The sequence below is a fragment of the Coregonus lavaretus genome, assembly GCF_964263955.1.
Source record: "Coregonus lavaretus genome assembly, chromosome: 26".
Classification (NCBI taxonomy): Eukaryota; Metazoa; Chordata; class Actinopteri; order Salmoniformes; family Salmonidae; genus Coregonus; species Coregonus lavaretus.
Window position 1 is genome coordinate 15,197,822 of NC_140013.1, and position 144,179 is coordinate 15,342,000.

A 144,179-nucleotide genomic window follows, 5' to 3' on the forward strand; every position below is an offset into this window, starting at 1 on the left:
CATGGTATGGTGTAACATTTGGGAAGATAATATTGATAAATATTAGTGTATTACTGTGAGTCCAGATAGTTCAGATAATATCACTGGGGTTATAGATGCATTATAAGGGAAGCATTTGAAAGGATTTGGTTGCAAGATCAATTAGGCCAGTAGGGGCAGTGATGGGTCAGATTCTAGTTTAAGCTTTGATAACACTGTGTGATGTTTGTACTGACTTTTGAGAAAGTTATGAGATTGAGATAGGTTGGAGAAGTGGTGCCTGGAGACAACACTCAGATGCCGGTGTGGACTGTTCCTGATCTGGATAAAGATGGACAAGTGGAACTGAGGGATAAATATCATTTTGGATTATTTTATGATTTTTCAAATTGGTTTTTCAATATTAGTATGATTTTTAGTATGATTTATGAATCAAAGGGGGGAATGGATAATGTGATTCATGCATCATTTATGTATCATTTTTTAAATTCTTAGGTGAAATGGAGGTTTAATTTGAAAGGGGTTGTTTTGCAAAGGATACTGTTTGGTCGTTTATTTTCTTGTCATTCCAGAAGCATGTGGGAGAACATGTGGAGATTGGAATACTCAAACAAAGACAATATGACTGGAGGAGATGAAACAAGGAGGGTGTGGCTGATTCCATCATCAACAAGTCCATTGGAAGAGGACATTACAGGGAGATGAAGTGTAGTGGACTACATTCCAGTGTCTGCAATGAAATATAGACATGTGTAATGCATAATTGTGTCATATTCTTAGGTATTGATTTTAGTAGAATGATGTTTGATGTTATTGAATGCAGATGAGGATCTTAGATGCTTTTGTTTGTTTCGATGGGGTTAGGGACAGAAGGTTTAAGCAGGGAGAGATTCCCTTTCAGGTCCTATGGGTTGACCAGCCTGAGAGTGGATATTTATGGATAGGATTTTGTTTACATGGGTATTTAATTACATCATAGTTTCAAATGCATTTACATGAGTTATGAGGTTATCTGGAGTACCGACGGTGGTTGCCTGGGGCAGAGGGACGGTGAGAGAATTTTACTGTCTTGATTGATATGGATGGATGGCTGCTGGACAGTTTTTCGCTCTCACACTCCATAGAGATTTATTCATAATTCATAGTAATGTGTGCATACTTCATAAACAGTTGTTCATATGTCATAGTAATGTATTTACACTCCATAGAGATTTCTTCATGGGTCATAGTAATGTATTCACACTTCATAAACAGGTATTTCTGTGACACTCTGGCTCTATGGACTTTATAATTGAGCCAGGGTTGTTCATTTTCATGTGTTTGGGTGTATTTCATTTGGTGGTGTTGGGGATGGGTGAGTTTCATTTTGGTTGTGTCTATGGTGATTGGTCTATGACTCCCAATCGGAGGTAACGAGTGTCAGCTGTCGGCTCGTTATCTCTGATTGGGAGCCATATATATTCTGTGTGTTTTCTCCTTTGTTTTGTGGGTTATTGTTTCCGTGTTGCTGTTAGTCTGTATCAGTATTTGAACTTCACGTATCGTCATTTGTTGTTTTCTTCGTGGTTGCTTTAAATAATAAAGTCATCATGTTCACTCCACGCGCTGCGTATTGGTCCGCTCCTTCAGACGATCGTGACAGAATAACCCACCACAAAAGGACCAAGCAGCGTAACAAGCGGCAACAGGACCTACCTACACAGGAGTTATGGACGCCTCCTAAGGATTTTTGGACATGGGAGGAGATTCGGGCTGGAAAGGGTCCTTGGGCACAACCGGAGGAATATCACCGCCCTCGTGAAGAGCTGGAGGCAGCCAAAGCCGAGAGGAGGTGGTACGAGGAGGCAGCGCGAAGGCGAGGCTGGAAGCCCGTGGAAGAGAGGCAACCCCAATAAATGTTTGGGGGGGGGCACATGGCTTGGGCAGCTGGGCAGCAGGAGGCTGCCACAGGGAGAAAAGGAGAGAAGGCTAACGGAGTACGGGAGCCATTGGCGAGTAGAAGGAGGGAAGTTGTTGTGGCACGGCATGAGAGACTGAAGTGTGTTACCAGTCCGGTCCGGCCCGTTCCTGATCCCCAGTTAAGGCCAGTGGTGTGTGTTCCCGGTATGGACCGGCCTGTTCCTACTCCACGCACCAGGTCCACGATGTGCGTCGCCAGCCGGCCAGAGTCTGCCGTCTGCCCAACGGCGCCTGAACTGGCCGTCTGCCCAACGGCGCCGGAACTGCCCGTCTGCCCTAGGGCGTCTGAACTGCCCGTCTGCCAAGCGCTGCATAAGCCGCCCGTCTGTACTGAGCCTGCAAAGCCGCCCGTCTGCCATGAGCCTTCAGAGCCGTCCGCCAGATCGGAGCCGCTAGAGCCTTCCGCCAGACAGGAGCCGCTAGAGCCTTCCGCCAGACAGAATCATACACCTGCTATGGAATCAGCAGGAGCCGACGCAGCCCATACTAGACTGGAAGCTCAGGTTCGGGACCAGCAAGAGCAGCTCCTGCAGATGGGAGCCGCCCTGCTGGAGGTGATGACTGCAATCCGAGGCTGGGGTCCGCCTCCACCGCCAGCCGCCCAGCCAGCACCATCAGCCAGCCATGAGCAGCCAGATCCGTCAGCCAGCCATGAGCAGCCAGATCCGTCAGCCAGCCATGAGCAGCCAGATCCGTCAGCCAGCCATGAGCAGCCAGATCCGTCAGCCAGCCATGAGCAGCCAGATCCGTCAGCCAGCCATGAGCAGCCAGATCCGTCAGCCAGCCATGAGCAGCCAGATCCGTCAGCCAGCCATGAGCAGCCAGACCCGTCAGCCAGCCATGAGCAGCCAGATCCGTCAGCCAGCCATGAGCAGCCAGACCCGTCAGCCAGCCATGAGCAGCCAGACCCGTCAGCCAGCCATGAGCAGCCAGACCCGTCAGCCAGCCATGAGCAGCCAGATCCGTCAGCCAGCCATGAGCAGCCAGATCCGTCAGCCAGCCATGAGCAGCCAGACCCGTCAGCCAGCCATGAGCAGCCAGATCCGTCAGCCAGCCATGAGCAGCCAGATCCGTCAGCCAGCCATGAGCAGCCAGATCCGTCAGCCAGCCATGAGCAGCCAGATCCGTCAGCCAGCCATGAGCAGCCAGATCCGTCAGCCAGCCATGAGCAGCCAGATCCGTCAGCCAGCCAGGATCCTCCAGAGCCGTCCAGCCAGGATCCGCCAGAGCCGTCCAGCCAGGATCCGCCAGAGCCGTCCAGCCAGGATCCGCCAGAGCCGTCTAGCCAGGATCCGCCAGAGCTGTCCAGCCAGGATCCGCCAGAGCCGTCCAGCCAGGATCCGCCAGAGCCGTCTAGCCAGGATCCGCCAGAGCCGTCCAGCAAGGATCCGCCAGAGCTGTCCAGCCAGGATCCGCCAGAGCCGTCCAGCCAGGATCCGCCAGAGCCGTCCAGCCAGGATCCGCCAGAGCCGTCCAGCCTGGATCCGCCAGAGCCGTCCCGCCAGGATCCGCCAGAGCCGTCCAGCCTGGATCCGCCAGAGCCGTCCAGCCTGGATCCGCCAGAGCCGTCCAGCCGGGATCCGCCAGAGCCGTCCAGCCGGGATCCGCCAGAGCCGTCCAGCCGGGATCCGCCAGAGCCGTCCAGCCGGGATCCGCCAGAGCCGTCCAGCCGGGATCCGCCAGAGCCGTCCAGCCGGGATCCGCCAGAGCCGTCCAGCCGGGATCCGCCAGAGCCGACCAGCCGGGATCCGCCAGAGCCGACCAGCCGGGATCCGCCATTCAGCCTGGTACTGCCCCTTAGTCCGGTGCTGCCCCTTAGTCAGGTACTGTCCCTTAGCCCGGTGCTGCCCCGTAGTCCGGTGCTGCCCCTTAGTCCGGTGCTGCCCCTTAGCCCGGTGCTGCCCCTTGTCCCGGTGCTGCCCCTTATCCCGGTGCTGCCCCTTATCCCGGTGCTGCCCCTTAGGCCGATGCTGCCCCTTAGTCCGGTGTTGCCCCTTAGTCCAGGTGGGGTTAGTTGGAGGGTGGTCATTGGGAGGAGGCTACCGAAGCAGGTTGTGACTGTGGTGGGGTGGGGATCACGACCGGGGCCAGAGCCGCCACCGTGGACAGACGCCCACCCAGACCCTCCCCTAGTCCTGATGTTGGTGCGCCCGGAGTTCGCACCTTTAGGGGGGGGTACTGTGACACTCTGGCTCTATGGACTTTATAATTGAGCCAGGGTTGTTCATTTTCATGTGTTTGGGTGTATTTCATTTGGTGGTGTTGGGGATGGGTGAGTTTCATTTTGGTTGTGTCTATGGTGATTGGTCTATGACTCCCAATCGGAGGTAACGAGTGTCAGCTGTCGGCTCGTTATCTCTGATTGGGAGCCATATATATTCTGTGTGTTTTCTCCTTTGTTTTGTGGGTTATTGTTTCCGTGTTGCTGTTAGTCTGTATCAGTATTTGAACTTCACGTATCGTCATTTGTTGTTTTCTTCGTGGTTGCTTTAAATAATAAAGTCATCATGTTCACTCCACGCGCTGCGTATTGGTCCGCTCCTTCAGACGATCGTGACAATTTCATAGAAAGGTATTTACACTCTAGAGGAGAATGTGTTTGGTTTAATGTTAAAGATACTCAAGGAGATAAATGGTTAATAGTCATAATCTTATTCTGTTTGGTTTCGAGACGTTTATTTCGTCTCGAAAGGGGGGAATATCGTATCTGAAGATTATGCCTTTGTTAAATGTTTTTCATGACGAAATGGAATGTTGGTTGTTCAGGCCAAAGGGGGGATGTTTTATGATGTTATTTGAAATGTGCCGCTTGGAGGGTGACGCCCGAGGGGAGACTGGTGATTGGCCAGAAGAAGGGAGTAGCCCCTCCCTTTGCATTGTTTATAAATAGGGGGTAAGCGATTAGACGGCAGAACGGCCATAGCAATCTGGGGAGCCGTTCTCCGGACATCGCGAGTCTGTATCTATGCTGTAGATTCGTGATTTTAATAAAAGCCTCTAACACGATGCAGTATGGCGAACTCTTTGTTGACAGCGATAATGGCCACCATTCATCATATACGACACTCACAAAGGCAATCAAGCTCCCAAGCTAACTGGCTAAAGGTAGCTAGCTTGCTAGCTACTTCTAGACTTACAACTCCGCTCACCCTAGCAGAGCAGGTTAGGCTTTTGAAATTCATGTTATCAATTAAGATCATGGCCACAGCTCTATCGCAATTGCCAATCCGCTATTATTAGAAGTCAGTAGATTTAGGTAACTGTCCTTTCTGATTAGGCTACAGGTAACAAAACAAACACTTGCTGTAGTTGACAAGCATATATTCAATTAATATCCATATTTGATTCAATATTTTAAATTCCAACCCCATTCACAGTAGTTTAAGCTAGCAAACCATTAGGCAAGGCAAAAAAAACGACTACCTCGAAATCGTCCTGCTATTCATGTTGAATAAGTGAGTCTTTCCATTTGAACCAAGCAAGCTGCTAGATGCTATTGAAATTACAAAGAATACCCGCAAATATCCCAATTACACACACATAAAAATTCATCATATTTTCATATATTCACATCACCCAAACCATTTGCGTTTCTAATGACTCTCCATTGCCACAAATCAGCTTATCATAATCTACTCCCAGTGGAACAACAACTTTAGCTACCTGGACCCTGCCCCTCCGTCATAGGATCCTCCCAGAATCTTATAGACTGGTCACTACTCCCTAAACTAACATCCCGCTCTCAATACCATCCCGCGATATAATATGATGGGCAGTGTTGTACGGAACCCCAAGATAACATTATATCAAAGCTTATTGTCCAAACTTATATCAAATTATCATACACACTTCTATATCTTATTATTCAAACTTCACAGTGCGACTCATTTTCCACATTCATACCCCTCTCATATCACATTCACACAATGTTGTTCTCAAACACGCTTAATCACTATTTGTATAACCTGCAGGAATATTTTATTCTATAAAAGGGCCCAAATGTATCATTTTACTATGGTCAATTTTACCATAATCCTACATCCCCTCTAAATTTTCCAAATATAATGACCGAAACAAACCCTAAAAGATTGGCCGAAATACAATGTGTAGACGTCATACTATCATACCGGTACACGTGACCTGTTCCTCCAACAGGATTTATCATACCCCTCCTGGTAACGTGAATTGTTCCACACTAAGTATGTCAATGATAATTCATGCACCATCGATTCTTCTCCTCCTAATGCGAGATTGGGCATGCCCTTTCTCCACCAGAGATAGAAGCTTCAAGCGACCTCAAATATAGTCCCTTTCCTGACACTTCCTCAACACAGAAAAGGCTATTATTTGCAGGATTTCTTGTTTTTTTCTGATCACCCACACAGACAAGCAGCTGCCCTAGCCGAAATGAATCAGACAGAATGACCAGCAGGACGAACAAATTAATCAGATTAATTGAACAAATACACCAAATGACCAACCGAGTGACCCCGATTAATTGAATGCACGAATTGAGTCAGACCAGTTGACCAAGATGAAAGAGTTGCTTTCGCAAACTCAAGCAAGTCCAATAAAACCAGTCTTGTACAAAACGATTCAGACAAAACAATTGAATCAAACAGATTGATCATGCTGATCAAATGAGCAACCTGAATGAGACAGATGAAACATCCAACTTAATCACAACTGAATGAATCACAGTCGCTCAAGCAAACCATTCACAGTCGCTCAAGCAAACCATGTAGTTGTTGTTTTATTCTTACTTTTTTGTTTAAAATAAATGCACTGTTGGTTAAGGGCTGTAAGTAAGCATTTCACTGTAATGTCTGCACCTGTTGTATTCGGCGCATGTGACCAATAAAATTTGATTTGATTTGATTTGATTCACCCGCACAAGATGAGCAGACCTACCCTTTCTCTTATTTATTGCAGCCCTGGTGGCTATTTCACAACTGTTCACCTACTCCGGATGACCAGCGCTACTTCCAATTATTATATCACCTACTCAGGATGACCTACTTCTTACCTAATGGCCCTGTCTAATGATTGCATCACCACCACCCCTCCTCTATAAATTGCAGCCATCAACAATGAGTCACTCATAATCATATATACAATTTATACAACAGACAATACAACTAGGACAAACATCTTGTTTACCGTCCTAGCACTCCGGAGTGAACAGTTACCCTAACCATCGTAACTATCAACAAGGTGGTCTGTGTCAGTTTCCAACAGGTTTATCTATTAAGAGTTTAGTAATAAATCAATATATACCACAATGTAGGCTTCGTCTCTTAAATGAACAACATACTGTGAGTGAGGCGCCACTTACGTGTCAGAATGAGTCATCAACCACACAGTGCTTTGTTCAAATTACAGACTTTAGATATAACAGGCGTCTGCTTACTTTTAGTAATTAGTTGTGCAGCACAGTGGGTCGACGCTCACTCCAACGGCGGGTGGTCACTCACTCCTGGCAAGCTCGACAAAATGTAGAGGATTCTTTGCACAGTGCTGATATTCTCTTATTCTTAAACAAACCTTAAGCTTTAGAAAATGACACAGACAATGACTTCTGAGTATATATAAAATATATTTAGTTATGCAATTGCAGGTAGAAGTTAATGCAGAGTCACACAGGATTTGGATGGCTCCTCATAAGTTCTACAAAGTGTCTTAAAACAATCCCTGCCTTTTATACAAGTATAAATTGATAATTGACAAGAAGAGTATCGTCCAACCCATCGGGTATCTCACTGCACACTCATATGACATGTCTTGAAATATGCAGACAGATGGATTAAAAGTACATTTACATTGTAATACTTCTGACAGCCATCATTCTAACTCCGCCCACAACTTTTGGACTTTATAGCATTCCCAGAATGCATGGATTATTGAGTCATTGTTAGTTTTACACTTAAGATATGACTGTCGTGGTGCTGTATAATTTGTGAATTGTCTCTTGTATAATACTGGATTAAGCGTACATTTTTGTTAACTGTAATTTCATTAATTATGTTCTAACATTCCCTCCATCTTGTGCCAGTATTTGTTCTTTTTAAGTCTTGGTTCCAATAGTTTATATATTTTTCTAAGAGCTTGTCAGTTGGATTATTGCTCTGATTCCAATGTAGCAGATGGGGATCTGTCCACACTTGCACTGTGGAATGTCTCTTATGTGGTGCAGTTTTAGTGCCTTGAAAAGCACATACTCTGCATCATTCCAAATGTGAATTGTGACCAGATTTGTGGTAAACTTTGTGGTAAAACTAGTAGAAATGAGCATTGTAGAAATGAGCATTGTTTTCTATGAATATGATGTGGAATAGCCCCCCGCCAGCTCCAAGGAGAGGGTATGAATGATGAGATTCCAAATGAGGTCCGCGCCGGGCTCCGTCACTGTGTATGTGCGTGCGTCCATGTGTGTGTGCATACAGTGGGGAGAACAAGTATTTGATACACTGCCGGTTTTGCAGGTTTTCCTACTTACAAAGCATGTAGAGGTCTGTAATTTTTATCATAGGTACACTTCAACTGTGAGAGACGGAATCTAAAACAAAAATCCAGAAAATCACATTGTATGATTTTTAAGTAATTAATTTGCATTTTATTGCATGACATAAGTATTTGATACATCAGAAAAGCAGAACTTAATATTTGGTACAGAAACCTTTGTTTGCAATTACAGAGATCATACGTTTCCTGTAGGTCTTGACCAGGTTTTCCCACACTGCAGCAGGGATTTTGGCCCACTCCTCCACACAGACCTTCTCCAAATCCTTCAGGTTTCGGGGCTGTCGCTGGGCAATACAGACTTTCAGCTCCCTCCAAAGATTTTCTATTGGGTTCAGGTCTGGAGACTGGCTAGGCCACTCCAGGACCTTGAGATGCTTCTTACGGAGCCACTCCTTAGTTGCCCTGGCTGTGTGTTTCGGGTCGTTGTCATGCTGGAAGACCCAGACACGACCCATCTTCAATGCTCTTACTGAGGGAAGGAGGTTGTTGGCCAAGATCTCGCGATACATGGCCCCATCCATCCTCCCCTCAATACGGTGCAGTCATCCTGTCCCCTTTGCAGAAAAGCATCCCCAAAGAATGATGTTATTACCTCCATGCTTCACGGTTGTTCCTTCTTCCTCCAAACACGGCGAGTGGAGTTTAGACCAAAAAGCTCTATTTTTGTCTCATCTGACCACATGACCTTCTCCCATTCCTCCTCTGGATCATCCAGATGGTCATTGGCAAACTTCAGATGGGCCTGGACATGCGCTAGCTTGAGCAGGGGGACCTTGCGTGCGCTGCAGGATTTTAATCCATGACGGCGTAGTGTGTTACTAATGGTTTTCTTTGAGACTGTGGTCCCAGCTCTCTTCAGGTCATTGACCAGGTCCTGCCGTGTAGTTCTGGGCTGATCCCTCACCTTCCTCATGATCATTGATGCCCCACGAGGTGAGATCTTGCATGGAGCCCCAGACCGAGGGTGATTGACCGTCATCTTGAACTTCTTCCATTTTCTAATAATTGCGCTAACAGTTGTTGCCTTCTCACCAAGCTGCGTGCCTATTGTCCTGTAGCCCATCCCAGCCTTGTGCAGGTCTACAATTTTATCCCTGATGTCCTTACACAGCTCTCTGGTCTTGGCCATTGTGGAGAGATTGGAGTCTGTTTGATTGAGTGTGTGGACAGGTGTCTTTTATACAGGTAACGAGTTCAAACAGGTGCAGTTAATACAGGTAATGAGTGGAGAACAGGAGGGCTTCTTAAATAAAAACTAACAGGTCTGTGAGAGCCGGAATTCTTACTGGTTGGTAGGTGATCAAATACTTATGTCATGCAATAAAATGCAAATTAATTACTTAAAAATCAAACAATGTGATTTTCTGGATTTTTGTTTTAGATTCAGTCTCTCACAGTTTAAGTGTACCTTTGATAAAAACTACAGACCTCTACATGCTTTGTAAGTAGGAAAACCTGCAAAATCGGCAGTGTATCAAATACTTGTTCTCCCCACTGTATATGTGCACAGCTCTGTGTGTTTGTGTGTGTGCGGCTATGTGTGCGTGCGTGAGATAGGGAGAGAAAGAGAGAGAGAGAGTGTCGTCACCTGTCGTCACAATGAATCAGAGCTGGAGTGGGAGCTAGCCCCCTCCTCAGTCTCCTCGTCAGCCAGTCAGATCGCTCGCTCAGTCGCAGTGCACACAGCCAGTCTACAGCATCCCTACCAGCCTGCCTCTCACACTCACACACTCTCCATTCAGCTCCCTCATCCACACACCCAGATAGCAGAGCGACCAGCAGCTTACTCACTGAGCCAGAGCTAAGAGTAACAGAGAGCGAGAGACAAATAAGGGATATTCGTACATAAGAGAAGATGAGGATGTCTGTGCCCGCGCAGCGCCCCCTGTACCTCCTCCTGCTTCTGCTGTGTGCCGGAGGTGGGGGCCTCTCTTCCCCCCTTGATCTGGAGCCCCCTGCTCCGGAGGCGGCTGCCCCGGCTGAGGCTGACCCCACCCAGGCCACTCCCCTGCCTGACCCCTGTGAGGGAAGGCCCTGTCTCAACGGAGGCGCCTGCAAGGCCCAGCCCTCCGACCCGGAGACAGAGGACACTCTGCTCAACACCTGGGCTTACAGCTGCACCTGCACCTCCGGCTTCACCGGACGCAACTGTGAGGTGAGCCCGAACCACCTGCCTGTACTTGTCTGTATGTCTGTCTGTCTGATATTATACTGCTTGGTTCTATTACATTTGGAATGTTGATATCGATACAGCATAATGTGCACCTCTCTTTCTCTCTTCTCCCTTGGAGATGTTTTTTAATGGGAGCATGTGCTGTGAGCGAGACATGAAGAGGAGTGCTGCGTTGCTGTGGCAACAGGAGTAGAGAGGAGTAGCGAAGTAGGAGACGGGAGTGCGTATGATACGAAACAGAGATGGATCAGTACAGCAGTACTGTGAGGCACAGATGTTCATGGGTGTTCACGCCAACCAAGCTTCACAGGCTGAGCAGGAGTATAATGTCGTATTACAAGTTAATATTGAGTTGTTCATAGCTAGAGGCAAGTGGTTCATCAGCCTGAAAACTGACAGTGTCAACAAAATACATTGAAATACAATCTTCAGTGCTATTTTAGGCTTAGGGGTTAAATTTAGGGTGAGGGTTAGGGTTACGATTAGGGGTTTGGGGATAGGGTTAGGGTTAGGGTTAGGGTTTAAGGAAAGTAGGATTTTGAATGGGAATCAATTGTTTGGTCCCCACAAGGATAGTAAAACAAACATGTGTGTCTTAGGGTGTGTGTGCGTGTGTTTGTGTGTGCGTGTGGCTACTGTGAGTACACACTGGTGTGAGCAGAGTACAACTAGCCTACAACTATTGGCATTAATCGGGCCATTGATTCTATTATAGAGAAGTGTTATCAATTAATGTGAACTCCTACGATTGATATGGTTGTTATTCATTAATCATTACCTATTTAAATGAACCCATGGCGTTGACATTTCCCAGTGAAAATTGTGTTTTGACCCTCATTGAATTTTGTGATGATTTCTGACGATTCCTTACATTTGTAAGAAAATAACTTTACCAGTTATTCAAACAACTTTACCATCTTTACCAGTGGTAGAGGTGATGCACATGAATAAATGACACGTGTGATGAGACATGTCTAAGTAAATGACCTGAATGGCTGGCTTTTTTTCCTATGGAAAAGGCCAATGTCCTTGCTTCACATACCACTAGTCATAATGACCTCAATAGCAGAATGTGTTTCACATTTCAATCTTACCTAACCCAGTTCTGTGAAGGATACCTCAAGGAGACTCAACTATTCACTGCATGTAGCGAATATTGCTGGTTTTTATGAGGTAGTTAGCAATAGGATTCAGTCTGTAAGGCCCCTGTCTGACTTATTCTGGTATAAGAGAGATCATCCACAAACAGCGTCATTGTATCTCATAACCAAACTACCAAGGTGACTCTTTGCTGAGAACTTTGACAGCTACAACCCACAGGTGGCAGTTAGGCCTCCCACAGCCAGGTCACAGGCCCATCTACATTTACATTTTAGTCATTTAGCAGACGCTCTTATCCAGAGCGACATACAGTTAGTGAGTGCATACAGGCACCTTTTCATACTGGCCCCCTGTGGGAATCGAACCCACAACCCTGCCGTTGCAAACGCCATGCTCTACCAACTGAGCTACATCCCTGCCGGCCATTCCCTCCCCTACCCTGGGCCAATTGTGCGCCACCCCATGGGTCTCCCGGTCGCGGCCGGCTACGACAGAGCCTGGATTCAAACCAGGATCTCTAGTGGCACAGCTAGCACTGCGATGCAGTGCCTTAGACCACTGCGCCACTCAGGAGGTGAAGAAAAGGGGGCAGTGTGTGGAGGTGAGTGCGCTGCCTGACTGGTTGTGTAAGCGTAACCAATGGGGATTGAACCTGGGTTTCCCATTACCCAACCCAATGTCTTAACTATTACGCCGAGAGGACATCTTCAAGGTCCGAGGATGACATTTGGGGTCTCAGGCAAGGCTACCTCTTCATGACAGCATGATTCCAAATTACCTCTACTAATTTCAGGACAGACTTTGCACCACCACCAGCAGTGACAGAGCAGCAGCGGACTTCTTAATGGAAAATTCAGCCAGGGACCTTATCACTGTCTCCTTGGCTGTCCTTGTTTCCTACTCCTGGAATAGAAATGGAGAGGGCAGCAGCTGTAGTTTGGTACTGTCGCAACCACTCCGCTCCTCCGCGCCACAGGTCCGCCACCACCAGCCTATGATAGAAACTCTTTAGGGAGTAATTGATTATTCTCTCCCTATCCCACTCACCCCCTCTTTCTCCATGGCAACTGGAGCAGCAGTCACTAGGGATTTGGTAAACGACCTGTTTTGTCGGACGGACGGCGGGACACACTGGCAGTTTGCATCCTTCCTCCGTGCGTCACACTCGCACCACAGATGGAGCTGGGAAGTGGAGGAAGAGAGAGAGAGAGAGAGAGAGAGAGAGAGTGAATGAGAGAGGAGAGGAGGGAGATTTAGAGATGGGGAAATAAAAATGTGAGATGGAAAGAGAGAGATAGATTGAGAGAGCGAGAAAGAGAGAGGGGGAGATGGAGAAAGAAGGATGGGAGATGGAGAGAGAGAACGAGAAAGCAACTGACAGTAAGAAACTGTGAGGGAATCAGTCAAACATCCTATCCTAAAGGAATCGTTTGTCCATTTTGTCAAGAGGCCTCCCGAGTTGCGCAGTGATCTAAGGCACTGCATCACAGTGCTTGAGGCGTCACTACCGATCCGGGTTCGATCCCAGGCTGTGTTACAACCGGCCGTGACCGGGAGACCCATGAGGCGGCGCACAATTGGCCCATCGTCGTCCGGGTTAGGGGAGGTTTTGGCCGGCCGGGATTTCCTTGTCCCATCGTGCTCTAGCGACTCCTTGAGGCGGGCCGGACGCCTGCAAGCTGACTTCGGTCGCCAGTTGTATGGTGTTTCCTCCGACACATTGGTGCGGCTGGCTTCCGGGTTAAGCGAGCAGTGTGTCAAGAAGCAGTGCGGCTTGGCAGGGTCGTGTTTCGGGGACGCATGGCTCTCGACCTTTGCCTCTTCCAAGTCCGTAGGGGAGTTGCAGCGATGGGACAAGACTGTAACTACCAATTGGATATCACGGAAAAGGGGTCAAAGTACAAAAATAAAATAAAAATGAGCTCAAGAGTTTAGGAGACTAAATGTTTCCGTGCTGGAGAGTAGGAGGAGAAGAAAGTGAGATTTGACCTCGGAGGATGTGCCATTGTTCGATAGTGTCAGAGTCAGTTAACCATCATGTCTCATCCTGAGCTGGTTCAGATGTGAGCTGAGAGAAACCAGAAATATACTGAATCAGTGACATGACTGGTTATCTAATCTAATGTAATCTAATTAAACAAATACCATTTTCACAAATCAAGCACAGAGGAGCTGTGCTGGGCTGGACAGGATATGCATACACCACAGTTGCTGGAACCGTGCTGGAAAGGACCAGCACAGTACTGTTCAGGTCAGCCATATAGTGTGAATCAAGCGTAGTTGTTTGTTTACCTGAACCTCTACCCATTCTAGTCTGTACCTATAGCTATTAGCTGGTCCTATAGGGTGTGTTCCTGAGATTTCTCCTGCTTGTGTATCCATAAATTATTCCCCCATGAGTCTCCAGGGCCCAGGCTTATTCATTATTGAAAGACTGGTTGTGCCCTGATAGATGTGCTAAGCTCCTCTACAATAAGGTTGTGTGTCAGTGTCAGGGAGTCTGCAGAGTGTATCACTCCTTAAAGACGAGCACACAAGGAGCTCTTATTGGATTGATCAGCCTTTCAGCATTATGAGACGGTGAATAGTGGATTGTTGAGCTGGGTTCGCTTAATCTCATTGCCTCAGCATTTTGTGTTTACCATTACAAGGTATACCTCTCTATGAGGTCACTCACTTCCAATGAGGATTTAGTTTGAGCTCTGCACTTTTCTGGAGATTGTGTGGAGGTTTATCATAATGGATTTTCATTGTGGTGGAATGGAAACTGTTTGAGCTGTTTCAAGTGGTAGGTGGCTCTATTTATTCAGAACCACTAGTTGAGGGAGCTGTGCATCACAGCTTTGAAGGAAAATTTTTTTTCTGAATCTCTCCTCTCCTATGCACAGGCCAGGGCCCTGCAGAATACTAACATGTGGTATGCTACGAGAAGGGACTGGCCCATGGTGAGTGGTGGTGGTGATCTGCTTGTGTCTCAGAGTCTCTGGGTTGCTGCAGAGCTACAGCTTTTGTTCCAGTGTTTCAGCGCCATCCAGTTAAGGCGAGCTCAAGGCGCAACGCCACACAGCCCTTTAGGCTCAGTTTGAGCTGCTTTGATATCCCCTGCTTGTTAGGGGAGCAGAAAGATAGAGGCCACGAGGAATATGGTAATACCCACACTGCTTTTTATCCGAACACTGCAGAATGAATACTCATTACAGAATTTACATGATCTTTGCAGTACCGTCGAGAGACTGTGGCACAGGGAGTTTACCGTGGTGTGTTTTGGGAGACGGCGTCATTTTTATCATCATGTCATAATGTTTGGATTAGAATTAATATTGTTTTATTCCAGTGCTGAAAAGGCAGATAAGACTGCTTGCAGTCTGAGAGAGAATCAGCAGGTTGAACAGGAGCTGGTCATGCTCACTTTATCCCCCTGCTGGTCAACTGTGGTCTGTTTGTGTGTGTGTGTATGTTTGTGTGTGTGTGTGTGTGCGTGCGTGTGTGTGTGTTTATTTGTGGTTGTGTGTGTGTGTGTGTGTGTGTGTGCGTGTGTGTTTATTTGTGGTTGTGTATGTGTGTGTGTGTGTGTGTGTGTGTGCGTGCGTGTGTGTGTGTGTGTTTATTTGTGGTTGTGTGTGTGTGTGTGTGTGCGCGTGTGTGTTTATTTGTGGTTGTGTGTGTGTGTGTGTGTGTGTGTGTGTGTGTGTGTGTGTGTGTGTGTGTGTGCGTGTGTGTTTATTTGTGGTTGTGTGTGTGTGTAAGGGTTGGATGTGTGGAGAGTGCAAACAGTCTCTAAAGGTGTCAGCATGCTTCAGTTCGGCTGGCACCTAGCCGAAGTCGGCTAAGCGAACCCAACAAGTGTGCTTGCTTACTCCCTTAAAAGGCCTTCGCTTGGAAAACCAGAAAAAAGCGGCAATAATACTGTTTGTCCATTCTGAGACGCCGTAGCCAGTATACACTTCCTCAAAATAGTCAGAATGAATTTACGATAATTCAAGAAATCTGTCATTAATTTTGAAGTTTTGGTCGCACAATTTCACATCTAACTAAGATTTTTAGTGCAGTATTTCTCAATAATTTTTTTTGCATGAAAATGAGTTGTCTCTTGTTGAATGACAACATAGACTTTATTGAAGAATCCCTACTGCTGACCAATCACTGACGAAGGGGCGTAGACTTCGGCTACCGACTTCGGCTACCAACTTCGGCTACCGACTTCGACTACCGACTTCGGCTACCGACTTCTGCTTGCCTCTAGAAAAAATATTGTATGCCTGAACAGCGAAAAAAACCATACCGAAGTCCAAAACGAACAAAAACGTCACAAAATGTTGTCATAATATATGCACAAACTCTTCCGAACTGTTTCGGCTGGGAAGCATGCGGACACGTTAGGGGGCTGAGCACGTATCTGTGGGGGGCCCCCATGTTGAGGGTCAGCATGGTGGAGGTGTTGTTACCAACCCTCACCACTTGGGGTCTGCCCGTCAGGAAGTCCAGGATCTAGTTGCAGAGGGAGCTGTTCAGACCCAGGGCCCTGAGCTTAATGACGGTATTCCTCTTGTCTAGGATAGGGCAGAGTGCAGCGCAATGGCGATTGCGTTGTCCCTGGATCTCTTTGGGCGGTATGCAAATTGTAGTGGGTCCAGGGTGTCAGGTAAGCCTGATGTATACAGTCCTAGTATCCCCCTGAACATTAGTAGCAGGGAGTATAAGTCCTACTGTGTTCAAGGCAGTAAGCTGCAGACTGACAGTTCTGGGCTGAAACATCTCATTTTACAGCACTGCAGCCCTGCAGACCATCTCATCCTGTCACTCACCCATTTGTCCTACAAGAAATAGAACAGCGGCATGGAACATTCTAGACTACAGCACCCCTTAGGTATTCTACTGTCGTTGTCTCTCTCTTTACGTTTTCTTCCTTTAATTTCCGCTCTTCCTCTTGCCAGGTCGCAGTTGTAAATGAGAACTTGTTCTCAACTGGCTTACCTGGTTAAATAAAGGTGAAATAAATACAATAAAAAATAAACATCTGAGTTTTATCTCACTCTGAAGTATCGTATCCCCTCTTTTTTTCACTCAACCGTGTTTGTTTAGTTTGGCATATAGAAGCTCATATTTTAGTGAGTCGTTTTCTGTATACATGGGCAGACCAGAAGAAATTGATATGTTGTTAATGCTGGTTTGGAAGAACCCGAAAATATACAATATCATCAATGCAGTATCTGTCACCGAATACGATGAATTACCTTTTTTAGCCATCACCAATCATCAATAATCTCATATTCAGGGTGATGTTCTCTTGATGTGACGTGGCCCATATTTCTCTGAAGAGGAGAGCTCTCACTCGGCCAATTGCCTTGCTCATTTCCACATCACACATCACCTGCCCTTTTGATCTTGATATTTGATCTTGTGGCTGAGAGAAGTCTATGCATATGGATGGAGTGAATATGGCCAATATGGCCTTCATTGCCAACCTTAATAGACTCTGTGGTGTTGCGCTACAATGAGGCAAATCCAACCTGGCAACCTCTCAAACCATCCCAATATGACCTGGTTGCCAGACTTCTCTATTATTCAATGACAAACGTTAGGGGAGTTGGCTAAAAGCTCCAGCTGATCTGGAACTCAGACACCACCCTATCCTTTCTGATCTCATCCTCTATTGGTGGTGTTGTCAGGTCAATGTCAGTTCGGGTGCGGGATGGAGGAGGACTGAAGAGAAGATGACTCTTTTGTCTGTTGTCACAGGACACAGAGATGTGTCTTTTTGCTCTGTCCTAGATAGAGAAAGGCTATTTTGCCTGGCGTGTTTAGGTTTCTGCTGTTTGTCTGTCCTAAGTGCTATTTATAACCTCTACGGCCCTAGGCTTTGCGTCACAAGGCTGGGGGTAAAACGCATGCTGCTCTAACTCAGCAAGTACTCACCCTTTACCCTCCATCCACCATGGCCTCCTAATAATAATCAGTCATATTGTGTGTGTGTGTGTGTGTGTGGAGGATGAGGATGGCGATGTGGAAAGGCTGATACCACCAGCGAGTCTGTGTCTTCATCATCTGTACTTTTGCCCTTTGTTGTTCCAGGGGAGGGTGTCTCTTAGCAACAGTGCAGCCAAATCTTCCTGCCGTCTCCACTGAGTTATAGTTTACACACACAGACACATAGACGGGCATGTAGACACACACACTGATATAAGCCACAGACACAGTTTATCAGTCAGCATAACAGCATTTAATGAGGCGGTGTGGGATGATACCCAGTATGTTCTGTGTGTTGGAATACGTCCTGAACAGCTTTGCTGGGTCCCTGAAACACTAAACGAGGGCTTAATCTAAAGGAGGCCTGTTGTTTTACCTCAGACTCCATCTGCAGACGATGAAAGACGCCCTCTGAGGACACAGACAGACAGAGAGGCAGGCAGGCAGGCAGATGGGCAGACAGACACTATATATACAGTGAGGGAAAAAAGTATTTGATCCCCTGCTGATTTTGTACATTTTCCCACTGACAAAGACATGATCAGTCTATAATTTTAATGGTAGGTTTATTTGAACAGTGAGAGACGGAATAACAACAAAAAAAAATCCAGAAAAACGCATGTCAAAAATGTTATAAATTGATTTGCATTTTAATGAGGGAAATAAGTATTTGACCCCTCTGCAAAACATGACTTAGTACTTAGGGCAAAACCCTTGTTGGCAATCACAGAGGTCAGACGTTTCTTGTAGTTGGCCAACAGGTTTTCACACATCTCAGGAGAGATTTTGTCCCACTCCTCTTTGCAGATCTTCTCCAAGTCATTAAGGTTTCAATGCTGACGTTTGGCAACTCGAACCTTCAGCTCCCTCCACAGATTTTCTATAGGATTAAGGTCTGGAGACTGGCTAGGCCACTCCAGGACCTTAATGTGCTTCTTCTTGAGCCACTCCTTTGTTGCCTTGGCCGTGTGTTTTGGGTCATTGTCATGCTGGAATACCCATCCACGACCCATTTTCAATGCCCTGGCTGAGGGAAGGAGGTTCTCACCCAAGATTTGACGGTACATGGCGCCGTCCATCGTCCCTTTGATGCGGTGAAGTTGTCCTGTCCCCTTAGCAGAAAAACACCCCCAAAGCATAATGTTTCCACCTCCATGTTTGACGGTGGGGATGGTGTTCTTGGGGTCATAAGCAGCATTCCTCCTCCTTCAAACACGGCGAGTTGAGTTGATGCCAAAGAGCTCGATTTTGGTCTCATCTGACCACAACACTTTCACCCAGTTCTCCTCTGAATCATTCAGATGTTCATTGGCAAACTTCAGACGGGCCTGTATATGTGCTTTCTTGAGTAGGGGGACCTTGCGGGCGCTGCAGGATTTCAGTCCTTCACGGCGTAGTGTGTTACCAATTGTTTTCTTGGTGACTATGGTCCCAGCTGCCTTGAGATCATTGACAAGATCCTCCCGTGTAGTTCTGGGCTGATTTTCTCATCGTTCTCATGATCATTGCAACTCCACGAGGTGAGATCTTGCATGGAGCCCCAGGCAGAGGGAGATTGACAGTTATTTTGTGTTTCTTCCATTTGCGAATAATCGCACCAACTGTTGTCGGTCTCCCGAGTGGCGCAGTGGTCTAAGGCACTGCATCGCAGTGTTAACTGTGCCACCAGAGATCCTGGTTCGAATCCAGGCTCTGTCGCAGCCGGCCGCGACCGGGAGACCCATGGGGCGGCGCACAATTGGCCCAGCGTCGTCCAGGGTAGGGGAGGGAATGGCCGGCAGGGATGTAGCTCAGTTGATAGAGCATGGCGTTTGCAACGCCAGGGTTGTGGGTTTGATTCCCACGAGGGGCCAGTATAAAAAAAAAAGATCTATTCGCTAACTGTAAGTTGCTCTGGATAAGAGCGTCTGCTAAATGACTAAAATGTAATGTAAATGTAATGTCACCTTCTCACCAAGCTGCTTGGCGATGGTCTTGTAGCCCATTCCAGCCTTGTGTAGGTCTACAATCTTGTCCCTGACATCCTTGGAGAGCTCTTTGGTCTTGGCCATGGTGGAGAGTTTGGAATCTGATTGATTGATTGCTTCTGTGGACAGGTGTCTTTTATACAGGTAACAAACTGAGATTAGGAGCACTCCCTTTAAGAGTGTGCTCCTAATCTCAATCAATCAATTTTATTTTATATAGCCCTTCTTACATCAGCTAATATCTCGAAGTGCTGTACAGAAACCCAGCCTAAAACCCCAAACAGCTAGTAATGCAGGTGTAGAAGCACGGTGGCTAGGAAAAACTCCCTAGAAAGGCCAAAACCTAGGAAGAAACCTAGAGAGGAACCAGGCTATGAGGGGTGGCCAGTCCTCTTCTGGCTGTGCCGGGTGGAGATTATAACAGAACCATGCCAAGATGTTCAAAAATGTTCATAAGTGACAAGCATGGTCAAATAATAATCAGGAATAAATCTCAGTTGGCTTTTCATAGCCGATCATTAAGAGTTGAAAACAGCAGGTCTGGGACAGGTAGGGGTTCCATAACCGCAGGCAGAACAGTTGAAACTGGAATAGCAGCAAGGCCAGGCGGACTGGGGACAGCAAGGAGTCACCACGGCCGGTAGTCCCGACGTATGGTCCTAGGGCTCAGGTCTCTCAGTTGGCTTTTCATAGCCGATCATTAAGAGTTGAAAACAGCAGGTCTGGGACAGGTAGGGGTTTCGTAACCGCAGGCAGAACAGTTGAAACTGGAATAGCAGCAAGGCCAGGCGGACTGGGGACAGCAAGGTGTCATCATGCCCGGTAGTCCTGACGTATGGTCCTAGGGCTCAGGTTCTCAGAGAGAAAGAGAGAACGAGAGAATTAGAGAGAGCATACTTAAATTCACACAGGACACTGGATAAGACAGGAGAAGTACTCCAGGTATAACCAACTAACCCCAGCCCCCCGACACATAAACTACTGCAGCATAAATACTGGAGGCTGAGACAGGAGCGGTCCGGAGACACTGTGGCCCCATCCGAAGAAACCCCCGGACAGGGCCAAACAGGAAGGATATAACCCCACCCACTCTGCCAAAGCACAGCCCCCGCACCACTAGAGGGATATCCTCAACCACCAACTTACAATCCTGAGACAAGGCCGAGTATAGCCCACAGAGGTCTCCACCACAGCACAAACCAAGGGGGGGCGCCAACCCAGACAGGAAGATCACGTCAGTAACTCAACCCACTCAAGTGACGCACCCCTCCTAGGGATGGCATGAAAGAGCACCAGCAAGCCAGTGACTCAGCCCCTGTAACAGGGTTAGAGGCAGAGAACCCCAGTGGAGAGAGGGGAACCGGCCTGGCAGAGACAGCAAGGGCTGTTCGTTGCTCCAGAGCCTTTCCGTTCACCTTCACACTCCTGGGCCAGACTACACTCAATCATATGACCTACTGAAGAGATAAGTCTTCAGTAAAGACTTAAAGGTTGAGACCGAGTCTGCGTCTCTCACATGGGTAGGCAGACTGTTCCATAAAAATGGAGATCTATAGGAGAAAGCCCTGCCTCCCGCTGTTTGCTTAGAAATTCTAGGGACAATTAGGAGGCCTGCGTCTTGTGACCGTAGCGTACGTATTGGTATGTACGGCAGGACCAACTCGGAAAGATAGGTAGGAGCAAGCCCATGTAACGCTTTATAGGTTAACAGTAAAACCTTGAAATCAGCCCTTGCCTTAACAGGAAGCCAGTGTAGGGAAGCTAGCACTGGAGTAATATGATCAAATTTCTTGGTTCTAGTCAGGATTCTAGCAGCCGTATTTAGCACTAACTGAAGTTTATTTAGTGCTTTATCCGGGTAGCCGGAAAGTAGAGCATTGCAGTAGTCTAACCTAGAAGTAACAAATGCATGGATTAATTTTTCTGCATCATTTTTGGACAGAAAATTTCTGATTTTTGCAATGTTACAAAATCTCAGCTCGTTACCTGTATAAAAGACACCTGGGAGCCAGAAATCTTTCTGATTGAGAGGGGGTCAAATACTTATTTCCCTCATTAAAATGCAAATCAATTTATAACATTTTTGACATGCGTTTTTCTGGATTATTTTGTTGTTATTCTGTCTCTCACTGTTCAAATAAACCTACCATTAAAATGATAGACTGATCATTTCTTTGTCCGTGGGCAAACGTACAAAATCAGCAGGGGATTAAATACTTTTTTCCCTCACTGTATATATATACGCCATTTAGCAGACGCTTTTATCCAAAGTGACTTACATATGGGTGGCCCAGGGAATTGAACCCACAATCCTGAAGTTGCCATGCGTTACCAACTGAGCCATACAGGACCACAAGGGCAAGCGGGCAGACAGATACACTATAATAAGTGGAACGGCACTGTTGTTCATTTGATGTTCTTTTTCTGATTGGTATGATCCAAAATTACACTTTGGTTCGTTCAACATATTTTCTATTCAATTTGTCTAGAATCAAATAACGCATTTGACAGATCAATGTGATCTCTCCCAGAAGAGTTGGAGGAGTAGCCTATTGACTCGGCCTTCAATTTGTTCTTTTTGGCCACCAGTGACAGTGAATGTCACTCCAGGCAATGTGTTCTGTATTTTATTATTATTATATGTTCCCTGCCAGCACTGAAACTTAAATGATATATGTGTAAATACTGTGATACTAAAAAGCCTGGGAAGGTTTCCATTGATGAGATAGTCACCATTTGGTTACAATATTATAACCAGTTAATATTGTCACGAACGTTGAGAGACGGGTCAGACCAAGGTGCAGCGTGAAAAGCGTACATGTTTATTTAACTCAATAAACAAAACAACGTAACATGAAGTCCTACGGCTATACACATACAAGCCTAAACACGGAACAAGATCCCACAACTAAGGTAGGCAAACAGGCTACTTAAGTATAATCCCCAATCAGAGACAACGAGCGACAGCTGCCTCTGATTGGGAATCACACCCGGCCAAACCTAGAAATACACATCTAGATCCTAAACATAGAAATTCTAACATAGATCCTCACGCCCTGATCAAACCAACTAAAGACAACCAGCCTCTCAAGGCGTGACAAATATGAAAGTCTTATGTAAAGAAAGTGTTTGGAGTCATTATATCATGTTATGGAACCAACTTAATATCTTGATCAACAGGACATTTATTTAATTGCCTGTAACCCAACTAAAGAAATGTGGATAAGTAATTCCAAAGTGAAAAATCTACTTGGGTTGTGTATATATACACTGTGTACAAAACATTATGAACACCTGCTCTTTCCATGACATAGACTGACCAGGTGAATCCAGGTGAAAGCTATGATCCCTTATTGATGTCACTTGTTAAATCCACTTCAATCAGTGTAGATGAAGGGGAGGAGACAGGTTAAAGAAATATGTTTAAGCCTTGAGACAATTGAGACATGGATTGTGTATGTGTGCAATTCAGAGGGTGAATGGGCAAGACAAAATATTTAAGTGCCTTTGAATGGGGTATGGTAGTAGGTGCCAGACACACTGGTTTGTGTCAAGAACTGCAACGCTGCTGGGTTTTTCAGTTTCCTGTGTGTATCAAGAATGGTCCACCACCCAAAGGACATCCAGCCAACTTCACACAACTGTGGGAAGCATTGGAGTCAACATGGGTCAGCATCCCTGTGGAATGGAGGAGGGGAGGGAGCAACTCAATAGGAAGGTGTTTTTAATGTTTTGTACACTCAGTTATGTCCCAAATGGCAGCCTATTCCCTTTATAGTGTGCACTACTTTTGGCCAGAGCCCTATTGTCCTTGGTCAAAAGTAGTGCACTATATAGGGACTAGGGTGCCATTTGAGATGCATCCAGTCTCTAACTCAGCAACCTTGCACAGGCCACAAACTCCCCTTCCACTCTCCTCTGTAAAGTAAATTAAGCATATAAATGGCTTGAGGATGTTGGAAACCAAGCTAAGATAATCAGGTAATATAATCAGAGCCGCCTGCAGATCAATGTGATCTCCCACCTGGATTGAGCTTTTTACCAGGCTTGGGAGAGGTAGTTGGCATTGAATCATACAGTATATTTGGTTTTAATGCTTTTTTTCAATGCAGGCAGGCAGACAGAGAAATAGAGAGACAGACAGACAGACAGACAGAGCCCCTAAGACAGACAGGAATAGGAAGAGAAGTGTCTGTGTTCCCCTCCCAGTGGAGGTGTTGTTAGCCCAGGGCGCTAACCAGAGTGATTAGCTAGTATTAGCAGCTGGGTCTCTGTGCTGACAGGGGGGCTGAGGAGGCCTGGGGGAGGTAGGGGATCTCTGTCTGTCTGGGTCCAGTGTCCCCTGTTGTAGAGGAAGCCATAACTTTACATCAATGACGAATATATAAAATGTATATACATATATAAACTGTATATACATACTGTATATATATATATCATTGCTTTACATACGATACAGAGTTAACGCAACGTTCTTCACCAGGTGACCAGGTGACTTGACCAAGTAAAAACTCCAGGCCTTTAGTTTTAGATATGTGGAGCTTCCTTCCTTCCTGCATATCTCCACAGGATGGACAAAGCAATCACTGATACTTTCCTGTTATTAAGGAACTCATCAAACTCACCTAATTCATCTAAATCTAGTGTGTCTAGTTTTGTTTACATTGGTATTCCATCTTACATCATCTATAGGAGGACGTGCTAGACTCCAGTCACTTCCAGCCAGAAGGGGTAGCTCCATAGTCACAATAATTTCTAGAACCTACTCTTTCCTTTTATGGTTGCCTGGCAACATGGTCATGACTTGTAGTTGATGATTATTGTTAACAAAAACCAGCTGCAAAGCAATTGGATGTCATTTGGAGCTTACAATGTCTAAAACCATCAAAAACAGTGGTAAATGAGTGGAAAACTCGGATAGCATTGTTGTATCCCCAGTTTCCCAGTTGGATATTTCCGAGTTTCTTAGTTTCGAGTAGCACATGAATGTAGCATGATCTCCATGTGGTGAAGGCATGCAAATGGCCATTGGACAGGAAATTGGCCCCACTACTATCTCTATTGCCTGAGCTTTCATACTTTCCCATTGTACTAGCGCCCTCAATATCTAACCACTGTGTTCTTCTTACTGCAAGGGCTGCAAAGAAAAGAGAAACAATCATAATTTGCAGCACACATTTGGTTTGACACAGGGAACAGAATGTTCCTGTTCTATGTTCCATGACATCAAGCTGAGGCTTAACAGGGCTCTTTTGGGGTCTTTTTACTGGCTGTCAGGCAGCAGGGAGGCGTAGGTATATAGGTCAGAGTGAACAGGCACCTCAATCACCATGGTGCATGAAATAGATCTTCACTCAGGCCAGCTGTGGTTGGCTCTCCTCCATGTAGCAGAGGAGCTCTGGGAGGGAGTGACTGGGCATGACTGTGTGTTGACTGTGTGTGGATGTTACATACTGATTAACTGTAACGAACAGAAACAAGCAAGACATAAACACTGTCAATGCAGGATACTGCTCCCATTCAGCACACTCTAAAAATAAAAGGTTCCTGGAGTATCCTTTAGGGGTTTGCCGCACCCCCTCTCTTTCCCTCTGTCTCTTTCTTACTCTATCTCTCTATCCCCCCCCCCCCTCTCTCTCTCTCTCTCTCTCTCTCTCTCTCTCTCTCTCTCTCTCTCTCTCTCTCTCTCTCTCTCTCTCTCTCGCTCTCTCTCTCTCGCTCTCTCTCTCTCGCTCTCTCTCTGTACTCTCACTTATCGCTCTTGCTGTCTACCGCTTTCATCCTCTCCCGTCTCTCTTTCTCTCTTTCTTTCTTGCACGACCTTGCTCCCTTTCTCTCTCCTTCCCCATAGTCATACCTCTTGATCCTCTCTGTTGGCTGGTAATCTACATGTGGGTTGATTTGGAGGGATCGTGGCCTAATTTGTGGTGATCGATTGGAGGAGTAAGGGATCCTTACATAAGAACGTCTTACAGTATATATGTGTTATTTTTAACGGGGGTTGATTTATCATGCTCATGATGTCTTATGAAACTATAGCATGACAAAGGAGGAAAGAGGGGAATAGATAAAGTGAGGGGGGAAAGAGGAGGGAAGAAGGACCAAGGGCTGGTATTGATACAACAAGATAGGTGTGAGTTTCCCCCTATGTTTGAAGGTGTTTGTGTGATTTCCATGGAACAGATTTTTAAGCGCGTCCTTTGATGCCACAGACCAGAGGGCTCTGGGGGATGTGAGTGTGTGAGGATGGGCCAAAGCTTTTATGTGCAGAAATAGACAACACTAAAAGCTAGCTCTCCAGCCATTCAGGGAGCCTGATAGGCTGCCCCATAGGGCTCTCGTCAAAGGTAGTGCACTATATAGGGAATAGGTTACCATTTGGGACACAGCCTGTGTCTTCCATGATTGGAGGTTGTTAGTTCTGTGTGGTAACTAGGTTACAACCAGGTGAGAGATATGTCTCTACTCGCTCCGTAGATGCAAACAATTACATCGATAGAACTTACAATCTATCTGGAATATTAAAGCTGATCTAACCCCCTGATCTACAAGTTTTTCCTAATCGGGTCATGTGGCCGGGACAAACTCCTGGCCCTGTGAGTATTCACTATCCCCCCACCCAGATTGGGTCTGATGAAGCAGCCTTACAGTGTGATAGTTGGTAGTTGTCATCTTTCTGGGTGGGTTCTCCTCAGGATTTGAGATTCTATTTCGGAATGTTATTTTCTACTTGTTCTCACCCAAGTTCTCATAGTCTCTGACAGGTGTCAGTCTCTGTCAATCACCCGGACAAAGACAGACTCTAATGGAGTCTGAAATTATCATGTTTTGATCGCAGACTAAAGGAGATTGACAGGAATCTTTGCCAAAAATACTTGTTTCTCTTTTAATATTAACTCTGTCTATGTAAAGTGGAGCAGTTGTACAATACAAAGACGATTGCTTTCACTAGAGAATGTATGTCTGAGATTCAGATGGGACATGATGTTGGCTGTGTCAATGCAATGACCGAAAGACATGAAAAGGAACTTGAGTTTCGGTCAATAGATCTTCAGTCCAGGCCTTCATCAGACCTTCATGACCCAAAGAGCACCAATGTTCATACTGATTGTGTGTGTGTGTGTGCCTGCATGCGTGCATCATTAGTGGTATTTTGACCTGCTGTATTTTACATCTATGCATCCTTCTGCTCCCTAAGAGTTACTGTCCATTGGAGACAAGACCCAGGTCTGTTGGTAATGTGGTTTAACACTCCCTCCTCTGCGTTCCACCTGACGTCTTTAATAAATCACATCTCCAGTCCTGTCTGGTCTGGATTCTGGAACACTGGATCTAATAGAAGCAGCTGCTTGACCTCCAACTGGAACGTTCTGGAACGTTCTCCCAACGTTCTCTCAATGTTCCCTCCCAAAGTTCTCTCTCACATTTGAGAACGTGTGACTGATGCGGTTCGAATCCAGGTCTCCTGCATGCCCACAAGAATGCCTTAGGCTGCTAAACCAAAGCCTAGACCATGCTCTCCAAAAAACACATGCTACAGAGGAGATTATGTTGAACTGCATGATGGGAAACACTGAGGCTAACATACACTATGAGGAAGAACATGTTGTTCTTCTGGTGTCCTACATGTAGCTGTTGTGTACAGTGTACTGTAGTCTGTAGCCTGTAGCCTGTGCTGTGGCCTATACTCTAGCCTGTACTGTAACCTGTAGCCTGTAGTGTGGTCTGTACTGTAGCCTGTACTGTAGCCTATGCTGTAGCCTGTACTGTAGCCTGTACTGTAGCCAGTGGTACTTAAGTAAAAATACTTTAAAGTACTACTCAAGTAGTTTTTTGGGGTATCTGTACTATACTTTACTATTTATATTTTGTAGAACTTTTACTTTTACTTCACTACATTCCTAAAGAAAATAATGTAATTTTTACTCCATACATTTTCCCTGACACACAAAATTACTCGTTACATTTTGAATGCTTAACAGGACAGGAAGATGGTCAAATTCATGCACTTATCAAGAGAACATCCCTGGTCATCCCTACTGCCTCTGATCTGGCGGACCCCCTAAACACACATGCTTTGTTTGTAAATTATGTCTGAGTGTTGGAGTGTGCCCCTGGCTATCCGTTTTATTTTAAAAAATACAAGAAAATGGTGCCGTCTGGTTTGCTTAATATAAGGAATTTGAAATGATTTAGACTTTTACTTTTACTTTTCATACTTAAGTATATTTGAGCAATTACATTTACTTTTAATACTTAAGTATATTTAAAACCAAATACTTTTAGACTTTTACTTTCATTTTTACTTGAGTCATTTTCTATGAAGGTATCTTTACTTTTACTCAAGTATGACAATTGGGTACTTTTTCCACCACTGACTGTAGCCCGTACTGTAGCCTATACTGCAGCCTGTACTGTAGCCTATGCTGTAGCCTGTACTGTAGCCTATGCTTTAGCCTGTACTGTAGCCTGTACTGTAGCCTATGCTGTAGCCTGTATTGTAGCCTATACTGTAGCCTATGCTGTAGCCTGTACTGTAGCCTGTACTGTAGCCTATGCTGTAGCCTGTACTGTAGCCGGTACTGTAGCCTGTAGCCTGTACTGTAGTCTGTACTCTAGCCTATACTGTAGCCTGTACTGTAGCCTGTTCTGCTTTTTTAGCTGCGTCATGAGATGACACCATCCAGAAAGTATCTTTGTCCCCTGTGTGCTAGGTTTGCCAATGCTCCATCCCTGAGTTTATTATTATTATTTTTCCCTCTTTATTTAATGGAATCATGTTCATTCTCGGGGTCACTATCCCAATTCCACTTATCTGACAGAACAGCTTCATTAGTGTTTGTTTGTTTGTGTGAGCATGCTTGTGCCGTGTGACTGACTGTAGCAAATTTTAGATGGATGCTGCCTCCATTTCCTAATTACGCTCCATCCCAAAGCAGCCAAAACGAGAGAATCAACAGATTGGTGTGAAGGTAGTTATCATATTCCACCATGTTGTGTGGGGAAAGACAGGGAGGAGGAGGAGGGGGTAGAGGGGAGGAAGGGATGGTTAGCAAGAGCTCTAATGAAGATGGGACAAAACAGCGGTAGTGTGAAGGTGGCAGGGACTAGTGGTAGAACAACAGCACATCAGCTCTTGTGTTGTACCGAATAAATGATACATTAATTGGAGAGCATGCTGTGTGTTTACTGGCCATATGGGACCAGTGTTGATGACCGAATAGGCCTGACTGTAACTCCTAGAGCTCTGTGATGAATGGTGTGGCAGCTCTGTCGATATGAACAGTGAATGCTGGAGGACTCTGGTGAATAGTACTGTAGATTGGTTCTATAGAGTGGTTTTCTTGTGATGAAAGGCTGTGAAGGGGGTGCCTAACTAGAGACTCTCTCTAGCTTGGACTGTTACTCATTTGTCCATGGCACACCATCACTAGGAGTTATATATTTAAGCAATAAGGCACGAGGGGGTGTGGTATATGGCCAATATACTACGGCTAAGGACTGTTCTTAAGCACGACACAACGCAGAGTGCCTGGATACAGCCCTTAGACGTGGTATATTGGCCATATACCACAAACCCCCGAGGTGCTTTATTGCTATTATAAACTGGTTACCAACGTAATTAGAGCAGTGAAAATAACTGTTTTGTCATACCCGTGGTATTCGGTCTGATATACCACGGCTGTCAGCCAATCAGTATTCAGGGCTCAATATATGTATATCATACATATTCCACCCAGTTTATAATGACTAGAAAACCTTGACTCTTTTGAGCGTTATCAAATAACTCTCATTAGAAAGACATGTCTGCGTGTATGCATACATTCATGGATGTGTACATGCATATTCACATAAGATAAAGCCAAGTATACAGTGCATTCGGAAAGTATTCAGACCCCTTCACTTTTTCCACATTTTGTTACGTTACAGCCTTATTCTAAAATTGATTAAATAAAACAATTTCCTCATCAATCTACACACAATACCCCATAATGACAAAGCGAAAACTGGCTTTTAGAAATGTTTGCAAATGTATTAAAAATAAAAAACAGAAATACCTTATTTATAGAAGTATTCAGACCCTTTGTTATGAGACTCGAAATTGAGCTCATCCTGTTTCCATTGATCATCCTTGAGATGTTTCTATAACTTGATTGGAGTCCACCTGTGGTAAATTCAATTGATTGGACATGATTTGGAAAGGCACACACCTGTCTATATAAGGTCCCACAGATGGCAGTGCATGTCAGAGCAAAAACAAAGCCATGAGGTCGAAGGAATTGTCCATAGAGCTCCGAAACAGGATTGTGTCGAGGCACAGATCTGGGGAAGGGTACCAAAAAATGTATGCAGCATTGAAGGTCCCCAAGAACACAGTGGCCTCAATCATTCTTAAATGGAAGAAGTTTGGAACCCCCAAGACTCTTCCTAGAGCTGGCCGCCCGGCCGAACTGAGCAATCGGGGTAGAAGGGCCTTGGTCAGGGACGTGACCAAGAACCCGATGGCCACTCTGACAGAGCTCTAGAGTTCCTCTGTGGAGATGGGACAACCTTCCAGAAGGACAACCATCTCTGCAGCACTCCACCAATCAGGCCTTTATGGTAGAGTGGCCAGACGGAAGCCACTCCTCAGTAAAAGGCACATGACAGCCCGCTTGGAGTTTGCCAAAAGGCACCTAAAGGACTCTCAGACCATGAGAAACAAGATTCTCTGGTCTGATGAAACCAAGATCGAACTCTTTGGCCTGAATACCAAGGGTCACGTCTTGAAGAAACCTGGCACCATCCCTACATTGAAGCATGGTGGTGGCAGCATCATGCTGTGGGGATGTTTTTCTCTGAATGTCCTTGAGTGAACCCGATCTAGCATCTCTGGAGAGACCTGAAAATAGCTGGGCAGCGACTCTCCCAATCCAACCTGACAGAGCTTGAGAGGATCTGCAGAGAAGAATGGGAGAAACTCCCCAAATACCGGTGTTCCAAGCTTGTAGTGCCATACCCAAGAAGACTCGAGGCTGTAATCGCTGCCAATGGTGCGTCAACAAAGTACTGATTAAAGGGTCTGAATACTTATGTAAATGTCATATTTCAATTATTATTATTATTATTATTTTCTCAAAACCTGTTTTTGCTTTGTCATTATGGGGGATTGTGTGTAGATTGATAAGAAAAAAACAATTTAATACATTTTAGAATAAGCCTGTAACGTAACAAAACAGGAAAAAGTCAAGGGGTCTGAATACTTTCCGAATGCACTGTATGGTAAAAGATCTCTGACAGAGACATGGCCATTATTCCACCGTAGCACACGCTCATTATGCAGAGATGATTATAATACCTAATTACCGTAAAGCATGGGTCATCATTAAATTATACAGGGCGGCAGGTAGCTTAGTGGGTAAGAGCGTTGTGCCAGTAACCGAAAGGTCGCTGGTTCTAATCCCCGAGCCGACTAGGTGAAAAATCTGTCGATGTGCCCTTAAGCAAGGCACTTAACCCTAATTGCTCCTGTAAGTCGCTCTGGATAAGAGCGTCTGCTAAATGACTAAAATGTAAAAAATGAAAATGTAAATGTTATAACCTACACTGGATGGACAATCTCATTACATGGGAGAGCTTAAGAATGTTCTCTGCGGTCCCTCATGGATACCCAGGAAGACCTTTTTCAGACTTTTGACCCCACATCATTTCCCTTCGGACAGTAACTGCATTTGGACTATGGCTCATATTGTATGCACTGTCAGTCAATGGACTATGCACCTAAAGACTTACACAAGCACTTAGGCCTTCAAATTTTGCTCTAGTGTTTCCGGAACCGTGATAATCATCAAAATTAGCCTGTACTGTAGCCTGTACTGTAGCCTGTACTGTAGCCTATGCTACAGTACAGGCTCCCCCCCCCCCCCCCCCCGTTCTAGCTCTGGCTTTACTGATAGCTACATTATTGAGGAAAAATCTACTTTCTATGCCTGTGATATGTGGTTGTCCCACCTAGCTATCTTAAGATGAATGCACTAACTGTAAGTCACTCTGGATAAGAGTGTCTGCTAAATGACTAAAATGTAAAAGTAAATGTAAAATGTGTTCTTTTTCTGAAGAAACAACTATAACAATGTAACACTAGCTGTAACACCATGCTATTCAGATAGCCTACATACATTTACATTTCACATTTTTGTCATTTAACAGAGCGACTTACAGTAAATGTGAAGTATGGCAGCAGGTCTATTATAGAGGAGGAAGCAAGAGAGGGAAATTACTGGCATTACTTGGCATTTACTTCAAGCTATTGTATAAGTAAGAGTTTTGAATTCTCAGAAGGGGTAAGATACCAACATTCAGAAGCAGTGATTGAGCATGTTTCAAAGTGGAACCAGGAGATCTATCTGGGGGAGAATAGCTCTCATTCTCAACAACTGTTTGGAGACATTATAATTGCGTTTTTCCGACCGACTGCTTTACGGCTGATAGAACTATCAGAGAGACAGCCAACTAACTCTCGTTGTCAGTGCTTCTGCAGGCGCACACAAACAATAACATCTTCTCTGGCGTGGAAAATGTGTCTGTGTCCCTGAGGCGCTGTCTGGTGAAACTTTTATGTGACAGTTTCATGTCTTTCTGGGTGCTGCTGAGTTATGCTAATATATGCTAATGTCCTGAGCGCCTCCTCAACATGAGTATTGTCAGCAGTACCGGAAGCCATTCAGGAAAATCAAGCAGCGGTGCCTCAGAGATCAGACAATTTGTCTGGGATTTGATGAGTAATTCCAGTGTGACGTGATGGAGCTGGCTGTCTATCAAGGGTTGTTGGTCTTTGTGTCTTTGTCGTGTAGCTCAGTTGGTAGAGCATGGTGCTTGCAATGCCAGGGTTGTGGGTTTGATTCACATGGAGGACCAGTATGAAAAAAAGTATGAAAATGGATGCACTCACTACTGTAAGTTGATCTGGATAAGAGTGTCTGCTAAATGACCATAAATTAATCAAATGAAAAATGACCCTGTGCTCTTATTAATTTATTGTGTCTCTGTCTCTGTCACTCTGACTCTTGGAAATTGTTCCAGTTTTGCCAAAACTTTACCGGCAGATGGTTGGGGTATTGAGTTGTGTTTCAAATCAAATCAAATTTTATTTGCCACATGCGCCGAATACAACAGGTGTAGACATTACCGTGAAATGCTTACTTACAGCCCTTAACCAACAATGCATTTATTTTTTTATAAAAAAGTGAAATAAAACAACAACAAAAAAGTGTTGAGGAAAAAAAGAGCAGAAGTAAAATAAAATAACAGTAGGGAGGCTATATACAGGGGGGTACCGGTGCAGAGTCAATGTGCGGGGGCACCGGCTAGTCGAGCTAATTGAGGTAATATGTACATGTGGGTAGAGTTAAAGTGACTCTGCATAAATAATTAACAGAGTAGCAGCAGCGTAAAAAGATGGGGTGGGGGTGCAAATAGTCCGGTAGCCATGATTAGCTGTTCAGGAGTCTTATGGCTTGGGGGTAGAAGCTGTTGAGAAGCCTTTTGGACCTAGACTTGGCGCTCCGCTACCGCTTGCCGTGCGGTAGCAGAGAGAACAGTCTATGACTAGGGTGGCTGGAGTCTTTGAGAATTTTGAGGGCCTTCCTCTGACACCACCTGGTATAGAGGTCCTGGATGGCAGGAAGCTTGGCCCCAGTGATGTACTGGGCCATGCGCACTACCCTCTGTAGCGCCATACCAGGCGGTGATGCAACCAGTCAGGGTGCTCTCGATGGTGCAGCTGTAGAACTTTTTGAGGATCTGAGGACCCATGCCAAATCTTTTCAGTCTCCTAAGGGGGAATAGGATTTGTCGTGCCCTCTTCACGACTGTCTTGGTGTGTTTGGACCATGATAGTTCGTTGGTGATGTGGACACCAAGGAATTTGAAGCTCTCAACCTGTTCCACTACAGCCCCGTCGATGAGAATGGGGGCGTGCTCAGTCCTCTTTTTTTTCCCTGTAGTCCACAATCATCTCCTTTGTCTTGGTCACGTTGAGGGAGAGGTTGTTATCCTGGCACCACACGGCCAGGTCTCTGACCTCCTCCCTATAGGCTGTCTCATCGTTGTCGGTGATCAGGCCTACCACTGTTGTGTCGTCAGCAAACTTAATGATGGTGTTGGAGTCGTGCCTGGCCATGCAGTCATGGGTGAACAGGGAGTACAGGAGGGGACTGAGCACACACCCCTGAGGGGCCTCCGTGTTGAGGATCAGCGTGGCAGATGTGTTGTTACCTACCCTTACCACCTGGGTTTGCATGTTTTGATATTTGTCACTAAGGCATAGGCTTGCCTTACATCTTCCTAAGCATATTCCATCTTCCTTAGTGTGGTCCGTGGGCGGTTGAACCAGCTTGCCATTAAACCACCCCTGCCGGCCGCCTCCGCAGCCTCACCCACGGCACAGATGACTCAGCCATAAACATTGACTGGCTGATAAACTGGATAAATTGGCCAGGCCCAATTATCAACCATTACAGGCCTGCTGATCTCACTGGCCATGCTCCAGGCCCACTGATACACCTCTGTCCAATGAGGTGATCCCGTGGTGCTAGTCCCAGACCTGAACAGATTTGTCCAGGTGTAACGTAGAACATTGAACGATACAAGAAAAGCATCTAAACATGGAAACAAACAATATTGCCTGGTGGGTGACAACAACGGAGTGCTATATAAAGGGGAAGTAATCAGGGAGTTGAGGAAGTCCAGGTGTGCCTAATGAGGTGTAGGTGTGCGTAATGAAGGTTGCCAGGTGTGCGTAAGGATGGGTTGCCAGGACCGGTGGTATGTAGACCGGCGACGTCGAGCGCCGCCGGAGAGGGGGAGTGGGAGTGGACGTGACAGTACCCCCCCCCCCCCCCCCCCCCCCCCCCGACGCGTGACTCAACTGCAGGACGACGCCGGCCAGGAGGACAGCCCCGAGGACGAGGAGTGGGCCGGTCTGGATGGCGAAGGTGGAAATCTCTGATGATGTTGGGATCTAAAATGTTGTCCACCAGAACCCAACACCTCTCCTCTGGACCATAGTGGACCGCTCCTCCCTCCCAGTCCACCAGGTGCTGGAGCTGACCCCCACGCCGTCTGGAGTTCAGAATGGACCTGACGGCATAGTCGGGACTACCTTCGATGTCCAGGGGAGGCGGAGAGGTGTCATGGGGGACGGCATCAGCCAGAGGACCAGGAACCACCGGCCTAAGGAGGGAAACTTGAAAAGAGGGTGAGATCCGGTAGTCATTGGGAAGCTGTAATCGGTAAGTTACCTCATTGACCCTCCGGAGGACTTTGAATGGCCCCACAAACCGGGGGCTCAGCTTCTGGCAGGGCAGGCGGAGCGGGAGGTTCCTGGTGGAGAGCCAGACGCAATCACCAGGAGGAAAACGGGTGCCTCACTGCGGTGGCGGTCCGCCTGCTCCTTCTGGAGCCTCACGTGGGCAGCTTCCCAAACCTCCCCTGAGTGCCGGAACCACTCATCCACCACAGGGGCTTCGGTCTGGCTCGGGTCCAAGGAGCCAGGGCCGGCTTGTACCCCAGGACGCACTGGAAGAGAGACAACCCGGTGGAGGAGTGACGAAGTGAGTTCTGGGCATACTCCACCCAGGGAAGAAACCGGGCCAACACCCTCTGCCGGTCCTGACAGTGACTCCTCAGGAACCTCCCCAGCTCCTGGTTGGTCCTCTCCACCTGCCAATTGGACTGAGGCCGGTACTCGGATGTGAGACTGACCGTGACCCCCAGCGTCTCCATGAAGGCTCTCCACACACGCGATGTGAATTGTAGATGCAGTGAGTCAGGAAGCAAGTGCAGTTAGTGAGTTTAATGATGAAGAACATTGACCGATACAAAACAAGAAAAGCGTCTAAACATGGAAACATAAACAATATTGCCTGGTGGGTGATAACAACGCTATATAAAGGGGAAGTAATCAGGGAGGTGATGAAGTCCAGGTGTGCCTAATGAGGCGCAGGTGTGCGTAATGAAGGTTGCCAGGTGTGCGTAAGGATGGGTTGCCAGGTCCAGTGGTTAGTAGACCGGCGACATCGAGCGCCGGAGAGGGGGAGCGGAAGTGGACGTGACACCAGGTGTAGCACAAGGACTAACTGAGAGTTCCTCCAGGATTATCAAGTTTTACCAATCCTGACTCCATATATTGACCATTAAAACTTTATTACCGTTATACCCTACACAATTTCACTTTCATTTATCTCTATGCCATCTATAATTCAGTATGCTTTACTGAATGAATAAATCCTCAGCCTGCGGTGAGAGTTGATATTGAGCCTGTTCATTTTGTTTGCCGTGGTAGTTCAGCTCGGAGACAGCTCTGTCTCATCTACTCCTAAGCAATTCCATTAAAAATGGTGTGTGTGTGTGAGGGGCTGGAGAATGGCCAGCAGCTCATCCCACTTCCTCCACCACCTCAAATTGATGATGCCAGTTGCTTAATGGAATACTATCTTTCAATATTATTGATCCTTATTCGCTTGAGGACAATTAGCAAGTTGATCATTTCAATTTGTGAAGCATTACATTTTTGCTCTAAATTATCTTTAGATATTTTTGTTCGTGGCCCATCTGGGAATATAATTACTGTGCTTGTTGTGTATGTTGGTTCTTATTGTTCTGTGCCTCTGTGAGCTAATGGACATGCTAATTCACACTGTTAGCCCTGTCCCTGTGCTTATAGGCAGTAGTTGCCTATCAAGAGAAGTAGGTGAGCCAATTGCACCAACGGCTTTATCATTCATACACCCAAAGAAACTGATTCTACTATGGTGGGTGTTTGCTATATGATGTCAGTTACGTAGGTGACAGAGTTTGTGACAGGTTTCACATGCTATGTTGGTACTGTGTTGTGTGTGTGTGTAGTGCCTTTAGCGATGTTAGTCTGGGGCGGCAGGTAGCCTGGTGGGTAGGAGCGTTGTGCCAGTAACCGAAAGGTTGCTGGATTGAATCCCAGAGTTGACAAGGTAAAAATCAGTCGTTCTGCCCTGGGTGCCGATAACGTGAATGTCGTTTAAGGCAGCCCCCCGCACCTCTCTGATTCTGAGGGGTTGGGTTAAATGCGGAACACACATTTCAGTTGAATGCATTCAGTTGTACAACTGACTAGGTAGCTCCCTTTTCCCTATATACTGTATCTAGAGGGAGTGTGGTGCTAGCTGACAGAGAGACAGTTTTCCTAGTGTGTGGCTGGGTCTGTGGTCCGTGCTACTGCTGTGTGATCAGGTCAGCAGTCTCTCTGAGGGGTTGTGGAGTGGGCTGTTGAGCCGCTGTGCTCCTCCAGTGTAGTGCTGTAAGTGTGTCTGATAGAGCCTCATGAGAAAACACTTGAGAGAGTTTAGTGCTAATAAGATGTGAGTCAGTCCTAGGGAGAGCAGGGCTGTTCATGACGCTCTCACGCACAATCTCACACACACACAAACTTGGGGATTCTACATGAGTATCACCAGCATGCTGTTCATACACACTCTCAGACTTTTGTTCTGTTTCCTTTGCTAATGGGAACTGAGTCACACACACGTTTGAACAGTGTGGCTGCCTGGGGTGGTATATATATGGTGGTTCTGGGATTCTGTGGTGGGAAGCAAGATTATTGACCCCTGTAAGAACTGTTCCTCACACTAAACAAAGGCAAAACTTTGACAAAACTTTTTGCAATGGAAAACAGTTCAGGTAGTCTCTTCTTGTTTCAGTCCGTTTTCCGTTAGGTGCCTAATGAATATAACCAACGTGTCCTGGACTGGAGTCAACATGGCCTACTTAGCTTTATCTTCTATCACCTTCAAACGCTTTTGTCAGAGGTTTTTCTTCTCTCTCCAAATATGGTGAATTATTAATGGGAGAAAGCAGCATGAAAGAGACCGTCAGGGTCCATTAAAGTCATGTGTGCTTGAGAGTGAGGAACCTTCAGCCTCTGGTTGCGCATATGAGTTCAAACCCTAGGTTCGTTCGTAGAACATTTCTGATTACTTATGGACATAACCGGGAAGCCTGTGGTCGTGATTGAGTATTTGTTTGTAACTGTGCATTAATTTATATTTTGTTGTGGCCTTTACATACAAGAACAATACAGCTAAATTAGTATGTGATGAGTGGACATATTGGCAACAGGCTTTAGCAAGTAGAGAGATAGTGAAAAGGAAAGAAGACAAGAAAGAGGGAAAAGAACATGAAGGAAGAGAGAAGAGACATGATAGGAGGGATGAAAATGAGATTTGAGAGTTTAGGCTGGTAGTTCAGCACCTCGTGCACTATCCATGTTTAGACTGAACCCCCTTACCTTAGACGCACTGCAAATATACAACTGCTGTAGAACATTGCACTTTCTGCTACTCTTGGTTTTGCAGCCTAAGCAGGAAAAGTTGTAATAAACATCCAGGTGTTAATAATGGACAATGGGAGAATCCTCTGAGCCAATGGTGACTCGGTACCGGTACCCCCTGTATATGACTCGGTACCGGTACCCCCTGTATATAGCCTCGTTATTGTTATTTTATTGTGTTACTTTTTATTTATTTTTAATGTTTTACTTTAGTTTATTTTGTAAATATTTTCTTGAACTGCATTGTTGTTTAAGGCCTTGTAAGTAAGCAATTCACGGTACGGTCTACACCTGTTGTATTCGGCGCATGTGACAAATACATTTTGATTTGATGGCCGTTACAGAATAGTCAGGATACAGCCTATGTCTCGAATGACACCCTATTCCCTATGTATTGTACTACTTTTGACCAGAGTCCTGTGAAGTAGTGGTTATAAAAGGTGTGATTTGAGATGAAGCCATAGTGGACAGTAAAGGGCTCTGGTCAAAAGCAGTGCACAATGGAGGAAAGGTTGTCATTTGAGATGCAACCATAATATACAGTGGTTTATATACAACGAATATTGAGTCTGAAATTGTCGTTTTGTTTCCCATGTTATCTATAGTCACTTTCCCTCTCCTCTTTGTGTTGTCAGTTTTTCATAGACCCCTGTGCCAGCAGCCCCTGTTTCCATGGCAACTGTAGCCGCAGTGGCGAAAGCGAGGCGTACACCTGCGATTGCAGCGAGGGGTACGAGGGGGAGAAGTGTGAGCAGGCCACCTTGGACCTGCTGCCTATCTCCAACTGGGACCCTGCCACACCCTCTGCCCCCGAACAGGCCACACCCGCCACACCCACAACCGCCACTCAGCCCTCCCAGCCAACCATGGTGTCCACCACCACGCAGGCACCTCCCACGCTGCAGCCATGGCAGCCTAAGGCTGGACAGAGACTGTTGGTGGTGCAGTGGGAGAAAGAACAGGTCATAGATTAATGCTACCTGTACTCTATTAGTCACAACAGACCAGCTAGCTAGGTTCAGAGTTCACAGAACGTCTTTATTTGTCTTATAAAATAATGACATTTTTCCTGTTGCTGCCTCATGTGTGTATTTTTGTGTATTTCCATGTATGTGTGTGTTTGTGTGTTTGTGTGTGTGTGTGTGTGTGTACATGTGTGTGTTTCTGTGAGTGCCTGTATGTATGTGTGTCTCTGTGTGTCCATGCATGCATGCGTATGTGTGTGTGTGTTCCTGTTGCAGGTGACGGAGGGACTGCACTGTGTGAGTCCTGAGCTGTGTGAGCTGACCTCTGGAACTCTGACTCTCTCTCTAGAGGTGCCTGAGGAGACTGCCATCAAGTAAGAGCCCCGTATTGCATGTACTGGTACCTTCCTGTGTGTGTGTGTGTGTGTGTGTGTGTGTATGTATGTGTGTCAGTGTGTGTGTGTGTGTGTGTGTGTTTGCATAGTGCTCTCCCTCTCTCCCCTGTGTGCTCCAAATCCTCATTTCCCTCTCTTCCTCCCTCCCATGTTTATCCTAACCTCTCCCTCTCTCCCAAGTGAACTATAGTTCTGCATAAAACTACACTGGAGACTACACTACATCTGTCTTCCCTTGGGATCATTGTCTTACGATTATCGTGCTGTGTCATTTACATGGAACTTGCAGTCTTTCGTTATTCAGTCAGCAACCCCGATGGTAGTAAATAACCTCCATTGTGTTGCCCAAGTATAGTGCCTGACTGCAATGTGTTCTGATTTAAGCGAGCATCATAAATGTCCTTTATTGGTCATGCAAAGTGGTAGATGTCCATTTATAGTGTCTCTTTATGAATGACGAGAGAGTGGAGACATAAGAGGTCTTTATCAGCATAAGTCTCTGCTCTTGGCTGCAGGCAAATATAGTTTTTGCGTTGTGTTGGTGTGCTGTCTAATTACTGATGCCGCCTGCACGCGTGCAAGCTCACATGCTGTGGTGAGTGATTTTGAAGGAGTCAGGCGCAAGAGGGTAAATCACAGAAGGCGTTGGCCTTCTGGCGATGCACAGCGCGCTGGAGGTGGACGTGAGCAGCATTCCATATCTCCTCCGCACGCCGAAACCAGTCATCCACCACAGGAGCTTCGGTCTGGCTCTGATGCCATGGTGCCAGAACCGGCTGATAACCTAAAACACATTGAAATGGCGATAGGTTAGTGGAGGAGTGGCGGAGAGAGTTCTGGGCATATTCGGCCCATGGCAAGAACACCGACCACTCCCCCGGCCGGTCCTGGCAGTAGGACCGCAGGAACCTACCCACGTCTTGATTCACCCGTTCCACCTGACCATTAGACTCGGGGTGAAACCCAGAGGTCAGGCTGACCGAGAACCCCAGACGTTCCATGAACGCCTTCCAGACCCTGGATGTAAACTGGGGACCCTGGTCAGACACTATGTCCTCTGGCACCCCGTAGTGCCGGAAGACGTGAGTAAACAGGGCCTCCGCAGTCTGCAGGGCCGTGGGGAGACCGGGCAGAGGAAAGAGGCGGCAGGCTTTAGAAAAGCGGTCCACAACGACCAGGATGGTGGTGTTACCCTGAGAGAGGGGAAGATCAGTGAGAAAGTCAATACACAGATGGGACCATGGCCGTTGTGGAACTGGTAAGGGCTGTAACTTACCCACGGGATGTGCCTAGGTGCCTTACTCTGGGTGCACACCGAGCAGGAGGAGACATACACCCTCACGTCCTTAGCCAAGGTAGGCCACTTTCCGGTCAGGCAGCACACTGTACGGCCGATACCTGGGTGACCAGAGGAGGGAGAAGTGTGGGCCCAATAGATCAGACGGTCACAGACAAGAGACGGCACGTACCGCAGCCCAGCTGGGCACTGAGGTGGAGATGGCTCTGTGCGTAACGCCCGCTCTATGTCCGCGTCCACCGCCCACACTACCGGCGCACATAATGCAGGAGGCCGGGAGTTTGGGGGTGTTGTCTATGGGCCTCTCCTCTGTGTCGTACAGCCGTGACAGTGCGTCTGCCTTCACGTTCTTCGTACCCGGCATGTAGGACAGTGTAAACCCTCTCCGGCCATGAAAAGGTGGGGTTGTGTAGTGCTAACCAGGGGAGACTCAATAATAAAAAAGGTGACTTGCTCTCTATGGGTCTTTTGTGTAACCATCGTGGCTGGTGCTGTAACTTCCCTAACGAACCCTGACCCTAATGGTCGACTGTCAAGTGCTTTGATGGGCAGTGGAATGGATAGGGGAACCAATGGAATACCTAGACTATGAGCTAACGACCTGTCTATAAAGTTCCCAGCTGCACCTGAATCGACCAGCGACACTGGGAAACTACTGTGTAATCAGGGAAGGTGATGTGTATGCTGCAGTGCGCAGCAGAGGGCTACCTGGGGTGATGCGAGAGTGCCCTGCCTGCCGCCTCCAGACCCGGAAGAACCCTGGCGACAACGTGCAGCGGAATGTCCTCTCCTGCCACAAGAGTGACACTGGAGCTGTCGTCCTCTGTTCTCCCAGATTGCTGCACCACCCAGCGCCATTGGAACTGAATCCGGGTTGAGGGGGGGTGAAACGGGCAGGCCCCTTCCAGGACGTCCTCTTAAAACTAGCAGGTTGTCTAACCGGATGGCCATGTCCACCAGCTGGTCGAAAGTCAACATGGTATCCCGGCAGGCTAGCTCCCTTCGTACGTCCTCTCGCAGGCTGCACCGGAAGCTGTCGATGAGGGTCCGCTCGTTCCACCCGGAACCAGCCACTAGTGTACGAAACTCCAGGGCAAAGTCCTGAACGGTCCTCGTCCCCTGCCTCAGGTGGACCAGCCGCTTGCCTGCCTCTCTACCTTCGAGCGAACTCCCCGTAGTTGTCCAACGCGGCTCCTCCTTCACTCCATACCGCGTTGGCCCACTCCAGGGCTTTCCCCGAAAGGCAGGAGACAAGGGCGGACACCTTCTCCCGCTCCAATGGAGCCGGGCTGATGTTGGAGAAGTAGTGGTCCAGTTGTAGGAGGTATCCCTGGCAGCGGGCAGCTGTCCCGTCATAATTCCTCTGTCGGGATAGATGAATCCCTCTGGGTGCTGGGGTGTGGGTGGCTGGATCCGGTCGCTCAGCTGGTCCCAAAGGATCAGGTCCTCTCCTCTCCAGGCATTGGACGACCTGGAGAACCCGATCCATTGCTTCTCCCAAGCTGGCTAGCATTGTAGAATGCTCCCGGACCCGCGCCACGACTCCAGGCATGTGCTCCTCTCCTGCAGACTCCATGTCTTGGTGTGTGATTCTGTGGTGAGTGATTTTGAAGGAGTCAGGCGCAGGGGGGTAAATCACAGAATAACAGGTTTATTCCGAAAACACAGCGGTACGCAGCAATGGGTCAAACACTCCAGTGCGTAAATCAGGCGCACTGGGAAACATCAAGGCACACGGGTGAAATATCCCGACGAACCAAAATGCAAGAGCTCCACCGAGCTAAACTAACCTCCACAATAAACAATCACACACAAAGACAAGGGGGCAGAGGGAACACTTATATAGGTACTGATGAGGGGATATGAACCAGGTCAAACAACAAGACAAAACAAATGGAATGATAAGATGAGGAGCGGCAGTGGCTAGAAGGCCGGTGACGAAGAACGCCGAAGCCTGCCCGAACAAGGAGAGGAGGCAGCTTCGGAGGAAGTCGTGACACATGCACACGCAGACACACACACACACACACAAAGTGAAAGTGACATCACTTTAGGAATACTAATGAAAAATAGGCTGAATGGAAAATGGGTAGAGTGAGAGAGAGAGGTTGTTTGTTTACTTACTTCAAATCAAATTGTATTCGTCACATACACAGTTTACAGCTTGTATAAAAGGTGCAGTGAAATGCTTGCGTACTAGCTCCCTCAACATTGCTGTACAATAATCACTATCAATAATTTAAAAAAGTATAATTTAAAAAAAATGGGAAAAGAAACTCAAAAGAGGTGATGATATTAATTAACAGTAATTTCGATCCAAATGTGCAAATTGCCCAAACAGATCCGCAAGGTAGATGGATGATTTTAAATATGTTATTGGACCATAAACAGATATGGCTCATTAACCTTTACGGACCAAATAATGATGATCCACAATTCTTTGACAATATACAAAATAAATTATCAACCCTGCAAGCAATACAAGACTATTATTATGGTGGGAGATTATAATACTGTTTTAAATAGCTCAATGGACCGTAAAGGAAATCGCACTACAAACTATCACCCTCATGCTCTTAAGGAAATCATGAATGTCATGGATACATTAGAACTAGTAGATATATGGAGGCTTACATGGCGGAGACTCAATCAAGCTAGTCGTCTTGACTTTTTTCTTATGTCATTCTCATCGGCACCAAAAGTTTAGAAAGTGTTGATAGGGGACAGAATGCGGTCGGACCATCATATAATTGGCATATACATTACTCTTACTGAACTTCCACGTGGGCGAGGATATTGGAAATTTAATCAAAGCCTATTGGATGATAACTTGTTTTTAACTAGGACAGAGGAATTTATAACTGATTTTTTCCAACATAACATAGGTACAGCAAATCCCCTTATTGTATGGGACACTTTTAAATGTGCCTTTAAAGGCCATGCAATTCAGTACTCATCTCGAAAACAAAAGCAATTTATTGTCGGACATTATTCATTTTAATCAGACAGGTTTTTTATATGGACGATACATTGGAGATAATACAAGGCAAGTACTGGAAACATTTTACATTTACATTTACGTCATTTAGCAGACGCTCTTATCCAGAGCGACTTACAAATTGGTGCATTCACCATATAGCCAGTGGGATAACCACTTCACAATATGTATTTTTTTTAAAACTTTTTTTTGGGGGGTGGGGTAAGGGGGGGTAGAAGGATTACTTTATCCTATCCCAGGTATTCCTTAAAGAGGTGGGGTTTCAAGTGTCTCCGGAAGGTGGTGAGTGACTCCGCTGTCCTGGCGTCGTGAGGGAGCTTGTTCCACCATTGGCGTGCCAGAGCAGCGAACAGTTTTGACTGGGCTGAGCGGGAACTGTGCTTCCGCAGAGGTAGGGGTGCCAGCAGGCCAGAGGTGGATGAACGCAATGCCCTCGTTTGGGTGTAGGGACTGATCAGAGCCTGAAGGTACGGAGGTGCCGTTCCCCTCACAGCTCCGTAGGCAAGCACCATGGTCTTGTAGCAGATGCGAGCTTCAACTGGAAGCCAGTGGAGTGTGCGGAGGAGCGGGGTGACGTGTGAGAACTTGGGAAGGTTGAACACCAGACGGGCTGCGGCATTCTGGATGAGTTGTAGGGGTTTAATGGCACAGGCAGGGAGCCCAGCCAACAGCGAGTTGCAGTAATCCAGACGGGAGATGACAAGTGCCTGGATTAGGACCTGTGCCGCTTCCTGTGTAAGGCAGGGTTGTACTCTCCGAATGGTGTAGAGCATGAACCTACAGGATCGGGTCACCGCCTTGATGTTAGCGGAGAACGACAGGGTGTTGTCCAGGCTCACGCCAAGGCTCTTCGCACTCTGGGAGGAGGACACAACGGAGTTGTCAACCGTGATGGCGAGATCATGGAACGGGCAGTCCTTCCCCAGGAGGAAGAGCAGCTCCGTCTTGCCGAGGTTCAGCTTGAGGTGGTGATCCGTCATCCACACTGATATGTCTGCCAGACATAAAGAGATGCGATTCGCCACCTGGTTATCAGAAGGGGGAAAGGAGAAGATTAGTTGTGTGTCGTCTGCGTAGCAATGATAGGAGAGGCCATGTCAGGATATGACAGAGCCAAGTGACTTGGTGTATAGCGAGAATAGGAGAGGGCCTAGAACTGAGCCCTGGGGGACACCAGTGGTGAGAGCACGTGGTGCGGAGACAGATTCTCGCCACGCCACTTGGTAGGAGCGACCGGTCAGGTAGGACACAATCCAAAAGTGAGCCGTGCCGGAGATGCCCAGCTCGGAGAGGGTGGAGAGGAGGATCTGATGGTTCACAGTATCAAAGGCAGCAGACAGGTCTAGAAGGACAAGAGCAGAGGAGAGAGAGTTAGCTTTAGCAGTGCGGAGAGCCTCCGTGACACAGAGAAGAGCAGTCTCAGTTGAATGACCAGTCTTGAAACCTGACTGGTTAGGATCAAGAAGGTCATTCTGAGAGAGATAGCAGGAGAGTTGGCAAGAGACGGCACGCTCAAGAGTTTTGGAGAGAAAAGAAAGAAGGGATACTGGTCTGTAGTTGTTGACATCAGAGGGATCGAGTGTTGGTTTTTTGAGAAGGGGTGCAACTCTCGCTCTCTTGAAGACGGAAGGGACATAGCCAGCGGTCAAGGATGAGTTGATGAGCGAGGTGAGGTAAGGGAGAAGGTCACCGGAGATGGTCTGGAGAAGAGAGGAGGGGATAGGGTCAAGCGGGCAGGTTGTTGGGCGGCCGGCCGTCACAAGTCGCAAGATTTTATCTGGAGAGAGAGGGGAGAAAGAAGTCAAAGCATAGGGTAGGGCAGTGTGAGCAGGACCAGCAGTGTCATTTGACATAACAAACGAGGATCGGATGTCGTCAACCTTCTTTTCAAAATGGTTGACGAAGTCATCCACAGAGAGGGAGGAGGGGGGAGGGGGGAGGGGGAGGAGGATTCAGCAGGGAGGAGAAGGTGGCAAAGAGCTTCCTAGGTTTAGAGGCAGATGCTTGGAATTTAGAGTGGTAGAAAGTGGCTTTAGCAGCAGAAACAGATGAAGAAAATGTAGAGAGGAGGGAGTGAAAAGATGCCAGGTCCACAGGTAGTCTAGTTTTCCTCCATTTCCGCTCGGCTGCCTGGAGCCCTGTTCTGTGAGCTCGCAATGAGTCATCAAGCCACGGAGCAGGAGGGGGACCGAGCCGGCCGGGAGGATAGGGGACATAGAGAGTCAAAGGATGCAGAAAGGGACGAGAGGAGGGTTGAGGAGGCAGAATCAGGAGATTGGAGGGAGAAGGATTGAGCAGAGGGAAGAGATGATAGGATGGAAGAGGAGAGAGTAGCGGGAGAGAGAGCGAAGGTTGTGACGGCGCATTACCATCTGAGTAGGGGCAGAGTGAGTAGTGATGGAGGAGAGCGAGAGAGAAAAGGATACAAAGTAGTGGTCGGAGACATGGAGAGGAGTTGCAGTGAGATTAGTAGAAGAACAGCATCTAGTAAAGATGAGGTCAAGCGTATTGCCTGCCTTGTGAGTAGGGGGGGACGGTGAGAGGGTGAGGTCAAAAGAGGAGAGGAGTGGAAAGAAGGAGGCAGAGAGAAATGAGTCAAAGGTAGACGTAGGGAGGTTGAAGTCACCCAGAACTGTGAGGGGTGAGCCATCCTCAGGAAAGGAACGTATCAAGTCGTCAAGCTCATTGATGAACTCTCCAAGGGAACCTGGAGGGCGATAAATGACACGGATGTTAAGCTTGAATGGGCTAGTGACTGTGACAGCATGGAATTCAAATGAGGAGATAGACAGATGGGTCAGGGGACAAAGAGAGAATGTCCACTTGGGAGAGATGAGGATTCCTGTGCCACCACCCCGCTGACCAGATGCTCTCGGGGTATGCGAGAACACATGGTCAGACGAGGAGAGAGCAGTAGGAGTAGCAGTGTTTTCAGTGGTAATCCATGTTTCCGTCAGCGCCAAGAAGTCGAGGGACTGGAGGGTAGCATAGGCTGAGATGAACTCTGCCTTGTTGGCAGCAGAACGGCAGTTCCAGAGGCTGCCTGAGACCTGGAACTCCACGTGGGGGGTGCGTGCAGGGACCACCAGGTTAGAGAGGCAGTAGCCACGCGGTGTGAGGTGTTTGTATAGCCTGTGCGGAGAGGAGAGAACAGGGATAGACAGAGGCATAGTTGACAGGCTACAGAAAATGGCTACAATAATGCAAAGGAGATCGGAATGAAATGAACTAAACATCTGGGAAAGGAGAGAGCGGGGCCTCCCTCACTTACGTTTCACTGAAACACCCAAATATAACTCTCCCAACTTCCACCTCAGAAACTATAATTGTTGTATACAACAGCGGTTCAATGTTTTCTAGGAATAGACTCTAACTTAGTTTATTCAGCTAGCTAACTTGGTACAGTATTCTTCCGTGAAAATCGTCCAGGGCACCTAGTCATATGACGCCACAGCCAACTAGCATGCCGGACTCCAACAACACGGTTTAGCACCAATACTCGGCCACAACAAACCACCAGTGTGTCAACACGCCAAGCAGATCATTTGTGTCCGTGTCTAACGTTGTGGGTTAGTCCCGACAGCTTGAGCGAGTCCGTCGTCAACTTATTCAGCCAGTTAGTTAGCTAGAATAGTTAGCATACTAGCTAGCCATTGCTTTCAGACAAAGAAGAAACCCCTCCTCCCACAGCACGAACACACAAAGAGAGCCAAGCTAACATTAACTAGTCACCCATGTCCCGAATTCCCTTGAACGACTCTGGCTACCAGTATGTAAAAACAAAACACAAATGTAGGTTATAACTTACCCCTAGCAGCTACTGTTAGCGAGCCAAGTGCAAAGCTAGCCACTGAATTGACTCAGCCAGTTCGCGTCTGTTCGCTAGGTCGTTCCAGCTATTGTTTAGTAGCTATCCAGGTAGCAACAAGCTAGCTAAATTTCAAGCACAGTAGCCACTTACTACCTAACGTTAACGCTTCAGACAATGAGGTTAGAAAAACTGCTGAATGGTAGGCATTATTGTATGTAATTATTGTAGGCAGCTAGCTGGCGTAATTACAGGTACTCTCAGGCGTGAAACAACTATCTACAGTTGCTAATAGTTACCAGTAGCTACCCACTAGCTAGTCCAGGTAGTGGGTTAGCTAGCTTCGTGCTTCACCGGGCTCAGCCGAATACAATACTAACCTACAATAATTACATACAACAACCCACGATAACTACCTACAATACCTAACTACAATCTAAATACATAGTTTAAGCTTTACTCGACAAAGCCCAAACTATGTATTTAAGCCATATAAGCCAAGCTTACCTCCCACCAGAGAGAGACACAACCTCACCCGACGACGACTCAGTAAAAACAATAGAACAATAGAACACTATGACAAATCTGGGAAACCAGGCCTGCTATTCATAGTAGACTTTGAAAAGGCATTTGATAAAGTACGCCTGGAATTTATATATAAATGCATGGAGCATTTCCATTTTGGAGAATCTCTTATAAAATGGGTTAAAATCATGTAGGTGTAAAATAGTAAATAATGGCTATTTCTCAGAAAGTTTTAAACTGTCAAGAGGAGTAAAACAAGGTTGTCCACTATCGGCATATCTATTTATAATGGCCATCGAAACGTTAGCTATTGAAATCAGATCCAACAATAATATCAAGGGATTAGAAATCCAGGGCTTAAAAACAAAGGTGTCATTGTACACTGATGATTCATGTTTTCTTTTAAATCCACAACTTTAATCCCTCCACAGCCTCATAGAGGATCTAGATACATTTTCTAACCTCTCTGGATTACAACCAAATTATGATAAATGTAAAATATTACGTGTTGGATCACTAAAAAATACAATTTTTACATTACCATGGAGTTTACCAATAAAATGGTCTGATGGTGATGTGGATATACTCGGAATACATATCCCAAATGAAATAAATGATCTCACTCCAACAAGTTTTAATAGAAAGTCAGCAAAAATAGATAAGATCTTGCTACCATGGAAAGGTAAATACCTGTCTATTTGTGGAAAAATCACCCTGATTTACTCTTTAGTATTATCCCAGTATACTTATTTGCTTATGGTCTTGCCTACGCCTAGCAAACAGTTTTTTAAATTATATGAGAAAAAAATATTCCATTTTATTTGGAACGGCAAGCCAGACAAAATTAAACGGGCCTATTTATATAATGAATATGAATTAGGAGGAAATAAATTATTAAATATTAAAGCATTAGACATATCACTAAAAGCTTCAGTCATACAAAAGTTATACTTAAATCCAAACTGGTTCTCTAGCAAATTAGTAAGATTGTCTCACCCCATGTTCAATAATGGCCTTTTTCCCTTTATTCAGATTACAACCTCTAACTTTCAGTTATTTGAAATGAAAATCATCTCCCAAATATCACTATTTCATAAACAAGCCATAGAAAGTTGGTTGCAATTTCAATTTAATCCTCCAGAAACGACAGAACAAATAATGCAACAAATATTGTGGTTAAACTCAAATATACTAATTGATAAAAAGGCAGTATTCTTTGAAAAAAAAAGAAGAAAAAAAAAGGTATAATCTTCATAAAAGATATCATAGGTAGGACTGGTGGAGTTATGTCGCACATGCAGCTAACAAAAACAAATGGAAATGTCTGCTCTACCCAAAATTACAACCAAATAATTGCAGCATTACCGCAAAAATGGAAGAGGGAAGTGGAAGGGGGAAAAAGTAAGGAACTTGTCTGTCGGCCTTGCATTAAAGAACATAATTGGTTAAAGAAAACTGTGATAAATAAAAAAGTATACCAGTTTCATTTAAGGACCAAAGGATTGACAGCCGTCCCATATAGATTTTTGACGTACCGATTCCATGGCATAGTGGTTATGAACTGATACACAAAACGACGCCGGATTCAAAACTTAGAATTTTTCAATTTAAATTAATATACAAAATTATTGCTACCAATGGAATGTTATTTATATGGGGGATACAATCTTCCCAGCTCTGCAGATGTTGCTGCGAAGAGACAGAATCATTAGATCATTTGTTTTGGTACTGTCCATTTGTAGCTTGTTTTTGGTCACTGGTCCAGGAATGGCTGAAGGATTGCAATATTTACCTGGAGCTAACCCTGCAGATAGCACTACTGGGTGATCTGAAAAGTCATAGTCAATCGATCAATAATATAATAATAAATTTAGCAAAAATGTTTATTTTCAATTTACAATCTGTAGAAACAATGAGAATAGAAGGGTTCAGAACTTTTGTGAAACATCACAGTACAGTTGAAAAATATATGGCAAATAGAAATCCAAAATGGATGGTGTTAAGAGATAGATGGGAGGTGTTGAAGGGAGCTGAAGGATGGGACTAATAACAACTAACAACAACTAATAACAGCAAGATAACTAATGTAGGGCATGCTGTGTCCATACTAAGTATATAGGTTATAGGTTGAGAGTTTTCGTGAAGGAGCACTTTAGTTGAGTTATGGCATATAGAAGCAAACTGGATGGACATCATGAAAATGATGTGAGACGTTGAGGGTAGAGGAAGTTCAGGAGTGTAAACAAACAAAATAGAATTATTGTAAAATTGACTGTGTCCATAAAATGTATATAGTATGTATAAGCTGGAAGTAGAGGCCTAAGCATTGTTGTTCACTAGTTTACTCCAATTAGGGAAGGGGTGGTGGGGTTGGAAAGTAATAAAGGGAAATATATATTTTTAAAGGATATGTATATATATATATATATACAGTGGGGAAAAAAAGTATTTAGTCAGCCACCAATTGTGCAAGTTCTCCCACTTAAAAAGATGAGAGAGGCCTGTCATTTTCATCATAGGTACACGTCAACTATGACAGACAAATTGAGGAAAAAAAACCCAGAAAATCACATTGTAGGATTTTTAATGAATTTATTTGCAAATTATGGTGGAAAATAAGTATTTGGTCACCTACAAACAAGCAAGATTTCTGGCTCTCACAGACCTGTAACTTCTTCTTTAAGAGGCTCCTCTGTCCTCCACTCGTTATCTGTTTTAATGGCACCTGTTTGAACTTGTTATCAGTATAAAAGACACCTGTCCACAACCTCAAACAGTCACACTCCAAACTCCACTATGGCCAAGACCAAAGAGCTGTCAAAGGACACCAGAAACAAAATTGTAGACCTGCACCAGGCTGGGAAGACTGAATTTGCAATAGGTAAGCAGCTTGGTTTGAAGAAATCAACTGTGGGAGCAATTATTAGGAAATGGAAGACATACAACACCACTGATAATCTCCCTCGATCTGGGGCTCCACGCAAGATCTCACCCCGTGGGGTCAAAATGATCACAAGAACGGTGAGCAAAAATCCCAGAACCACACAGGGGGACCTAGTGAATGACCTGCAGAGAGCTGGGACCAAAGTAACAAAGCCTACCATCAGTAACACACTACGCCGCCAGGGACTCAAATCCTGCAGTGCCAGACGTGTCCCCCTGCTTAAGCCAGTACATGTCCAGGCCCGTCTGAAGTTTGCTAGAGTGCATTTGGATGATCCAGAAGAGGATTGGGAGAATGTCATATGGTCAGATGAAACCAAAATAGAAATTTTTGGTAAAAACTCAACTCGTCGTGTTTGGAGGACAAGGAATACTGAGTTGCATCCAAAGAACACCATACCTACTGTGAAGCATGGGGGTGGAAACATCATGCTTTGGGGCTGTTTTTCTGCAAAGGGACCAGGACGACTGATCCGTGTAAAGGAAAGAATGAATGGGGCCATGTATCGTGAGATTTTGAGTGAAAACCTCCTTCCATCAGCAAGGGCATTGAAGATGAAACGTGGCTGGGTCTTTCAGCATGACAATGATCCCAAACACACCGCCCGGGCAACGAAGGAGTGGCTTCGTAAGAAGCATTTCAAGGTCCTGGAGTGGCCTAGCCAGTCTCCAGATCTCAACCCCATAGAAAATCTTTGGAGGGAGTTGAAAGTCCGTGTTGCCCAGCGACAGCCCCAAAACATCACTGCTCTAGAGGAGATCTGCATGGAGGAATGGGCCAAAATACCAGCAACAGTGTGTGAAAACCTTGTGAAGACTTACAGAAAACGTTTGACCTGTGTCATTGCCAACAAAGGGTATATAACAAAGTATTGAGAAACTTTTGTTATTGACCAAATACTTATTTTCCACCATCATTTGCAAATAAATTCATAAAAAATCCTACAATGTGATTTTCTGGAATTTTTTTCCTCATTTTGTCTGTCATAGTTGACGTGTACCTATGATGAAAATTACAGGCCTCTCTCATCTTTTTAAGTGGGAGAACTTGCACAATTGGTGGCTGACTAAATACTTTTTTTCCCCACTGTATGTATGTATATGTATTTATATGTATGTATGTGTATATGTATGTGTATGTATGTATATATATTATTTGCGAGGGGAAAAAACATGGGGGATTGGAAGTGATGCAGACAATTACATTGATGGAAATTACAATCTATCTGCAAAAAGTAGTGGGCCTCCCGAGTGGCGCAGCAGTCTAAGGCACTGCATCGCAGTGCTTGAGGCGTCACTACAGACCCGGGTTTGATTTCAGGCTGTGTCACAACCAGCCGTGACTGGCAGTCCCATAGGGCGGCACACAATTGGCCCAGCGTCGTCCGGGTTAGGGGAGGGTTTGGCCAGAGGGGCTCTACTTGGCTCATCGTGCTCTAGCGACTCCTTGTGGCTGGTCGGGCACCTGCAGGCTGACTTCGGTCGTCAGTTGAACGGTGTTTCCTCCGACACATTGGTGCAGCTGGCTTCCGGGTTAAGCGGGCAGGTGTTAAGAAGCGTGGTTTGGCGGGTCATGTTTCGCAGGACGCATGATTCAACCTTCGCCTCTCCCGAGCCCGTTGGGGAGTTGCAGCGATGAGACAAGATCGAAATTGGGGAGAAAAAGTTTAACACTTGCGCACTACACACACACATACACAGCTTTGAGTACTGTTAAAGCTTCAGGCATTCTAGATTAGTATGACTATAAGAAAAATGTACTGGCTCTATGGATACAAAGAACAAATAGTGCTTCAACTTGTCCAACAATGTTATGAAAACTAACCATCTGTACTGTTCAGATAACTTTACACACATAGGCCTAAACACTGCCCCTCCCACACCCTCTCTCTCTCACTTACTCCCACTCCCACAAATATACTCTCTCACACACACACAATTCTACACACCCCACTCTTGTATATGCAGCCTGCCTTTGAAGCATCTCTTTTAGTAGCTTATTCCATTTCAGTTCTTCATGTGCCATCTAAATGTGTGCATAGCCTAGTCATGTTAACATGACTAATCAAATCAAATCAAATGAAATTTTATTGGTCAAATGCGCCGAATACAACAGGTGCAGACATTACAGTGAAATGCTTGCTTACAGCCCTTAACCAACAGTGCATTTATTTTTAACAAAGAAAGTAAAAATAAAACAACAACAAAAAAAAGTGTTGAGAAAAAAAGAGCAGAAGTAAAATAAAATAACAGTAGGGAGGCTATATATACAGGGGGGTACCGGTGCAGAGTCAATGTGCGGGGGCACCGGCTAGTTGAGGTAGTTGAAGTAATATGTACATGTGGGTAGAGTTAAAGTGACTATGCATAAATAATTAACAGAGTAGCAGCAGCGTAAAAAGGATGGGGTGTGGGGGCAGTGCAAATAGTCCGGGTAGCCATGATTAGCTGTTCAGGAGTCTTATGGCTTGGGGGTAGAAGCTGTTGAGAAGTCTTTTGGACCTAGACCTGGCACTCCGGTACCGCTTGCCGTGCGGTAGCAGAGAAAACAGTCTATGACTAGGGTGGCTGGAGTCTTTGACAATTTTGAGGGCCTTCCTCTGACTAGCTAGCTAAACAATGTTGTTTGTTATCAAACTAAAACATTGCGGCTGGCGAGTATTTAAAAACGGCCCGCGACATGTGCACAAATCCGTGGCAGAAAGAAGAAATATAGCTCTGTTAATATTGGGCATGACTTTTACATGATTTTGGCTAGAGGCACACAGTCTTCAGCAATGTTAATGCGCAAGCATTGACTGTAGCTGTGTTCCGTGTTGTGTCCTGTGCTTAAAAAGGTCAGTTACGGAAACAAGTCCTCTTAAAAGTTTCCGTGTGGGGAAGAAATGGAGACGCGATTAACGGCGTAAAAAGAAATGTACGCTGATTAACATGTCGTGCATAAACGCGATATCAACTCGCTAACTTTGACAGCCCTAATTTAAAGACACCTTATTTGCTTTAAACCAGTCGTCTAATTTGTTTTTATTACGAATTCATTTTAACGATCAATTTCTCACCATCTTTATCAGACAGAAAGATGTTGGTGTCATCAGCAAACAATATAAAATGTACACAATCAAAATTGTCATTAACATAAAAAAAAGAGCAATGGGCCAAGGATCAAACGTTGAGGAACTCCACAGGGCACGTTCTTGAACTCCAAAACTGTGTTGTTCCACTAAACAAACTGTTTCCTATTAACTAAGTAGCTCCTTAACCAGTCGAGGTCTGTATTTCGAAGGCCATAAGTTTGTCATTTATGCAACAACAAAAAATGGTGGTCAATGGTATCAAAGGCTTTTGAAAGGTCAATACTTACTTACTTACTTACTTACTTCCCTGTGTGTGTTTATCTGTGAGTGACTCAGCCAGTGGGAAGAGTCTGGGAGTGTAGCTGGTCTTGTGTTGAGTTGGAGCGCATCTGCTTTGCTGACACTCTCTGTGCAGATAGACTCTCTCTTTCAGTAATTGGCCCAAAGTCAGATGAGTAATGGCCCTTGACCACAGCAGTCATAACTCCCTGACCTTCAGAGCTGTACAGTCACCACAGTAAGCAGTATAGTACCCCCACTGAGACAGACAGGACCAGGCATTACTCATGTCCACCATCCCATCATACTAGCATGCGGTTTTGTGTGTCTTATAAAATGTATACAGTGCATTCAGATGGTATAGGGGCGGCAGGTAGCTTAGTGGTTAAGAGCGTTGTGCCAGTAACCGAAAGGTCGCTGGTTCTAATCCCTGAGTCGACTAGGTGAAAAATCTGTCGATGTGCCCTTGAGCAAGGCACTTAACCCTAATTGCTCCTGTAAGTCACTCTGGATAAGAGCGTCTGCTAAATGACATAAATGTAATGTAAATGTATTCATACCCCTTGACTTATTTCACATTTTGTTGTGTTCTCACGCATCTACACAAAATACCCCATAATGACAAAGTGAAAAGAAAGTGAAAACAAATGTATTGAAAATAAAATACAGAAATATCTAACATCTAAGGCAGTGAACATCAATCTTCAAGTTTTTCCACAGATTTTCAATGGGATTGAAGTCTGGGCTTTGGCTGGGCCACTCAAGGACTTTCACATTCTTGTTCTAAAACCATTCCAGAAGAGCTTTGGCTGTATTGCATTATCCTGTTGGAACGAAAATCTTTGCCCACAGTCTAAGGTCGTTTTCACTCTGAAGCAGGTTCTCCTCAAAGATTTGCCTGTATATGGCTCCATTCATTGTTCTCTCTATCCTTACCAGTCTCCACCACCATGCTTCATGGTAGGGATGGCGTTAGACGGGTGATGAGATGTGCCTGGTTTTCTCCAGACATAGCGCTTTGCATTCAGGCCAAATAGTTACATTTTTGTTTCATCAGACAACAGAATCTTTTGCCTTATGATCTCAGTCTTTCACATGCCTTTTTTGCAAACTCCAGGCATGCTGTTATGTGCCTTTTTCTCAGGAGTGGCTTCTGTCTAGCCACTCTCCCATAAAGCCCAGATTGGGGAACTGCTGTAGAGACTGTTGTCCTTCTGGCAGATTCTCCCATCTCAGCCAAGTGTGGGGAGTGTGGTGAAAGGAGTCAGGCGCAGGAGGGTAATCACCGAATACAGAGTTTATTCCTTTGTTGACACACAAATGCGCTCCAATAGCGATCAACGAAACAGGCACAGGGGAAACAAACATCCCTGGCAATTACACTGTAACGGAATCCAATAATACATAGGCACAGGGGGAAAATCTACCCTGGCAACACAATGTTATGAGTAGCTCCACCGAGCTCATACTCTCACAATTAACAATCACCCACAAGGACAAGGGGGCAGAGGGAACACTTATACACAGATTAATTAGGGGATTAGAACCAGGTGTGTGTGATTGACAAGACAATTGTGATGATGATTGGGGCGGCAGTGGTTAGTACTCCAGTGACGACGAACGCCGAAGCCTGCCCGAACAAGGAGGGGAGGCAGCCTCGGCCGAAGTCGTGACACCAAGGAACTCTGTAGTTCTGTCAGAGTGGTCATTGGGTTCCTGTTCACCTCCCTGACCAAGGTCATTCTTGCCCGGTTTCTCAGTTTGGTCGGACGGCCAGCTCTAGGCAGAGTCTGGGTAGTTCCATAGTTTATCCATTTCCCAATGATGGAGACCATTCTGCCCTTGTAAACTTTCAACACTCTAGAAATTGTTTAATACCCTTCCCCAGATATATGCCTCATCACAATTCTATGTCGGAGATCTACAGACAGTTCCTTGGACTTCATTGTATAGTTTCTGTTCTGACATGCACTGTAAACTGTGGGACCTTCTATAGACAGGTGTGTTTCTTTCTAAATCATGTCCAAACAATTGAATTGGCCACAGGTGGAAATTGGATGCACCTGTGCTCAATTTGGAGTGTCATAGCAAAGGGTTGTGAATACTTAAGTAAATCAGAAATTTCTGTATTTCAGTTTTTATACATTTGCAAAAATGTGATAAAACATGTTTTCACTTTGTCATTATGGGGAATTATGTGTGAGAAAAAAACAATTGAATCAATTTTGAATTCTGGCTTCAACACAACAAAATGTGGAATAAATCAAGGGTTATGAATACTTTCTGAACACACTGTAGCAGGCTGGTAACAAAAGTATTCGGCTTAGAGGACTCTCTCTCTTTCTCTCTCACACCCCCCCCCCCTCTCTTCAGGATCCTGGTGAATGTGAGTGGAGCGCCCGTCCTGTGGCGTGTTGGAGAGGATGGCTTCCAGCGTTCCTCCTTGGTGGAGGGGACCATCATGTGGTTCCAGCAGGCCTCAGATGGACTGGTGGTCTCTGACCACTCCCTCCCCCTGGGACACAACTACTTCCTCAGTAAGTAGGAAGTACTTCCACAACTACAATAATACTGCAAAAACAACAACAATATAGAGTCAGGGAGGTGGGGGGGTTAGGCGGGGTGGGAAATGCAAAAACGCAAAAACTAAAGCAGGAAGCACCAGTGACTCGGTCAATAAAAAAGTGGTCAGATGAAGCAGATGCTAAGCTACAGGATGGTTTTGCTAGCACAGACTGGAATATGTTCCGGGATTCTTCCGATGGCATTGAGGAGTACACCACATCAGACACTGGCTTCATCAATAAGTGCATCGATGACGTCGTCCCCACAGTGACTGTACGTATATACCCCAACCAGAAGCCATGGATTACAGGCAACATCCGCACTGAGCTAAAGGGTAGAGCTGCCGCTTTCAAAGAGCGGGACTCTAACCCGGAAGCTTATAAGAAATCCCACTATGCCCTCCGACGAACCATCAAACAGGCAAAGCGTCAATAAAGGACTAAGATCGAATCGTACTACACCAGCTCCGACGCTCGTCAGATGTGGCAGGGCTTGCAAACTATTACAGACTACAAAGGGAAGCACAGCTGCGAGCTGCCCAGTGACACAAGCCTACCAGATGAGCTAAATTACTTCTATGCTCTCTTCGAGGCAAGTAACACTGAAACATGCATGAGAGCATCAGCTGTTCCGTATGACTGTGTGATCACGCTCTCCGTAGCCGATGTGAGTAAGACCTTTAAACATGTCAACATTCACAAGGCCGCAGGGCCAGACGGATTACCAGGACGTGTACTCTGAGCATGCGCTGACCAACTGGCAAGTGTCTTCACTGACATTTTCAATCTCTCCCTGTCTGAGTCTGTAATACCAACGTGTTTCAAGAAGACCCATGTATCTCAGTTGGTAGAGCATGGCGTTTGCAACGCCAGGGTTGTGGGTTCGATTCCCACGGGGGTCCAGTATGAAAATGTATGCACTCACTAACTGTAAATCGCTCTGGATGTAAAATGTAAAATGTAAGACCACCATAGTCCCTATGCCCAAGAACACTAGGGTAACCTGCCTAAATGACTACCGACCCGTAGCACTCACGTCTGTAGCCTTGAAGTGCTTTGAAAGGCAGGTCATGGCTAACATCAGCACCATTATCCCAGAAACCCTAGACCCACTCCAATTTGCATATCGCCCCAACAGATCCACAGATGATGCAATCTCTATTGCGCTCTACACTGCCCTTTCACACCTGGGCAAAATGAACACCTATGTGAGAATACTATTCATTGACTACAGCTCAGCGTTCAACACCATAGTGCCCTCAAAGCTCATCACTGAGCTAAGGTCCCTGGGACTAAACACCTCCCTCTGCAACTGGATCCTGGACTTCCTGAAGGGCCGCCCCCAGGTGGTAAGGGTAGGTAACAACACATCCGCCACGCTGATCCTCAACACGGGGGGCCCCTCAGGGGTGCGTGCTCAGTCCCCTCCTGTACTCCCTGTTCATTCATGATTGCATGGCCAGGCACGACTCCAACACCATCATTATGTTTGACGATGACACAACAGTGGTAGGCCAGATCACCGACAACGACGAGAGAGCCTATAGGGAGGAGGTCAGAGACCTGGCTGTGTGGTGCCAGGACAACAACCTCTCCCTCAACGTGATCAAGACAAAGGAGATGATTGTGGACTACAGGAAAAAGAAAAGGACTGAGCACGCCCCCATTCTCATCGATGGGGCTGTAGTGGAACAGGTTGAGAGCTTCAAGTTCCTTGGTGTCCACATCACCAACAAACTAACATGGTCCAAGCACACCAACACAGGTTATAGGTTATAGGTTGAGAGCTTTTGTGAAAGAGCACAGTTAGAAAGATATGGCATATAGAAGCAAACCGGATGGACATCATGAAAATGATCGGAGAGGTTGAGGGTAGAGGAAGTTCAGGAGTAAAAACAAACAAAATAGAATTATTAAAATTGATTGTGTCCATAAAATGTATATAGTATGTATAAGCTGGAAGTAGAGGCCTAAGCATTGTTGTTCACTAGTTTACTCCAATTAGGGAAGGGGTGGTGGGGTTGGAAAGTAATAAAGGGAAATATATTTAAAAAAAGGATATGCATATACAGTGAGGGAAAAAAGTATTTGATCCCCTGCTGATTTTGTACGTTTGCCCACTGACAAATAAATGATCCGTCTATAATTTTAATGGTAGGTTTATTTGAACAGTGAGAGACAGAATAACAACAACAAAATCCAGAAAAACACATGTCAAAAATGTTATAAATTGATTTGCATTTTAATGAGGGAAATAAGTAAAAACATGACTCTGCAAAACATGACTTAGTACTTGGTGGCAAAACACTTGTTGGCAATCACAGAGGTCAGACATTTCTTGTAGTTGGCCACCAGGTTTGCACACATCTCAGGAGGGATTTTGTCCCACTCCTCTTTGCAGATCTTCTCCAAGTCATTAAGGTTTCGAGGCTGACGTTTGGCAACTCGAACCTTCAGCTCCCTCCACAGATTTTCTATGGGATTAAGGTCTGGAGACTGGCTAGGCCACTCCAGGACCTTAATGTGCTTATTCTTGAGCTACTCCTTTGTTGCCTTGGCCATGTGTTTTGGGTCATTGTCATGCTGGAATACCCATCCACGACCCATTTTCAATGCCCTGGCTGAGGGAAGGAGGTTCTCACCCAAGATTTGACGGTACATGGCCCCGTCCATCGTCCGTTTGATGCGGTGAAGTTGTCCTGTCCCCTTAGCAGAAAAACACCCCCAAAGCATAATGTTTCCACCTCCATCTTTGACGGTTGGGATGGTGTTCTTGGGGTCATAGGCAGCATTCCTCGTCCTCCAAACACGGCGAGTTGAGTTGATGCCAAAGAGCTCCATTTTGATTTCATCTGATCACAACACTTTCACCCAGTTCTCCTCTGAATCATTCAGATGTTCATTGGCAAACTAATCTCAGCTCGTTACCTGTATAAAAGACACCTGGGAGCCAGAAATCTTTCTGATTGAGAGGGGATCAAATACTTTTTTCCCTCATTAAAATGCAAATCAATATATAACATTTTTGACATGCGTTTTTCTGGATTTTGTTGTTGTTATTCTGTCTCTCACTGTTCAAATAAACCTACCATTAAAATTATAGACTGATCATTTATTTGTCAGTGGGCAAACATACAAAATCAGCAGGGGATCAAATACTTTTTGTATATCCCTCACTGTATATGTATGTACAGTTGAAGTCGGAAGTTTACATCACACCTTTGCCAAATACATTTAAACTCTGTTTTTCAGAATTCCTGACATTTAATCCTAGTAAAAATTCCCTGTCTTAGGTCAGTTAGGATCACCATTTTATTTTAAGAATGTGAATTGTCAGAATAATAGTAAAGAGAATGACTTATTTCAGCTTTTATTTCTTTCATCACATTCCCATTGGGTCAAAAGTTTACCCACACTCAATTAGTATTTGGTAGCACTGCCTTTAAATTGTTTAACTGGGGTCAATTGTTTCGGGTAGCCTTCCACAAGCTTCCCACAATAAGTTGGGTGAATTTTGGCCCATTCCTCCTGACAGAGCTGAGGTAAATGAGTCAGGTTTGTAGGCCTCCTTGCTTGCAAACGCTTTTTCAGTTCTGCCCACACATTTTCAATAGGATGGAGGTCAGGGCTTTGTGATGGCCACTCCAATACCTTGACTTTGTTGTCCTTAAGCCATTTTGCCACAACTTTGGAAGTATGCTTGGGGTCATTGTCCATTTGGAAGACCCATTTGCGACCAAGCTTTAACTTCCTGACTGATGTCTTGAGATTTTGCTTCAATATATCCACATAATTTTCCTTCCTCATGATGCCATCTATTTTGTGAAGTGCACCAGTCCCTCCTGCAGCAAAGCACCCCCACAGCATGATGCTGCCACCCCCGTGCTTCACGGTTGGGATGGTGTTCTTCAGCTTGCAAGCTGTCCCCTTTTTTCCTCCAAACATAACGATGGTCATTATGGCCAAACAGTTCTATTTTTGTTTCATCAGACAAGAGGACATTTCTCCAAAAAGTACGATCTTTGTCCCCATGTGCAGTTGCAAACCGTAGTCTGGCTTTTTTATGGCGGTTTTGGAGCAGTGGCTTCTTCCTTGCTGAGCGGCCTTTCAGGTTATGTCGATATAGGACTTGTTTTACTGTGGATATAGATACTTTTGTACCTGTTTCCTCCAGCATCTTCACAAGGTCCTTTGCTTTTGTTCTGGGATTGATTTGCACTTTTCGCACCAAAGTACGTTCATCTCTCGGAGACAGAACGCGTCTCCTTCCTGAGCGGTATGACGGCTGCGTGGTCCCATGGTGTTTATACTTGCGTACTATTGTTTGTACAGATGAACATGGTACCTTCAAGTGGAAATTGCTCCCAAGGATGAACCAGACTTGTGGAGGTCTACAATTATATTTCTGAGGTCTTGGCTGATTTCTTTTGATTTTCCCATGATGTCAAGTAAAGAGGCACTGAGTTTGAAGGTAGGCCTTGAAATACAGCCACAGGTACACCTCCAATTGACTCAAATAATGTCAATTAGCCTATCAGAAGCTTCTAAAGTCATGACATCATTTTCTGGAATTATCCAAGCTGTTTAAAGGCACAGTCAACTTATTGTACAGTGGGGGAAAAAAGTATTTAGTCAGCCACCAATTGTGCAAGTTCTCCCACTTAAAAAGATGGGAGAGGCCTGTAATTTTCATCATAGGTACACGTCAACTATGACAGACAAATTGAGAAGAAAAAAAATCCTGAAAATCACATTGTAGGATTTTTTATGAATTTATTTGCTAATTATGGTGGAAAATAAGTATTTGGTCACCTACAAACAAGCAAGATTTCTGGCTCTCACAGACCTGTAACTTCTTCTTTAAGAGGCTCCTCTGTCCTCCACTCATTACCTGTATTAATGGCACCTGTTCGAACTTGTTATCAGTATAAAATACACCTGTCCACAACCTCAAACAGTCACACTCCAAACTCCACTATGGCCAAGACCAAAGAGCTGTCAAAGGACACCAGAAACAAAATTGTAGACCTGCACCAGGCTGGGAAGACTGAATCTGCAATAGGTAAGCAGCTTGGTTTGAAGAAATCAACTGTGGGAGCAATTATTAGGAAATGGAAGACATACAAGACCACTGATATCTCCCTCGATCTGGGGCTCCATGCAAGATCTCACCCCGTGGGGTCAAAATGATCACAAGAACGGTGAGCAAAAATCCCAGAACCACACGGGGCGACCTAGTGAATGACCTGCAGAGAGCTGGGACCAAAGTAACAAAGCCTACCATCAGTAACACACTACGCCGCCAGGGACTCAAATCCTGCAGTGCCAGACGTGTCCCCCTGCTTAAGCCAGTACATGTCCAGGCCCGTCTGAAGTTTGCTAGAGTGCATTTGGATGATCCAGAAGAGGAAACCAAAATAGAACTTTTTGGTAAAAACTCAACTCGTCGTGTTTGGAGGACAAAGAATGCTGAGTTGCATCCAAATAACACCATACCTACTGTGAAGCATGGGGGTGGAAACATCATGCTTTGGGGCTGTTTTTCTGCAAAGGGACCAGGATGACTGATCCGTGTAAAGGAAAGAATGAATGGGGCCATGTATCGTGAGATTTTGAGTGAAAACCTCCTTCCATCAGCAAGGGCATTGAAGATTAAATGTGGCTGGGTCTTTCAGCATGACAATGATCCCAAACACACCGCCCGGGCAACGAAGGAGTGGCTTCGTAAGAAGCATTTCAAGGTCCTGGAGTGGCCTAGCCAGACTCCAGATCTCAACCCCATAGAAAATCTTTGGAGGGAGTTGAAAGTCCGTGTTGCCCAGCGACAGCCCCAAAACATCACTGCTCTAGAGGAGATCTGCATGGAGGAATGGGCCAAAATACCAGCAACAGTGTGTGAAAAGCTTGTGAAGACTTACAGAAAACGTTTGACCTGTGTCATTGCCAACAAAGGGTATATAACAAAGTATTGAGAACAGTCTATGGCTGGGGTGGCTGCAGTCTTTGACAATTTCTAGGGCCTTCCTCTGACACCGCCTGGTATAGAGGTGTCAGAGGAAGGCCCTAGAAATTGTCAAAGACTCCAGCCACCCCAGCCATAGACTGTTCTCTCTGCTACCGCACAGCAACCGGTACCGGAGCGCCAAGTCTAGGTCCAGGAGGCTTCTAAACAGCTTCTACCCCCAAGCCATAAGACTAATCAAATGGCTACCCAGACTATTTGCATTGCCCCCCCCCCCCCTGTTTTACGCTGCTGCTACTCTCTGTTTACCTACATGTACATATTACCACAATTACCTCGACTAACCGGTGTCCCCGCGCATTGACTCGGTACCAGTACCCCCTGTATATAGCCTCGCTATTGTAATTTCTACTGCTGCTCTTTAATTATTTGTTACTTTTATTTCGTATTATTTTATGTTGTATTTTTGTGTGATTATTTTGGTATTCTTTCTTAAAAATGTATTGTTGGTTAAGGGCTTGTAAGTAAGCATGTGACAAATAAAATAATTGTTTTATTTGATTTGATTTCAAACATGGTTTCCGGATGGGGAGGGAGGATGCGGGTGGATGGATGGGGACTGAGGGGGCGGTGAACGGGTTGGGGTTATCTTTGTATGCATTTGTTTGATTGTTTTTTAACCTCTACCCCCCCCCCCACCCCCCCCCCCCCCCACCCCCCACCTAAAAACAAAAATACACAACTAAATAAAAAGTTGGTCACAAAAACAAAATATATGGAGGAAGGAACTTTCTCCTGTTCTCTCCGCCTGTCCATCTTGTGGGAAACCTAGACACATGTAGCAAGCACTGTATACCTGTCACTGGTGCATATGTTTTTGGTTAGAGATTACAATCTCCTAAGAAAAAGAATCCAGTAGCACATCTAATGATATAGTGCATAAAACACAACTACTTCCTCAGTAAGGCCCCTCCTCAATCTCACTTTGCTTACTTACATTATCCTGTTTGTTCCTATGTGGAACAGAAGATTTTCCCCCACCTCAATACAACTGTTAAAAACCATTTGGAGGAATATAGGTTACTTTATTCTGTCTGTCCATTTGGTGGTAAATATATAGGTGCTATGGCGCTATCACTTCCATACTTCCAAACCTGTTATTGGTGCCAACTGTATTTTGGCTTAGAGATGGCTATCTTCAACTCCAAGGGAATGGATCTTTGCATAGCACATATAGTGATAAAAGTGCATATTATGCATATTTATATTTAGAGGATACTTGTAGTTTATTGGTATAAGGTACATCAAAGTCAGATACATATGCCCCTGATCAAACAAGCCCATTGGGGAATTGGATAGAATGGTATTCCATCATGTTTTCAATACTAACATGCACATTCTCTGCAGTGTTCTGAGTTGTCTGGATCAGTAATTTGCATGAAATGTAAATCAAGAACGCAATATCCATAAATTCCATAAACAGTATGATAATGTCTCATTTGTATGGGGCTGGCGCACATAAACACTTGGCTCTGGAATTCAGTTTTGTTATTTTTCTGCATATTTTATCGTTAAGTCTTTCTATTTTCAATGAGAAATGTTACAGTAACGTACGTCTGAAGGTTCGGTTGATTCCAGCAGGTGTGGAGTCATAATTGGTGTCCTTCCCTTTAGTGAATTGTCTACTTGACCCCTGTGCGTGGTCTCCATACCAACACTGTTGTGTTAGGTCTCAGCCTATCTGTCCACTGACCTTAAGCTGGCTGGAGACACTCCACCTGAGATCCTGCAGCTCTGTGTGAGGAGATGGTGTTTGTGTGGGGCAAGATCAAGAGAGATCAGGGGAGAAGGTGGAGTGAGAGGAGACAGGAAAGGGATAGGGGAAATACAGAGGGGGGAGAGGGGGAGTGAGAGATGGGAGAGAGGAGAGGAAGGGGAGAGAGAATTAAAGAGAGAGAGAGAAAAGGAGAGAGAAAGAGCGAGAGTTGTTTTTCTGTCATCATGTTTGGTTGTTTACCACTCAAAGACTCTGGATAATAAATTAGTCACGTCCGTGAGAGCAAGGCTGCTGTGGAGCTGTGTGTGTGTGCTTGTGTGCATCTCACATAATCTGTCTCACATGCAAAAACATGCAGTACACACACACACGTGCACTCACATTCCCACTCGTGCACGCATGTGCCGCATGTTCGTACATGTGAGACAGATAGTGTGAATGAAATAATGATGGTGGCATACAGAGTGGACAAAAAATATGTATATATACATGATTCAACTCACAATTGTAAGGCAACCAGCTGCAATAGGATTGTGAATTTGCTCAGCAGAAATGTTGTTGAGTAAACTCACAACAAAAAGTTTGTGTGTGATAATTTTGTTGAGCAAACTCACAATCCTATTGCAGTTGGTTGCCTTACAATTGTACGTTGAATCTTTTTTTTACAGTGTGTGTGTCTAATGCTGCATTTAGGCAGGCCGCCCAATTCTTACTCGCATGCCCACACACTCACACTTACAGCCCGATACTAATATTTTATTCACTAATTGGTCTTTTGACCAATCAGTTCAGCTCTGAAAAAGATCTGATGTGAAAAGATCTGATGTGATTGGTCAAAAGACCAATTAGTGAAAAAAAGTTAAGTATTGGACTGCCTGTCTAAACGCAGCGTAAGTGTGTGTGAGTGTGTGTATATAATAATAATATAATATAATATAATAATACATGCGAGTGCTGCATCAGAGAGCAGTGACTTTGCATTTGTGAGCTTGTGTTGTGAGGAACAGACGTTATTGGGCTGACCTAACCAGAAAATGGTGAGGTGTTAGGGGACCAGCTTTTACAGACTCCTGATTGGCTGCAGGGCTTTGCTGTGGCATTGACTCGTCCTGGCTGTGCTCGCGCCTCATTGGCTCATAGCAGGTCCATAATAACGGCTGTTAATCTTCACTTTGAGGCTATTTTAAAATGGATGCTTCTGGTAGCAGTCTGCTGTGTGTCACAGAACAATAACTCATCTATTTTGGTTTTGAGTCATATTTGCTCGCATGGCCTTTTCTTCTCCATTTCTCTAATAGTTGGTCGCCGGGAAATACATTTCTCTTTTGCAGTGGAAGCTAGAGGTGTCTTATCTAGGTAATGATCCATATGCAACCCCTCCCTAGAACATTTGTCAAACACAAGGTGTTCTGGTCAATGTTACGCACAATGATGTTAAGATGGCAAACTTCTGTAGAACCGAACAAGTTTGACCATACTTCTCTCTGCACCTGATCTTAACACAATGCCTCTGTCCCTTAGTCCTTGTTGACCTCCCCTAACTTTCTCTCTAGTTAAATTGGCAATATTCAATATTGCTCACATTTATTCAGTTTTTTCATACTTATCAAGGTGAATCAGCTAGGACCTTAGGATAGAATAAATGTTTTTTGATTGATCTTGTTTTCTCTCTCCCGTTATAGGTGTACTGCGCGTGGGAGCCCCCAGTGGCTCAGAGGTCACCCTGCGTCTCAATCTGACAGTGAAGGCCAGCAGCTGTGTGGAGCCTGGCAGCCGCTTCAGCGACCCACAATGCTCTGGGAAGGGGAAGTGCATCACCCAGCCCTCTGTGGTAAGAGGTCAGGGGTCAGATATGTGATGTCACCTGTCCTTGCGTCGGTGAATCAATCCCTTGTCTTTGGGCTTGATCCTGTGAACAATATTTTAAGGCTTAACATGTCACTTTCAATATTCAGAAAACAGATTTTCCCCTCAATATACTGGAAGGTAATTGCTGTAATTCAGCAGAATATTGTAAGATTGCGACACTATTGTCTTGATGATACACTATGCGGTAACATAGCAACAGGAGACTGAGAGGAGAAAAAGATAAGCAAGACAGAATAAAGACCATGCCTTATTGCCATGGGAACAGAGAAAGGCATAAATGTATTGTGGGATGGAGACAGCGTTCTTAATAATAAAGTCCTGCATCCCTACTGCTCCCTGGGGCTCCCTAGGTCCCTAGGGGCATTACTGTTAGCAGACTGATCACTGCTGCAGAGAGAAAATAAAAGAAAGGAAGGGAGAGGAGAGGGGAGAGAGGAGACGTGTGCTAGACTGAGGGCCTGCTAACTCTTTCCCTCCCCAGTAACCAGAACCATCCCAGTGATAGACAAAGTGTTGAGCATTATGCTCAGAATGTTCCACAATGTTATCTGACCACTCAGTCTCATCAGTTTTTCTTCTCATCACATGAACCCCTCGGTATCTCTAATCACTTGTCACATATAGGGCCATGAGTTTATCCTGGTCAGGTCATGTGGTTGGGAGAAACTCCTGGCTCTAGTTTTGGTACCTTTAGTCAGTATGTGACAGTGACCCCGTGACCCCTCTGACCTCCAGAGCACCTTCTTCTGTGAGTGTGAGAATGGTTACTCTGGAATCTTCTGTGAGGAGTTTGATGCCTGCCACCTCAGGCCCTGCCAGAACTACGCCATCTGTAGTGACCTGAGGCAGGGGGACGAGGGACGCAACTTCACTTGTATCTGCCCTCCAGGTAACTACTGTGTGTGCGTGTGTGTGTCTGTGTGTACATGCGTATGTGCGTGCATCACAGGAGGCTGCTGAGGGGAGAACGGCTCATAATAATGGCCGGAATGGAGCAAATGGAATGGCATCAAACACCTGCAAGCCATGTGTTTGATGTATTTGATACCATTCCACTAATTTCGCTCCAGTCATTACCACGAGCCCGTCCGCCCCAATTAACGTGCCACCAACCTCCTGTGGTGTACATGCGTATGTGCGTGCATGCCTGTGTGTGTGTGAGTGTCTCCAAATGAAATAGGGAATGCAGAGAAGAATACACCCTTTCAACTTGTCAATTAGATATATTTGGGGCCCAGACCAGTGAGGGCAGCTCCGATCCACCTGAGAGGTTCATTACCTTGTTATAGAAGCAGAGGCTGGAGCTGTTGTTGATGGCCAGTCACATCTTATTAGAGAAGGGTGATTACAGGACTGTGGTGGTATGTCTGCCTGCCTGACAGACTGAGGGCAGTGGGTTCTCACAGGCTCATCCAGAGCACTGTGGAGGCAGCACTACATGATTCATGTTAATTGGCTGGATGGGTAGCAAGGTTGGAGGTATCTGGCTAGATGCAGGACTTGTTGACTTGTTCTTGGAAGAGTGAGTGTTCTGTTTTGAATTGACCTGATGAGTTAATGAAGATAGACAGTCATGGGGAAGTGTGAGACATAGGGTGGCCTGTGTGTGTGTGTTTGTGTGTGATGCATGCATGCGTGCGTGCATGTGTTTTTCTGTGTGTGTGTGTGTGTGCTTGTTATAGAGGTAGTTGGATGGTTTGCATGTCAGTGCGTAAGAGTTGCGGGTGTATATTTTGCCTTCTGTGTGTGTTCAGGTTTAATGCTATGTGACACTGTGTTTCGTCTGTGTGCTCCAGGGTTCGAGGGTGATCTTTGCCAGTTGCAGGTGGACCACTGCCTGTCTCAGCCCTGCAGGAACGGGGCTACCTGCTCCAGCAGCCTGGCCGGACCCAGGTGCTACTGCCCTGAGGGTAGGTACTTTATCAGAACTCTGCCCTGTGGTTAGTAGGTACCCCAGTACCAATAGCACAGCAATGCTCTGAGTGCAGAACATCTCTTGCCATAACATAAAATGCACAGATCCACAGCAAGGCACAATAGCAAGGATGTTCTGCACAATACCACGTTGTTAATCAGTTTTATTTTCTGAGCTTCATTAGCTGGTTTTGTGTGTTGGACTGTCCTGGTTCCCTGGTCTAGGCGTGCATCTGGTGTTCTTGTGTGCATGTGTGGTGTGTGTGTGAGGCTATCCTAGTTCCGCTGCCGTTCGTTTCTGTGTCTGCTCAGTGTTTATCTGTGCCAGACCGTTGCTTAATTTAAACCTTCCTCCACTACTCTAATTAGTCCTCCTGGCCCTAACAACCCGCTCTCAGCCCCACATGGGAAATCCACGCTAGCCCGCTAAAACTAAATTCTGACAAACACAGCACTCCTAAATAAGGGCATGCCAATCCACGCTTTTTATATATAGACACACGCGCACACACACACACACACACGCACACACACACACAAACACACACAGACACTCCCATGCAAAACCATCCCGGAATAATCCTCTTCGAACACATCAATAAAACAACAGAGGTATGAATGTACAACCTGGTCCAGAAAATATGATACATTGCAGGTACAATTCCCTGCGGTCACTGAGTTCTGATCCACAGTCCTGCTAACAACGCAAACCGGATTAAATTATTAATCTTACACTGTTGGACGAACACCGACCAGAATTTTTAATCCATCCACAGCAGTTTTTTTCCTTTGGTTGTTTTCACAGAGAGATGGTGGTTGTGGTGCAACAATGGGGGCGGAAACTGCTTCAGCATTTTGTAATTAGTGCGACAAGGAGTGTGTGTGTGTGTGTGTGTGTGTGTGAGAGAGAGAGCACATCTACATATTTAACAGGCTCGTTAGGTAATCCTGCCGTTTGAAGCCTTTCTACTGGGTTTCAAGGCAATTAGCCAATCACATTCTCCAGTGAGCATGTGACTGCAGGTGACTGCAGGTCAACACAATCAGCCAGTGGAGGGTGATGAGGAGGCACCTTGCCTCACCTCTACCTCTGTTTATACACAAACACACTGGGAGTGGGAGCAGACGGCTCCACACTGCAGACCAGGCTGTAGACTCCAAGCTGCAGACTCCTGTCCACCTGATTCCCATCCAGTTGTGAGAGACTGAGCAGGAGAGACGTAAAGAATGTGTTAGGGTACACAGTTGTTGTTGTTTTCTTGTTGCTGTTTTCTTGCAGGTGAATGTGAGCACAGAAGTATATCAGAGTTGTATTCTACAAAGCAGGATTATGGAGTTAGCCAGCTAACTTGGCTAAACATTATTTTTATTTTGTAGAAAGATAAGCTTGAAATGGGCATGGTCTAATTGATTTAACAAACGAATAGACATATCTAAGTTTAGCTTTTTTAATTAACTATAAAATCAATAGTTATTTCTGGTTGCTTATCAAAGTTAGCTGGCTAACTCATTGATCCTGCTTTGTAGCATACCCCTCAATACTAGGTACAGAGAAGTTTTGAAATGCTAAAGTTGGAGTTGACGGACCTGGAATTATGGTGTATGGCATTTTCTTGTATAACACACAGCAGAAGCAGTGTCTTCCATGAGGAAAAGACACACTGTTGTACTGTTGTTCATTTACCTCTAGACTGTTTCCTTTTGGACTAGACTGTCTCTCTTCTTTATTTGGAGAAGAAGTGACAAGTATCTTTACTCTAGCTCCTCTCTTTTAACTATCACTGTCTCTAAAGACACATGCAGTGAAGAGCTTTAATGATAATTTGGTTTCTTTTTAAAGCATTCTCCCAATGTGCGCAGTCACGCACAAACGAACGCCGCACACACACACACACACACACACACACACACACACACACACACAGAGAAACCTATTTCTGTCAGCTGTTCCCAGTGAGGTATCACTGCCTACCCACACACTCATAAATCAAACCAAGTTTATTTAGCACAGATCCTCTCGGCGGAAGTTATCACGCTGTGCATAAAATAAAGTGATGGATGACAGCAGATGACAACAATAGCAGAGGCAATCATAGCAGAATCACGGCTTATGATCACCAAATGCCAATGCTGAAGGCAAATAGCAGGTGAGCAGGTGTATAGTATTAGTTTGACAGCAGAGCAGTATCATAAACAGTCTGGTTATTACGTGTCATGTCCATTCATGACCACTCATGTCAGATGACATACTGCCTATGAGCCCTGGCCAAAAGTAGCGCACTTTATAGGAAATCAACAAGATCTTACGGTTTTACCAATTTGACTTCAGATTCTGACTTTTATCTACGTTTCTCCAAATGTCACATTTCGAAAATAAGGCTCGGGATAGGGTTAAAACATTAAGTTTAGGCATCCATTACGAATGGTTAAGTTGAGGGTTAAGTGTCTACCACTGGGATTGAACGCGCAATCGGATTCAGAGTCATGGGATTGCGCCCATCAGGACATGGACAGACATCCAATTTCAAAGTAAATCTTGAGCGATCTGCTTTAGGGAATATGGGTACCATTTCAGACACAGCCAGAGTCTCTAGAGGAGGTTGCTCCCAGCAGTCCTCCTAGCTCTGTGTCTGTCCTCTGAGGTCTCTCTCTCTCAGCTCTAGGACTGCCACTGTCTCCAGTGAGGAACAGGAGGGGTGGGGGCGCTATATTTAACTCGCTCTATTGGCAAGCAGAAGCTCTGCAAACGCTGCCTCCTTTCATATCAGAGCTCCCCTGGGAATCTGGTTAAGTGTGTAGGCTAGGTAAAGTGGGTGTGGTGGTGGGGAGAGGGGGTTCTTGTGTATGCATGCATGTTTGCGAGTGTGTCTTTACCATGTCTGCTGACCCATACCCCCTGTGTCATAATGAATTATGAGCTTGGTCAGAGAGAGAGAGAGAGAGAGAGAGAGAGACAGAGAGAGAGAGAGAGAGAGATGTATATGGGGTCCTGATGCTAAGACACCCAGCCAATCTCCCTGACAACACTGCCCAAGGCAAACACACACATACACAGCAGACTTAGCTTTCTACAGCGATGAAGGAACAGAGCTCGATTTTCCTCCCTTCTATCTTCACATCCTCCTTTTTGGCACCGTTACCTCTCTCTTTTCTTTACCTCTTGTCATGTCTAATTTTCTACTACATCTGAGATTATGTGTGGTTGTGTGTATATATGTGTGTGTGCACATGTCTCCACTCAACAAGATCTCGCTGCCTCACTTCAGTAAACAACATTTGTCCGGGGGGATAAATGTAAAAACTAGAAAATTAAGTTTAATCATTAATTAAAGTTGAGGTTTGGGATAGGGTTAAAACATAAAATAATAAGAATGAGTGCCTAGCAATGGGATTGAACCCACGATCCTCTGAGCTGTAGAGCGCGGTTCAAAGGTCATGAACAGTCAAAATCATGTTTTTCATGAAATTTGATGATATTTGGATGAAACCAAATCAAAGTATGATGCCCAAAGTATGAAAAATGACTGTTGCTTTTACATTGATACATTTTGATCACACAGTAACTGGTCCCCTCCCCCATGTTAAATACTTGGATTCAGAAGGTGTAATGTAGACGCAGGGAGTCAGGAAGCAAGTGCAGTTAATGAGTTTAATGACGAAGAACATTGACCGATACAAAACAAGAAAAGCGTCTAAACATGGAAACATAAACAATATTGCCTGGTGGGTGATAACAACGCTATATAAAGGGGAAGTAATCAGGGAGGTGATGAAGTCCAGGTGTGCCTAATGAGGCGCAGGTGTGCGTAATGAAGGTTGCCAGGTGTGCGTAAGGATGGGTTGCCAGGACCATTGGTTAGTGGAACGGCGACGTCGAGTGCCGGAGAGGGGGAGCGGGAGTGGACGTGACAGGAGGCGGGATTATTAAGGGAATAGGGTGATCCTAACTCTCATTTTAATACACCAATGGTAACATGATATTCTCTTACCTAATTTAAATAAGTACCGCCTTGTAACCAACATCGGAGAAGGCGTGTTTGCAGAGGGACGTGGTTTATATAGCTAGATAGCTACTCTACTGATGCCAACATTTGACTATGTGGTGTCAGCAAATACAGTATAATTACAATTTTACACTATTCATCTATGGCAAAGATACTTCCAGTATATGTCTCCCCTTTCATCTGTGTCTGGTGTTAGCTAGTTACTGGCTAGCTAGGTCTTCAGCCAGCATGGAACAAAAGAGGGGGAAGGGTCGTTCAAAACTCTGACGCAGCTGTCACACTCTAAAAAGTAAAGGTTCCTGGAGAATCCTTTAGGGGTTCTTCAAATTGAAACTGTGGAGGAACCCCTATAAGTTCTTCAAAGAACTCTTTAAAAGGGTTCTTCAAATAACCCCTTTTAATGGATCCTCAAAGAACCTTTTGAAGAACCTTGAACTACCCCCCCCCCCTCCCCTATTAATATTATTATTAATAATACGCTTAACAATAACAACAATAACACAATATTGTAGTTGTCAGTGTTTATTATGATTTTAGTAGCAAAGCAGAATAAAAAATAAAAAATATGAGGTAAACTCCCAGCCAGTGGCGGTTCTAGACACATTTTACTAGGGGGGCCAAGGAGGGGCCAGTGTTTAATCAGGGGGGCACACATAAAAAAACTGGCAACACATGATATTCAAAGATTATAAACTTTATTTTACTTTAAAATCATATGACATTTATTATAACACGTATTTTGTACAAGAGTGCAGATGCAAGAGAGATAGTGCCATAAAAATGAAAAAAAAAAAAATGAAAAAAAAATGAAAAAGTACAGGGTACAAATACAGGGTTCATATTCAATGTGAACAAAACTCCAGGATACAACAAAGGGTACAACAATGTGCCATTTCCTATTTATGGAAGCCCCACTACTGTGGACAGTTGATTCCACATTTTGTTTTAAGAAAGAAAACTTTCTGAGTGATTTATAAACAAAACACACTACCCTGTATCCATTTAGGTAAAATAAACCAAATCAGAAAAGAAATTCAATTCAAAGAGGCTTTACTAGCATGACCATATTGACATACAGTATTGCTAAAGCACATAAACAGGGAAACGTGTTACACATTAACATCCAGTAGTCCAATAGGATGCAGACAATAAACATTAAGTTAACATTCGTTTAAAAGCAACAATCATGTCAACACAATGTAGCAATATGAACAACACTGATGGATATCAGCAACAACATGAAAACAAGAATATTACAGGTGTCTGTGTGTGTGTGTGTGTGTGTGTCTGTGTCTTTGTGTACTTCACTGTCAGTTGATGAGCAGGTGTACAAAAAAAGGCTTTACAACATATATGGGCAAGTCCATTTAGGACAGCACATTTCCACCATAGTTCACATTAGGAAAAAATGACAGCATGAATGCTCACTAAACAAACATATACTACATATACCTTTTTATACACATTTTTTTTCAGTAATTTTTTAAGAGTGAAAGGGAAGTAAGCAATCGCTCATCATAGGATCATACATATTTCAGTTACAATATTAGTTACAATATTAGTGTTAGTTAGATCATCATGTCAAAGCTGGACCTGCAAAGTCTGAACGACACAAGTGTGCAATGATTGGAGTGATTTTGTATCTTTTTTTTCTTGCTTTGCTTGTTTTCAAAAGGAAAAATCATAGTTGGTAAAAAATAAAATAAACTTTTGTTGAAAGGTATCACACTGTATAATTTACAAATATCTAAAGAGGTTTAGTGGATGCCATAAAACATCTGTGGAGCTTGAAGATTTGTAGTACATAGATGTTTGGCAGAGATAATTCAAAATAATAAAATCATAAACTCTATCTATCGAGAGAGAGAGAGAGAGAGAGAGAGAGAGAGAGAGAGAGAAGTGTTTCCTTAGAGCAGTACATGCAGCAATCACTTAATGGAGTGATGTCATAATGGGCCACAAAACTTTGGGGATGTGGATGGAAAGTTACAGGCAGGAGAGGGGAACCAACAGAAGCAGGTCTTGAGACATGAGTTTGCCCCTTTTTGAAAACCTCTTGAGAGAGGATTGGTGGGATATATATACATACATACATACACTCTAGTAGTGTGTGGAACTACTGGTACTGTGAGGAAAAAAAGATAGATGATGTAAAATGAAAAATAAAACAAGCTTCAGCTTCTTAAGACACGGTGGGTTCATCTAAGTAGACACATGTAACTTCATGTGGACACCAGACTGTCTCTGTCTACACATGTAACTTCATATGGACACCAGACTGTCTTTGTTTACACATTTAACTTCATATGGGCACCAGACTGTCTCTGTCTACACATGTAACTTCATATGGACACCAGACTGTCTTTGTTTACACATTTAACTTCATATGGGCACCAGACTGTCTCTGTCTACACATGTAACTTCATATGGACACCAGACTGTCTCTGTCTACACATGTAACTTCATATGGACACCAGACTCTTTGTCTACACACGTAACTTCATGTGGACACCAGACTAACTCCATTCATTTTACCGGTGGTATTGAGAACAGATAAACCCACCGTGTCTTAAGAAGCTCAAGCTTGTTGTTTTATTGTTCATTATATCTCTTTTTCCTCACAGCGGCACTCATACGCTACTAGCGTATATATCATATAGATACACTACAGCAACAGGATACGGCGGTTGTGCTGTCTGGCAAAACGGTGCGCCACTCTAATTTACCCGTGTAGAACGTTGCCGTGTAGAGCGTTGCATTAGTTCCGCTTTTGGCGCTCGCGTGTAAAATAGTTATAAATTCATAATTTTTTATTTGGTCAGCACGGGGGGGCCACAGGGGTGGCCAGGGACATTTCCAGGGAGGCACGGGCCTCCCCCGGCCTCCGTGTAAAACCGCCACTGCTCCCAGCAGAGCCCCAAGTCCAATTGATATATCCTCTGGCATGTTGATGTTAATGTGTTGATGTTCTCTGTATCCATAGCCAGGATGATTTGGCAGTGCATGGTGATCGAGCAAGTTTCCTGTTATATTCCTCAGAGGTGTAGGGAGGGTGAAGTCTGTACATCCAAAAAATAGCAGTTATTAAGATGATTAACAAAACATTCACACGACAGTATTCATACCTTGGTTTTTGTGGTAAATGTGAATGAAAAAAATGGTTTTAATAATGGTTTTCATACACATACCTTGTCCATAATGTAGAGGCCTGTGGGATATTCATTGTAGCGGTAAGAGAGGAGGATGGTAAATCTGATCTGCATAACATACTAATACCAACTGACATACCTTTGTATGCCTCCTCGTCTGTATACCTGCAGACACATACACAAAAGTGAGCAGTTCAGTCATCTGTACCCAATACAGCTAGCCTTCAACATATTCTTATAGCATACATATTCTTACTTCTTTGTTGATTGATATCCATTGAATTCTGTCCAATTTCTGTTTTAGAAAGATTTGCACAAATATGAAAAGATGGATAATGTCATCAGAAAACAATATAAATTTAGATCATACAAGGGACAAACCTTACCTTAAATTGAGGAGATATTTAAATTGTTCAGTTAAGTGCCTGCACCTGCTGTCCTTTCAAATTCAAATCCAAATGTTTCAGTTGGGCAGTTAGGTTCCTGCAAGAACCCCCACCAACTTAGGAGGTTCTTCAATGAACCCCACCTCCTATGGGGTTCTTGGAAGAACCTTTTGAGTGCAATTTTCAGTGCCAAGAACCCTAAGGTTCTTCGAAGAACTTTGAGGATCTTAGAAGAACCCTTGTTGAACCCTTCATTTTTAGAGTGCATGCCAACACATCCGTCAGTGCTGCGGTGAACCACATCACAAGAGACATGCCAAACGGGAGAAAAACATTTACTTAATTAACCATGTTTCCATCCACAGTTTTTATGCGAGTAAAAAAATAATGACAGCTGTGATGGAAACAGGAAGTTTTGGTACAATTCTATAAATGCAGAAAGATCATTTGTTTGTTCGACATGGTGGGATCTTTTTGTGTCTGTAAAATTAATTATGCGAGAAATGGTGGTGGAAACGCCTTTATGTGCAAACATTGATATAATAACCATCATATCTAAGTAAACTTAGAGTCACGCAATGATATGGTGTGTGGTCCTCCCACTACGACTCGGAAACCCTGCAGTTTATTAGGCTACACATGAAATAAGTTATGATGAACTTCACAGGGTGGTGAAAGTGCATGGTGATCTTGATGCTCCTTTCCAATAAGTATCGAGGGTCTTATTCTGGTGACATGATGATCGATGCTTGACTGCCATTTGACAAATAAAAATATTCTCGCTCTTATCCATAATAATCTCATCATGTAGACTAGCCTACTCGCACAGCCTACCCGCAATGTATCTACGAGCTGTTGGCTAGAGCGCAGGTGCCAAGACCAAAGCAACAGTTCTTCTGACAAAACTATCGGTAGAGAACCGTAAAAATGCGATGGAAACACATTGAACTCTAGATTTTGATTCGGTACATGAAAACTTAAGTGAAACATGTATTTTTGTGTGCACTATGTCATCACATACTGATTTTTGTTTGGTGGTGACACACAACTGGTGAAACATTTGCATATTTTGGAATATTCGCATGATAATTTGTCGCCAATTAGATGGAAACCTAGCTAGTGATGCAATTTCAATGTTGTTTGACTTTCTTTGAGTATCATCAAATTAGCTTGAGATGATTTTACTGCAAAACTGCTCACTGCATCCACATTTCTTGACACAGGTGTTTCAAAGAGCTGTCAGTCAAGGCAAGCTCATGAATATAAGCTCCCTGCCCACTCAGGGTGTATTTTCAAACTTTCTGGTTGTTAGCCATGAGAGAAAAAGCATTTCTATCCCCCCAAAATATTATGGGTGATATTTTAGTCACTCAATAGGCTATTTTATTTGTGACCTTTTTGTTCGGGACCTTTAAGCCCTTCCTCTATCCCCATCCACAACGCCCTAGCAAGCCGTGAGCCTACTCGATGGAAATAGGCGCTCACGTTGCCCCTAGTGACCAGTATTGAAGGCATCTCCCGACGTCCTGGGGACCTGGACAAACGTCTAATACTGCAGTCTATCTGGTTTGACCTGGCTTCTCCACTCCCACTAGCCTCCTACATCCTGTTGATCTTATGAGAAAGACTGATAATAAATTGAGGTCACCCTCCACCTCCACTTTGTCACACCTTCTGCAATCGCTGCCTCTATCTCTGCCACTCTCAAGGTGCCCCCCTTGCCTCTTCCCTCCTCCCCTCTCTCCACCCTCCCCTCTGTCCTCCCTCCCTCTCTTTAGGAGAATGGTTCCATCACAAGCTGTTTTTATCAGGATCATCGCCATGGTAGCGCAGAGAGGAGACTGACTGTGTGTTATTGACAAGGGACTGTGTGTGTGTGTGCGTGAGTGTGTGAGCATGTTGATTACGTATCAATGTGTATTTCACCGGGCTAATGAAGAGAGGCTTTCAGGGTCTGCTGATTCATTTATCCAGATGCAGGGAGGACTTTATATCACCCAGACTGATGGACATTTATTATCTCACTGTCACTGCAGAGAGGGAGGAATAATCTGCTGGAGTCGGTGGGTTTCTGTGTTGGTCTCAGACAGAGTGCTTTCTTGCTTTCTTTCTTTTAGATGATGCATGTATGAACTACACATTGAAACATCCAGCCCAATGCAGGAGGTTTAAAAAATACTTACTAGTCGCAAAAGTACCGTGCTTGTCTTTAAGTATGTGCTGGCTGGCTTGTGTTGAAGAACAATGCCTGTTTGTTTGTATGTGTTTGGGTGTGGGCGGGGGACGGGGGGCGGGGGACGGGGGGCGGGGGGCGGGTTTGTGTAGACAAAACAGACGCTGTAGGCTGCATCCCAGTGAGTCCACAGTGCCACCTCAACACCCACAATGCGGTCCTTCACACCCCCAGACCCCCACAGCATTCCTGCCACCAGACCAGATGCTCCCCAACCCCTCTCTCTCTCTCTCTCTCTCTCTCTCTCTCTCTCTCTCTCTCTCTCTCTCTCTCTCTCTCTCTCTCCCTTTTCTCCCTTCATCTCTCTCAGGGTATCAGGGCAGCATGTGTGAACAGAGGGTGGACCCATGTGCCTCCAGCCCCTGCCACAACAACGGGAGCTGCTTCCCCCAGGGTCCCGGCCTGGGCTTCGGGTGCAGCTGTGCCGCCGGCTTCACTGGCCCGACCTGTGCTCAGCTGGTGGACTTCTGTGCCCTCAACCCCTGTGCCCACGGGATCTGCCGCAGTGTGGGCACCAGCTACAGGTGTCTGTGTGTCCCAGGTGAGCTCTCCTGTGTTTGTATATGTGTGTGTGTGTGTGTGTGTGTGCGTGTGTGTGTTAGTATGGGGGGTACTCTCCATCTGATCAACCTCCCATTACCCACACTATAGATAAGCTGTAAGACTAGCTAACAGATTGATTCTCCCACAATCAATCAGATATTACAGTGAACCTGCCACATATAATATACAGCATCATAAATTAGCATTGTTACTACTCATCATTCCCCAACCCACCCCAGTGATATCATTGATGCAGACACACAGTGGGTAATACGATGCCCATGACTGACATGTCATGCATGCTAATTGATCATGCCACTGGTTTTTATGGCTCCATGCTCAGATTAATGGTATGGAATGATAACAAATCCTTATCCCTTATTCAGCAATGAATTGAAATCATTTCAATTACTTTAGCTGGGCTTGATTGAGCTTGCCTGGTACAAGGGAACCAATAGAATAGTCACAAAATTGCAAACCCTGCCCATTTGGCACTCCAGGCAGGCTAAAACAAAAAGTAATATTTGGAAAGATTTCAAATAGTATTTGAACCCAGGTATGGGTGTGACTGCAGGAGAACGACCCTATCAGTAGAAGCATCAACAGTGTGACAGGCTGCTCCTCCTCCTTATCAGTTTTTCCTAGAGTTCCCTTTATATATCTTTCTGTCTTTCAGTTTTCATTTTGATTTAATTTGCAATCTTAGGTTGGATGGGGAGTGAGATACACTCTAAATTAGTAATGGCTGTTTTTTTGTTTTTACAGAAACAACCCAATTCCACCATTTTAGATCACTTCACTTAAAATAGTTCCTTTGGTAATCACACTATCGATTCAGACTGTCCTCTATTGTCCTCTGTAGCCAGGTACTTCTCACTGTGTTCATACTCTTATTAGTATATTCTTGTCTCATAACATTGCATTATGTTATTTGTTCTCTCATAGAAACAACCTCAGACCTTGCATTGGTACAGTATATTCACGCATAATATCTATTTTCACCTTTCACTCTAACCTATTCTCTGTTATTCTCCATTGCTCTTAATCTCTTCCTCTCTTTGGCTTTCTGTCCCTCTCTCTCTGTCCTCCTCTCTTCTCTCTCTTTATCTCTCTTTCCTCACCTCATTTCCCTCTCCCCCTCCTCTGTAATCTGGTTGCCATGGTGATTGAATTTTATTAGGATCTCTTTTTATTAGGTGAGACAGTTGCTTTGCGCTTCCTTCCAGACCATTGTCTGTCTGCAGCCGTTGTCTGACTACACAAGTTGGGCAGATGATGCCGTCCAGTCACACATCTCCATCCAGACAGCCCTCATCTAACGGGAATGATGTCATTGGTCATTCGCAATCAGACTCGTTTAAGGAAATAATTGACGTTTTCTCCTGTTCATCAATATGCCAGCTGGTGTCTGCATCTTCTACGAGGAGAGGGGGCTGTGAGGGATCTGATATATACTCTAGTGGATCCCAGGCTCCCTGTATTCATATCAGACAGAGGAGAGTCAGACTAGCCAGAGGAAATGGGTCAGGGAGTCTGGGAAAGGCACTTGACATTTCACTGGCTTTTTATGAGAACCTCTGGGATTTATCAAGGCTTACTTTGTATGTAAATGTTTCCTCTCATGGTAAACGACAAACACATGCACTCACCAGCAGACAGCCAGACACACACTCACACACGCATTACACATACCGACATGTCTATACTCAGTATGGTAGCTTCTGCTTGTATACTCTGAAGAAAGAACACAATGTCCTACATCAACTCTGTGATTCTGTCAATCGCTGTGTTCTGACCTTGGGCTTATACTGCTTCTCTTTCATTGGTAAAAACACCAAGACCCACAGTTCTCAGTCCCAGTGCAAACCTGCCACCCAGTGGGAACTGGAGTGTACTGCATTTAATAGACTTCACTAACAGTCATGGCTGAATCATGGCTAACCATAGAATTACATCTATCATTAATTTAATAGGATGTCTGTGGATGTAACATCCACAAGGTTTTGCCATAGTCATGTAGGCAAACAAATGCATTGACTTGATCGATCTAAGTGATAATATCTATATAGAAATAAAGGCACATTCAACTACTTTTAACTCACCCTTTAAAAACATCTCATAAAAAATATGATATGTGCTGAGAAGTGTATCACCATGATCTTCTCGTTAGTGATATCTAAACGTAATCATTACTTGAACTGTCATCTAATATTATGATCAAAGACAGTGTGACTTTATGTGTGTGTGTGGTGTGTGTGTGTGTGTCTCCCAGGTTACCATGGTCTGTACTGTGAGGAAGAATACAATGAGTGTCTGTCAGCCCCCTGCCAGAACTACGCTACCTGCAGAGACCTCATCAACGCTTACGAATGTGCCTGCACTCCCCAGTATGAAGGTAGGTGTGTGTGTGTGTGTGTGTGTGTGTGTGTGTGTGTGTGTGTGTGTGTGTGTGTGTGTGTGCGTGCGTGTGTGTGTGTGTGTGTGTTGATTTCAATCCAATGTGACTGACAACTCAATGTGGACAGTTTTAAGTATATGTTATCCTGGGGTGGGCTTGTGTGATGATGCTGGTACTGCAATATGTACAGTGAGGGATTAAAGGGACGATGGACGGCGCCATGTACTGTCAAATCTTGGGTGAGAACCTCCTTCCCTCAGCCAGGGCATTGAAAATGGGTCGTGGATGGGTATTCCAGCATGACAATGGCCCAAAACACACGGCCAAGGCAACAAAGGAGTGGCTCAAGAAGAAGCACATTAAGGTCCTGGAGTGGCCTAGCCAGTCTCCAGACCTTAATCCCATAGAAAATCTGTGGAGGGAGCTGAAGTTTCGAGTTGCCAAACGTCAGCCTCGAAACCTTAATGACTTGGAGAAGATCTGCAAAGAGGAGTGGGACAAAATCCCTCCTGAGATGTGTGCAAACCTGGTGGCCAACTACAAGAAACGTCTGACCTCTGTGATTGCCAACAAGGGTTTTGCCACCAAGTACTAAGTCATGTTTTGCAGAGGGGTCAAATACTTATTTCCCTCATTAAAATGCAAATCAATTTATAACATTTTTGACATGCATTTTTCTGGATTTTTTTGTTGTTATTCTGTCTCTCACTGTTCAAATAAACCTACCATTAAAATTATAGACTGATCATTTCTTTGTCAGTGGGCAAACGTACAAAATCAGCAGGGGATCAAATACTTTTTTCCCTCACTGTATGCTAATTCGATGAGTTTATACAGCCTGTTTTTTTATAAATGTATCCATATAAGTGATTGTATGTTGTCAACAGTATGTGTTTGTGTTATATATTGCGAGATAGTGTGCTGTCTTGGTGTAAACTGTCATATGTAGAGCAGACCTGGGTTCAAATACTATTTGTAATCGTTTCAGATACTTATGCTGTGCTTTAATGTGCTTGTCTGTTGCAATGAGCCAATACAAAAGTCCTAAAAGTGCAAACACAGCCCCCCTGGCACTCCAGACAGGCTAAAGCAAATGCTTAAAGGGTTTGAAATATTTCCAATGGTGTTTGAACCCAGGTCTGTAGAGAGTACTGTGTGAGTGTCATTAATGGGCCATATGTGTGTGTGCCCGTGCAGGCAGACATTGTGAGCTCTACAGGGATCCTTGTCTGAAGGCTCACTGTCAGAACGGAGGACACTGTGAGAGTGTGGGCCTCAATGCCACCTGTGTCTGCCCACCTGGTTACCTGGGTGAGCATTTAAACTCTGTGTGTGTGTGTGTTTTGTGTGTGCATGCATGTGTGCATGCGTGTGTGTGTGTGTGTGTGTGTGAGAGTACACATGTCTGTCACCCAGTCTATCATAGTAGGCCTTGGGGGCACAGGTGGGAGTAGGCTGTTCTGACTAGGGAGCAAAGCCCCTCTGAACCGTTTGAAAGTATACCTGTACCTGCTGTTCCAGTTAAACATAATCGGTTATAACTATCGGTTATCTCAGGGGAAGACTGTGAGGTTGATGTCAACGAGTGTGAGAGCAATCCCTGTCATCACGGAGGAACCTGCATCGACCAATCAAATGCCTACACCTGCCACTGCCCCCCAGGCTGGGTAGGGGCCAGCTGTGAGATACGTAAGTACATTACCCAGAATCCCCTTGTTGAGGGAGTAAATTATGAAATATGATTACATGTACATGCCTTTCTTAGGTTATTCATAACAGTCTGTCTGTCTGTCTGTCTGTCTCCCTCTCTCTCTCTCTCTCTCTCTCTCTCTCTCTCTCTCTCTCTCTCACTGTCTCTCTCTCTCTCTCTCACTGTCTCTCTCTCACTGTCTCTCTCTCTCTCTCTCTCTCTCTCTCTCTCTCTCTCGCTCTTTCTCCCTCTCCCTCTCTGTCTCTGTCTCTGTCTCTCTCTCTCTCTCTGTCTGTCTGTCTGTCTGTCTGTCTGTCTGTCTGTCTGTCTGTCTGTCTGTCTGTCTGTCTGTCTGTCTGTCTGTCTGTCTGTCTGTCTGTCTGTCTGTCTGTCTGTCTGTCTGTCTGTCTGTCTGTCTGTCTGTCTGTCTGTCTGTCTGTCTGTCTCTCTCTCTCTCTCTCTCTCTCTCTCTCTCTCTCTCTCTTCTCCCTCTCTGTCTCTCTCTCTCTCTCTCTCTCTCTCTCTCTCTCTCTCTCTTTCTCCCTCCCTCTCCCTCCCTCCCTCTCTGTCTCTCTCTGTCTCTGTCTCTGTCTCTCTCTCTCTCTCTCTCTCTCTCTCTCTATCTCTCTCTCTCTCTCTCTCTCTCTCTCTCTCTCTCTCTCTCTCTCTCTCTCTCTCTCTCAGACTTGCAGTGGAAGACGGCCCACCCCGAGGACACCCTGACCAACATGCCGCGTCACTCCCTCTACATCATCATCGGCGCCCTGTGTGTGGCCTTCGTCCTCATGCTCATCATCCTCATCGTGGGCATCTGCCGCATCAGCCGCATCGAGTACCAGGGCTCGTCTCGCCATGCCTATCAGGAGTTTTACAACTGCCGCAGCATCGACAGCGAGTTCAGCAACGCCATCGCCTCCATCCGCCACGCCAGGTGAGACGGCACAAAGCTCTTTGAACTAGTCACACCTCAGGGTAGACTAGGCTTGCTAACTATGAGTATACAAGTGCCCCAACATTGTTAATATATAATGTATTAATTTGATTCAGACATTAGAAACACCTCCTGTTATAGCTTTACTGTTTACCGGGAGATAAAGGCCCATTCAAGATTCACGTTTTTAATGTCAAGTACAGTGAAATGCCTTTCTTGCAAACTCAAAACCCAACAATGCAATAATCAATAACAATGTAACACTAGAACAAACATGAGATAAAGGCCCATTCCGGTAGATTTCAGGCCAAACTGGGAAGGTTGCCAGCACTAGGGTATACTCACCTGTAATACACTGTGGGTAAATGTGTAATACCTCTCTTACAACACCATATTCATATTACTCTGTTTGTAACATGTAACATCTCCTTTATAACACTACACTCAACTGTCACCTGTATTTAGTTCTCAACCTAGCAACTCTACACTTGAAACATTAGGAACTGTCTTGCATGTAGCTAGCTGTCCTACCTGAAGTGATGTTCCATTTATGTGTTTTCTTCTCATCTCTCAGATTTGGGAAGAAGCCCAGGCCGGCCATGTACGACGCCACACCCATCACCTACGAGGACTACAGCCCTGACGACAAGCCACTGGTCACTCTGATCAAAACAAAAGATTTGTAGAAAACACAGCAGCAACACACCCACCCACACACAGTATCACTCATAACCTGTTCACACATAGAACTAACTGCACATGTTCAGACGTGCACCAATACACACAAACTCAGTTAATGCAAACGATTTAGTATTTCTTTAGATACAAATACATTTAAAAAATAAAAATAACAATAGTTCTGTGGGAAGAAAAATACAAATCTGGAATTTGATACATCTATTTTACTGTTGGAATATCCATAAAGCTACTGTAGCATAAGAGCATACCTTGCATTATTTTAGTAGGTGTTGGGTGATATTGCCATGTTGTTTGCTTCTTCTCTCCAGTAGAATGTGACTACATTACCCAGGATGCCATTGGGGTCCTAGAGGGGGCGGTTCCTGACATCCCCCACCAACCCATGAGCTCAGTTTAAAGTGTAGATTCAGCAGAGGCTGCTGATAGGAGTTCTTACAGGTGTGGTAGAAATAGGCGCACTTGTTATAGTGCAGTACGATATATATATCTTTCTATATTAAAAATCTGCAGTAGGTTACCTTACTTGGTGCATGGGTAGATTCAATGGTTTCTGCATAATTTTGAAACCCTCAGTACATTGTGGTTGATTTACTGTATCTTTGCCAGATTTGTGCCAAAATCGTCTCCTTCTTCAGGCAACAACGTGTGGTAGAGGTAGAAGAGATGTATAAAACCACTATGGGGGAAGCTTTAAAACAGGTTTTTTTTAAACATTGGTTGTCATATTTTTGTTATTTACATGCAAGTTCTGTACAAATAAAGGAGGAGTAATAATTGTATTCCCTAAATGAGGACAGTGTTTTTCCGCAGGAGTGGTCGGAGTAGCCAGTGGGCGGGTCTTATGTGGATGACTGACAGGTGGGGTGAGCGGGTCTTGTGTGGATGATTGACAGGTGGGGGTCTGCTGGTGGGTCTGCTCCAGTAATATATGTGCTTATGTGTCCCAGGTATAGGTGTCTCTCTCTGTCTGTGTGCGGTTGTGTTGTTCCACTCAGGGTCAACCCCTGGGTGCATTCGTTTTGGGGCGCCGGATGGGCAGTACATTTTAGACCATTCCATTGGTTCTTTAGTGAAATCTCCACCCACCCGGAACACCGAGTGAGCTCTCCACTTGACTGATGTTTTGCCTACTAGGGTCATTGTCTTTTAAAAAAAAGAGAAAACCACATGATTATTATCTATGTTCAATGATGTAACAATAAAGGTTTAAGTGACCACAAACCCAGCTGGTGTCTCGTGTGAGTTCCGTGGTGTTTGTTCTTATTAGTACACCAGAGGTCTATTTGTGTCTAAGAAAACATTTGACTCACAGGATTCTGTTGACTCAATGGAAATGTACTATGACAAGACTTGGTCATTGTAATTCACGTGTATAAACATGCATTTAATATGTAAAACCTCAGCTCATTGACTCACTCATCCCGTTACGCCGGCTGGAGCATTGGGCAGCAACAAAGGATCTCCACTTTCTGTGGTCTTTGGCCATCTTTTCCCCTGTGCTCCTGCTCTACTGGTGTTGCTGGTTCTCAGTCTTCACTCTTCATTGTTCTCCGTGTTGTCTTGGGCCTCCCTTTCTGCTGTCTGCCTTCTAGAGTCCAATGGACAGCTAACCATGGAATGGAATCTGCATTTCTTCTTAGAACATGTCCAATCCAGCTCCAGAAGCGTCTCTTGAGTATTGTGACAAAAACCTCAGTAATTAGATTTCAATACTTTTGAAATGGGAAAATGATACTGAAGTCACAAAGATTATTTATCACGACTTGACATGAGAAGTGGGTTTGGATAACCTCCAAAGCACAATACTAAGTACTCTTTTTGGACAAAGCACAAGACTAAGTACTATTTTTGGACAAAGCACAAGACTAAGTGAAAGACTAAGACCTCGCCTCACTTAGACTAGTGCTTTGAAAACCAACTCAAAATTCTATCATATCAATATTGTGCATTTTACAACTCCTGAGAATCTTATCAAACTTATCAATTGAAGGAAAAACAGGAAAACACCTGAGGTTTTGTAAGCACTGGCGTTATCTACCATCAAGCCACCAAAATACATGCTAAACACAACAGACACTATATGACCTCAACAACACTGGCCAGCCAGTTTTCAGAATGAGGAGTGTCCATAGACTCAGCACCCACTACCATAGGAAAATGAGCAACATGTTTCCACCAATAGACAGTCCCTTCATGTCTCTCCATGCCCAGTTGCCCCAGACAACATGGCAGTGGGAAATACCCATATAAGGAGTGTTGTTAGCCCTGTGTGCGGCCTTGGTGACCTCCTGCTTGATCCAGATGTTCCCAGAGTAAACATCTGTAAATACAGGCTGGCTGTGGCGTCGTCTCGTCACTCACCGCCCCTACAAACACACACACCCACACACACATACATGTGTGCGCATGGACACACACACAAACACACCCAGAGCCACTCACATATACATGCACGGACACACACACACAAACACACAGAGCCACACGCATGCACGCACACACACACACACACACACACACACACACACGCACACTGTGTGGAGCTGAGAGGAGCCAGGGGTTATTGATGAGTTTCACCCTACACTGCAGTCTGAGTGGGGGGCCTTCGTTGACCTCATCCCCTTTCCCCTTTTCCCCTTTCCATGACCTCCAGGGTCACGGGGCACTGTTTGGCCTCTGTAGGGTTCCATTGGTGGGTACAGCTCCTATAAACTGAGTCATGGCCAGATCTGACGGAGCCACTTCACTGGAGCCAGAAGGCTGGAATGTGTCTGTTGTTAAAACAGGGTTTTTAGAAGTGCATCAAAACCATGACCGTTTGGGCAAACCATAACACGACACAGCAATTAGTAAACCAAGCTATGGAGTAACACTGACCAAAATAATGGCAATATTTTTATGTGAGCCTTTAATATGCAGTCAATGGAATTATTTTGCGACATTCCAGCAGGGAAGTTTGTGTGTCTATAAAAAAGGGTTCTCTGGCTGACTATAGGCCCCCTGTCCTGTCCTTCCTTGCTGCTCTCGCTACCTCCCCCTGCAGACCAGTCTCGGAACTTATCGCAGGCGGAGCTTCATCACGCTCCATTGGAATTCACTGTCTGTTTTCTCCAGATTGCAGAAGAGGAGAAGCAAACGCCGAGAACGAGCAGATGTGAGCTGGACTACACAGAGAACAACCAGCTGCAGAAGTGACGGAAAACTTTGATTCTACTAAAATGTGGCAGCCAGCGACAGAGCGCTTGCAGGTATGGTTTGATTAGTATTCCTGACCAGCGCATATTTAAGGGATGTGTGTCTGTCTGTCTGATGTTAAACGGTATGACAACCCATCGTGCATATTAACCTGGTCTCTGTGCTTTGATGTTTTTTTTTTTTGTTTGTGTTTTTTTTAAAATCAGATGCGAAACACAAAGGCTTCCCCGTATGTTTTGTGTGTTTCAGTCCTATCATTGCACGTTTTTCTTAATTCAAACCCTCTCTCCCTTTCGTGTTGCCTCCTCCCTCCCCCGAGTTGCCCCATTACCCAACTAGTTATAGGCTACATTGCATCGCGTTCATACACGTTATGCAAGTCTAGGTTACAGTATAAGCTATAGGGTTATCAGACTCCTGGAACTCTGCTGGAATATGGCCTTTTCATCATAATAAACCATTTTGAGAATTTGCTATATTGTGTAACATCTACTTGCTGGACCCAATGTCTGTCAAGCTGTTTTTTAGTTTGAGTAATGTTGCAGAGGCCATGGATCACCCTATAGCAGGGATCACCTTGAGCAGATGGTTAGGGGGCCAGAACATAATTACAAATAATTCGTAGACTGCAAATTGACTGCAAGAAGCCCAAATAGATATAATATTTGACTGAAACAACCATTTCAAACCTTGCTTACATTTGTATACCATCACATTTATCTCTCTATAATCCGTGGGAATACTTTGGAACAGATTTCCCAAATTAAATCACTTGGACCTGATTTGCTGGTGTTTTTACTGTCTTAACATAAGTCTTAAATAAAAAATAAAACTTGGGGGGGGGTGGCAAATAAAATCACCCGCAGGCCATATTCAGCCCGCAGGTCGCCAGTCGGGGAACCCTGCCATATAGTCTAGTCCCACATAGCCACAATGAAATTACAGCAAACCGAGCTGTCATTAATCACTTACAGTTCAAGTAATTAACACTGATTCTCTCACCTGTTTGGAAGTGGTGAAAAAATTGTTAATGACACGTATTTTGATCTCCAGGGGCGCGGGGGCTAGCTTCACGTCTCCTGTAATGCTATCCAGATGTCAGGTCGACTACTTTGCCAAATCCCTCTCACACTGCTTGCCCAGGCATCAAGAAGATTGAATCTCGTAGTAAACTTGGGTAAATAGTTTTAAGCGATACTATCTACATATTTTACAACTGCACACCGTGAAATACTACCACTTTAAGTGGTGAATGTTTATTACATTGTAATTATTGAGTAATTACACCATACACAAGCCACCTGACCAGAAAGGACCAATTTATTCCTATCACATGTTCTGAAATCCATAAGGACCTATACACATAACCTCCATACTTCTGCACAGTTATGTTTGCCTTCATTGATTTTAAGAGTCTGTACATTAATCATTCATTTTCAAAGGGGCCTTCCAAGTGCTCACCCCCTTAATCTTTTGGTCACATAATGCCGGCGTAATGTGACCAAAGTGCCTATTTAAGCATTTCTCAAAATATATTTTTGGAGACTCAGGTTGGTTCTCAGATTCAGTCTGGCCTCCCCTGATCTGTTCATTACAACCTAGTGGTACTAACAACGTGGCCTGGCCTGCATGTGTTCTGGTGCTGATCTCCATACTCCATATGTTGGGTTGACTGATGGAGCCTGTCCCAGATTACTGAGCACAGAGTGGCGGGCCTCAGCTCTCCATACCGCGGCCATGTGATCAATCATGTCCCTGGGGAAAGTGCTGAGATGACGTATGGTTCAGAGGGAGAGTCATTTATCACATGGTAATGGGGCTGTTCCAGCTCGCTGCCCAGCTGCCTGCGCACTAATGCCCCTTGTCATGTGACCCTGTGCCCCTAACGATGCTTAGTTGTCGTTTAGTTCCGTATCTGAATGATATGAATAGACCCAGTAAGAATGAAGGTTCTGGTAAAAAGGAGGCCTAGTTACAATAGTTTCTCACCGTTAAAGTGACGTCCATTTTTGGTTCTCTCAGCGACTCACCACTGTACTGTTGCCATGGTGACGCTCGATGGCTCGCTGCCTCACTGATCAGTTGCTGTAGCCACTTTGACTACGCTGTTGTCCTTTATCCCTGTTCTGGAACAATCCTGTTCTTGTAGAGTTGTGTCATGTATCCTATATATCTGAGAATGTTGTATTTGGCTGTTTTGCTCGTCGTTACCATGGTATCCTCCTTCCTTTTCTTTCTTCTCTCTTCTGTTGCCATGGTAACGTGCAGTGTCTTGCTGCATTTTCTGGTCTCATGTTAAAGCAGGAAGAAGAGATATGAGCCAATGTTAGAGCAGACACCCTTTCAGGCTGGTATTAAGAATCTGCTGTATGTGTCAGATGGAGAGAGGGATGACGGAAACATAAACAACATGACATTGTGTTTGTGTCAACAAAATGGTCTCCGTGGTACCAACAGCTTTCATTTCCCATTTTGAGACATATTTGTGTCCAATGTTAGACTTCTATGTTGCAACACAGGATGTATCATGCAGCATTGTCTACTTCCTCTTCTTCTCTTCCCCTGTCTTCCCATTCCTCTCCTAACACGTCCCCCTGATGAATCAGTTTCAAGAGCCCCCTCTCTCCCTGGCATCGCTCAGCGATTTTCAACCGATTTCACAATATTGCCGTGCCGGTCTGTGCTCATGCACGTACACACGCACGCAGACACACACACACACACACACACACACACACACACACATACCTCCACCTTATGTCCACCTCCCACAACACCGTTGACCCACCAATTAGAGTGACGACAGCCCACCTCCCAAAGAACCAAGCCACCAATCAGGGCGCAGGACCTCCCACAGTCCTCTCTGGATTTAGCCCTCTCAGACGCTTGTGAAACGTGGTGGTTCCACTCATAAACTGGTCCAGGATCAGAGGTGGAGGCCGTTAACACAGTCTGACAGGACCAGGGTGATACGGCTGGCTCATACCATGCTGGGGGAGAGGGAGAGGGGTCCCACTTGTGGTTTGGGAGCTAACCACTGGATGGGTGTGGGTGGCTTCCTGACTACCTGTCCTCCGCTGCTCCAGCTGTGTTTTTAATGCCTCGGTCAGACCGCAGATGGAGTAAATGTCTGTGTGTGTGTCGTAGTGAGTTGAGGGTGTGTGTGTGTGTCAGAGTGAATTGAGGGGCCAAGGCTGATGTTGGTTTATGTGAGCGTCTGGCCAGAGGGCGGGCGGGCGGGAGGGAGGGAGGGAGTGAGGGAGTGAGGGAGTGAGTGAGTGAGAACAGTCAAACATCTGTTAGTGTGCTCCACTCTGCTCTTTCATCTTCAGACTGGGTGTGTGTGTGTGTCTGTGAATCTTCGTGTGTGTGTCCAGTGGGAAGTCTTGGGGTCAGTTCCATTGAATGCTATATGTGGACCACAGGAGGTAATACAGGCACTGAACACAAGGGCCGCTATTTAAAAACCCCACTGAGCCTCTGAGATCTGAAGCTTAGCAATGCTAACAAGTACATGTAAAATCCTATAACGAATGCTAACTAAATGCTAACGAGCTCATTGTGAACATTTTATACAGTCTCTGACCTAAACTATTTGCAGGACAGACATCCCAGCTCATAAAGTTATACAAGTAACTCAAGAATGTTACTCACAGTTTGCTGCACGCACAAAACTAATATTAAACAGTAAGGCTCTTGATCCAGGAGGGGATTCTCTGCTGTTACCAAGCGAAGCTTGATTTTGCAAGAAGCTATACACTTAGCTAGATAGCTAACTAGCTACTAAATTAGTAAACAAAATGGACAACTGCAGAATATTTAGCTCATTTTAGACATTTAACTTAATAGTTATAAGGTATCTAGCTGGCAAACATTTAGTTGTGAATTCAATACTGTAACTAGATCACCTGGCGTGTGCTGCACAACAGTGAGTGACTCACAAGGCTCCAGTCTCTCATTGTTGTGCACTTGTAAACAAACACAATGTTACTGGGGACTACCGGTAAACTTCATAATGAAAAATTATGTGACAGGTGAAATGAAGAACACGATCTTCTTTATCTCCTAACGTATTGCACAAGTTGTCTGCAGGTATTTACTTAAAAAGTAGCTAAAACACTTCAAATAAATAGTTTTAACGGTATTGACGGCATTGAAAAACCATCCCGTGGCTGTTTCCAAATACCCCGGTGTACAGTATACTGCCCAAGCCTATGTATAACCCCTGAACTCAGTGTCTCTGCCGTGTCAGTGGGTTGTTGTACTGTGGCTTATGCTATGATTGACCTGAGAGCCTGTCTACTCCAGACGGATTACCAGGACGTGTACTCCGAGCATGTGCTGACCAACTGGCAAGTGTCTTCACTGACATTTTCAACATGTCCCTGACTGAGTCTGTAATACCAACATGTTTCAAGCAGACCACCATAGTCCCCGTGCCCAAGGACTCTAAGATAACCTGCCTAAATGACTACCGACCCGTAGCACTGACGTCTGTAGCCATGAAGTGCTTTGAAAGGCTGGTCATGGCTCACATCAACAGCATTATCCCAGAAACCCTAGACCCACTCCAATTTGCATACCGCCCCAACAGATCCACAGATGATGCAATCTCTATTGCACTCCACACTGCCCTTTCCCACCTGGACAAGAGGAACACCTACGTGAGAATGCTATTCATTGACTACAGCTCAGCATTCAACACCATAGTGCCCTCTAAGCTCATCACTAAGCTAAGGATCCTGGGACTAAACACCTCCCTCTGCAACTGGATCCTGGACTTCCTGACGGGCCGCCCCCAGGTGGTAAGGGTAGGTAACAACACATCTGCCACACTGATCCTCAACACGGGGGCCCCTCAGGGGTGCGTGCTCAGTCCCCTCCTGTACTCTCTGTTCACCCATGACTGCATGGCCAGGCACGACTCCAACACCATCATTAAGTTTGCCGACGACACAACAGTGGTAGGCCTGATCACCGACAACGATGAGACAGCCTATAGGGAGGAGGTCAGAGATCTGGCCGTGTGGTGCCAGGACAACAACCTCTCCCTCAACGTGACCAAGACAAAGGAGATGATTGTGGACTACAGGAAAAAAAAGAGGACTGAGCACGCCCCCATTCTCATCGACGGGGCTGTAGTGGAACAGGTTGAGAGCTTCAAGTTCCTTGGTGTCCACATCACCAACAAACTAACATGGTCCAAGCACACCAACACAGGTTATAGGTTATAGGTTGAGAGCTTTTGTGAAAGAGCACAGTTAGAAAGATATGGCATATAGAAGCAAACCGGATGGACATCATGAAAATGATCGGAGAGGTTGAGGGTAGAGGAAGTTCAGGAGTAAAAACAAACAAAATAGAATTATTTGATAGTTCGTCACCAACGAACTATCATGGTCCAAACACACCAAGACAGTCGTGAAGAGGGCACGACAAAGCCTATTCCCCCTCAGGAGACTAAAAAGATTTGGCATGGGTTCTCAGATCCTCAAAAAATTCTACAGCTGCACCATCGAGAGCATCCTGACTGGTTGCATCACCGCCTGGTATGGCAACTGCTTGGCCTCCGACCGCAAGGCACTACAGAGGGTAGTGCGTACGGCCCAGTACATCACTGGGGCAAAGCTTCCTGCCATCCAGGACCTCTATACCAGGCGGTGTCAGAGGAAGGCCCTCAAAATTGTCAAAGACTCCAGCCACCCTAGTCATAGACTGTTCTCTCTGCTACCGCACGGCAAGCGGTACCGGAGTGCCAAGTCTAGGTCCAAAAGACTTCTCAACAGCTTCTACCCCCAAGCCATAAGACTCCTGAACAGCTAATCATGGCTACCCGGACTATTTGCACTGCCCCCCCACCCCATCCTTTTTACGCTGCTGCTACTCTGTTAAGTATTTATGCATAGTCACTTTAACTCTACCCACATGTACATATTACCTCAACTACCTAAACTAGCCGGTGCCCCCGCACATTGACTCTGCAACGGTACCCCCCTGTATATATAGCCTCCCTACTGTCACTTTATTTTACTTCTGCTCTTTTTTTTCTCAACACTTTTTTTTTGTTGTTGTTTTATTTTTACTTTTTTTGTTTAAAATAAATGCACTGTTGGTTAAGGGCTGTAAGTAAGCATTTCACTGTAATGTCTGCACCTGTTGTATTCGGCGCATGTGACCAATAAAATTTGATTTGATTTGATTTGAATGCTCCCTGATGGCTGGAAGATGGTACATCTATTACCTGCAAACTAAACACACACAATCACGCGGTCGACACACACACATGTACGTGCACACGCTTGTGAGCACAGACACATATCATAGTTGACACACGTGCAAACACACACACATACACACACACACACTCCAGAGGCAATCTAGGCCAACCTGAACACTGTTTAGTGTTTGTCAATGTAATTTTGTCAGAGAAGGACTAAAAAGGGAACTGTGTGCCTGTGTGTACATGCTGTAAAGTTATGGTACTACTTTGGTCTGTTAGTGAGTGCGTTAGTATTACTTTTCTCAAGAACTCAGTGTGTCAAGCAGGTCCAGGTCCAGTTTTTTTTTTTTTTTTTTTTACTATTTGGACTTAGGCTAAATGAAAAAAACGCTTAGTAAAGCCATTTCAATGGCAGAACATTGTTACATTTTACATTTTTAGTCATTTAGCAGACACTCTTATCCAGAGCGACTTACAGTTAGTGATTGCATACATTTTTCATACTGGCCCCCCGTGGGAAACGAACCCACAACCCTGGCGTTGCAAGCGCCATGCTCTACCAACTGAGCTACAAAAATCCTTGTACTGTGTCTCCTCTCATCTCCCACAGAGCTATATAATCCCCCTTCTCTCACACCAGAATGGTCACTTCCAAACAGTGTAAAATGTCTACTCTATTTTCAAATGCTCTCTCCCAATCCATAACATTCAGCCAAAAGTTATTTGGGAAAAGTCACATCCCTCGCTCATGTGTGAAATGTCTTGGGCTGTTACTGAGAATGTGGCATTAGAGTATGAAATTCATCTAAAGATGTCAGTGAATGGGCTAGGTGAGGACCAGACTGTACAGACCGAGCCTGCTGTGAGGGAGGGAGGGAGGGAGGGAGGGAGGGAGGGAGGGAGGGAGAGAGAGAGAGAGAGAGACACTGAGAAAGAGACAGTGAGAGAGAGTGAGAGAGAGTGAGAGAGAGAGAGAGAGAGAGAGAGAAAGATGACACTTTTTTTTTATCCAGAGGAAAAATAAAAGAATGAAAATAAACTCTAAATATTATGAATAGAATTCCAGTTTTATTCTGCGCAGTGCCTGTGTGAGCCCCCCACCCTCCGATCCGGGCTGACCACAGGAATGTGGAGCACTGTCAGGAAGCCATAAAGTGCTGACGCGGAGGTCAGCGAGCGTTTACACACGTGGCTTTAGTTTCAAAACTGCCTCTCCTCCTCTTCTCTTTTACTCTCTTCTTCTTTTCTCCTGTTTTTCTCTCCTCATCGTCTTTCCTCCTTGTCTCGTCTCTGTCAAACCTCCTCTCCTCTCCTCTCCCACAAGGTGGAGTTTGGGTTGTATGATGGCGATGTAGTGGTGTAATTAGGGAAGATGGGTAGTGACTGTGGCACTTCCGGTGCTTGGTTTTAGATGGGCAGTCACAGTGGCTTTACTCTGGTTTGGGGTGACAGTCCCTCTTCTCCTGTTCTTCAGCTGAAATGTGGACAGCAGATGAGGTACCTTCTCTCTCTCTCTCTCTCTCTCTCTCGCTCTCGCTCTCGCTCTCTCCCCCCCCCCCCCCCCCCCACTCTCTCTCTCTCTCTCTCTACGTGTGAAGTGTCCGTCAGAACAGGAGATGAGAGCCACGCCGCTTCGTCCAAAACTGGAATCTGGGGTTTTGTAAGGCCGACCAGAACCACATGTTCCCTCTGGTCTCCCGCCCACAGAGGCAGGGAATGGGATTGTGGAATTTCTGGGTTTCCTTGAAAAAGCCTAAACAAAACCGAGCAGGCTAATTAAATCATGATTCGCACAACTTCAGCAGAATGGAAAGTACTAGGAATGTGGGAAATAAGAATGGGGCCAACTAATCCAACATTTTATCAATAACATTATATTAGTATCATGAGTATAATGTACTATTACAACAACAAGGATGGATAGATAGATGGATGGTTGGGTGGGTGGTTGGAAGGATGGATGGATGGATGGATAAATGGATGGGTGGGTGAAAGGATGAATGGATGAATAGATGAATGTAAGGATGGATGGATGGGTGCGTGGGTGGATGGATGGATGGGTGGATTAATGGATAGATGGGTGGGTGGGTGGAAGGATGGATGGAAGGATGGCTGGATAGATAGATGGGTGGGTGGATGGATGGGCATATTGATTGATTTATTGGTTGATTTCTTGATTGGATGATTGATTGGTTGATTGATTGACCCTGACGTTATCTCCCTCAGCACTTCCAGACGATGCTGAAGACCAAGCTGAATGTGCTGACACTGAGGAAGGAGCCGTTGCCCACGGTGATATTCCACGAGCCGGAGGCCATCGAGTTGTGCTCTACCACGCCACTCATGAAGAAAAGCACCCATAACGGCTACAAGGTACACACACACATACATACACACACACACATGGTTATGTGTGTTTCATTGGTGTGTATCACTGGTGAGAACAATGGGCTTGTGTTAGAACCGTAATCCTGGCACGTATCGTAGGTGTGTGTTATGGGCACGTGTCTTCTATAAATGTTGTGTGTATGTGTTTGCTTAGCTGTGATAACTGTCTAATTTAGATCTTTATCCTGCGAGCTGCCTGAGTCAAAGTCTATTCTCTGTGTTCAACCTAAAACAAACAGAAAGAGGCATGCAGGTTGAAAAAGCAGGAGAGGCACATGTTCTATTATTACAGACAACACTTCCTGGTGTGTGTGTGTGTGTGTACCAGCAGGGGGGAACCCAGGAGACTGGATTAGGGGCGCAGGGTGTTATGTTGGCTGTAACTAAGGCAACTTCCAGTTGTGTGTGTGTGTGTGTGTGTGTGTGTGTGTGTGTGTGTGTGTGTGTGTGTGTGTGCATGTGTGGGTGAGATGGTGGGAGATGTTTGGCAGGCTTGTTAAGGCTTTCAAATCAGCTCATTTGGACAAGGCTTTGAATATAAACACACACCAAACCACTGGCTCACTGATCATCTAACACATTCAATCACAACACAAAAAACACAGACAGCCAAAAGACAACTTGACGTTTCACAATGGACAATAAAGCTCTATTCTATTTGAGTGACCGGCTATGCTATGTGCTAGTAGAAAGAACAGGTCAGGTTGTACCTTTTAAGAGGGGTGCACATGCAGATCACATGACTGACTGATTAGAAGAGCAGACACTATTTAGTGCAGAGGTGCTGATCTCTGTTGTGCTGAAATCCAACCCGGCCATCCTTTATAACCCTCTGGCAGGACAGAAGAGAAGGGAACAGTGGGGCTTTTGGTCTTTGGGTCTGGTGCTCAGCACAGCCAATGGGAAACTGACAGTCTCCAACCCAAATTGCACCTACAGTGGGGAGAACAAGTATTTGATACACTGCCGATTTTGCAGGTTTTCCTACTTTCAAAGCATGCAGAGGTCTGTAATTTTTATCATAGGTACACTTCAACTGTGAGAGACGGAATCTAAAACAAAAATCCAGAAAATCACATTGTATGATTTTTAAGTAATTAATTTGCATTTTATTGCATGACATAAGTATTTGATCACCTACCAACCAGTCCGTCTCTCACAGACCTGTTAGTTTTTCATTAAGAAGCCCTCCTGTTCTCCACTCATTACCTGTATTAACTGCACCTGTTTGAACTCGTTACCTGTATAAAAGACACCTGTCCACACACTCAATCAAACAGACTCCAACCTCTCCACAATGGCCAAGACCAGAGAGTTGTGTAAGGACATCAGGGATAAAATTGTAGACCTGCACAAGGCTGGGATGGGCTACAGGACAATAGGCAAGCAGCTTGGTGAGAAGGCAACAACTGTTGGCACAATTATTAGAAAATTGACCGTCATCTTGAACTTCTTCAATCACCCTCGGTCTGGGACTCCATGCAAGATCTCACCTCGTGCGGCATCAATGATCATGAGGAAGGTGAGGGATCAGCCCAGAACTACACGGCAGGACCTGGTCAATGAAGAGAGCTGGGACCACAGTCTCAAAGAAAACCATTAGTAACACACTACGCCGTCATGGATTAAAATCCTGCAGCACACGCAAGGTCCCCCTGCTCAAGCCAGCGCATGTCCAGGCCCGTCTGAAGATTGCCAATGACCATCTGGATGATCCAGAGGAGGAACGGGAGAAGGTAATGTGGTCTGATGAGACAAAAATAGAGCTTTTTGGTCTAAACTCCACTCGCCGTGTTTGGAGGAAGAAGAAGGATGAGTACAACCCCAAGAACACCATCCCAACCGTGAAGCATGGAGGTGGAAACATCATTCTTTGGGGATGCTTTTCTGCAAAGGGGACAGGACGACTGCACCGTTTTGAGGGGAGGATGGATGGGGCCATGTATCGCGAGATCTTGGCCAACAACCTCCTTCCCTCAGTAAGAGCATTGAAGATGGGTCGTGGCTGGGCCTTCCAGCATGACAACGACCCGAAACACAAAGCCAGGGCAACTAAGGAGTGGCTCCGTAAGAAGCATCTCAAGGTCCTGGAATGGCCTAGCCAGTCTCCAGACCTGAATCCAATAGAAAATCTTTGGAGGGAGCTGAAAGTCTGTATTGCCCAGCGACAGCCCCGAAACCTGAAGGATCTGGAGAAGGTCTGTATGGAGGAGTGGGCCAAAATCCCTGCAGCAGTGTGTGCAAACCTGGTCAAGACCTACAGGAAACGTATGATCTCTGTAATTGCAAACAAAGGTTTATGTACCAAATATTATGTTCTGCTTTTCTGATGTATCAAATACTTATGTCATGCAATAAAATGCAAATTAATTACTTAAAAATCATACAATATGATTTTCTGAAGTGTACCTATGATAAAAATTACAGACCTCTACATGCTTTGTAAGTAGGAAAACCTGCAAAATCGGCAGTGTATCAAATACTTGTTCTCCCCTCTGCACTACTTTTTAGGCTCTGGTCAGAAATAGTGCACTATAAAGAGAACAGGGTGCCATATGCGACGCATACACTGATTGGGGTTTTGGTCTCTAGCTTGTGTTGCGGTGCCAGGCTTGTGCATGGCTGTATTTTTCCAAGACATCTGTCCTCTGCTGAACTGTGAGGTTGAAGCTGATTAGTGCAAGCTCCTCAGTGGACCTCTCTATCCAGTGTGAACTAGTAACATCTCAATCTGCACACACACACACACACACAGTCCCCCTTCCCCTCGCTCATACGTTGCTCCTTTCAAGGTAGCTGTGAGAGAGCTTGGCTTAGTTGCCATGGATACCACTACATCTATTTATTGGAGAATGACAGCTACTTACTCACCCTGGCTCTATGCTTTTCCAGGGCTTTCAGTTTGTGTGGAAAAGCAGAGGATAGGAGAGGCGATTTCCACAGCTACAGAAGTAGGCTTTTTAGAGGGGCGGGGATTTGAATACAAACAGCTCCGTTAGAGGTGTGTAAGTGTGTTTCTATGCAGTCTTTTGCATGCTTGTGTGCTCACTTGTGTATGCGCTTGTGTGTTTCAGTGCATGCTTGGTTCTTTCAGCATGAATGTGTGCATATATATGTGTTTCAGCATGAATGTGTGTTTCAGCATGAATGTGTGTTTCAGCATGAATGTGTGTGTCAACATGAGTGTGTGTGTGTGTGTGTCAACATGAGAGTGTGTGTGTCAACATGAGAGTGTGTGTGTATTCCTGATCTGCTAGGAAACCTGGCCAAACCCCAGTCAGTCAGTGTGTGAGAAAGCTGGTCTGTCAGCGACTGCTCAGGTCTCCCTGGTCTCCCCCTCCGCTCTACCCCCTCCAAATATCCCCCCTCTTGTTTATTTTGATATGGAGAGAAACAGTTCATAAAAAATTATAGTAATCGATACAGTTATATTTTTCAGCACTTATATTTCCATGACTGATCAAAACTCGTTTTCTCATGGCTCTCTCTTGTCCCTCTGCAGAAGACATATGGTGAGAAATATGTTTGGAACATCGAAACGCAATAAAATCACAGTATTGTATAGAATTGTGAGAATCGCAATACATCGTATTGACACCTAAGTATTGTGATAATATTGTATCATGAGGTACTTGGCAATTCCTAGCCCTAGCCTCCTCTACCCACCCACCCATCTCGTTGGCCTACCCTGCTCTCTCTACAACCTAGATCCCAATCTCTGCCATGTAGTCCATAGCTGTGGTCCACACCGCGTTAAAACCATGTTCTAACCACGTTCCAACCACTCCCCCATCACTCAGTCACCACTGGTAGGAACCACCTTGACTCAGAGCACCTGCAGATGGGTATTAGTGTGTTACTTACCTTCAGGGAGGAATCTAAACTTTCACACTCTGTGTGTATGTATGTGTGTTTGTGTGTGTGCACTTTGTGGCTCTGAGATCTACTGCTCCTCCAGGTAAAGAAGTAGGGAGAGGAAAAGGAAAGCTCCCTATTTCAGTGTGCTTCTGAAAGAATATGCTGCAGCTTGGGAGGGAGCTGAGTTTTCCATTCGGTGTTCCCAGTTTTGAGACAGAACACTGACTAACCAAACAAAGAACCATACAAGCACCCCCTGTGAGTGTGTGTGACTTGGACGTGATCCAGAAAGCGAGCTAATCGCCTGGCTCTGGTCTGCATCTCCTTGATTATATAACGACACGGCTGCAGAGGGCAGCAGTGGCACAGTGTTTCCATGGAGACAAAGCTGAGGCCTGGTGTGCACGTGTGCTCTGAGGATCTGTGTACTCTGCTGCTCGCCATCTCGGCTCATCAGCTAAAAGCTTCAGCCTCAGTGTTCACACCACTGTTTCCGCTAGCATTGTATAGGCGGGCTGCCCTCCCTCCCCCTACCTTGGAAATGTGTTTAATTGGTTAGTTGACAACTTTGGTCAAAGACATCCGGGAAAACACTGGTTCCCAGTCACAGTGTGGTCTCTCTGACAGGATGTTGTCTGTAACAGCACCAGACCTTTCATCAGGCCCTCTACTTCTCCCATGGCCATCCATGTCTCAGCCTTACTGAACAGACCGTTGATCTTAACTTATTTAAAAAACTACTTTTTCTAAACGTTTAGCATTCTCTCAGTGGCATATATTCTTGAATGCCAAGGGAACAAAAACAAAACATTTGTACACTATGGCATTCCTCTACAAGTAGGTGAGGCAACATGTTTTTTCTACTTGTGTGCAAGTGCACACACACACACACACACACACACACACAAATCAGTACCATGGACAGCCACATGATATTTAGCTTACGTTGATTGGACTAGGCCTAAATTGTTCTTTTTTGGTAAGTTGTCACTGTATTAGACTAAGCGCAGGCAGCTCCTGTTTTCTTTCCGACTTGGGGTAACTCTCCGTGGTTCTAAATCAAATGTCGGAAATATTAACTTGCTTGGCTATGCTGTAGGTCATGTAACTGTTTGTTACATGTAATATGCTTTGTGGACTTCATAGTACAGATGTTGCTCTCCGGTTTTGTGATGAAACAAAGATGTGGTTATGTTTTTTCTGCCACTGTGTGACTGTCTTCTTGTTGTCTCTGCCTTATAGAGCAAACAACATAATTATCACATCACATAGGTTCTAATATGGCTTTTTTTCCTGCATTCTCTTATTTCTTTATGTTAACCTCCCTAGTTGGTCTTATTTGTGGTCTTTTAAGTGAAAGACTGATGACCCCTGACCCTGTGAACTCATATCCTTTGAACCCAACAACCAACCAGATCTGCATAAACCTCAAGGTTATACTTAGATTTATATATATATATATATATACTGTATATACATTTGTAGTACACTGAACAAAAATATAAACGCAACATGTAAAGTGTTGGTCCCATGTTTCATGACCTGAAATAAAAGATCCCCGAAATTTTCCATACGCACAAAAAGGTCATTTCACAAATTTGTTTACGTCCCTGTTAGTGAGCCTTTCTCCTTTGCCAAGATAATCCATCCACCTGACAGGTGTGGCATATCAAGAAACTGATTAAACAACATGATCATTACACAGGTGCACCTTGTGCTGGGTACCATAAAAGGCCACTCTAAAATGTGCAGTTTTGTCACACAACACTGCCACAGATGTATCAAGTTTTGAGGGAGCGTGCAATTGGCATGCTGACTGCAGGAATGTCCACCAGAGCTGTTGCCAGATAATTGAATGTTAATTTCTCTACCAAAGTAGAGAATTTGACAGTACGTCCAACCGGCCTCACAACCGCAGACTACTTGTATAGCGTTGTGTGGGCGAGCGGTTTGCTGACATTAACGTTGTGAACAGAGTGGCCCATGGTGGCGGTGGGTTTATGGTATGGGCAGGCATAAGCTACGGACAATGAACACAATTGCATTTTATCGATGGCAAATGGAATGCACAGAGATACCATGACGAGATCCTGAGGCCCATTGTCGTGCCATTCATCCGCTGCCATCACCTCATGTTTCAGCATGATAATGCACGGCCCCATGTCGCAAGGATCTGCACACAATTCCTGGAAGCTGAAAATGTCCCAGTTCTTCGCCAATATCCAGGAACTTCGCACAGCCATTGAAGAGGAGTGGGACAACATTCCACAGGCCACAATCAACAGCCTGATCAACTCTATGCGAAGGAGATGTGTCGCACTGCATGAGGCAAATGGTGGTCACACCAGATACTGACTGGTTTTCTGATCCACGCCCCTACCATTTTTTTTATGGTATCTGTGACCAGCATATATCAATCAATCAATCAATTTTATTTTATATAGCCCTTCTTACATCAGCTAATATCTCGAAGTGCTGTACAGAAACCCAGCCTAAAACCCCAAACAGCTAGTAATGCAGGTGTAGAAGCACGGTGGCTAGGAAAAACTCCCTAGAAAGGCAAAACCTAGGAAGAAACCTAGAGAGGAACCAGGCTATGAGGGGTGGCCAGTCCTCTTCTGGCTGTGCCGGGTGGAGATTATAACAGAACCATGCCAAGATGTTCAAAAATGTTCATAAGTGACAAGCATGGTCAAATAATAATCAGGAATAAATCTCAGTTGGCTTTTCATAGCCGATCATTAGAGTTTAAAACAGCAGGTCTGGGACAGGTAGGGGTTCCATAACCGCAGGCAGAACAGTTTAAACTGGAATAGCAGCAAGGCCAGGCGGACTGGGGACAGCAAGGAGTCACCACGGCCGGTAGTCCTGACGTATGGTCCTAGGGCTCAGGTCTCTCAGTTGGCTTTTCATAGCCGATCATTTAGAGTTGAAAACAGCAGGTCTGGGACAGGTAGGGGTTTCGTAGCCGCAGGCAGAACAGTTGAAACTGGAATAGCAGCAAGGCCAGGCGGACTGGGGACAGCAAGGTGTCATCATGCCCGGTAGTCCTGACGTATGGTCCTAGGGCTCAGGTTCTCAGAGAGAAAGAGAGAACGAGAGAATTAGAGAGAGCATACTTAAATTCACACAGGACACTGGATAAGACTGGAGAAGTACTCCAGGTATAACCAACTAACCCCAGCCCCCCGACACATAAACTACTGCAGCATAAATACTGGAGGCTGAGACAGGAGCGGTCCGGAGACACTGTGGCCCCATCCGAAGAAACCCCCGGACAGGGCCAAACAGGAAGGATATAACCCCACCCACTCCGCCAAAGCACAGCCCCCGCACCACTAGAGGGATATCCCCAACCACCAACTTACAATCCTGAGACAAGGCCGAGTATAGCCCACAGAGGTCTCCACCACAGCACAAACCAAGGGGGGGGGGGGCGCCAACCCAGACAGGAAGATCACGTCAGTAACTCAACCCACTCAAGTGACGCACCCCCCCCAGGGACGGCATGAAAGAGCACCAGCAAGCCAGTGACTCAGCCCCTGCAACAGGGTTAGAGGCAGAGAACCCCAGTGGAGAGGGGAACCGGCCCGGCAGAGACAGCAAGGGCTGTTCGTTGCTCCAGCCTTTCCGTTCACCTTCACACTCCTGGGCCAGACTACACTCAATCATATGACCTACTGAAGAGATAAGTCTTCAGTAAAGACTTAAAGGTTGAGACCGAGTCTGCGTCTCTCACATGGGTAGGCAGACTGTTCCATAAAAATGGAGATCTATAGGAGAAAGCCCTGCCTCCCGCTGTTTGCTTAGAAATTCTAGGGACAATTAGGAGGCCTGCGTCTTGTGACCGTAGCGTACGTATTGGTATGTACGGCAGGACCAACTCGGAAAGATAGGTAGGAGCAAGCCCATGTAACGCTTTATAGGTTAACAGTAAAACCTTGAAATCAGCCCTTGCCTTAACAGGAAGCCAGTGTAGGGAAGCTAGCACTGGAGTAATATGATCAAATTTCTTGGTTCTAGTCAGGATTCTAGCAGCCGTATTTAGCACTAACTGAAGTTTATTTAGTGCTTTATCCGGGTAGCCGGAAAATAGAGCATTGCAGTAGTCTAACCTAGAAGTAACAAATGCATGGATTAATTTTTCTGCATCATTTTTGGACAGAAAATTTCTGATTTTTGCAATGTTACGTAGATGGGAAAAAGCTGTCCTTGAAACAGTCTTGATATGTTCGTCAAAAGAGAGATCAGGGTCAAGAGTAACGCCTAGGTCCTTCACAGTTTTATTTGAGACGACTTTACAACCATCAAGATGAATTGTCAGATTTAACAGAATATCTCTTTGTTTCTTGGGACCTAGAACAAGCATCTCTGTTTTGTCCGAGTTTAAAAGTAAAAAGTTTTCAGCCATCCACTTCCTTATGTCTGAAACACAGGCTTCTAGCGAGGGCAATTTTGGGGCTTCACCATGCTTCATTGAAATGTACAGCTGTGTGTCATCCGCATAGCAGTGAAAGTTAACATTATGTTTTCGAATAACATCCCCAAGAGGTAAAATATATAGTGAAAACAATAGTGGTCCTAAAACGGAACCTTGAGGAACACCGAAATGTACAGTTGATTTGTCGGAGGACAGACCATTCACAGAGACAAACTGATATCTTTCCGACAGGTAGGATCTAAACCAGGCCAGAACTTGTCCGTGTAGACCAATTTGGGTTTCCAGTCTCTCCAAAAGAATGTGGTGATCGATGCACATGTATTCCCAGTCATGGGAAATATATGTATTCCCAGTCATGGGAAATCCATAGATTAGGGCCTAATTAATTTATTTCAATTGACTGATTTATTTCAATTGACTGTAACTCGGTAAAATCTTTGAAATTGTTGCATGTTGCATTTATATTTTTGTTCAGTATACATTTTAATTTGTTTAGTTTTGCGTAACGTTGGTCATTTTACTCTGACAAATTGGTTTCATGGGCACTTAAAAAGTTTGAGAGCACATCTTCCCTGGAGTCTTTGGTCTGCTTGAGATTTAATAGTGGACCAGGATAATGGCATTCTGTTTGCAGACAGACCCAGGGAGGGGTAGGAGTATTATTGTCTGTTTTCAGTTGTTTTGGAGAACAGTGATTTCATAACCATCTGGGTCAGTCGGGAGCTGTGTACTATTTGTGACAGAATCCCTTGAGCTCTTGGACATTCTTCTCTGGTCCCAATCCTGTCTCTGTATATTACATTAGCTCTATTTCACTGTGGGATTCTAAGAAAAAACACTCAAGCCAGATTTTCAAGCTTTAGAAGTTTAATTGTTTGTGTGTGTCTGTGTGTGTGTGTGTGTGTGTGTGTGTAGTGTGAGTTTGACAGATAGGGAGAGAGTAAAAACGAGAGAGAAGCAAGTTTGAGATCATAGATCATGTGTCTGTCAGTGATGCCTTTGTCTCGCTTTGTAGTATGTATTCTAATGTGTGTGTTACTGGTGTCACTTTGTATTCTAATGTAAGTGTGTGAGATGGTGTGTGTTTGTGTAAGGCAGATGTCTGCTTTAAATTAATTACTTTCTCTTGACGCTGACGATCTCAGCCAGGGCTTCCCTTAGATTGGTCCGTTTGATATCAAATTCACTCTGGTTTGCTTTGTGTGCCTGGTTTAAAGAGATACTTAGGGATTTTGGCAACGAGGCCCTTTATCTACTTCCACAGTCAGATGAACACGTGTACCATTTTTATGTCTCTGCGTCCAGTATGAAGGAAGTTAGAGGTAGTTTTGCCAGCCAATGCTAACTAGCGTCAGCGCAATGACTGGAAGTCTATGGTATCTGCTAGTATCTGCTAGCATGCCTGCAGATACAACAGACTTCCAGTCATTGCGCTAACGCTAGTTAGCATTTACGTTAGCGCTAGTTAGCAACTTTCTTCAAACTGCATGCAGAGACATAAAAATGGTATCCACGAGTTCATCTGAGTCTGGGGAAGTATATAAATGGCCTCATTGTCAAAATCCCTAAGTATCCCTTTAATAAACCAATAGAAAAGTCCCTGAACTTTCAAACCTGCCTATTTGGCACTCCAGGCAGACTCAAGCAAACGCTCAAAGTATCTGTGAACCCAAGTCTGACCACAAATCCAGCTATTCAGCATTTTAATCCTATTTTTCCTCACCATCTCTTCCTCTCTCTGCTTGCATTTCACAACATCACTTAACTTAATTTTAGAGAAGTGTTAGAACAAAGCACTTCTGTATTTTTGTCCATGGAAAGAATAATGAAAATGTTGAATGGGAGAGGGGATATGAAAACAGGAGTTTATGAAGGAAGGGAGATGTTGAGTGCAGTACAACAAACAGTCTTAGAGACAGATAGTGGATATAATCTCACAGAAAGTCACAGGACACCAGTCCATCAGCTAGCTTAAGTTCTATCAATATTTAAATTTTTACATTTAAGTCATTTAGCAGACGCTCTTATCCAGAGCGACTTACAAATTGGTGCATTCAACTTATGATAGCCAGTGGGACAACCACCCAATGTTTCTTTTTTATGGGGGGGGTGGGGAGGGGGGGGTAGAAGGATTACTGTTATACTATTCCAGGTATTCCTTAAAGAGGTAGGGTTTCAAGTGTCTCCGGAAGGTGGTCAGTGACTCCGCTGTCCTGGCGTCGTGGGGGAGCTTGTTCCACCATTGGGGTGCCAGAGCAGCGAAAAGCTTTGACTGGGTTGAGCGGGAACTGTGCTTCTGTAGAGGTAGGGGGGTTAGCAGGCCAGAGGTGGATGAATCCCCTCGTTTGGGTGTAGGATCTGATCAGAGCCTGAAGGTAAGGAGGTGCCGTTCCCCTCACAGCTCCGTAGGCAAGCATCATGGTTTTGTAGTAGATGTGAGCTTCAACTGGAAGCCAGTGGAGTGTGCGGAGGAGCGGAGCTGTCTATACCTTCATCACACTAAGAACTAAGGCTAGGAGTGACAAGATCTGTCTGTGAGCTCACGATGTGCTCTTTCTACTAGCATGGTTAAGCTAGTTTAAAGCTAGATTGTTAGCTTACCCGCTAGCCTGCTGAATTTGGCTTAAGTTTTGAGTTGTGGCTAAAGTTGTCATACTATTCCTCAGCTCATTTGTGTTGATTGACATGTTCTGTGAGAGAGGGAGAGAGAGAGAGAGAGAGAGAGAGAGAGAGAGAGAGAGAGGGGAAAACATCTGGTCTAGTGGCAGGAATGCTGTGGGGTTCTGCGGATGTGAAGGACCCCATTGTGAGTGTTGAGGTGGCTCTGTGGACTCACTGGGATGCAGCCTACAGCGTCTGTTTTGTCTACACAAACCCGCCCCCCGTCCCCTGTCCCCTGTCCCCCGCCCCCCGCCCCCCGTCCCCCGCCCCCCGTCCCCCGCCCACACCCAAACACATACAAACAAACAGGCACTGTTCTTCAACACAAGCCAGCCAGCACATACTTAAAGACAAGCACGGTACTTTTGCGACTAGTAAGTATTTTTTAAACCTCCTGCATTGGGCTGGATGTGTCCATGTGTAGTTCATACATGCATAATCTATGAGCAGAATTACTTACCTCCATTAGCTAGCCACAAAATCCCTAGTTTGAAAGCGACTGTTTTCTGAAAGCTGTGCTGCTCCATTTTCCCTACATGTACCCCGACATGGGCCAGCCTCTAGCAATTTGAGTTTCAGCCAAAGAGCTTCAGCCCCTCACCATTTGAGTGACAACTAGCAAGACTTACACACAGTAGAGCGAGAGAGAGAGAGCAATGACGTGGTGCACATATCTGCACATTTGTGATGTAATACACAATTTTCAGACACCACTTTTGGCTTGTGGAGCTACTTTCAGAACTACTGTCTGAAAAGTATACAAAAGTACCGGAGAACATCTTTAAACAAACCCCCACTCTTTCACCTGCAGCTCTGTCCAGAGCCAGCTGTACTGGGCTGATTCAATAAGCAGAGAAGAGTGTTAACAACCGCCTCAGGAATGCGGAATTCTCCAGGAGTTCTGTGGTAGTAATGTAATGTTAGGGGAGGCCTACAGAGAGGGACCTCAGAGAGACAAGGGACAAATACCAAATGGCATCGCTTTTGGCCATAGCTTTATGAGTGTGTTCTGTAGGGAATAGGGAGACATTTTGGACACAGGTAGTATCCCAAATAAGACCAGTATGATCCAGAACGTTTTCGAAACCTACAATGCCAATACAGGAAAGGCTTTCTACTAGAGTAGCTAAACCAGGGCTGTCGTGGCGTGTTTTGGTTTTATAGACATGGTTCCCTCTCTCTGTCAGTCACAGGAGGTTGGTCGCACCTTAACTGGGGAGGACAGGCTCGTGGTAATGGCTGGAGTGGAATAAATGGAATGTTATCAAATAACCATTCCATTCGCTCCGTTCCAGCCATTATTATGAGCCGTCCTCCCCTCAGCAGCCTCCTGTGTGAGTTAGCCTAGATTTGGAGTGCATTCAGGGAAAGGTCCACAGTGTTTTTATGAGAAGTGTTCCCAACACAAGTACCTGAACATCACAGTCCATTCCCAAAATTCCACTTCTCCAGCTGGTCTCGCGTCCTTCACTCTTTCTCATCTCCTCTGATACACAAACCAGCTGTGCGCCTCCATTCAGTAAACAGTCTGGGATAGAGAGGGAGAGATGGAGAGAGGGAGAGGTACAGAGGAGGGGGGGGAATGCAGCTGCTGGATGTGTCCTACTGCTTCACATGCACGCATTTGCACACACACACACACACACACAGATAGACAGACACACACAGCTACCCACCCCACCCCCATTCACTCGACCCACCACCTCCATCTGGTCTACCTCCTACCCGCCACCTACCCTCTGTCTGGGCCGAGAGGAGACTGGAGAGGAGAGAAAGAGCCAGGATGTTCCTGTCAGTGTCTGTCTCCCTGTTGGGTTTAGGAAAGCTGATCTGCGGATGTTTGCTCTTGACTCCCTGGCCGCTCTTTCTTTCTCTGCCTCTCTCTCTCTCTCTACCACCACCTCTTTTCTCCCTCCTTCGGTCCTTCTCACCTCTCGCTGGTCTCTGCACCTATGTGTTGGTCACTCACAATGTGCTGTGTTCAGGTGATGAGTTAAGTCTTTTTCTGGTGATTCAACGGGAAGAAATGACAAAGATTCTGCCCAAACATTCTGTACTCTCTTGGCAGTCATGGTTCAGCTTTGGCTTTTGTAAAGTGTGTGTGTGTGCGACGTGCGTGCATGTGCGTGTGTGTGTGCGTACATGTACAAGAGACCGGGAGATACTGAGTAAAAACAAGAAAAAAATGGAGACAGAGATAGGAAAAGAGAGAGGAGACAGTCTGGAGAGAGAGTGGAGAGAGAGAGACAGAGAGAATCCTCCATAATCCCAGTGCTGGTAATTGTGGCCACATGTTTATCCACACAAGCTAGTGTTTAACCATGCTCTCGCTCTCGCTCTCGCTCTCTCTCTCTCTGAGTGTCTGTCTCACAGCACAACTCTATGCAGGCCTAACCAACCACAGCAAAGTCATGTGTCTTGTTTAGCTAGCAGGAATCATATGTGTATTCAGTACCTATCAGGCCCCTAACCTAACCACTGATACAGGGTCAGATATTCTTTTAACCCCCTAAAGGTTAAGGTTAGGATTGGAGGTAGGGCAATCTGATCTTAGATCTGAACCCGCCTCCCCCAACCAAACAGTCATCTATGGCTTGTCCCACCTGACTCCCCTACCTTGTACAATGCAACATCTGACCCTCCTACTCTACTATTCTGTACCCCTCATCAGTCACCCACATTACTGCTGCCACACTATCGCTCCACATCTCCCTCCTCTCTTCACACTCCCCTCTTCATATCCATGCTTTAACTCTGTTATAGCCACCAACCCACTGTTCCTGCACCTCACGGCCTGCCTGTCTACCTCTGTTTGTCTGTCTGTCTGTCTGCTCTGTCTGTATGCCTATCCTTGTGTTAGTCAGTCCGTCTGTCTGTATGTGAGTGATCCACTCTGGCTCTCTGGCATTCCTCTGCCTCGGCCCTCAAGGCTTTTGCTTTCCCTGGTCTTTTTTTCTGGTGTTCAGAATGTTCAGATGGAACCAATATGCTGCCTTCATCAGGATCAGCACTTGGCACTGTTAGCAATTAGCTATGGAGGGAAGGCTGGAGGAGGGAGGGGAGGGTGGCTGGGAGAAACACATAGGGAGAAATGAGAGGAATCTGTGGAGCTATGTAGAGCCCAGGCTGCATGATTTAGGCCCCCTGGCCACCAGTCAGACTGCGAGGCTGCAGCACACAAACGGGGACTGAGATGAGTTATCATCAGCTCGTCAAAGACGGCACACACACACACACACACACACAGGCACACACACAAGCATGCACACACTATACGGCACACACGCTATATGCATGCACACACACACAGATCATTATATCATTACACTTGAGGAGGTGTCAATCCCTCTAGCAGACAGACTGACAAGCCCAGACCCCTTGTCTCTGACCCCCTCTGGGTTGTCACAGAGACACACAGAGAGAGGCTTGAGTAACACGTCAGCAAGTCTGTGTGTGTGTGTGTCAGACCCTTTTGTAAAAGGTATCTGGGATATTTGGTAATACCGGCACTGAACACAAGGTCCACTATTTTCAACCCCCCTGAGCCTCTGTAATCCGAAGGTTAGCAATGCTAACAAGAACATGTAAAATCCTACAGAGAATGCTAACTAAATGCTAACGAGGGCATTGCAAACATTTTATACAGTCTCTGACTTAAACTATATGCAGGACAGATGTCCCAGCTCATAAAGTTATACAAGTAACTAAAAAATGCTACTCACAGTTTGCTGCACGCACAAAACTAATATTAAACAGTAAGGCTCTTGATCCAAGAGGGGATTCTCTGCTGTTACCAAGCAAAGCTTGATTTTGGAAGAAGCTAACCACTTAGCTTGATACAGTAGCTAACTAGCTACTAAATTAGCAAACGAAATGCACAACTGCAGATCATTTAGCACATTTTAGAATGTTAACTTAATGGTTATAAGATATCTAGCTGGCACACATTTAGTTGTGAATTCCATACTGTAACTAGATCACCTGGCGCATGCTGCACAACAGTGAGTGACTCACAAGGCTCCGGTCTCTTGTCTCTTGTCGTTTTGTGCTTGTAAACAAACACCACGTGACTGACGACTACCGGTAAACTTCATCATATTACAATTATTATGTCTCATATTTTAACTAAATGTAATCTATTAGCTTCCAAAATGTAAGTACTGTAGGTATATCTAGCTTTCCGATAACACATTCTGATTGAATGGCTAGTCCTGCACTTTGTAAAATCCCAGAGTGCATGTTGGAAAAAGATCTTGGTTCCTTTCTAAACATAGCAATGTGAATGCAAAGAGGACTCGGTCCACAAAATAGTTGAAATAAACTGGCAAAAGAGTTGAGTCCTCATTCAAAGGCAAGGGCAGTGTGAATACAAAGAGAACTGAGTTCTTTTTCTTTTTTTACCCCAGAGTTCACTTTAAAGAGGACTGAGATCGGTTCTTTTAAAGAGCACTATATGTGAAAACACCCTAATAGGGTCTCTGGAAAGAGGCGGATCTTATCTGTCTGAATGTCTTCTGCTGACTGAGCCTCCAAGACATGTAAATGGTGAAGTCAGAATCAGGGTTTTCCCGTTCTTTTACTACAGTATGTGTAATAATAATTATATCTCTACATCCTCACTGCACTGATTCCTGCCTACCCCAACCTACCTACCTGCCCCTTCCCCTCCATGCCCCTTCCCCTCCCTGCCCCTTTCCCTCCTGCCCCTTTCCCTCCGTGTATATGTGTGTGTGTGCACACGTGTATGTGCATGTGTGCGTGCATGTGTGTATGTATGTGTGTTTGTGTGCATGCCCGTGTGTGTGTGTTTGTGCATACGTATGTGCATGCGTGTGTGGGGTGAGGTGTGGTCACTGGTCACCCAGTACAACCGGTAGGCCAGGGGCCTCTAGAATGGGCCAGTTGTCCCTACTAACCCCTAGCCACTCCCAGAGCTGCCTGACACAGAGCAGAGTACGACCTGCCTGGCATTGGGACAGATGGGGCAGTAGGGGACAGGGGGGACAGTGTGAGAGGGGATAGTGTCAGAGAATTGAGTTGGACAGATAGATCTAACAGACCCATAGATTGGATTTGAATGCTAAGGTAGATTTCAATTATTGCTTTTAACATGTATTATTGGCATCAAGCCTTCATTCAAATGTTTGTGCAGTCTAATAGTAAGATCTCTATATATCTAGTACATAGGACATCCACATGCCATCATTACCAGCCGGCACTCAACTACTAAGCAGATTTTTTTTTTTTTACTCTAATACCTCAATACAAAATGGAAAAATAAAAGAATTCACTCAAAAGACCATAACAACCAATTATTGCTCAATTTATGCTGTATTTCCACTGTAAATATCCTGGTGGGTGGATGTCAGTGGATGTCAGTTGGCTGAGAACTCCAGAGGTTTTCACCATGATGGATCTGCTGGAGAAGCTTCGAGGGAGAAACGTTGTGGTCGCCCCCTGATGACAACCATGCTGCCTGAGGCTAAGGCTGAGGCTGCAGCAGCTGGATCCAGTGACTCGGATTCTCTCTGTACTCGTTTTCTCTCTGTTCATCTCTCTGTTGCTGTCTCGCTCTCTTGCTTGCCTGTTTTCTCTCTTTTTTCTTCTGTCCGTCTCTCTTTCTCCATCTCGCTTGCTCTGTCTCCCTCTCTCTCCATTTCTCTTGCTGTCTTTGTCTCGCTTACTCCCTAGGTTGCTCTCTGTCCCCTTTTCTCTCATTTGCTCTCTCTCTCTCTCTCTCTCTTGCTTGCTCTCTTGCTCCTTCTCTCTGGCCTTCCCCTTCTTCTACCCCTCTCTCTCCCACCTCTCCCTCCCTCTTAGCCCCTTCCCCTCTCTCCATCTCTACAGAATGATTCAGTTGGTCATGGTGGTGGCAGACAGGACTGTGGATGTAAAGGGATCTTGGTCTGCCTTGGCTCTGGCTGTGGTTTCTCTACTGGCTGGGCTCTCTGTGGTGTGATGTGGTGGGGACTAGTGTTTCCCACACCAGCTAGCCAGCCTGAAGACCGTCCTCTGTCCTCTGTTCTCCCATGCTTCACCACTACAGGGTTGTAATAGTTTGTGGATGGAATGACTGGGACTGAGAAAAAATAGTCTAAACGGGATGGATGGAGAGAGATGGGAGGGTGAGAGGGAGAGAGACTGAGACAGGGGCCATATATAGTCCTTGTGGTCATAGACTAAACAAAACTTCCAGAGGGAAGAAAAAAACTGTCAGACAAAAGTCACAGAAGTTCTATTTTCTCCTATTTTTTCGCTTTTCTCCTTCGTAGTTCCTGTGTCAATTTTTCATTGATACTGTTGCACATGTCTGTGTGCCCCTGTCCTTGACATATTATCAGATAGCACTTTATCTTTCAGAGTAACTGTTGTGTTGTTTGTATACAGTGTTTTGTGTACATATGTGTGTTTTGTGACTTCACGTTTGTGTCTCTTAATGATATAACATTTTGCCAGCTTGCTCTAGGGTCTAGAGATGTATGATACATGCTGATGTCATATGTTATACTTCATCTTTTAAAGAAGCACTCCAGCTATTTCTGGACTTTTCCTGTTGAAAAGCAATATCCCAAATACAAATACAATAATGTACACACACTTAAGGGTAATAAAAAATATGTTCTGAGCAGAATTGTGTTTTTTAGACACAACTGCGAACTTCAAGAATTGGCCATTCAAGGGGTTGGTCTGATGGGTTTACTCTGATGTCATTGGCCTCCCCCTTGCTTGAGGGAGGGAGGGACCATAGAGCAATAGAGCAATAGAGAACAAAAGAGGAAATCCCCCCCCCCCCCCCCACACACACACACACACTTGTGCCATGTCATGTCATACCTGGACCACCTATTGAGATGTGCTTTTTGTTAAGTAAATCAGGTGATACATGAGGTGGAAAGGAGATTGGTCTTTAACTTTTTCCTTTTCTTTTTTACCTGCTCACTGATATTTATACATTACACACATAGCTGAGGAAGTGAGGGAATGGAGTCAGGAGGCCACATGGCGTGAACTCTGGAGAGTATTCCCCAACCCCCTCCCCTCCATCCCCCCATCCCTGTAAACATAGACTGAGAGGAGAAAGCCTGCGAGTGCTTTACTCCCGCCAGGCACCTTCCCTGTGTATTTTTATAAAGTCATAAAGTGCACCATGTGGAGAGAGAGAGCGCTCTCTCAAGTCAGCCATTGTGCCTGCTGGACCTAGGCCTGAGCTGGACCCGCTCCCACTGAGAACTAGTCTGTGTTCATCTTTCTCTCTCCCTCTGCTTTACACCTTTACACTCTCTCTCCTCTCCCTCCCTCCCTCCCTCAACCCTTTATATTGTCCCTTCTCCCTCCCTCCCTCAACCCTTTATACTGGCCCTTCTCCCTCCCTCCCTCAACACTTTATATTGTCCCTTCTCCCTCCCTCCCTCAACACTTTATACTGTCCCTTCTCCCTCCCTCCCTCAACACTTTATACATTTTTTACATTTTAGTCATTTAGCAGACGCTCTTATCCAGAGCGACTTACAGGTAGGGAGTGCATACTTTCGTTCTGGCCCCCCGTGGGAATCGAACCCACAACCCTGGCATTGCAAGCGCCATGCTCTACCCACTGAGCGACAGGAGGACTGGCCCTCCCTCCCTCCCTCCCTCCCTCCCTCAACACTTTATACTGTCCCTTCTCCCTCCCTAAACCCTTTTTACTGTCCCCTCTCCTCGCTCCCACTCACCTCTTAACATTCTCTCTCTCTCTTTCTCACTCTCTCTCCCTCAAGAGTAAAGTCTGTCAGTACAGTGTAGTAGCCTTCCCAGTATGTAGTGTGTCACTACTATGGTATTCTGGAGTGTTGGCTGGCTGCTGCAGCCGTAAGGAGAAGACTTTCAGCTCCACACAGTGTTTTCCCTCTGGGAAAATAACACACACGTCCCTCAGCATGTCAGCACAGTCACCACATACAAATAGACAAACCTCTCATCATGTCTGGAGACTTACAGAAAACCACTGATTTGCAACTAGTAAACGGGTGAATGATTCTGAGTGTACATATTTGTTTCTTGCTGGTATATATATATATATATATATATATATATATATATATATATATATATATATATATATATATATATATATATATATATATATATATATGCCACTTAGCAGACACTTACAAAACAGGTACATTAATTATAATACAGTGGGGGAAAAAAGTATTTAGTCAGCCACCAATTGTGCAAGTTCTCCCACTTAAAAAGATGAGAGAGGCCTGTAATTTTCATCATAGGTACACGTCAACTATGACAGACAAATTGAGATTTCTTTTCTCCAGAAAATCACATTGTAGGATTTTTAATGAATTTATTTGCAAATTATGGTGGAAAATAAGTATTTGGTCACCTACAAACAAGCAAGATTTCTGGCTCTCACAGACCTGTAACTTCTTCTTTAAGAGGCTCCTCTGTCCTCCACTCGTTACCTGTATTAATGGCACCTGTTTGAACTTGTTATCAGTATAAAAGACACCTGTCCACAACCTCAAACAGTCACACTCCAAACTCCACTATGGCCAAGACCAAAGAGCTGTCAAAGGACACCAGAAACAAAATTGTAGACCTGCACCAGGCTGGGAAGACTGAATCAGCAATAGGTAAGCAGCTTGGTTTGAAGAAATCAACTGTGGGAGCAATTATTAGGAAATGGAAGACATACAAGACCACTGATAATCTCCCTCGATCTGGGGCTCCACGCAAGATCTCACCCCGTGGGGTCAAAATGATCACAAGAACGGTGAGCAAAAATCCCAGAACCACACGGGGGGACCTTGTGAATGACCTGCAGAGAGCTGGGACCAAAGTAACAAACCCTACCATCAGTAACACACTACGCCGCCAGGGACTCAAATCCTGCAGTGCCAGACGTGTCCTCCTGCTTAAGCCAGTACATGTCCAGGCCCGTCTGAAGTTTGCTAGAGTGCATTTGGATGATCCAGAAGAGGATTGGGAGAATGTCATATGGTCAGATGAAACCAAAATTGAACTTTTTGGTAAAAACTCAGCTCGTCGTGTTTGGAGGACAAAGAATGCTGAGTTGCATCCAAAGAACACCATACCTACTGTGAAGCATGGGGGTGGAAACATCATGCTTTGGGGCTGTTTTTCTGCAAAGGGACCAGGACGACTGATCCGTGTAAAGGAAAGAATGAATGGGGCCATGTATCGTGAGATTTTGAGTGAAAACCTCCTTCCATCAGCAAGGGCATTAAGATGAAACGTGGCTGGGTCTTTCAGCATGACAATGATCCCAAATACACCGCCCGGGCAACAAAGGAGTGGCTTCGTAAGAAACATTTCAAGGTCCTGGAGTGGCCTAGCCAGTCTCCAGATCTCAACCCCATAGAACATCTTTGGAGGGAGTTGAAAGTCCGTGTTGCCCAGCGACAGCCCCAAAACATCACTGCTCTAGAGGAGATCTGCATGGAGGAATGGGCCAAAATACCAGCAACAGTGTGTGAAAACCTTGTGAAGACTTACAGAAAACTTTGACCTGTGTCATTGCCAACAAAGGGTATATAACAAAGTATTGAGAAACTTTTGTTATTGACCAAATACTTATTTTCCACCATAATTTGCAAATAAATTCATAAAAAATCCTACAATGTGATTTTCTGGATTTTTTCCCCCTCATTTTGTCTGTCATAGGTGACGTGTACCTGTGATGAAAATTACAGGTCTCTCTCATCTTTTTAAGTGGGAGAACTTGCACAATTGTTGGCTGACTAAATACTTTTTTCCCCCACTGTATATGTGTACGTGATCCCTGCGGGAATTGAACCCATTACCTTAGCATTGATAACCCAACACTTTTACCAGTTTAGACATATAGGCAGTCATAGTTTTGTACCACTAGATGCTGTCAGATGTTTAACAGCCTCTCTCCCTCTGTGTTCTCTCCACAGGTGATGTACCTGGGCAAGGTGACCATCTCAGGGACCCAGTTCCTGTCGGGCTGCACAGAGTCGGCGGTGGTGGGCCTGTGGGACCGCCGGGCGCTGGCCCAGGAAGAGCACCTCCCTGCCAACTCCCTCCTGGAGATCCGCCCCTTCCAGGTGCGCCTGCACCACCTGGACGGGCGTGGCGAGGCCTCGGTCACCATGGACACGTATCAGGTGGCACGCATCGCCTACTGTACAGCGGACCACTGCACGAGCCCCAATGTGTTCGCCTGGATCTACCGGGAGATCAACGACGACCTGACCTTCCAGATGGACTGCCACGCCGTGGAGTGTGAGAGCAAGCTGGAGGCCAAGAAGCTGGCCCACTCCATGATGGAGGCCTTCCGCAAGACCTTCCACAGTATGCGCAGCGATGGACGTATCCACAAGAGTGGCTCCTCGGACGAGTTCGCCACCGACGACTCTGCTCCAGACGACTCCACCCCCGAGGAGGATGGTTGAGCACCAGGGTCGCCACCGCCCCCCTCCCCCGGTCGCAAACCCGTGAGGGGAGGTGCACAGGGGCAGCCAGAGCACTCTTTCTACTCTCTGTCTCTCTCACTCTACTCTGGTTTAAGGAAAAAAAACACAGAACAAAAACTAAAACTGACCGACACACAGATCGCAAACGCCGACTAAAGGATGACGAGGACGTAGTTTTAAAAAGGGAAAAATAAGAGGACAAAGGTACAACAAGAGCCCTAACCTATGGGGAAGCGAAACTAAACTAGCGCTGCCTCTTTGGATAAATAGGTCCTCAAACATCTGGATAGCCATTGAAGCACCTGATCTGCCCATTAGAGATTAGTGAATAATGGTAAGACAGTTACATTCCCATTCGATGCTGCTGTCTGTTCGCCTGTCTGTCTGTCTGCAATGTGCAGAGAGACTCTGCCTCTTTACATCACCTCTCGCCCCTCTCCCACCCCTTGCTGCCCAATCAAAAGCCCAGATCACTTCCTAAAAATCCCAGATCACTGCCTCACATTCTGACTTTAAAACAACAGCACTATGGAGTTACGAGTTATGCCTGTAGCACTGTTAAATGTGTGATTTAAAAAAGAAAGCCTTGACTCTAATATATGTGTGGAAGGTTGCCGGGAGGAGGGAGGTCCTGACATATATATTAGGCCACGAGAGCGTCATCCATTATCGATCACATTTTGATTCCTATTTGGAAGCATACCAAAAGTGAGTCTTGTCTGTTGACTTTGTGCCTCACTTCTCACACACACCAAGGCTGGTCTCTCAGTCCCGCAGTCCCCAACATGTGTGTGTGTAGTCGTGGATGTGCATGTGCATGTGTGTGTGGAATGTGTGATCTAAGAAAAAGGATTGTCAGGAGAGAGAGCATGACCGATAACGGCCTAGTAATCCAATCCAACTAAAAGTGTAAAACTTCTCACAGCCTTCGCAGCATCCATTTTGGGAAGCTCTGCAGGGCTTTTTAAATTGAAACAGTAATGTGACCATTTGCCACGTTTATTTTATAATTTTTTCGTATGAAAAGGGCAAGTAAATGTGAGAGTCACAGAAACCGATGTTCTAGGACCCCAAACACAGCCGTCCATAAAGAATGCCCGAAGCCTCTTTGCCTGTGCTGAATGTATTATAGGTCTGTCGTGCTGCAAGCTCCTTACACCTTTTAGTTACTGTTTTCTTTGTGCATTTCTTCTACATTGTTATATGTGGATTAGGTGCAGTTGGCGAGGGCAGTTTTCTGTACAGACACCTTAAGGGAACGATTATGTCTTGTGGGCTGGATGCGTGTTGAGTCCAGACACACATTTCAGTTTCCCTGTGCTGTCGAAGGCTACTGGAAGACTCCACGACACAAGAGCCCCACCCCCTTTTCTAACAAGACTCTTTTGAATGGACTGGATGCTGGTACTCACAGTGGGTTGGGTTATGTATTTTGTCTGTTGTGACTGAAGCAGATTTTATTAAGATGGCTCTGGTCAGTACGTACATATATAAATATATACATTGTATTTGAAACTCATTCAATAAGCTTATGTAAATACAAAAAAAAGTATCAGTTTCCAAATATTACAGCATTAAATGTTGATAGCCATTTTAAATAAACAAGGGAACATCAAAGACAGCACCAGTGTTTTACAGTAAATTGTGAATATGTAGAGTTCCATAGAACTGGCTGTTAAGAGGGTGTGAGCCTGGGACACATGGCTTGAAATGCCAGGATGAGAGGAGGAGAGTGTTTATAAAGCTGTAGATTACTGTGTCATGTCTTGTCTGAAGGCTCAGACGTGCTTTAAATGTCTGGAAATGTTACCATAAGTGTTTTCTATACAGTATTTGCAAAGATAAAGAAGCAATCACATATAAACTATTTACCAAGACTGACTGGTGATGACGAAGTGTCTTTTTTGTTACGAAAACGTTATTCAGGTTGGCTGTGATGCTTTGCCTCCATAACAAATGTTTCTCACAGTACTAGGAATCGTACGTGGGCTGTTTATGTATTAGGTTTGTGTACACATACAATATTACAGCCAGAGGTTTGCTCCAGTCCTACCAATAATTGTATTTGTCTCCATTTCTTACATTCACAGACCGCAAAGCTCTTTTCATTGTTGTGGGGCTCATTCCCCTCAACCACCAGCAATGCATGTCAGCCATTTTGGTGCCGACATCAGTCTCAAGGTATTCCCATAACTCGGGTGCTTATAGTTTCTAAACCTAGAGGTGAAACATCGCAAGACTTCCGGGAATGCTTGTGAAGCAGACCAAGCAGACCAGGCCAGGGTTTGGGGTTTGAGAAGTCATTGAGAGAAGTGAAAAATTATTTATTAGTTGTTAATTTTCTCGAATTCCAAAGGCACAGCCTTGTGAAAGTGACAAACTGACATGTTTTAATTTTCGTAAAAGATGATTTGACGGCCTGCACATGCGCACTTCGGCACGAGACGACCGTTAGACCCGATTATGTGTTTCTGTGCATGAGCTTAGCTAGCCAACGTCGCCATGACATCACCTACAAGCACGATCAGGGATTTCTATTGGAGAAGCAGTTTCTGCCTATCTTGATACTGTACTGTCTTTGCTATCATTTTGCTGCTCAGAAACTGCAGAGAATCGAGAGCAAAATGGATGCTGGAAACAGTGTATATGACTGCTGAATGGGAGCACTGCCTCCTTCTGGAAGGTAGAGGAATACCTTCCTCACTTTCCCATTCAGATAAAAGAGCATACCCCACATATAGAATATATTTAGATATTTGGATAAATTATGTTATGGGTTTATTATATATGAGAAGTGTGCGGTAATGACAATCTCTGGCCCTGCATTACAACTCGCAAATTGACTAATTCTTATGGACTTGTCTGTCTCTGTCTGTCTCCATACACTTAATGTGTAGACAGTTACATAGTCAGGGTATGCTTCTCTGTCTGTGCCACTTTCTGTCTTGGTTGAGGGGCCAGCCTGAACCTTTCAAGTTGCTCCACCATTTTGTCTCTTAGATGTGTTTAGTGTTCTCCTGTGCTCCTGTATTCCTCTTCGTTTGACCCAGTTCTGGGAGTATAGTACGTCAGTGCCGGGGGCCCGCGGGGCCCAGAATGAGGCCACCCCTGCCGGGGCCTGCCTGCTTCCTCCAACGAGGCGTCAGTCAACCATACAATACCACTCTGTTCCTCCTCCAGCTGGCTGGCGTCCGCTGGGTCCCCACGCCGCCTAGCTACCCGCCCAGTGCCGGCATACTTGAGGTCCGGTCCCGGGGAACACTCTGCCAGCACACAGCTCTCTGATCTGCTTCCCCCTCTCTCTGCTCCCCTCTCCCTCGTTTCTCTCTCTCTCTTTCTCATATCTCCATAAGTTACAGGCTAGGTGAGTGAGGGGTTACTCACTCAGTCACTCAGTCACTCACTCTTTCCCCAAGCAGGGGACCTGGGCCTCATGAAGAGAGAGAGGAGGAGTGTAGAGAGTGTAATCAGAGAAACACGTGTGAAATGGACCAGGAAGTCTACTAGCAGGGATTACATCACCCACTACACTAAAGGAAATGGCCCTACCTCCCTGCTGTCAGGATCTGAGAACTGGCCTACCTCCCTGCTGCACATGTTCAGCTCACTCTCTGCCCTCATGTGTAAAGGCCATAACTCAGCCCACAGAGGTACAGTGGGGGGAAAAAGTATTTAGTCAGCCACCAATTGTGCAAGTTCTCCCACTTAAAAAGATGAGAGAGGCCTGTAATTTTCATCATAGGTACACGTCAACTATGACAGACAAATTGAGAAAAAAAAATCCTGAAAATCACATTGTAGGATTTTTTATGAATTTATTTGCAAATTATGGTGGAAAATAAGTATTTGGTCACCTACAAACAAGCAAGATTTCTGGCTCTCACAGACCTGTAACTTCTACTTTAAGAGGCTCCTCTGTCCTCCACTCGTTACCTGTATTAATGGCACCTGTTTGAACTTGTTATCAGTATAAAAGACACCTGTCCACAACCTCAAACAGTCACACTCCAAACTCCACTATGGCCAAGACCAAAGAGCTGTCAAAGGACACCAGAAACAAAATTGTAGACCTGCACCAGGCTGGGAAGACTGAATCTGCAATAGGTAAGCAGCTTGGTTTGAAGAAATCAACTGTGGGAGCAATTATTAGGAAATGGAAGACATACAAGACCACTGATAATCTCCCTCGATCTGGGGCTCCACGCAAGATCTCACCCCGTGGGGTCAAAATGATCACAAGAACGGTGAGCAAAAATCCCAGAACCACACAGGGGGACATAGTGAATGACCTGCAGAGAACTGGGACCAAAGTAACAAAGCCTACCATCAGTAACACACTACGCCGCCAGGGACTCAAATCCTGCAGTGCCAGACATGTCCCCCTGCTTAAGCCAGTACATGTCCAGGCCCGTCTGAAGTTTGCTAGAGTGCATTTGGATGATCCAGAAGAGGATTGGGAGAATGTAATATGGTCAGATGAAACCAAAATATAACTTTTTGGTAAAAACTCAACTCGTCGTGTTTGGAGGACAAAGAATGCTGAGTTGCATCCAAAGAACACCATACCTACTGTGAAGCATGGGGGTGGAAACATCATGCTTTGGGGCTGTTTTTCTGCAAAGGGACCAGGACGACTGATCCGTGTAAAGGAAAGAATGAATGGGGCCATGTATCGTGAGATTTTGAGTGAAAACCTCCTTCCATCAGCAAGGGCATTGAAAATCTTTGGAGGGGATTGAAAGTTCGTGTTGCCCAGCAACAGCCCCAAAACATCACTGCTCTAGAGGAGATCTGCATGGAGGAATGGGACAAAATACCAGCAACAGTGTGTGAAAACCTTGTGAAGACTTACAGAAAACGTTTGACCTGTGTCATTGCCAACAAAGGGTATATAACAAAGTATTGAGAAACTTTTGTTATTGACCAAATACTTATTTTCCACCATAATTTGCAAATAAATTCATAAAAAATCCTACAATGTGATTTTCTGGATTTTGTTTTCTCATTTTGTCTGTCATAGTTGACGTGTACCTATGATGAAAATTACAGGCCTCTCTCATCTTTTTAAGTGGGAGAACTTGCACAATTGGTGGCTGACTAAATACTTTTTTCCCCACTGTATAGGCGTTTCCTGTGAGTACAGTATGTGCAGTGAGTGACTTGGGACTGTTGTGAATGTCTGCTCTAAAACGGAGTATGCAGATATCTGAGTAAGTACAATGGTTACAATTGAGGTGGGACTTGTGAAGAGCAGATTACCCTCCGACGTGCACTTTAAACTTTGAACCTGGATTTATCAGGAGTGGACTGTAAATAGTTGTGAGGACTCATTTTGCCATTGCCATGTGGTCTATATAACTTTTGCTCTCCATGACATTCACTAATACCAACTGTCTGCGTAAAACTGTGATCACTTTGATGTGGCGATTTTGTTTCATGGATATATACACTGAGTGTACAAAACATTAAGAACACCTTCCTAATATTCAGTTGCACAGCCTGCTTTTGCCCTCAGAACAGCCTGAATTCGTCGGGACATGGACTCTACAAGGTGTCGAAAGCGTTACACAAGGATACTGGCCCATGTTGACTCCAATGCTTCCCACAGTTGTGCCAAGTTGCCTGGATGTCCTTTGGGTGGTGGACCATTCTTGATACACACGGGAAACTGTTGGGCATGAAAAACCCAGCAGCGTTACAGTTCTTGACACAAACCGGTGCACCTGGCACCTACTACCATACCCCGTTCAAAGGCACTTAAATCCCTTTTGTCTTTCCATTCATCCTCTCAATTGTTTCAATTGTTCTTTAACCTGTCTCCTCCCCTTCATCTACACAGATTGAAGTGGATTTAACAAGTGACATCAATAAGGGATCATAGCTTTCACCTGTATTTACCTGGTCAGTCTATGTCATGGAAAGAGCAGGTGTTCTTAATGTTTTGTATAGTCAGTGTAGATGAAATTGATGTTTCGAAAATAAGAAAACGAATAGAGCAGTAGGCAAAATAAGAAGGCATTGCAGAGAAAATATAAAAATTTAAGGTGATTAAAGGTAAGTGTGTTTGTTTGTGTGTGTGTGTGTGTGAGAGAGAGTGAGATAGAAAATGAGAGAAAGAGAAAGGACGGTAAGTTTAGTAAACCTGACGTATTTTCCAGAACAGAACAGAGGAGACCACGAGGTCCCTGTCTGACTTACACAACGTTTCAGTCATGTCCAAGCACTTCATCCCTACTCATCGCTCACATCTGATTGGCTCATAAACCATTAATATGATTTAGATCCCGACCATAAGGAAAGATGGAGTGTCTGAGTGGAGGAGGCCGGTGCATATCACAAACCCTAAGACCACAGATTCTCTCATCCCTGGAAGTTAAGCCACCGGGATTTCCGGCACACCACTATCCTACTGAACCTACATTTCCAAGTCCTATCTCATTGTGCTCTCAGAACACAGGAAATGCCTGAGAATCTCATCCATGAAAAACAGGGATGTTGGGAAGAAGCTCAGAGCAGAGCGTGCCATGGCAATGATTGATCCTAGAAGTATGTGTGTGTTAACCCCAGGAGAGAATCAACTAAGAAGAATGGAATACATTTCTCTCACAGTGATTCAATGTATAAATGTTATTTGAGATTCACACAGATTCCTGCCTGCCCACACGGGCATCTTGCTCACAGATGCTGAGGGGAGAGTTGGGCAACACTGCAGCACACAACATTTACATTTACATTTAAATCATTTAGCAGACGCTCTTATCCAGAGCGATTTACAAATTGGTGCATTCAACTTAGGTTAGCCAGTGGGACAACCACATCTTGATCACAGTAAGTACACTTCTTCAAACAAGCAGCTGTGAGCAAAGTCAGTGCAATCAGGGACAACTACATCTCGATCACAATAAGTACATTTCTTTAAACAAGTCAGTGCTAGCAGGTGAAATAAGTCAGGTGTTAGTTTAGACGAAAGACAGTGGTAGTAAAGGGGGGTAGAAGGATTACTATTATACTATTCCAGGAATTCCTTAAAGAGGTAGGGTTTCAAGTGTCTCCGGAAGGTGGTCAGTGACTCCGCTGTCCTGGCGTCGTCCTGGCATCCTGCTGACTGGGCCACAAGCACCGCCTGGAAAGAGAACAGCAGACAAACAAACAAAGCAAAGCAGACACACACACGCAAACAAACACACGTGTGCACACATACATATATACACTCACACACAGACAGATTCCTAGTATACACAAACCTACTAAAACCTCCCACACACTAAAAACACACCCAGTCAATGAAAATGCCCTTTCCCAATTTTTACTGTAATTTTTACTGTATCCTGTGTTTCTCCAGAACATTATACTTAAGGCCTTGTTGAACAATATAACTCATGATAAACTTTGATTTATTTCGATGACAAGTTGATGGTGCTGGATTGAGGTTGATTATGATTATTATGGATGTACAGTCAGACTGGTAGTAGAATCTTTACATTGGCAGTGGGCTTCATGATTCAGTTTCTACTTCAATGCAGAAGTCTATTATACAGAGTCAAGCTCTTGGAAAGGAACAGTAAACGTGTCCTCAATGTTACCTACTGAGGATGACAGGTGAACACAAGAACTGTAGGTTTTCTCTATCTTATCATATCATATCATATCAACACATTATAAAATGAGGTTAGAAAATTACAGTGAGTAATTCCCATTTGTGGCCATTCATTTCCATTTACTGTAATAGATCTGCCTCTGTTCCCATTGAAGTCACTAATTGGATGCTACTGCACATTCATTTCCTCAAGAGGGCACTGTAGTTTTTCAAATGAACAGTCTTCAAATGTCAGGATGATGCTGTTGTGTTGTTTAAAAAAACTAAAACATCATGGTGTTTTTGGCTTGTGTATGTACAACGTGAAAGATTATCTTGTTAGGAAATGTGTGGGTTGGGACAACTTCTTAGCAGGCTAAAACTCGAAAACTCAGTTATCCAATTGACACATTTTCTTCTAGGCTATTGACTCTGCTGGTTTATACAAGTGAAAGAGGATTTTGTTTGGAAATATCTATGTCTTTGAGTCCGGACAGCCTCTGAGCAGTAACCAAAACTTGAGGACTCTGTCTTCCGAATCCACATATTTCTATTGGCTCTGCATGCTTGTTTATTAACATACAACAGAGTAGCAAGGTAGCAGGAGCAGAGACATCTCACTCACTCCTTTTCTGGTTCATATACAGTCAATGAACTAAGCAGACCAGACCCAGCTGCTAATGCATTGGTGCCTATGGGAGATACACCCCTTCAGCAAGATGGCGCCGACAGACATGGCAGCTCTGCTTCTAGCTGTCTCCCGAGGGCGCAGTGGTCTAAGGCACTGCATCGCAGTGCTAGCTGTGCCACTAGAGATCCTGGTTCAAATCCAGGCTCTGTCGTAGCCGGCTGTGACTGGGAGACCCATGGGGCGGCGCACAATTGGTCCAGGGTAGGGGAGGGAATGGCCGGCAGGAATGTAGCTCAGTTGGTAGAGCATGGCGTTTGCAACGCCAGGGTTGTGGGTTCGATTCCCACGGGGGGCCAGTGTAAAAAATAATGTATGCACTCACTACCTGTAAGTCGCTCTGGATAAGAGCGTCTGCTAAATGACTAAAATGTAGCTCCTAAGCAACTTTGCAGTATTTTGTTTTTGTGTGTGTTATTTCTTACATTATTAGCCCAGAACGTTTTTTGTGTTATTACATACAGCCGGAAATAAGTTTTGGATATCAGAGTGGCGGTAACTCACCAGCATTTCGACCAGGAATACGACTTTCCCGAATTGAATCCTTTGTTCGTACCCCCCAGGGCAATTGAACTTATCCCAGAGGCTGCTCCACGGAATTATTTGTTTTTTCTTGGGGGGGGGGGGGGGGTCACGGATGGTTGAGGGACAGCTCTTGGGGAACTGTGGGGGGGATCTTGGAGGGCTGGTGGCCTGGCGGTTGGGAGCTTGGGCCAGTGGCTGATGGATCGCTGGTTCGGGTCCCTTTTTTTGACCTTGTGGGAGATCTGTCGACGTGCCCTTGAGCAGGGCGTTGACCCTGGTTGCTTCTGTGTGTCGCTCTGGATGGGAGACTGTTAGATTACTAATGTGATGTAGTTGTTGAGTCACTGCAAGTATATTGTATGTTTTAAATATTCAATACTAAAAGAATAATAAAAGAATATACACGGACATGGTGACTGAGTTCATCAGGAAGTGTATAGGGGATGTTGTTCCCACTGTGACTATTAAAACCTACCCAAACCAGACACCGTGGCTAGATGGCAGCATTCACGCAAAACTGAAAGCGCGAACCATTGCATTTAACCATGGCAAGGTGACAGGGAATATGGTCGAATACCAACAGTGTAGTTATTCCCTCCATGAGGCAATCAAACAGGCAAAACGTCAGCACAGAGACAAAGTGGAGTCGCAATTCAATGGCTCAAACACAAGACTTATGTGGCTGGGTCTACAGAAAATCACGGATTACAAAGGAAAAACCAGCCACGTGGTGGACACCAACTTCTTGCTCCCGGACAAGCTAAACACCTTCTTCGCCCGCTTTGAGGATAACACAGTGCCACCGACGCGGCCTGCTCCCAAGGACTGTGGGCTCTCGTTCTCCGTGGCCAACATGAGTAAGACGTTTAAGCGTGTTAACCCTCGCAAGGCTGCAGCCCAGACGGCATCCCTAGCCACGTCCTCAGAGCATGCGCAGAGCATGCGCAGACCAGCTGGCTGGAGTGTTTACGGACATATTCAATCTCTCCCTATCCCAGTCTGCTGTCCCCACTTGCTTCAAGATGTCCACCATTGTTCCTGTACCCAAGAAAGCAAAGGTAACTGAACTAAATGACTATCGCCCCGTAGTACTCACTACTGTCATCATGAAGTGCTTTGAGAGACTAGTTAAGGATCATATCACTTCTACCTTACCTGACACCCTAGACCCACTTAAATTTGCTTACTGCCCCAATAGATCCACAGATGATGCAATCGCCATCGCACTGCACACTGCCCTATCCCATCTGGACAAGAGGTATACCTACGTAAGAATGCTGTTCATTGACTATAGCTCAGCCTTCAACACTATAGCACCCTCCAAGCTCATCATTAAGCTCGGGGCCCTGGGTCTGAACCCCGCCCTGTGCAACTGGGTCCTGGACTTCCTGAAGGGCTGCCACAAGGTGGTGAAGGTGGGGAACAACACCTCCACTTCGCTGATCCTCAACACAGGGGCCCCACAAGGGTGCGTGCTCAGCCCCCTCCTGTACTCCCTGCTCACCCATGACTGCATGGCCACGCATGCCTCCAACTCAATCATCAAGTTTGCAGACGACACAACAGTAGTAGGCCTGATTACCAACAATGACGAGACAGACTACAGGGAGGAGGTGAGGGCCCTGGCGGAGTGGTGCCAGGAAAATAACCTCTCCCTCAACGTCAACCAAACGAAGGAGCTGATCGTGGACTTCAGGAAACAGCAGAGGGAGCACGCCCCTATCCACATCGACGGGACCACAGTGGAGAAGGTGAAAAGCTTCAAGTTCCTCGGCGTACACATCACTGACAATCTGAAATGGTCCACCCACGCAGACAGTGTGGTGAAGAAGGCGCAACAGAGCCTCTTCAACCTCAGGAGGCTGAAGAAATTTGGCTTGGTACCTAAAACCCTCACAAACTTTTACAGATGCACAATTGAGAGCATCCTGTCGGGCTGTATCACCACTTGGTACGGCAACTGCACCGCCCGCAACCGCAGGGCTCTCCAGAGGGTGGTGCGGTCTGCCGAACGCATTATCAGGGGCAAACTACCCGCCTACCAGGACACCTACAGCACCCGATGTCACAGGAAGGCCAAAAAGATCATCAAGTACATCAACCACCCGAGCCACTGCCTGTTCACCCCGCTATCATCCAGAAGGCGAGGTCAGTACAGGTGCATCAAAGCTGGGACTGAGAGAATGAAAAACAGCTTCTATCTCAAGGCCATCAGACTGTTAAATAGCCACCACTAGCACATTAGAGGCTGCTGCTGCCTATTGAAATCACTGGCCACTTCAAGAAATGGAACACTAGTCACTTTAATCATGTTTACAGTCACTTTAATAATGTTTACATATTTGCACTACTCATCTCATATGTATATACTACATTCTATTCTATAATATTCTACTGTATCTTAGTCCATGCCGCTCTGTCATTGCTTGTCCATATATGTATCTTTTCTTAAATTCCATTCCTTACTAGTTTTGTGTGTATTAGGTATAGGTTGTGAAATTGTTAGATATTACTGCACTGTCGGAGCTAGAAGCACAAGCATTTCGCTACACCCGCTATAACATCTGCTAAACACGTGTATGTGACAAATCAAATTTGATTTGATTTGATGTCCCCAGTTATTGCAAGTAGAGGTGCAAACTTGTGGACACCTAAAAAGTAATGTACTGCTCTGTTATGGACATGTTCGTTTTTACATACATTTGCATCTTTGCTCAAATGCATGTAATGCCTGACAATATTCCAAAAAAGCATGGCTAAGCCATCTATTCTACAGGGTGGGCAAAGTGGTTCCTAATTCGGCTTCTTAAACCCCCTGAGGTCGATGTCTGCGCCCCTGCTGAAATCGAATTAGCATATTACAAAAATCCCCATACAAATCCTTCAATTTTAAGCTAGAGATTTCTGTTTTTTTGCATTGCATGCGTCTCAATCCACGGCATCCGCTTATGTCCTCTATGAACGTTTGAACATCTTGAAGAACAAATGGCCATGTACTCTTATAATCTCCACCCGGCACAGCCAGAAGAGGACTGGACACCCCTCAGAGCCTGGTTCCTCTCTAGGTCTCTTCCTAGGTTCCTGCCTTTCTAGGGAGTTTTTCCTAGCCACCGGCATTCTACAACTGCATTGCTTGCTGTTTGGGGTTTTAGGCTGGGTTTCTGTATAAGCACTTTGTGACATCTGCTGATGTAAAAAGGGCTTTATAAATAAATACATTTGATTGATTGATTGATATGTCGCACTTCTGCATCTGCTGTGAAAGTTGACAGAGTTAGAGCAGTGTTTGTCAGACCATGAGACATCCCGAAAATCGGTCTTCTCACAAAATCGTGTATCGCATCCAAACGGTTTGGCCTACACACTAATATGACCTCTCTAGGACACCCACAGGGCTCACAAGACTCGTCTGAAGGTCCCCCGGTACCAGTTGGAAAAATGAATGGAAGTATATATGGAGAATGTTTAGTGCCAAAAATCCCAGAGCTGACTAGGTGAAAAATCTAGCGATGTGCCCCTGAGCAAGGCACTTAACCCTAATTGCTCCTGTATGTCGTTCTGGATAAGAGTGTCTGCTAAACTGGAAACATGTATGTATGGGCTAATAGCAGTAAGGGCAAAAAAATGTTTTCATCAAATTATTTGTTGATATATTTTTTTTATACTTCAAGGGGTCTTCAAATTCAAAATCAAATAGCAAAATGATCCTTGGTATGACCTTCTTAAAACAATTCCATATAGCTTAGCAGGACCCCCCCTCTTTACGTATTGATCAATAGATATCTTTTTTTTTTTGTCCACCAAGCAAAAAAAAAGGTGATAGTATTTTTATTGTGATGGTGAGTAAAAATGTACTTGATTTCACCTAATTTTAACATTCTGTCAAAACACTTTCCCATCTCAAGAGGTAAAAAAATGACTAGAGAAAGTGCCTCTTCAGCTCTTCATTGTTGTAGTCATTTAAAAACATTTAAATGTATGTTAGTGCTTTTGGTATGTGTAGTACATTAAAAATGCATTTTGATTAAATATATTGTAGCGACGGCAGCCTATTAGCAGACTTGGGGGCGTGGCTTGTTGGGGGCATGGCTTTGAAATGTATTTTTTCCCCCATATGGGTTGATGTAAAGAACGCCACAGTCAACCACTCATCTCAGGAGGCAGAACTGGCCCCAAACAACCTGCATATGTAAACTATAAGGGAGACTATGGAAGGAGCCCACTGGGCACACCACGTCATTTCAAAGTGGAGAATTGGGTAATATTTGGTAGATAATGAGATTCCAACCTTTTTCGCCCACTCAAAGAGTTTGTTGAATTCCCAATGTGTTATCACTATGCTTTCAACTATCTAAAAGCACAACCAAATTCCAGTGGAAAATCTGTGTTTGATTTTTGGTTTAGATGTCAGCTAAATGTCTTATTACTGCGCTTTAAACCATTTAAAAGCACAACAAAGTTCAAATGGGAATACAATGTCAGATATTTTGTTTATTTATACAACAACTTAATGTGTTATCACTGTGCTTCATCCAATACCACAACCAAATGACCTGGATTGCAGTTGAGATTACATTAAAGTACATGGTGCAAGTGATAAATTCCATTTGAGATTCTGTGCAGATTATTATAGCAATTGTGAAGATTTCTACAGACCTGCGACCCTGAACATGCACGCTTTCTAAGATTACATAAAAATACATTTAATGTTACAGTAACCTCAAAATGTGGCTATGGATGTTACTCATTTTAAGGTTGAATAAATACTGTTACATTAGTTCGTAAGATGGCCTTAACATTAGGCTATTTACTGTCTTATAAAAGTAATATTGAATATCAACATTCACAGGAGATATATCTACTGCTTGGATAGTTCCATCTGAGCCACTGGCTTAATCCTATTCTTTAACTTGTATTTTTGGTTAAGAAGGAGAAGTGAATCCAACATATCATTTGTTAACTTGTCTACAAGTTAATAGGCTATTTACCGTATTGGAAAAGTGATATTGAATTGTGTTTGGTTGTCAACTCAACCAAATATCAACATATGAAGGTGATGTATCTTCTGCTTGGATAGCTCCATCTGTGCCACTGAGTCTGGCTTTAATTCCAGTTTGTCTACAAATTAATAACTGATATGTTGGATTCAAGTCTCCATTTCAATGAAAAATCTAAGTTAAAGAAAAGGACTAAATCAAATCAAACTTTAAATGCACTTTGAAAACTTTGATTTGATTTAATCCTATTCTTTAACTTAGATATTTGGTTGAGATGGAGACGTGAATCCAATATATTTATTATTAACTTGTAGATTCCATTTGAAATCAACCAAAGCTTGAAACCCTAGGCCTATATGTATTGTCTATTTTTTGTTGAATCCTGGGCTGAATTTAAACAATAGCTGTTGATGACTTCCCAAATGCTATATAGGCTTAAATAGCATCATTGATGATATATGATTGATAAAATATGCTTATATTTAATTTCTCTGTTGAACCTCTACCCTTTGGAATGACTTCAATAGCAACAGTGAATTTATTAAGTGAACATTTCTCAACAATCATTCTCACGATAGCACATTGGTAATAGTCAGTGACAAATAAGCAGGGTTGGGCTTGGTTAAAACTCTGGATTGGAGACCGAAGGGATAGCTGTAGATCAGGGATGGGCAACTGGGATGGGAGCCACAAAAACATCTGAACTCATCATGAGGGGGCGCAGTTGCTTGTGGGTCTGCGTACCCACATTGCGAGCAAAACATTTTAGTGGCCCCCCTCTTGACAGCGGAGATACGGTTTAGAGTTAATTTTGTGCAATTCTACACGTTTTGCCATGGGGTATAAAGAAAATGTTGCAGTTTTAAAGCAAGTTTGATGTAATTCTACACATTTTGCCATGGGGCGTAGAGAAGATTTTGCAATTTTATAACTAATTTCATGCAATTCTACACATTTTGCCATAGGGTGGAGGGAAATGTTTGCAGTTTTTAATATCATATCTGAGTGAGACTGACTGACAAAATCAATGGGGGGCCCCACGGCCGGTAATTCAACCATGATAACAAGTTTAGATAGCTGGCCGCTAAACTAACTTAGCAATCTAAAATGTTTTGCTGACATGGGCTAATTGACTATCAGTGACTGACATAACAAGAGAAAAACTGAATTGATCCGAGGCCGTCAGTTGCCCATCCCTCCTGTACATAGATAAACTCTCCAGTAGGAGGTGCTGCCCAGCCTATTGTTGTTTTCTTATAGTGGATATTACGTTGAAGATCTGACGTTTCAAAGGTACAAATTCAACATATTTTATACAAGGTTTGTCTATGTTGAAAATTGGTTACCATCATGACATAATCCTGTGATTGAAATGTTACCCTCAAAGCAACAGTTTACGTTGATGACTTGCTTCAAATCCAATGTATTTTCCACATAGATCTTGATTATTGTCCAGTCATGTGGTCAAGTGCTGCAAAGAAAGACCTAGTTAAGCTGCAGCTGGTCCAGAACAGAACGGCACGTCTTGCTCTTCTTTGTAATCAGAGGGCTAATATTAATACTAAGCATTCCGGTCTCTCTTTGCTAAGAGTTGAGGAAAGACTGACCGCGTCACTTCTTTTTTTTATTAGAAACAATAACAATGTATTTTCAAATCAAATCGAATGTATTTTCCACATAGATTCCACTTCACAATACGTTGACAAATTATGTTGATTTAACCAGTTTGTGCCTAGTGCGAGGAGACAAACCTTTGAGGGTAAGATGGAAAGGAAGTGGGAGGAAAGAGCCATATAAAAATAGCTGTACATGACTAAAGAATGAAAGATGAAAGAAAGAATGAAAGACTACACTCAATTGATATTTGACTCTTTTCATGTCAGAGTTCACTGGAGTCAGTCTTAACGAGTTTAAATCAATGTCACTCCATCTTCAATGGGAACTTGATTAGAATCCAGATGGAGAAGTGAGTCATAGCTGGATCTTATTGAGTGGCTTTGTGATGATGGATGAAGCGTCTTCCTGAACCTAGCGTGTGGTGATGATGATGACAGAAGATCCATAATTATGATACGACAACAGAATGTTTGTTTATAAATATATTCATATGTTACTTAAAGCAAGCTGGTTGTTGACACAGTGTGGCACTTCATATATAGACACCTTAGTTTATTTGTTGTTCCTCTGTGTCGTAGAACATCAACATACTGTATGTTGTCCTGTCAACACGTATCCCCTCCTATATGTTGTTGAATTTTCTTGCTCACTCAATGACAGTTGATATTGTGCTCTATGTTGTTATACACTGTAATATGTTGTTATACACTGTAATATGTTGTTTTGCACCACTGTAATATGTTGTTATACACTGTAATATGTTGTTTTGCACCACTGTAATATGTTGTTATACACTGTAATATGTTGTTACACACTGTAATATGTTGTTACACACTGTAATATGTTGTTATACACTGTAATATGTTGTTTTGCACCACTGTAATATGTTGTTTTACACCACTGCAATATGTTGTTTTACACCACTGCAATATGTTGTTTTGCACCACTGCAATATGTTGTTTTGCTCTAAGCACAGTTGTGTTAGTACTAGAGGAGCACAGGAGTGAAATAATTTGGTTATTACAATAACTGCCTACTTACATACAATAACTGCCTACCATTCAGCTGTTTTCTAACCTCATTGTCTGAACCGTTAACGTTAGGTAGCAAGTGGCTACTGTGCTTGAAAATTAGCAAGCTTGTTGCAACCTGGATAGCTACTTGTAAACAATAGCTGGAACGACCGAGCGAACAGACGCGAACTGGCTGAGTCAATTCAGTGGCTAGCTTTGCACTTGGCTAGCTAACAGTAGCTGCTAGGGGTAAGTCATAACCTACACTTGTGTTTTGTTTTTTTACATATTGATAGCCCGAGTCGCTCAAGGAATTCGGGACATGGGTGACTAGTTAACGTTAGTTTGGCTCTCTCTGTGTGTTCGTGCCGTGAAAGGAGGGGTTCTTCTTTGTCTGAAAGCAATGGCTAGCTAGTTTGCTAACTATTCTAGCTAACTAACTGGCTGAATAAGTTGACGACGGATTCGCTCAAGCTGTCGGGACTAACCCACAACGTTAGACACGGACACGAATGATCTGCTTGCGTGTTGATACACTGGTGGTTGTTGTGGCTGAGTATTGGCGCTAAACCCTGCTGTTGGAGACCGGCATGCTAGCTGGCTGTGGCGTCTTATGACTAGGTGCCCTGGACGATTTTCACGGAAGAATACTGTACCTAGTTAGCTAGCTGAATAAACTAGGTTAGTCTATTCCTAGAAAACATTGAACCGCTGTAGTTTACAACAATTATAGTTTCTGAGGTGGAAGTTGGGAGAGTTATATTTGGGAGTTGTGGTGAGGGAGGCCCCGCTCTCTCCTTTCCCAGATGTTTAGTTCATTTTATTCCGATCTCCTCTGCATTATTGTAGCCATTTGCTGCACCCTGTCAACTATGCCTCTGCCTATCCCTGTTCTCTCCTCTCCGCACAGGCTACACAAACGCCTCACACCGCGTGGCTGCTGCCTCTCTAACCTGGTGGTCCCTGCACGCACGACCCACGTGGAGTTCCAGGTCTCAGGCAGCCTCTGGAACTGCCGTTCTGCTGCCAACAAGGCAGACTTCATCCCAGCCTATGCTACCCTCCAGTCCCTCGACTTCTTGGCGCTGACGGAAACATGGATTACCACTGAAAACACTGCTACTCCTGCTGCTCTCTCCTCGTCTGACCATGTGTTCTCGCATACCCCGAGAGCATCTGGTCAGCGGGGTGGTGGCACAGGAATCCTCATCTCTCCCAAGTGGACATTCTCAATTTTTCCCCTGACCCATCTGTCTATCTCCTCATTTGAATTCCATTCTGTCACAGTCACTAGCCCATTTAAGCTTAATATCCTTGTCATCTATCGCCCTCCAGGTTCCCTTGGAGAGTTCATCAATGAGCTTGACGCCTTGATAAGTTCCTTTCCTGAGGATGGCTCACCCCTCACAGTTCTGGGGGATTTCAACCTCCCTGCGTCTACATTTGACTCATTTCTCTCTGCCTCCTTCTTTCCACTCCTCTCCTCTTTTGACCTCACCCTCTCACCGTCCCCCCCTACTCACAAGGCAGGCAATACGCTTGACCTCATCTTTACTAGATGCTGTTCTTCTACTAATCTCACTGCAACTCCCCTCCAAGTCTCCGACCACTACTTTGTATCCTTTTCTCTCTCCCTCTCCTCCAACACTACTCACTCTGCCCCTACACAGATGGTAATGCGCCGTCGCAACCTTCGCTCTCTCTCTCCCGCTACTCTCTCCTCTTCCATCCTATCATCTCTTCCCTCTGCTCAATCCTTCTTCCTCCAATCTCCTGATTCTGCCTCCTCAACCCTCCTCTCCTCCCTTTCTGCATCCTTTGACTCTCTATGTCCCCTATCCTCCCGGCCGGCTCGGTCCTCCCCTCCAGCTCCGTGGCTTGATGACTCATTGCGAGCTCACGGAACAGAGCTCCGGGCAGCTGAGCGGAAATGGAAGAAAACTAGACTCCCTGCAGACCTGGCATCTGTTCACTCCCTCCTCTCTACATTTTCTTCATCTGTTTCTGCTGCTAAGGCCACTTTCTACCACTCTAAATTCCAAGCATCCGCCTCTAACCCTAGGAAGCTCTTTGCCACATTCTCCTCCCTGCTGAATCCCCTCCCCCCCCTCCTCCCTCTCTGTGGATGACTTCGTCAACCATTTTGAAAAGAAGGTTGACGACATCCGATCCTCGTTTGTTAAGTCAAATGACACTGCTGGTCCTGCTCACACTGCCCTACCCTATGCTTTGACTTCTTTCTCCCCTCTCTCTCCAGATAAAATCTTGCGACTTGTGACGGCAGGCCGCCCAACAACCTGCCCGCTTGACCCTATCCCCTCCTCTCTTCTCCAGACCATCTCCGGTGACCTTCTCCCTTACCTCACCTCGCTGATCAACTCATCCTTGACCACTGGCTATGTCCCTTCCGTCTTCAAGAGAGCGAGAGTTGCACCCCTTCTCAAAATACCAACACTCGATCCCTCTGATGTCAACAACTACAGACCAGTATCCCTTCTTTCTTTTCTCTCCAAAACTATTGAGCGTGCCGTCTTTAGCCAACTCTCTTGCTATCTCTCTCAGAATGACCTTCTTGATCCAAACCAGTCAGGTTTCAAGACTGGTCATTCAACTGAGACTGCTCTTCTCTGTGTCACAGAGGCTCTCCGCACTGCTAAAGCTAACTCTCTCTCCTCTGCTCTTGTCCTTCTAGACCTGTCTGCTGCCTTTGATACTGTGAACCATCAGATCCTCCTCTCCACTCTCTCCGAGCTGGGCATCTCCGGCGCGGCTCACTCTTGGATTGCGTCCTACCTGACTGGTCGCTCCTACCAAGTGGCGTGGCGAGAAGCTGTCTCCGCACCACGTGCTCTCACCACTGGTGTCCCCCAGGGCTCAGTTCTAGGCCCTCTCCTATTCTCGCTATACACCAAGTCACTTGGCTCTGTCATATCCTCACATGGCCTCTCCTATCACTGCTACGCTGACGACACACAACTAAACTTCTCCTTTCCCCTTCTGATAACCAGGTGGCGAATCGCATCTCTGCATGTCTGGCAGACATATCAGTATGGATGACGGATCACCACCTCAAGCTGAACCTCGGCAAGACGGAGCTGCTCTTCCTCCCGGGGAAGGACTGCCCGTTCAATGATCTCGCCATCACGGTTGACAACTCCGTTGTGTCCTCCTCCCAGAGTGCGAAGAGCCTTGGCGTGACCCTGGACAACACCCTGTCGTTCTCCGTTAACATCAAGGCGGTGACCCGATCCTGTAGGTTCATGCTCTACAACATTCGGAGAGTACGACCCTGCCTTACACAGGAAGCGGCACAGGTCCTAATCCAGGCACTTGTCATCTCCCGTCTGGATTACTGCAACTCGCTGTTGGCTGGGCTCCCTGCCTGTGCCATTAAACCCCTACAACTCATCCAGAATGCCGCAGCCCGTCTGGTGTTCAACCTTCCCAAGTTCTCTCACGTCACCCCGCTCCTCCGCACACTCCACTGGCTTCCAGTTGAAGCTCGCATCTGCTACAAGACCATGGTGCTTGCCAACGGAGCTGTGAGGGGAACGGCACCTCCGTACCTTCAGGCTCTGATCAGTCCCTACACCCAAACGAGGGCACTGCGTTCATCCACCTCTGGCCTGCTGGCTCCCCTACCTTTGCGGAAGCATAGTTCCCGCTCAGCCCAGTCAAAACTGTTCGCTGCTCTGGCACCCCAATGGTGGAACAAGCTCCCTCACGACGCCAGGACAGCGGAGTCACTCACCACCTTCCGGAGACATTTGAAACCCCACCTCTTTAAGGAATACCTGGGATAGGATAAAGTAATCCTTCTACCCCCCCCCTTTACTCCAACCCTCCACCCCCCCCCCCCCCCCCCCCAAATAAAAAAAAAAAAAACATTGTAAAGTGGTTATCCCACTGGCTATAAGGTGAATGCACCTATTTGTAAGTCGCTCTGGATAAGAGCGTCTGCTAAATGACTTAAATATAAATGTAATGTAAATGTTATTGTTATATTTAACATGGCTAAGCAGAGTATTGACTAATTTCATTGGTTGAATCACATGTATGTCCAGGAGAACAGGAAGAGAGAGATGGGGGAGACAGGCTGTATCCTGACAATATGCCAAATATTTGTATATTTGCGTGTCAAGGAGTGTGTGTGTGTGTGTGTGTGTGTGTGTGTCCACAGAAGACAGCTGACACGTCACATTATAGAAGGATTACTTTTATACTATCCCAGGTATTCCTTAAACTTTCCTTATACACAGCAGTAAACCATACATATAGTAGTACATGCATACACCTACTGTTGAATTCTATTCTCAAAGTATTCTCCATAAAGAATGCTGTTAGATTCCTATATAGGCTGCGGGTGGCACTTTTATGAGTTGGGTGTGTTGGACAAGTTATTCAGACAGCCAGTGTGGCTTTTTAATGAGATGATGTCCTTGCTATTGTATTCCCATGTCATAGCTTGCATTTCAATGCATTTATAAATCACCAAAGGAACCTATTCTTTGGGGGTGACATTGACAAGAACATAGAGAATAAGGCACTTGAACAAAATTTACTTTCTCATAAATAATGTGTTATTTCTGTGGATAATTTAAGACATACAAGACAAATCTCTCATCATACAGCAAAGTCCTTTTCATCTACAGTAGTAATGAGGTTGTAGTAGAATGGTGGTGCCACTAAAGCAGCTAGCTAGTACTGCCCCAACAGGCCATGGCTTCCCATACTGTGTGCTGCTTAGACACGCTAACTGCTAGCTAAAGACCATAGCTACCCATGCTGTATGCTAAGACATACTAACTACTAGCTAAAGGCCATAGCTTCCCATACTGTGTGCTAAAACACGTTAACTGCTAGCTAAAGACCATAGCTTCCCATACTGTATGCTAAGACACGCTAACTGCTAGCAAAAGACCATAGCTTCCCATACTGTATGCTAAGACATGCTAACTGCTAGCTAAAGGCTATAGCTTCCTATCTAGTGAATGCTAAGACATGCTAACTGCTAGCTATAGCTGCATTCATAACCAAGTTGGAAGTCGTATATACCAGTTGGACACATTCATGTGCTTTGAACTTGTTAAAAACCGCTCATTGGCTAATGTCCAACAAGCTGCATCAACAATAAACTAAAAGTACAGCTTGTAAACAAATTATAGTGTTTATATATTGCTTTTTATAAATAATGTTTTGTTGTTACATTTAACTGTCAAAAATGTTGTTATCGAGGTAATTTCCTTAGTAGGTGACGTCAGAGGTCAGCATGTGGGAGATGTTGGAGCTTAGGGATGATAGATACGTTTCCCCACTAGCAATTACGAGTTGGAGGGGAGTTCAAGTGGATTTTCCCAAGTCGTATGTGGTAAATACCACCTTCCCAATTGGTTATGAACGCAGTATGCATGCCATATCTTCCTATCTAGTGTTTGCTAAGTCACGTTAACTGCTAGCTAAAGACCGTAGCTTCCCATAGTCCATGCCAAGACATGCTAACTGTTTCCCAAAAGACTATATCATCTGCTAAGACATGCTAAACAGGTGGTCAGGCTTCCCTGTGACATCAAACCATGCATCTAAACATCTGACCTTCAGCTCTGACCCGTGGTTCCCTTACACTTGTGGAATAGTCAACCTCATGTCTTCGTTCTTATTAGTCCTACTGATCCTCTGGTTCTGACCTTCTGCTCTGACTACAACATAATTCCCCCTCAGCAGTCTGACATTTCTTTCTGTAACCTCTGTGTTCATTGCTAACCAACTGGGAGCCAAACAAACAGAGCAGGAAGTTCACAGGGCCGCCGAACAGCTTGGCTGGGATTCCACTGACCGTCCGGCTGGCAAGATCGCTCAGACACCCACATCCACTGATCTTTCTGTCTCTCTGTCTCTGTCTCTGTCTCTGTCTGTCTCTCTGTCTCTCTGTCTCTCTGTCTCTGTCTCTCTGTCTCTCTCTCTCTCTCTCTCTCTCTCCCTCTCTCTCTCTCGCTCTTTCTCTCTCTATTTCTCTCTCTCTCGCTGTTTCTCGCTCTTGCTCTCTCTCTCTCTCGCTTGCTCTTTCTCTCAGACTGGGGTGAAGGTTCACCTTCCAACAGGACAATGACCTTAAGCACACAGCCAAGCCAATGCAGGATTGGCTTCGGGACAAGTCTCTGAATGTCCTTGAGTGGCCCAGCCAGAGCCCAGACTTGAATTTGCGAACACTTCTAAAAACCTGTTTTTGCTTTGTCATTATGGGGTATTGTGTGTATATTGATGAGGGGGAAAAAACAATGTAATCCATTTTAGAATAAGGCTGTAATGTAACAAAAATGTGGAAAAGGTCAAGGGGTCTGAATACTTTCCGAATGCACTGTATATATATATATATACAGTATTTACTGTATACATACAGTGAGGGAAAAAAGTATTTGATCCCCTGCTGATTTTGTACGTTTGCCATCTGACAAAGAAATGATCAGTCTATAATTTTAATGGTAGGTTTATTTGAACAGTGAGAGTCAGAATAACAAAACAAAAATCCAGAAAAACGCATGTCAAAAACGTTATAAATTCATTTGCATTTTAATGAGGGAAATAAGTATTTGACCCCCTCTCAATCAGAAAGATTTCTGGCTCCCAGGTGCCTTTTATACAGGTAACGAGCTGAGATTAGGAGCACACTCTTAAAGGGAGTGCTCCTAATCTCAGCTTGTTACCTGTATAAAAGACACCTGTCCACAGAAGCAATCAATCAATCAGATTCCAAACTCTCCACCATGGCCAAGACCAAAGAGCTCTCCAAGGATGTCTGGGACAAGATTGTATACCTACACAAGGCTGGAATGGGCTACAAGACCATTGCCAAGCAGCTTGTTGAGAAGGTGACAACAGTTGGTGCGATTATTCGCAAATGGAAGAAACACAAAATAACTGTAAATCTCCCTCGGCCTGGGGCTCCATGCAAGATCTCACCTCGTGGAGTTGCAATGATCATGAGAACGGTGAGAAATCAGCCCAGAATTACACGGGAGGATCTTGTCAATGATCTCAAGGCAGCTGGGACCATAGTCACCAAGAAAACAATTGGTAACACACTACGCTGTGAAGGACTGAAATCCTGCAGCGCCCGCAAGGTCCCCCTGCTCAAGAAAGCACATATACAGGCCCGTCTGAAGTTTGCCAATGAACATCTGAATGATTCAGAGGAGAACTGGGTGAAAGTGTTGTGGTCAGATGAGACCAAAATCGAGGTCTTTGACATCAACTTAACTCGCCGTGTTTGGAGGAGGAGGAATGCTGCCTATGACCCCAAGAACACCATCCACACCGTCAAACATGGAGGTGGAAACATTATGCTTTGGGGGTGTTTTTCTGCTAAGGGGACAGGACAAATTGACCGCATCAAAGGGACGATGGACGGGGCCATGTACCGTCAAATCTTGGGTGAGAACCTCCTTCCCTCAGCCAGGGCATTGAAAATGGGTCGTGGATGGGTGTTCCAGCATGACAATGACCCAAAACATACGGCCAAGGCAACAAAGGAGTGGCTCAAGAAGAAGCACATTACATTCCTGGAGTGGCCTAGCCAGTCTCCAGACCTTAATCCCATAGAAAATCTGTGGAGGGAGCTGAAGGTTCGAGTTGGCAAACGTCAGCCTCGAAACCTTAATGACTTGGAGAAGATCTGCAAAGAGGAGTGGGACAAAATCCCTCCTGAGATGTGTGCAAACCTGGTGGCCAACTACAAGAAACATCTGACCTCTGTGATTGCCAACAAGGGTTTTGCCACCAAGTACTAAGTCATGTTTTGCAGAGGGGTCAAATACTTATTTCCCTCATTTAAATGCAAATCAATTTATAACATTTTTGACATGCGTTTTTCTGGATTTCTTTGTTGTTATTCTGTCTCTCACTGTTCAAATAAACCTACCATTAAAATGTATAGACTGATCATGTCTTTGTCAGTGGGCAAACGTACAAAATCAGCAGGGGATCAAATACTTTTTTCCCTCACTGTATATATATATATTTTCTTTCTCTCTCTGTATCTCTAAGGCTTCAGGGAATACATTTTGATTTGATTTATTAGGATCCCCATTAGCTGACGCCAATGGCGACTGCTAGTCTTACTGGGGTCCGACAATAAACTAAAAAGACATTACAGACAAAATACTTTACAATTGACATACATTTAAAAACATTAACACGTAGTGTTTGTGTGCATCTATTACATTTACATTTACAGTTACGTCATTTAGCAGACGCTCTTATCCAGAGCGACTTACAAATTGGTGCATTCACCTTATGATAGCCAGTGGGACAACCACTTTACAATTTACAATTTTTTAATTCTTAATTTTTAGAGTATATTTATAATTTTCATTTGTTTTATATATATAATTTTTGTATTTTATTATAAAAAATCTCTCTCTTTTTTTTAATTTAATTATTTTGTTTTTTTCCCTTTCTTAGTTAAAACGTTTTTTTTTTTTTGTGGGGGTGGCGTCGTGAGGGAGCTTAATCTATCAGTTACACATACACGTCAGTACATACACACAAAAAGTAGGTCACATGGGGGATAGGCGTTGTGCCGTGAGGTGTTGCTTTATTTGTTTTTTGAAACAAGGTTTGCTGTTCACTTGCACTATATAAGATGGAAGGGAGTTCATGGCTCTGTATAATACTGTATGTTTACTTTAATTTGTTCTGGACCTGGGGACTGTGAAAAGACCCCTGGTGGCATGTCTGGTGGGGTAAGTGTGTGTGTCAGTGTTGTGTGTAAGTTGACTATGCAAACAATTTAAAATTTCCAACACGTTATTGTTTCTTATAAAAAAAAGAAGTGACGCGGTCAGTCTTTCCTCAACTCTTAGCAAAGAGAGACCGGAATGCTTAGTATTAATATTAGCCCTCTGATTACAAAGAAGAGCAAGACGTGCCGTTCTGTTCTGGACCAGCTGCAGCTTAACTAGGTCTTTCTTTGCAGCACTTGACCACATGACTGGACAATAATCAAGATCTATGTGGAAAATACATTGGATTTGAAGCAAGTCATCAACGTAAACTGTTGCTTTGAGGGTAATATTTCAATCACAGGATTATGTCATGATGGTAACCAATTTTCAACATAGACAAACCTTGTATAAAATATGTTGAATTTGTACCTTTGAAACGTCAGATCATCAACGTAATATCCACTATAAGAAAACAACAATAGGCTGGGCAGCACCTCCTACTGGAGAGTTTATCTATGTACAGGAGGGATGGGCAACTGGCGGCCTCGGATCAATTCAGTTTTTCTCTTGTTATGTCAGTCACTGATAGTCAATTAGCCCATGTCAGCAAAACATTTTAGATTGCTAAGTTAGTTTAGCGGCTAGCTATCTAAACTTGTTATCATGGTCGAATTACCGGCCGCGGGGCCCCCCATTGATTTTGTTAGTCAGTCTCACTCAGATATGATATTAAAAACTGCAAACATTTCCCTCCACCCTATGGCAAAATGTGTAGAATTGCATGAAATTAGTTATACAATTGCTAAATCTTCTCGCCGCCCCATGGCAAAATGTGTAGAATTACATCAAACTTGCTTTAAAACTGCAACATTTTCTTTATACCCCATGGCAAAACGTGTAGAATTGCACAAAATTAACTCTAAACCGTATCTCCTCTGTCAAGAGGGGGGCCACTAAAATGTTTTGCTCGCAATGTGGGTACGCAGACCCACAAGCAACTGCGCCCCCTCATGATGAGTTCAGATTCTTTTGTGGCTCCCATCCCAATCAAAGTTGCCCATAATTTCATTTAAAGTAGTCCAAAGTTTTTTTCCATCATTCTTTATATAATTGATCTTGGCTTCATAATACAGTTTCCTCTTCTTTTTGTTGAGTTTAGTCACATAATTTCTCAATTTGCAGTAAGTCAGCCAGTCAGATGTGCAGCCAGACTTATTAGCCACTCCTTTTGCCCCATCTCTTTCATACAGTTTTTCAATTCCTCATCAGAGCCTTAAAGCCTTAAAGTTCTAACAGTAAGTTTCTTAACAGGTGCATGTTTATCAATAATTGGAAGAATACATTTCATAAATTCATCAAGTACAGTATCTGGATGCTCCTTATTTATCACATCAGACCAACACATATGTTTA

General features: G+C 45.0%; 2 protein-coding genes across 3 annotated transcripts; both read left to right on the forward strand.

The window, feature by feature from the left end:
* Nucleotides 1-10,125: 10,125 nt before the first annotated feature.
* On the forward strand, nt 10,126-85,638 carry LOC311102145 (delta and Notch-like epidermal growth factor-related receptor). Its single transcript, XM_084143378.1, has 13 exons — nt 10,126-10,615; nt 38,647-38,973; nt 39,253-39,350; nt 56,669-56,832; nt 66,281-66,429; nt 67,203-67,356; nt 68,264-68,377; nt 78,464-78,694; nt 80,969-81,091; nt 82,292-82,405; nt 82,652-82,783; nt 83,469-83,715; nt 84,290-85,638. The coding sequence occupies exons 1-13, from the start codon at nt 10,316-10,318 to the stop codon at nt 84,399-84,401; spliced, it is 2,265 nt and encodes a 754-aa protein (XP_083999504.1). The 5' UTR covers nt 10,126-10,315; the 3' UTR covers nt 84,402-85,638.
* Nucleotides 85,639-87,527: 1,889 nt separating this feature from the next.
* LOC311102146 (PTB-containing, cubilin and LRP1-interacting protein-like) lies at nt 87,528-119,508 on the forward strand. Of its 2 annotated transcripts, XR_014609974.1 has the most exons (4): nt 87,528-87,662; nt 96,056-96,202; nt 117,113-117,965; nt 118,846-119,508. XR_014609974.1 is itself a non-coding variant. In XM_084143379.1 (3 exons), the coding sequence occupies exons 1-3, from the start codon at nt 87,633-87,635 to the stop codon at nt 117,608-117,610; spliced, it is 675 nt and encodes a 224-aa protein (XP_083999505.1). In that variant the 5' UTR covers nt 87,530-87,632; the 3' UTR covers nt 117,611-119,508. The 2 variants fall into 2 exon arrangements, 1 of the variants encoding a protein (XP_083999505.1); XM_084143379.1 differs by having other exon boundaries at nt 87,530-87,662; nt 117,113-119,508.
* Nucleotides 119,509-144,179: the final 24,671 nt, after the last annotated feature.

Coding starts and splice junctions, on each gene's coding strand:
- LOC311102145 (XM_084143378.1), top strand. CDS start 10,316: ATGAGGATGTCTGTGCCCGCGCAGCGCCCCCTGTACCTCCTCCTGCTT. Junction 66,430..67,202: donor GCATCACCCAGCCCTCTGTG/GTAAGAGGTCAG, acceptor TCTGACCTCCAG/AGCACCTTCTTCTGTGAGTG. Junction 67,357..68,263: donor CACTTGTATCTGCCCTCCAG/GTAACTACTGTG, acceptor TGTGTGCTCCAG/GGTTCGAGGGTGATCTTTGC.
- LOC311102146 (XM_084143379.1), top strand. CDS start 87,633: ATGTGGCAGCCAGCGACAGAGCGCTTGCAG. Junction 87,663..96,055: donor CAGCGACAGAGCGCTTGCAG/GTATGGTTTGAT, acceptor TATCTCCCTCAG/CACTTCCAGACGATGCTGAA. Junction 96,203..117,112: donor GCACCCATAACGGCTACAAG/GTACACACACAC, acceptor TTCTCTCCACAG/GTGATGTACCTGGGCAAGGT.